Here is a 144,179-nt window from a genome sequence, read left to right on the forward strand (position 1 = left end):
TCTTACTATGGTTTCAAGTCTCATTTCTCTAATGGCCTTTGAACCATGTCCAGGGATCAAACTGAATGTGCTCTCAATGGGGAAATACAAACTGGCATAGAAAAGAAAGGAAGAAAGCAAGCAAGCAAGAAACAGAAAAACCCTCAGAAAGACATTACAGAAATTTGCAACAGTCATTGTCAAACATATGGGGAAATGATCTGATAATTGGTGAGCCTGTGTGGTAAGTATGTGAGGGTTCACAATCTGTTGCTTTTGAATGTATTTGAATTTTTTCATAATAAAATGTTAAAAACATTTATTTGTTATTATTTTAATTTTTTTCAAGCTGAAGTAAATCTATGGGAATAGAATTGGTTGTGTCTAAGAAAAAATCTTTCTTAAAGGATAGAGACTTGCTTCTCTTCAAGGACTCAGCTCTTAAAATTAAGGCAAGAGGCTGAGGATCTCCAGTATTGCAGTTCTAGTCGAGCCAGGGTTCAGCAAACCTCAATTTTTTTGGCTATAAAATTCAGATTGTACCCTCTGTCATTGTTTCTAAATCAGGGCACTACTGACATTTTGGGCAAGCCAAATGGGTATGGGACAGAGGCGCCATTCCTGCCATCATGGCCGCTTTATTCATGATTCCAGTCAGCAAGCCCTGAAGTGGCAAAGGAAGGATGCTCTACAAAGTGGATCCTTCTTCCTGCCTGATTTTAAAAATCCTTTGTTGCACTAGAAACCTTTTAGGAGTATTCTCAGGGGACACAACTCTTCTCAGGCTCTGAGCCCATTCTGAGAGTTCCAGCTACATCCCTGTTCTTCAAATTTCCCATGTCACCTCTGGATTTGGTATCCAGACATGACTTTGAAGAAGAGGTGAATGTGTTTCAGGTTTTATGTGGCATGGCACTCTTATGTTAGGCTGCGGTAGCTCTGGTGAGCAGGGAGGGTTACGTAAAACTGAAGGATGAAAAGACAAACTATAAAGTGGAAGACAACATTTGCAAACCACAAATCCAACTAAGGACTGGTATCTAAAATATAAGAAATCTCAAAACTCACAGTAAAACAAAAAACAAAACAAAATCCAATTAGAAAATGGACAAAAGACACAAACAGGTATTTCATCAAGGAAGCTGTGTAGGTAGCATATGAAAAGATGTTCAACTATCACTAGCTGTTAGGGAAATGGAATTAAAACTATAATGTGATACTAGTATATATCTAGAATAACTAAAATTTAAAAAAAAAGTAATAATACCAAATGCTGGCAAAGATGCAGAGAAACTAGATCTCTCGTATACTGTAGGTAGGAACTAAAAATGGTACACTCTTGAAAACAGTTTAGAAAGTATCATAAAGCTAAACATACCATATGACCAAGAAATTGCACTCCTGAGCATTAATTCCAGAGAAATGAAAATTTATGTTCACACAAAAACCTGTATGTGAATTTTGTGGCAGCTTTATTTGTAATAATAAAATACCAGAATCTGACCAAATGTTCTTCAACAAGTGAGTAGTGAGATCAACTGTGGTACGTACATATCTCAGAAAGCAACTCAACAATAAAAAAAAAAAAAAAACTGTTTTATACACTGAGCACTTTGTATGAACATCCAGGGATTTATGTAGGATAAAAATGCCAATCCCTACAGGTTACATACTGTATGATCCCATTTATATAATATCTGAGAAATGAAAAACTGTAGAAATGCAGGATAGGCTTGACACCCTGAGGGGGCTGCTGAGAAGGGAGCTAGAGGGAGGGGGGTATAATTATAAAGGGAAATACAAGGGATCCTGTAACTTTGACTCAGTTCAGTAACTCAAGAGTGGCAGTAGACATACAAATTCATGCATGTGGTAAAACTATGTTGAACTGAACACACACACACACACGCACACAAATAGACACAAAATGGGAAATCTGAACAAGGTTGGTGGATTGTATCAATATCAATATCTTGCTTGTAATATTATAATTTTGCAAAATGGTCTATTGGAGAAAACAGTGCAAAGTATATGTATATCTTTCTTATTTCTTATACTTGCATGTGAATCTATAATCCTCCCAATAAAAATTCTAATTTAAAAACTTAATTGAAAAATTCACAGTTACAGAAAAGACATTATGGAAATTCTTATTAAAAAGAGTTTTACCCTCATAAGAGGATTGTCACAGGAATCCTTCAACTAAACATATATTTTTCCTATAGTAAATTCACAAGAAGAAAAAAATGGATTCTATATCCAACAGCAAGCAGGAGAACGTTTGCAAGGTAAATCAGATGAGAAGCATGAGCTCACAGTGGCCCTTGGAATCTCTCCAGGTTGTTATCTGTCCTGTCAGTGGGCTCCTTTCATAATGTCCCATTTCCTTCCAGAGTGTCACTTCCTCTGCTACTCAAGGACTGGAATCGCTGAGTAGGAAATGATATCTTTTTTTCTCCAGTCAAACATCTTTCCCCTGGATACATACTTCTGAAATTACAAATGTGATCATTTTGCAAAAATTTGTTCAACATTTCATAACTGCTCATCTTTGTAAGTAAAACATGCTGTTTTTGGTTTGTTTTTAAGATGAGATCAGAAGGGCAGATGTTAATGGCAAGGCTTATATTTAGATGGTATAGAAAACTTATTGTTGGAGACTTTGGGTATATTTCTAGGGCGCTTTGGGCCCTCCCCCACCTGCCCAAAATAAAAGGTGCAAATCTTCTTATCAGTGCATTTCTGAACCCACAGACATCTGTGCTAAGCACCCAAGAACATGACCGAACTAAAGCGCCACAGAGACATCTACTGGTTGGCTTCTTTCCTCCTGGTCTGGCTTTTAAAAGATGATGTGTCACAAGCAATTGTCAGTCACCAGCACCACTCCGCATTGCATAGAAGCACTGTATGTACGGCTGTGCTGAAAATTATATTGCCCCATATCCTGAGACAATTAATTGGAAGTCTGGAGGGAACGATGGGCTCCGAGTCCAATCTTCTCATCACGTGCGCTCCACTGGCTTTTACAGGGCCTCTGATGGCCAAGATGGCAAGGAGCCAACCCGGTTAAATCCAGCGAGCGAGGCAGAGGGTGGGCACCAAGAGGGCACTCCACAAATGTGACCCAGCTGGAAAAATAAGTACATGCCACTCTCACCTGCTCACAGATTACTTCCTAGGCAGTGATTAGGAAACTAGATAAGGATTAGAAAAACTTGTTTGAGACATTTTCTCACAATGACATCAGAAGCTCAGAACCTGAGGTCTATTTTTAAGAGGAAAGACCAGTAAACATGTCAGTGGGTCTATCAAGCTGTGTGCCCCGGAAGGCCCTGACCACTTGGACAAGAAAGGACAGAAGCTTCGATGTCTCTGCTCGTGATACGCTAACATTTTGTAAACCTACTTTTCCTTTTCTAGAATTTTTCCACGGTTGTTCTGGACCTCTATTTTTTATGGTCATCTTTGGAGGCCTGGTTGTTTTTGGTCCTACTATCGAGAATATTTTACCTCAAATACAATCATGGGGAGCAATGTCACAAGCTGAGCTATATGATATTTGATTGAATTTTGATTATAGAATGAACTTGGCACGTATGAGGTGACCCAGGGGTCTTAAGTCACAACAGACCTAGATGTCTGACACAAAGAGTTATGATTAATCTCCGTGGCTGTCCTCCCTTGCTTTCCTGCATGAGGAAAAAGCACAAGTTTATGCTAGAAACAAAGACAAAAAGATTACCTGTCTAGCAGATTTCATATAAAATGTATCTCCATTAGTATCTAAGAGAACTATATTGATATCGATTTGCAGAAGAGAAATAAAGAGGCACATTTCCTTTGGTTTATTATAATCGATTTGGGGCTTGATCATAGTGCCATAAGCATTAGCTATGAGAGAGGATCCCTATTGTTTTTACTGATTATGAAAGCAGTGCGTGCTCATTGTAAAAACTCAAACCCCTCATTATCCCTTCATGTTCCACAAAAAACCCAAGAGTTTGCTGTAAATTCTTTTGGTGTCTATATGCACATACAAATATGCCCATATACACACAAGAGTAAATATGAAAACATACCATAGTACTCTTTATCACCTATTTGCTACTTCCTTTTTTAAATTGATTGTTTCATATATTTTCCCCTCATAATACAAATATATCTACTTCGTCCCTTTAAAATGCATTTCTATATTTACCCAGATATTAGGGCTTCCCTAATATCCCCTTTGAGAGGACAGTATTCTTTGACCCATGGTGGTAATCAGAGGGCTTGATTTTCCTGTTGAGTGTCTTTCCCCACTTCTCCTAGCTCAGCTCTTGTTATTTGTTTTCTTTTATAAATTTTCCTCTTATCCAGCAAGTCAATGGCCAATCCTCTTCTCATAATGCCACGGACCGTTCTCCTCCTTGTCTTACAGAGTCACTCAGCAAATAGCACATAAAGCACCTCCTATATTTCAAGCATTATATAGACATGAGTCAGCAAAATAAACATGAGCTCTGCCCTCTGGAAGCTTATAATGGTACATATATATTTCTTGATTAAAAGAATGTATGAAGAAATCAGGAAACAATGAAACCTCGAAGGAATAAGGCACTTGCTCAGAGTAACTCAGCTAGTAAGTGGCAGAGCTGTCATTGGAACCACTCTTACAATCCACTGATTTAATACTCATCCCCTTTGGAAAAAAACTCAAAGGGAGAGTTGTTTCTTTCTGATTTTCCTGAATACCTCAAATCTGAATTTTCTTTCCACAACCCCATGGGCTTTGCCCATATGTTCAGTAAGGCCATTCAAGTCTCCCAGAATAGCTGGAAAGAAGAGAAATACAGTGGGAAAGGGGAAGGTCTATGTCTTTATGTCCAACGTGCAAGGATAGTAGTAGAGCCGTCTGATGTTTTATTTTTAATATAAAAATTTTCTTTTATATATGTGTGTTCCTTTAAGAATGCAGGTTCCTTTTCATAGTGGGCTACTTATACCAAACACATGTAACTCTTTTATTTAAAAAAAAACCATTAATTTGAGAAACAATTGCCTAAACCTATTTTTAAAATCTCACTTTTCTTGTAGTTTCTATGTATTTAATTATTAGTGAAGTCAAATGACTTCCTCCCTGCTTATAGGCATTACCTGTAGTTTACTTCTATGACAAGCACAGTCATGGCCTTCGTCCATCTCTCTTTTTGTGAATCTGGAAGTACATTACTAATTTGTAAGTACGCGGTAAATGTAAAGAATATTTTTTTAAAGATTTATTTATTTATTTGAGAGAGAGAGAGAGAGACAGAGAATGAGCAGGGGGAGGGGTAGAGGCAGAGGGAGAGAGAGAATCCACAAGCAGACTCCCCGCTAAGCATGGAGCCCAACCCAGGGCTCCACCCCACGACCCTGAGATCATGACCGAGCTGAAAGCAAGAGTCAGGCACCTAACCGACTGAACCACCCAGATGCCCTTATAAACAATATTTTTAAAATTGCCCTATATGTTGAAAAAAACTTTTTCCTGTTTGTTGTTGACTTTCATTTATTGTGCCTTTTCTGTGTAGAAATTTAAGGACTGTCATGCGGTGCTATTTGCCAATATTTATCTTGATAGCTTCTGAGTTTTGATATGGGATATACAGTACATCTATATAAATATAAATTTAATTTTGTCTCTAATTTTTAGTGAAGAAAGATGACATAATGGCGTATTTTTACACCCTAGTGATTACAGTCCTTTGAAACTGCTCAGCAAATTTCACTTTAATTCTTTCCTTAAATTCATACAGAGTTGAATTTGGGGCACAGCCTTATATCTAAAGAATATAAAAAGAACTTTTTAGAGGTCTAGTACACAGTATGATGACTATAATTAATAACACTGAATTGTATACTTGAAATTCGTTAAGAGATTGGATCTTAAGTGCTCTCAACACACACACACAATATAGTAACTATGGGAAATGATGGATATTAATTACCTTGATTGTGATCATAATTTCACAGTGTATGCGTATACCGAATCCTCACGCTGTACACCTTAAATATTTACAACTTTTATTTGTCAACTATACCCCAATAAAGCGGGGGGCATAATCCTATGTCCAAAGAAAAAATCAGCAAAAGCTCAAAGAAAACAAGGCAATTGTAGAAATAAACAGAAAACGTAAGAGATGCTATTCTCTCCTACTTTCTCGGAGGGCCTTTAGCCATTTTAATGGCTGATTTAGTGCACAATTGATTGGATTAAGCATGCAGTCATCCAAATTAGACTTCCAGTAATCCGACTGACCATGTGAGACCCCGTGCGACAGAGGTCCCTCAGGCTGATGTGAAGGACGCAGAAAGGAGAAGAGAGGCTGTGCACTAGCAACAGTCTTTCCTGGGACAAAACAAGCCAACAAATATGGATGGTGAAGGCCCCTCAGGATGGACAGGGTCATGGAACAAGGATTTTGCTCAAAGCCCAATTCCACCCCTTGCTATCCAGGTGACTACAGACAAGTTCTTTAAATCCTTAAGCCTTAGCACCCTCCTCAGATGTGAGGGGCAAATGAATCTCTCTTTTTCGGGGTCGTTTTGATCAAATTCATAGTAATGTCTATAATTCCTAGATTATAACCAAATGTGTAGCAAACCCTTGCAAGCCTCCTACATGACCTTCTCTTTCTTCTTTTCATGTTTCATAATCTCGAGGCCTCATGGTTTTCCTATCCATTCAAAAATTGTTTTTGAGTGCTTATTTCTGCACAACACACCATGCTATGGGCTATCAACCTAGTACACTATTGAATAAAACATGAGTTGTGCTCTTTAAAAAGCTTACAGATTAATTAGAGAGATAACGATAATCAAAGGCAATATTCATCAAGAAATCATTCTAGGCTAGATGCTTCATTATGTAAGTCTCACAGCTACCCTACAAGCTGTGTGCGCTCTGTATCCCCATTTTACAGAGGCATAAACAGAGTTAGGAAACATCCCAAATCACACAGCCTATAAGTGTTTGAACAAAGATTCAAACCCAGATGTCTATGAACTTAGAGCCCAGGTTTTTAACCAGGCTTAAGCACTATGTTATATGAAAAGTAATAATATAACTACAATGTGATAAGTGACATAAGGAATACAGATATATTTGCAGGGAAATTTACAGGAAGGGGTGGCCACCTTTGACTGAAGCATCAGGGAAGACCCTCTACAGAAGATATTGGAGATATAACTTCAAAAGTCATAATGTATTAGTCTGTGCTGCACCAAGGTAATATTTTTCCTTTCTGCAGAAATGATTTCAAGTGATAGTGGGGGCCTCGCCAATGACAAACCAACATAAGTAAAACACAGCCTTCAAGGTTAAGTACCCACTGCTGTGAAATAAATATTCCTGTCTGAGGCCGCCAAATGGCAAGCCTGGGAAGTGGAAACTTCCCACAGAAGAGCAAACAGTATTTCATCCTTGACTAACCATTGGTGGGTTATGTGATCTGTGATCTCGCTCAGCGTGTCACGGGCTGTGCCTGTGCTGGGGGTGATGTGACAGCCCAGCAGCTGTGAGCAAATACAAGTGCTTCTCCTGGAACCATACAAATAATCTCTTTAAAACCAGGATTCCCTACCAAGCATGGAATTATAGGATCCATTCCAGTGGAAGGAGAAGAACAAAGATTTCTCTAATCAGTCATAGGCTAACGCTTTTTGCGAAAAATATGTATCACAAGATTTTTTTTTATCAGCACCATTAAAAACAAAGCACTGTCAGGGCGCCTGAGTGGCTCAGTGGGTTAAGTGTCCAACTCTTGATTTCAGCTCAAGTCATGATCTCAGGGTTATGAGATGGAGCTCTGAGTAGGGCTTTGAGCTCAGAGCAGAATCTGCTTGAGGTTCTCTCTCTCCCCCTCCCTCTGCCCCTTCCCCCGGCTCGTGCGCTCTCTCTCATTAAAAAATAAAATAAGGAGGGCCCATGATGTGATGAGCGCTCGGTGTTATACGCAACTGATGAATTACTGAACACTACATCTGAAACTAATGATATACTATATGTTGGCTAACTGAATTTAAATAAAAACAATAAAAAATAAAAATAAAAACACAGTGCATTGTGGGTTGTTTTTTTAAAATGTAATACATTTCAAAGAGTAGGTCCTATCAAGCAACTGATAATCAGTCCTATTTCTGCCAATTCCAGTCCTATTCCTGCCCCTCTGTGAGCTGTAAATTTTTAGTATCAGCCAGGGACCATGCCAGGATATCCCTGGCCTCTGATTTTTCTTTTTCTACTCCTGGTCATGTACTGTGGACATCTCAGTTAGATTTGCTAAAGATGGACCCTTAAAAGGGTCCAAGGTGAAAAATAGGTAAAATTCTCTAATTGCCTGCCCTCCCACTCCTGAGGCCCTTAACCTTGCTGATTTGAAGCAGACATTTGTTGCCCTAACATCTGACCTCCTTGAAGGCCACACATCCATGCCTTGCTCAGCCCTGCATCATTTTCTTTTTTTTTTTTTTGACTCTCTTAATATGGCTTTGGATTCCCATGCTACTTCTGCACTTTTTCTTAAAGCCCAGATTTCGCACTCCCGCTTCTGTTTGTCCCCTCAGCTAGCCCTAGTAGGACAGCCATGAATGGAGAAGCCAGCTCATCTGTGTTGAAATCAAAGTTGACTTCAGCGCAAATAATATTATTTTCAACTTACATGTTTATAACTTCTGTGTTTGGCATACAGTACATATATAACGGGCATCATTTTGAAAATACAGACACAGTTGAGTAAGAAATATCTTACTATCTTATTTAATTTGCATAGAGTCAAATAAAACAAAACAATAACATTTTATCCTAAGTCCTTTTAGCACTTGGCTGCTGGAGAATTTAATCACATCACCCATGGTCTTCCTTGCCTTTTTGCCTCTTTCTGCAGCCAAAATCTGAAGAAAATTAGTGAGAAAAGCTCTTATTTGTGGTTTAAACAAAATAACTTGAGCATGAGAAGGTATATCGTAATATACGGAAGAAAAAATTTCCAAGACCAGCTTCTTAGCCAGGTTGATAACCATGGACACTAAGGCCCATTTCGGGGGTAGAACACAGAGCAGAAGTTAAGAGGGTCCTAGATGTCAAGGGCAGATATCCAAACAGCATCCTGGAGGTCTTGCAAGGTAGACCTGGGTATTTTTGGAGAAGCAGATTACTGAGACCAACATCCAGAGATCCTGATTCTGTGGGTCTGAGGCTTCATCCAAGAATCAGCATTATTAGTGTGCATTTTAGGTGATTTGTCCGTGGGCTATGGAATGAGAAATGCAGTTTTAGGGCTAGGGACTAATCTAGAAAGCTGCGCCCTAGAGGATCGATCACAAGTGGGCTGCGAGAAGAGTCGGAGCTAGACACAGAAGAAGACCCTTAAACACAATAAAAAGAATTTAGACTACATGTGATGGGGGTCTGGATGAGGCTAGCAGCAGAAGTGTGTTTAAAACTTTGTTTTCGACTAACAAGATCTAGATCTTTCTAGCCGTCACTGTTCTGCTGTTGCTGTATTGGCAAATACACGGTAAGCCATTCAGTGTTGATGGGCAGGCCAGCTTCAAAGTGTCTCTACCACAGTTTAATTGTGCAAAACTGAGGGTTGCTGGAGGGGAGATGGGTGGGGGATGGGCTAGGTGGGTGATAGGGATTCAGGAGGGCATGTGTTGTGATGAGCACTGGGTGTTGTATGGAAGTGATGAATCACGAAATTCTACTCCTGAAATCAATATTATACTATATGTTAAACTAGAATTTAAATAAAAATTTGAAACCAAAAAGTGAAATTTTATATGTAAAAATCTCCTTTTATATAATTTTATTCCAAGTCATCATTGTTATTCAGCATGTTTCTTTAAAGAGAAAAGTAAAATATTATTTTTCCTCTCCTAAACTTTAAGCATTTTCTTTCTTTTTTGTACATAAAAATGATTTTTGATTCAGAACTAATTTTAGACTTAATGAAAAGTTGTAAAAAATAACACAGAGAAATTCCAGATATCCCTCACCCAGCTTGAAACAGAAAAAGGATATCAGTGGGGGTGCCTGGGTGGCACAGCGGTTAAGCGTCTGCCTTCAGCTCAGGGCGTGATCCCGACGTTATGGGATCGAGCCCCACATCAGGCTCCTCCGCTATGAGCCTGCTTCTTCCTCTCCCACTCCCCCTGCTTGTGTTCCCTCTCTCGCTGGCTGTCTCTGTCGAATAAATAAATAAAATCTTTAAAAAAAAAAAAAAAAGGACATCAGTGGACAAACTGGTGAAGTTCAAATAAGGTCTTCAGTTAAGAATATTGTTTTCATGTTAAATCCTGGCTTGTCACTTAGACACTTTTTTTTTTCACTTGCATTTGCACGATAAATGTTTTTCCCTCTCTTCATTTTTAGTCTCTGGGTGTCTTTAAGTCTGAAATGAGTCTCTTGTAGGCAGTTTATCTTCTGTCAACTGATGTAAACAAAAGCTACTGAGAGGCTGTCAGGTAACTTGTGAACCTTGTCTCTTCCTTAACAGAAGCAAATGTCATTTCTGTGCATTAAGTTTATGCCTTAAGTATATGCATCCATTTTATCTTCCTGCCAGGTGTTGATGGAAAATTACAAGAAGCGTGACTCCTCAAATTACTTAGTTGTAAGATTATTAAAATAATCTCTATGATTATTGCCATTTAAAAATTGGGGGAAGGGGCGCCTGTATGGCTCAGTCAGTTCATTGTCTGATTCTCGATTTTGGCTCAGGTCATGATCTTAGGGTCACGAGATTGAGCCTTGCTTCGGGCTCCGCATGGATGGAATCTACCTGTCCTTCTCCCTCTGCTCCTCCCCTCACCTGTACACACTCTTTCTCTCAAATAAATAAATAAATAAAATCTCTTTTAAAAATTGGGGGAAAAGAGGCACAGAAAAGTTAAGTAACTTGCCTAAGATCACACATGGAGCAGAGAGTCATTCAAATTTGCTGTCTGGCCCCCGAGGCCCCAGTCTGCACTCCAGGACCATCATTTTATACTGCCTCTATATAAAAATCCATAAGATGCAGTAATGCCAATTGTAGAATTCTTCTAAGTCAAAAAAAAGAAAAGAAAAGAAAAGAAAGAACTCTACTAAGACCACACTCTAATATCCCAGGGAGAAAAAGGACATCTGGGTCTTTCATTTGTATAACCGTGAGTCTCGCCCTCCACAATAGATTGAAAACACCAATAAACATTCTGTAAGTGAAGGAAAATTACAATATTTCTCCGGAGATGTATTGAAAAATTATAATATAGTTATGATAAAATCTCTAGTCTGAAATGTCAGGTCAGCAAATTTCTCATGAAAGTTCTATTACACTGAAAATCATAATCAATTACACTCCTATGCTTTAACATGATTTATTGGAGACAGCACCAAAGTAATCTCTTCAACACTGACCAGTATCAGTAGCTGTAGATATCACTGTATTGGTGTTACAAGTGGGGTGTCAGTCAAGGTTCTCAGCTTCAAGGAACAAAACTGACTCTTATGATCTTATGCAGAAATAAGATTCATTGGGAGCATAATATGGGAGCATAATAGCAACTCGCAGAATTAATGAGCGCCTGCCAAACCAGGCTGGCAAAATGTAAGAGGCCAAGGAGCAGAAAGGACATCAACTTTTGGTAGGACCAGCCTGCAGAGGCCCTCTTCTCTGGCAAATGTCTCCAGGTATCACTACCGTTATGAATGGAGGTTGTCCCTTCTTCCTTCTATCATTTTTCCATGACTTAGAGTCCCAGGGGAAAGTATCTGATTGATAAAGCATTGGTCTTTTGCCGGGGTCAGTTTGGGTGATAGGAGCCTCGACCTACACAAAGAGCGCTCCGATTCAGAAAGGGGGTTAGTTTCCTGGAAACCCAGATGATGACAAAGTCAGTGTCAATTGTCAATGCCAATTGTTAACGACAAAGCAAATTCTTATGCAGAAGGGGAATCTTACATTCATTTCTTAGAGATGAAAAGAACGCAAGGTCATAGTATTTCTTTCGTCTATGAGAAAAAATTCTTTTATGGAAACATGAAATGTTATAATTTTAAAGGTATTCTGAGGCCTTCTAATTGAACCACACACATAACGGCAGAAATTCATTTATAATGGAATGAGATGAATAAATGACATCAAAACTCATTTATAATTGTTGCAATTAGCAACAGAGCAAAATTAAGAGCAAAACCAGACAGACTTGCGTTCGAATCCTTCCAATGCCCCTGACTAGCTGTGCGACTTCTGACAGGTTGCTTAGCCATACTGTACCTTTTTTCTGTCATTACTTTCTGCCATTCCTTATCCTATGTCTCCTTCACATCAATTTTTATATTTCCCTGCTTTCTGAAGCCTTACCAGACTAGCCTGACCTCATAGAACCCTCTCTAAAATAAATAAATCTTAAAAAAAAAAAAGATATTGTTTAATAATGGCAGAATATACTCTGGAATTTTGTTTCTGAGACTAACAAAAAGCAAAATTTTACAGAATTAACACTATGAATGTTATGCTACAATATGCTAGGTTATTTCCCTAAAATAGTTATTTGTAGTAAATCATAGGCTCTCCAAACTAAATAATTTTGTAAGAAATTATGATCTTGTTATTAACACTCCTACACTTAACGGCAATATCAAATCACTTCTTCTGAATAGCGTAATTTAAATTTTTTCATTAATGAGAAATATGTGTTGTAGAATTTTAAATTAGTCTTGAGAACTTTAATTTTTTTTCAATGAAAGAAAGTGATTATAAGCTATTTGGGCAATCTCTAATGCATTTCTTAGCTAATCAAAAAACTAGTTATTTAATGCAATAATAAATAATTTGAGGATTTATTGGCTCTATTACATCCTAATTAATAAAACTTGAGATTCAAATAATATACATTCAATAACATTATTTTAAAAATAATAAAATGCTGGGGCGCCTGGGTGGCACAGCGGTTAAAGCGTCTGCCTTTGGCTCAGGGCGTGATCCCGGCGTTATGGGATCGAGCCCCACATCAGGCTCCTCCACTATGAGCCTGCTTCTTCCTCTCCCACTCCCCCTGCTTGTGTTCCCTCTCTTGCTGGCTGTCTCTATCTCTGTCGAATAAATAAATAAAATCTTTAAAAATAATAATAATAAAATGCAACAATCCTTTCTGTTAAATAAGATGTTTAGAGTTTTTGTTTTACAACAAACTGCCCGCTAGATGGCACTAAACAACTGCTAAAATTTTTTTAACAGGGCCAGTCTACCTGGTCAAGAAAACAAACCAAGAATCCTATTAATTGATGGGGCAGTTCTTTCAGACAGACCTGGTCTCAAAGTCAATGAATTACATGTAAGATGATATTTTAAGTACAATTGGGAGATATTTACTCAAGAAATATTACTGCTGACAGTCATTTGCTAGAAACAGAGCAAGTAGCTAGATAATTAAGAATTCAACACAAATGCTAAAATAGAAATGATTTTTACAATAAATTGCACTAATTTGTATTCCTCCAAAGAAGATTTCACTAATGAAGGCCTGGATTTTCTGTATTTATAAAGAAATAGACCTTATTAAACAACAGTAACAAAGGAATAATGGAAAGGAATTCCAGGAGCAACAGCTTATATATAATTTGAACTGATAATTATAATTACTCTTTTTTTAAAAAAAGATTTTATTTATTTATTCGACAGAGATAGAGACAGCCAGTGAGAGAGGGAACACAAGCAGGGGGAGTGGGAGAGGAAGAAGCAGGCTCATAGTGGAGGAGCCTGATGTGGGGCTCCATCCCATAACGCTGGGATCACGCCCTGAGCCGAAGGCAGAGGCTTAACAGCTGTGCCACCCAGGCGCCCCTATAATTATTCTTGACCAAGGGCTGGTAGTAAGAGGTGAACATCAAAACATTTTCACTTATGGATATCCTGTCATTTAGACTGATCTTTGTCCAAGGTACTGAGGTAATAATTCATAAAATTAGAAATATTGTATCTTATACATATAAAACCAAGACTTCAGAGGAAAGCTCCAAGTTTCAGATAATGACCCAGATGTTTGCCACTGTGGAGCTATGTGTCATCTTGTAGAAATAGTCCACTCTCATTTGGAGGCTGGTCAAAACTATGTCACAAAAATGCATCGTCAAATGCTAGCTAGCTTTGAAGGCAGGACTCTTGCCCTCCTTGCCGCCATTTTGTTGTCTACAGATGGGATGAAGTTAATGGTAATAACTTTGACATCACTTTGTTTTGCCCCCCCCCCCCCCGTTATTCTTGTAGGGCCCTAGCTCCCTGAAATATGTACCCTCCTAAAGGATTTATGAAGATCCCAAAGGTCTGTTGCCTGTTCAGCAATAATAGTGCTCTCTACATTTTTATTTCTTCTCTAAGTTAGCGCTGTCTCTGCTGGGCACCCAGAGGGTCCCCCAGGCACTTCTGCTACTTCCGCTGAGCACCATCTTGCATACTAGGCACTGTGGTTCGCCATGACAGCTGAGCCGCTGAAGCAGCCGAAACACGAAGGCCACATGGTTTCCTGGCAGGTCCTTTGCACCAGGAACTGGGTTAACTGCTGGAGGACACAATGGTGAACCAGAAAGGCATGGATCTTTTCTCGTAGAGTACACCCACAGTCCTCATTTCTTTCTCTGCCTCTCTCTCTCGCTATTTGCTTGACCAATTGTGAACATAATTCCTAAGAGTGCAATAACTCCCATTAAATTCTCTCACTTGTATTGCAAACAGAAATACAATTAAGAGGTAAACGGTGTGTTTTAGATCTAGATTTAAGTTGACTATATAATTTTTACTGTATTTTTTCTAATTAATATATAAAAGCATTATATCTATTCACAGTAGAAATTTGGGGAAATCACTTCAAAACACAAAGAGGAACATTAACTGGTAATTCTACCTCCCAGTGACAATTGTTATTAGTATTTGATAAACAGCCTTAAGTTCTACGCATATATTTGCATGTATTATTGATTCATAATTGTGTATTTCCACGCCAGATAAATCTGAATTTGTGGGGGTACTATCATTAAGTGGTTTCTTTCTCTTCCATTTTCAAGCATTTCAACGACACTCACAAATCTCTTCCTTCACTCCTTAACACTTAAAAAGATTCTATCCTGGGCTGACTTACATCCTGTCCCCCAGAACTCACCTGCCTGCCACTTAAAATTGTGTCACCTCAGGAAAGTTGATTAAGTGCTGACTTACATCCTGACCCCCAGAGCTCACCTGCCTGCCACTTAAAATTGTGTAACCTCAGGAACTTCATTAAATCACTCTGTTTCTCAGTTCCCTTAGTGTAAAATCACGATAGAAATAGTAGTTACTTTATAGGTTGTTGTGAGTTGAATGCATTAATATGGGTAAAGCAATTCAGATAGCACCTGCTGTGAAACCAGCAGATCTCGTTTGAGTCATTTTAGGAATTATTCTCCCCTTAAGCTCAGAGCTTAAGTTTTCCCTTCTCCCCAGCTCCAGTGTGAACCTGGACTGGCGGGGGGGCTCCCATCTGCTCATCATTCCTCCCTCTTCCTCGTTGGGTCTACCTCTTCAGCTCTTGATCCACAGGGACAGAGAAGGGGGTGATATTTGGGGGGGAAAGGACCAAAAGATCTTGCTTAGCAAGGTGAGAGGCTGCAAAATCATCTGTGGGATGTTGCAGTTTCTCTGGGTGACATCTCCTAGTGGCAGGTGCCACCCTAAAGAGCAGCTCTGTAATCATGAGCAGTCACTGCTCTTTCTCCCATGCCCAGCTCTCCCACCCTAAGGAACGAGTAATCTATTTTCTGTCTTTATAGAATTGCCTGTTCTAAGGATGTAGGGCCATACCAAACAGCTCTTCTTGCATTATTCTAAAAAGAGAGAGAGAGGAACTATGGGCCCAGTTCCAGTTAATGAGAAAAAGAGCTAATGAATGGCAATTATAGTGAGTAGCACAGAGTGCGATCTGCTTTTACACATCATTGGGCATTTTGTATTTTATAGCACTGACAACTTTAGATATCGTATCTTTTACTAATATAGGTATTATTCACAGTCCTTCCTGAAGTTGTAACACTCTGTTGAACAGACTCAGGCAAAATTCACAGAATGCCACCCATGCAGATGAATTTTAGCGAGGATTGCTGAGTGTCTTCGGCTTGTGAAGGATGCTAATTGTGGAATAAGGAAATGGGTTCATTTGGTCCCACCAAAGACTGCTCTTACCTTCTGCCATGAAAACCTGTTGGATATGGTATTTGATGTTCCTTCTGGGGGCTTCCAGAGCCTCAGCTGTGAAACAGAGGAAATAATCTCGCTAAAGGAAGGGAAGAACAGGGAGGCTTTTAAGAGCTCACATTCTAAACAAAGCAGGGCTTAGTCTACTCAGTTCATTTCCAGCTCCTTTTCCATTATTTCTCTGCTCCGATTTTAGGATATGACTCTATGGCAGGTTTAGATAAAATGTAATGTTAGAGATTCTTTTCCCATAAGGTTTTAAATTGTTTTAAAAAGCATGTAGAAGAGTACAGAAAAGATAAATGTACAGTTCAATGCGTTATCACAAAACAAACACACTGTAACCTCCTCGGCCAAGAAGTAGAATTAACCAGCCTCTCTGCAGTTCCATCTTTTTCCAAATCACTATCCTCCCTCTTCTCCCAAAGATAACTACTTATCTTAGCTCAATTCCCTGGAAAATAGAATAAGAGGCAAAGATGAAGTGTTAATGCCTTATTTGGCAGTTCAACCTTGAGGCAATAGAGGGCAAAGGAACAGAAGGATGGAAGGAAGGGGAGTGAATGCAAGGTGGTGCACTCCCAAGCTTGCCATAGTTTGCCTCCATCATGCCGCACCCGGTTGCTCACACACATGGAAGAGTTCCATGCATTCTGTGTGATGAGGACGCCTGAGCTTCTCAGCGGATACCACAGAGGATAGCCAGGCATGAGTCCGTCATCTGTGCCCCACCCAAGATGTCCTGCTTCTAGATAAAGGGACTCCAGGAGCGTCAGGCCAGCACAGATGAAACGCTAATGGTGAAACAGACTGAGCTGGAACCAGACTTCCCACGCCAAGTGTTTGCCAAATATTTCCAGGCACGTGGCAAGACTCACTTCTTGTCCTCTTCGTGGTAGGGTGAGGGAATGAATAAGTCTTATTCAGACCTGAGAGTTGTGAGCGGAAGTTACATCTCTCACTTCTGTTCTAAAAGATTCATTATAGGGGTCCTACCCACCAGAACTCCGTGCCGTGGAGATCGTGTTTGAGATACCATCAGTGAGAGTCAGTGAGCAGATTCGGAGTAGAAGCCCTACCTTCTGTGCAAGATATGTGTGCTAGATACACACCATGAGAAAAAAAAAATTAAACCACTAATTTTATAGGCTTGTTTGTGCTGCAGCAGAAGCCAGCCTGTCCCAGTTGCTCCAACACGGAATATTGTGACGTTCCCTGAAGTCATACCTGCAGCCTATGAGGGAGCCAACGTTTGGACACTTGCCAAAGAGTGGATATGAATTAATGCTAACTCGACAAGGGTAATCACAGACTCTGCCATTGCAGACCCAGGGAAATAGAGAAATAAATATTTGTTGTGCCCACCACCCAACCCCCATGTTCCCTCTGGTGTATGGAAAATCTAGAACGAGAAGAAGGAGGGAAGGTGACACAGAAAAACAGACTGTAGTTTCCTCTCCCTTTCATTTTACTGGAGGCATGGATCAAATCTGAGCTGAAAAAAAAGATGAAATCAGGGTTCTTAACTGAATTATTCTATTTCAGAGAGTAATCAAAATGCCACAGACCATCTAAGGCATCTTTAAATCAATAGCAGAAAGAGATTCCAACAGAGCTTGGCTGTAGACCGTCATTTTTACTCCGAATATCTGTGTTTGGTAAAGGAGTCACATTAGCAAAGGCTAGCATCATCCAAGGATATCCTGGAGCTCAGAGCCTATAAGAAGAGTGATTTCAAACGTACTCATCGCTGAGAAGGAAGTGTTCCCCAGGCCATTTACACTGACTTGTCCATGCCTCATTCACGTTATGATCGACACAGACATACAACCATGACATGTGTGCTTTGTCTATCTTCAAATACTACTTGGTTAAATAAGATGAATAGAAATCTTTCTAAAATGCTTTTCCAAAAGTATTAATAATTAGGGAATGATTTTTGCATTGTTCCTGTGGCCTTATGACCATAAAACCACCACCTTCTCCTTCCATAGAAGGATTATATTTATATTATAGTGTATATAAAATATTATGCTATATATTATAATGTAATATATTAATGCATTATAGAAATATATTAGTTACATATAAAACATTTCCGAGATAATAGTTCACACATCACTCCATTTAAAATGATCCATTTAAAATGTACACGTCAATGAACAAATGTATTCACAATGTTGTGCAACCTTTTTCAGAATCTATTTCTGAACATTTCCACACCCTAGTAAGAAGCCCTGTACTCGTTAGCAGTCCGTACCCCTTTGCCCCAACTTTCTCATTCCCAGCCCTCAGGAGAATTTTTTAATCTGCTTTCTCTCTTTATAGAATTGCCTATTCTGGACATCTAGAAGTGGAATCATAAAATATTCTTTGGTAAGCAGCTTCTTTCACTTAGCATAACGTTTTCAAGGTGCATCAGTATGTCTCCTGAATTAGTACTACACTGATTTGTATTGCCAAATAACATTCCACTGTGTGGCTATTTCAAATTTTATGTCTTCTTTCGCCAGTTGAGGGACATTGGCGGTGTCTCCATTTGGGGCTATTCTGAATAATGCTGCTTTGAATGATACGAACAAGTTTTTGTATGGGCACATGTTTCCATTTCTCTTGGGATTTCAGGTCATGCAGTAACTCCCTGTTCTCCCTTTTTAGGAACTTCCAGGCTGTTTTCCAAGCATCTGCATCATTTTACATTCTCACCAGGAGTGTGGGAAGGTTCCAATTTCAACACTGTCTTTTAATGAAGGGAAAAAAAAAAAAAAACGGAGATGCTGCAGGTGTATTTATGAACCCCTGTAAATGAGGCAAGCGTTTTCTACTTGCAGTGAAAGAAGATACTGGAATTCTCTTAGTTCATCAAGAAAACGATGGCACCATCCTAAAGTTCCTAGATTGCTATCAGGGAGCAGTTTAGATCCTACAACAATCTGGCTCAGATGCAGGAAAAAACTAATGCTTTCACCTGTTTTCATTTGTGATTTAATTTTAACTTCTATTCAGCAGCTTTGGTTAAATAAGAACATGAGAACTATTTTTATGTGGATAACAATTATCATCTGAGTTTGCATAATGGTAAAAATGTCAAGCTACTCATCAGAAGATGTGGTTTCCCCATGAAGTTAAAACTGGAAAAAAAAATATTTGAGCCTTCATGCAAAAAGTATCACTATCTGTAGTATCCAATTCCTAGCGGGTCCTGTGGCACTTTGCAAAGGAGCTCAATCAAGTGTCAGTAATGATTTTTACATCTTTTAAAAGGGGGAATCAAACATAGCATCCTAAGTGCCAAGACATTAGAAATCAATATAAAAGATATCTGGGTATTGTATAAATGGTTATGAAAATTACAAGTTCATTTATCAAAAAAGATTACCTGTTCACGAGTCCTAATGAGAGATCCCATTTGGTGAGCATTTGGCTAATAACTCAGCAGCTGTGGAGCATTATAACTTAATCTAATTATTCCCAAAGAGATGTGATCTATGTGCCACAAACAAAAACACACGCAGAGAGCAGAAGTAGGTCTCTATGTTTCTAACTATTCCAAATGAACCACAGAATGCAGAAAAACAATATTTACCTATGCACCCCCTGTACCCCCAGCGTCATGTTAAGTCCACATCATCAGTGACAAAGCATCCTAGAGGACAAAAGCAATTATACAGATAATTAAAGGAAAGCAATCACTCATGCCCCCCCACTTTCCCTCTTTATTCCCCCAATTATCAGAAAATTAACATGAAGTATTTTTTCTCTTAAAAAGTGAACTATAAGAGTTATTGTTTTAATATCCTGCTCGATTTTTCTAGAAAGTCCTATCAAGTGAGAATTCAATTTTGAGGATTTATTTACTACCCAAAATGGTTAATTTAAGGATTGATGAAATGCCATCCTGCCAGACGTAGAAAATGATATCAAGAGTCTCTCCCTTCATGGGAATCATCTGAGCTGGGAGATACGACCCTGCTAACAACCGAATGCTTGTTTATTGATTATGCCCTTGATCAAAAATAAAAGATATGAAAACCAGTTGGGGACAACTGGAACAATTTGAAGATGGATTGTATAGGAGATGATATGACGGCAGTGTTTTTCAATATTCTTGAATAAAGTCGTGATATTGGGATTATCTCTCTGGAGAGGTGTGCTGAACTATCACCAGGGTAAAGTGTCAGGATACCTACAACTTATTTTCAAATGGTTCAGCCAAAAGCAGTCTGAATATAAAGCAAATGCAATAAAATAATGATGACGGGGGAATCTAGGTGGAGAAAAATAGGTGCTGCTTCTTTCCATTCTTTGCAGGTCTATAATTTTTCAAAATAAATATAATTTGGGGAAGAGATAGAAGGAAGACACCCTTGCTGCCTATGAAAAAATCTAAATCTTATAATTCCTGACTTAAATGCTACTGTGTGTGTGTGTGTGTGTGTGTATGTGTGTGTGTGTGTGTGTGTGTGTGTTATCTTATTATCTGCCCTGCTGTGAACTGTCCCTCTCTGAGTTACTGTAACACTTTCTGGCCATCCACGGAATTAGCAATTAGTCATGTTCTGTTCTCAATAAACATCTGCTAATTCAATTGATTGATGTAGGTTTGAAGCTCCAGCAATCAGTCTCTAACAGATTTTGTAAGAGCTGATAATAACAACAATATGACAATGACAGCTGCTACTTATCACATGTTCATTGTGCGCCTGGCATAGGGCTAAATATTTCACATAAAGCACATCACATTATCTCACTTCGTTTTGATGCAGAATCCTGGATTGCCTGACAATGCAGGCAACAAAACCCTGATTTACTGTAGTCAAGCGGTTCTCAGCACGCCCTGATATTAAAAAAGAATGAAAACCAGGATGTTTTCTTTCCTGTGGTCTCACCCAACTGGGAGATGTTTAACGGAGTTTGTACAGCTTTAAAACTCAAGGAAGAAGCCATTGCCAGGGCAAAATTACCGAGAAACAATTTCCAGAGGCCAAGGTCGGGGCTCTCTTTGTGGATGGTCATGTCACTTTCAGGCCCAGCCGCCCGTGGAAGAGCCCTGAGGCAGGCAACACGGGGATCCATCAGGGTGCTGGGCTGGCATCTCTATAGATCCTGAATTTGCCCAGGTACCCGCTGATGCTTTTTCAAAACATCCCTGTCAACGGGTAAGATTAATTACCAGAAAGAAGCCCGGGGTCTGTTTCCGAGATGGAAGGTTGTCTTTTCCATCTACATAGAGCTGCTTAAATGATATCCCATGGCTTTTGTATTAGGTGTCCTTGACTCATGACATTGAGTGAAGAATCCTTTAGGTGCCACTTGGTGCATAAAACTGTGGGAAGTCTGTGGAGACCATTACGCATGTAGCCACTGGCAAGACAATTTGTCACAGCAGCACTGAGGCTAACCTAGGGTGGGACACGGTTGTTAAGAAAATCATTGGAATGAATGCTACAGAGATGGGAAGTCACTGGCACATTAAAAAAAAAAAAGAAGAAGAAGGATAAATGCTCAGTATCTTTTATGTATGATGTTATCTTTGGGTAATTAAATAAGAGTAACAGTAATTAAAACAAGTGATAATTTTCTATCAGTAAATTATAATGACGTATTGTTGAACGATCTAACTCCTGGAAGAGACAATGTGTTTATTCGTATTTCTGAATGATTAACTCTAATCGGTGAAGTTTATGTTAATGACTATGCATAAAAAAAGACTAAAAGGTATTTTCATGGAGAACTCCTTTTTTGTTTTATAAAGTTCATTCAGTAACCCAGATGGCCCTTAATTTAAAAGAAAAAAAATGGAATCAAATACATTGGGCCACTTTGGCTTTTGGCCCTGTGTTTTCCTCCCACGATGACATCTGTCTACACAGGACAAACTAAATTGGGTAAAGCAAAGAGAAGATGTGGGCACCTTGTCTTTAGTTAGTCCAACAGTAGATTTATGAGTGGGGAGCCAGAATGTTGGCACATTCACCTGGCTGGAAACTGCTCTGGGGTTTAGCTTTGCTCAGCTAACTTCATCTCTCATTCCATGTGCCCCATTGGCCTTTTTTAGCGCCTCAAACTTGACCAAGTTATTTCTCACGCTACAACCTCTGCTGGCAACTCCTTCTGCCTAGAATGATTTTAACTCCAGTCTTCACGTAGATGGGTCCTTCTCATCCTCTGGATCTTGGCTTCAATATCGCCTTCTCAGGGAGGTCTTTCCTAAACCTTCATCCATCTAAAATCCTCCACAGGTAGGGCGCCTGGGTGGCTCAGTCAGTTAAGTGTCTGCCTTCGGCTCAGGTTGTGACCTTGGGGTCCCGGGATCGAGCCCCGCATTGGGCTCTCTACTCAGCAGGGAGTCTGCTTCTCTTTCTCCCTCTATGCTCTCTCTCTCTTCGCTCTCTTTCAAATAAATAAATAAAAATCTTTAAAAATAAAATCCTCCTCAGCCACGCATGCCTCTTATTTTCTATCCTCGAATGCTCTTTGTTTCCTTCATAGCACTTACCACAAGTTAAAAATATATTTTGTGTTTTGCTTGTTTGTCGATCGCCTGTCTTTTCCACTATTCCGTATGGCCCGTGAAGGGGGGACCCGTGCCTTCTTTGTTTACCATTGTATCTTTAGCATACAGCAGAGACTGTGGCAGCTGGTGAGTAGTCAATGGATTCTGGCTAAATATATGAATGGATGGATTCCTAGACATTCATCTCTAACTTGGCCTGAATGAGGAAAGAGGACTAAGTCATTTAGACTTGGTCAAATTCCTCTTTGACCAGTATATGAGGGTTGGCTAGGCTACAGTACAAGATAGATACAAACCTATTTTGGCTTAACACAAGTCTATTTCTCAGTAATAAAACAGCAGGAGATGGTTGGTTCTAAGTGAACAGACGTGGGTGCAGAGGGACTGAGCAAGCCGACAGCAGCTCTGCGGTCACAGAGCTTCCAAGCTCACAGTGGGGGTGGACAGCCCAATCAGCCAGAAGGGAAAAGAGCACCAGGGAGTCCACATGGAGGCTTTCAGGGGCTCAGCCTGTCAGTGGTACGCATTATTTCCACCTACTAAGACACAGTCACGTGTCTACCCCAGCTGCAAAGAATGCTGGGAAATACAATCTCATTGTTTCTTCTTGAAGACTTTGGATCCATGTAAGGAAAACGTTTTCTTTTTTTTTTTCATGCATCCAACAACTGCCTATTAGAAGTCTGTGATTACAAACATGAACTGACCCCTTACAGACCAGCAGGAAAATATATATGTAAATAACTAACAGCCATGCACTAGGAGCCATTCTGTAATACAGATATCTATGAGTGCCATGTAAGAGCACAAGAGGAATAAGGGAACTTCAAAGACGTGTTGAAATTTGAAACACGAACATAGTTTGCCAGGTGGACTAGGATTTAATGATGAGAACAATGTTAAATGCACAGTACAGAATTTCAAACTGCAATGTTATTGGAGTGAATTTTATCATTACATTTCAAATAAATATAATCCGTACAAAGTAACATTAGAACTTTGGCTATTTATCACAATAAAGATATTTCTCCATGAATACATTTTAATATGCTATGCTGTCCATTACGGAGTATGAAAGGCATGAAACAGAGCGTTGCGGAAAAATGGAATCCACTGGGCAAGGCCAAAACCTACTAAAATTTTAATAGTAAAAATTCAAATTATTATATTTGATAAAAATCAGATTTTTGCTTTTATCCCAGAAGTTCGTTCTCTTAAGGGTAATATTTGGCTTTGGCTTCAGCATTAGCTAAATGTGGATTTTAACACATGATCATTGGTCACTCAGTTACAATACATATTCTGCGAACTCTGAAGCAATTACTCACATAACATATCCTTTTTATATAAATGATTTACTACTGTGATACATTCGAAAAACAGCTTAGTGGTAATATAGATCTGTCCCATTCTTTGTGACGTTGGGTTTCATGATATTGACATCGTCTAGCAATGGAAATCTAAGCTGTCTCTAGGTTTTTATTTTTTGCAAATAATGCTTAATAAACGTGGTTTTCACTTATCTCTGTGTACTGTTGCCAGTGTATGAGTGACATAATGTCCTAGAGATGGAATTCCTTTTCCTCTGTGTGCACTTTAAACTGTATTGATAGAAAATGCCATCAACAATACAAAAAATAGATTGAGGAACCTTAGCTCATAGTAGTTTTTGTTTTTTTAAATGTATTAATACCTGCATCAAGGCTAAAAATATTAAAAAGTTTAGAGGAACTAGCTAAAGAAAAAATGTGCGTGTGTGTGTGTATCTTTTTAAATTCAATCACATTTAAAATAATTTTAATTGTTAATGAAGGCAAATCAGTCAACATTAATATCTTTAATATCCTTTCCCTCTGTCATTTTATTTGTTACTGTCTTACGAAGACACATGGAAAAAACAAAACAAAACGCCTCACTAAGGCCTGGTATCCAGGGACTCTTATGCATTCTTTCTAACTGGCGTCCACCAGATGTCTCCCCTCTTCCACTAAGGTGTGCTTTGCAGGAAGCTATTGCTTTTGGAAGCAACTATTAGTAGAGTAAAACTTAAAATATTTCTTCATAGGATTTGCTTTCTTTTTTAAGGGCACAACTCATCCCTTTAAAAATAAACATGAGAATATTTTAGAACTAGTACCTAACCTGAGTCAAAATGGCTTGAGACGAATAACGCTTGCTCCATTTGGAGGGCGGGTGGGAAGACAGGACTGTATCCATAATGGAAAAATACTTTCCCTGCCCTCAGGAAAACATCATTATATATGGGGGAGTATGTACCTTAATAACATAAAACTGATTTACTTAAGAGAATCTACCAACTGAACTAAATTGTTCTCGTGTATTAAGGATACATACCCCCTGATCATTGAAATGCCTTTAATCCTACTTAGATTTCTATGAGAGCCCTTTTTAATACTTTCAAAGTTTCTCAAAAGTGAGTTTTTCCCAGTATAGCTAAATTATACAAATATTAAATGTTCATTCATAATAAAATCCTAACAAACTGAATTCAACAATACATTAAAAAAATCATTCATCACGATCAAGTGGGATTTCTTCCATGGATGCAACGGTGGTTCAATATTTGCAAATCAATCAAGGTGATACCTCACATCAATAAGAGAAGGATGAGAACCATACAATCATTTCAATAGATGCAGAAAAAGCATTTGACAAAGTACAACATCCATTCATGATTTTAAAAAAAAAAAAAAAACCTCAACAAAGTAGGTTTAGAAGGAACATACCCCAACATAATAAAGGCCATATATGAAAAACCCACAGCTAACTTCATCCTCAATGGGAAAAAATTGAGAGCTTTCCCCCTGAGGTTAGGAACAAGACAAGAATGTCCTCTCTAACCACTTTTATTCAACACAGTATTGGAAGTCCTAGCCACAGAAATCAGACAACAAAAGGAAATAAAAGGCATCCATCCAAATGGGAAAGGGAGAAGTACAACTTTCACTATCAAAAAACTGCTAGAACTGATAAATTCAGTAAAGTCGCAGGATACAAAAATCAATGTACAAAAATCTGTTGCATGTCTATACACCAAGAATGAAGCAGCAGCAGGAGAAATTAAGAAAACAATTCTATGTACGATGGCACCAAAAATAATAAGATATCTAGAAATAAATCTAACCAAAGAGGTAGAAGACCTGTCCTCTGAAAACTATTAAACACTGATGAAGGAAATTGAAGATGACACGGAGAAATGGTACTCCAATTTTTCAAAGTATTATTTCCTTTCATCTTCGTGGCAACTCTGCAAGCTTATTTGAAACTTAGAGGCAGGTTAAGAAACTTGCCTGCCACATACATTCAGGCAAACCTGCCATGAGACGAGAACACAGAGCTCAGACCTTCCCCCCACATTCAGCCATCTTTTCCAGGTGTACCAAATCTCCCTTTTAGTATTTCCAAGTTCCTAAACTTCTAACCCTGCAAAAATAAAGGTAACTGAACATTACCCTATAAAATCCATCAAAATAAATCCTAATGGAATAAAGATTGTAGTAAAAAAAGCCATATTAAAAAAGAAATTGCATTTGAATATTCATATAATCTTTAGCGTTGGAGAAAGAAACTTTAGAGGCATAGCGCTAACGGAAAAATAAAGATAGGATGATCTATAGATAAGAACAGCTTTATACTTGGGAATTTAAATCACCATAACTGAATCAAAATACAAAATTACAATATGAGGAGATATTTGCAACATATATGGCAAAGAATTTACCTTTTCAATGTGTAATAATCACTTATAAATCAATAAGGTAAAGACCCCATTAAAATGGGCAGAAAACATGAATAGGCCAGTTCCATTAAAAATACATGTAATGAGAAAACACAAAATAGCACAAACTGAAAGATGTCCAATCTCACTAGTAATGAAATTAATTGATGTTTAACTGATCTATCAGTTTGGTCAAGATTGAAAACAATACTCTTCCATTTGGCAATGGTGTGAAGAAAGTACACTCTCATACTTCTGGTGGGAAAGAATTTGTATAACCTTTCCTGAAGAACAATTAGGTAAAATGTTTTAAGAGTCTTAAAAAAATGTGGGGCGCCTGGGTGGCACAGCGGTTAAGCGTCTGCCTTCGGCTCAGGGCGTGATCCCGGCGTTATGGGATCGAGCCCCACATCAGGCTCCTCCGCTATGAGCCTGCTTCTTCCTCTCCCACTCCCCCTGCTTGTGTTCCCTCTCTCGCTGGCTATCTCTATCTCTGTCGAATAAATAAATAAAATCTTTAAATATAAAAAAAAGAGTCTTTAAAAAATGTACATACACTTTGGCTCAGAAATTGTAGATACAGAGTTTCATCTTATACTAAAAATTACTCATGTGTTTAAAGATGTTTATTGCAGCATATATATTTTTAAATATCATGAAAATAGAAATCAACCTAAATAACCAACTTTAGGGAACTGGTTAAACTATAATGAATTCGTACAGTAAAATACTTTAAAGCCATTTAAAAATATTATGTTGCAGGACAATACTGTTTTTTACCTGGGTAGAGTTTAGGATACATTGCTAATTGGGTAAAAAGAATCATTCTCAATAAGAGAGGTACTTTATTATATATTTTGGAAGGAAATCATGATACCTCTACACACACGCAAAAAAGTCTGAAGAACTATACACCCATCTGTTTCTAGTGCTTTCCACTGTATAGTGATAATGCGAATACAGCGTTGACCTCTTCTTATTTTCCAAATAGTCTGTTTTGAGCAAATTTCATGTTTCTAATTTTAAAAATACTGTTAAAATATAGAAGCATTACGCGTAACATACACTTGAACTGATTTATGTTAAAGTCAACTAACTTGAGCCGGAGGCTGTTCAGGACTGCTTTGGAGCTTACAGAAGTATTTAGGTGAGTTAAGATTTCCTCTTCGTTCCAATGGGGCAGAATAGTATCTCCGGGGAAGGACTCTGCTCTCTACTTTCTTTATCCCGTTTAGAGAGTGTCTTTCACAGGGTAATGAGTATGGCTTGTGTTTCTACAAACAGAGGGCTGGGCTGGAATGTCTAATAATCCCACTTGTCAGCGGCTCTTAGAGAGCAGTTCTTTTGATCTTCACATCAAAATGTCTCCATGAAAGGCTGAGGTAGGGTTACTAATGAGCCAGCACATTCGAGTTGGAAGCTACTGCTTTCCATGGGTAGGTTTTCATCTCATCATCTCTGTGGTAATTCAGACTATTAAATAAATCAATTGAGACATGAAGGTATTACACAATTTAGCAAGAGCTGCTTTCTGTTTCCCAGGACCCCTGAGGGTCTCTGGTAGCTTGAGGGGTGGAGGACAGCTGGGGCCGGCAGCAGATGGAGAGTCCTGACGGGAGCCTCAGTCCCCTGGGAACTGCTGAGATACCTCCAAGGGAAGCACCACGAGGCAGAAGCCAGCTTGGAGGTCCTCTGTCTTTCAGACTCCGTCTCAGAGCCAGAATGGCTGCCTCTTGCCTTCCTTGGTTTCTTCCAGCAGATACGGTATGGTCTTCACTGGTTGATTTCAAGCTGTCGTAAGTTTCAGTGCTTTCCGCACCAAGCTCTTAATTGTAGTAAAGTGGTTAATGTTGTAAGACCTCATAAAGCAGCCACTTAACTTTTGTTGTCAGTTCTATTCAGAGTGAGGAAAGAAAAGAACGACCATGACCTCATGCCCAGACCAAAATCAGAGAGTACAAATTGAGATTTTTCAGACGCCGATATGCATGTTCTTTTTTTGCCAACGGGCTGTGTAAAGTTCTACTGTGGTAACAGTCTTTAAGAAACAAAGTATCCTTTGAGAAGAAGCCAATGATCATGGATAGTATACAGCTGGGGAGAAAAAGAAGAAAGGAAAAAAATGAAGTAGCAGGCTCCTCCTAACTAGAGCTCGCTCACGACAGGGAAGAAAGTCAGTCCAGGAAAAGCCAGTAGGTACTCCAAATTCTCCAGCTTTTGGTTTTGTTGTTAAAGGTTTCTTATTTCTCAGAAAATCTAAACAAATTTATAGCAACTTGGCCAAATCTTTTTAGTGACACCCTGGATGGATGTTTAGCAACCACATTTCATTACCAACCTTGGGATTTCTGCCGGGCACATTGGCTAGCACTGGTTTCTATGTTCCGGAAGGCTCTGGCACTCTTTACAATTCTGTGGTTTGGTTACCTGTGCTGCTCAGCAGGATTATTCTTTTTCTTCAGGTGCTTTTTCACAAACAGATGTTATTACTAAACCAAAGACTCTTTGGGAGAGACTCCTGGATTTTGGATGAATTACTAGCTCTGAAGTGACTGGAGCCGTGCGACAGGTGTTCACAGAGACGGGAAGCCAGTGCGTCTAAAGAGGGCATTTCACTTTAATACGATCTTCAGAGCTTTCAACTGTCAACTTAGTACTGACGATGTTTTACATTTTCCCAACATTCTGTCCCCAAAATTGATCAATAGTTTCCATCTTCTTTCTTTGGATGATCGTATCTCATCTGAAGGGAGAAGCTGCTCATAGAACACAGATGGTTCCAGCACTATTCTTAAAACTTCCAAGCCAAGCTAAAAACTATTTATTAGTGACATTCATTTCAAATTTCAGTTCAGTGTTGTGCTCATGGTGAACACTCGGGAAATGTTTCCCATCATCTGTTTAAAACGACACAACCACAAGATTCATAAAAACAACCTATCCCTCCATATTGTCTTCTCAAAAAAGCTTTCTTTCATCAGACTTCCTACCACCTGCCTTTTTAACTAGGAAGAGTTGCAAAGGAGGAACTTCATCAGTGATTTAGATTTTATTTTTGTTGGTATCACCGACAGATTGTGGTCATTATAGTACCTGTGTTGGGTAACTTCTGAAAGTTTGGGATTGACACCATAGAGATGGGACAGGTTCCATTACTTTTATTTGTACTGGAAAACCAAGAAATTAATTTAACTCACTTAATTGCAGTGTCCACTTTCCTGTCGTGGCCTGAAGCCAAATCTGTAATATCTCCAAGGTATGCCTGTATTCTACCAAAGAATATTAGTCTATTTAATCTTACAAAATCTATAGATTATACACAACAATTATTTCCAACTTATAGATGAGGAAACCAAGATTTGGATAAGTTAAGGGCCTTCGTGAAGTCACAATTTACACTTGGGATTAAAACCCAAGACTCTCTCCTCAAAAGGCCCCTATTGCTAACCACAGTGATTCAGTCTCATTCTTCTAGAATAACAAAACCATCCTTCACCTAACATTGAAAAATCAAGTCGTTCTTCACCTCTAAAAGGAGAAATAATAACACCAGTCTTCGTTGTTATGATCTCTTATAGCTGCAAAGTACTTTCAGGCTCATGATGTCAGACTATCTTACAAACAATTTTAGAAATATGTCTGAATATCCCCATTTCATAGATGAAGAAGCTGATTTCCAATAACTTGAAAAGATTCTCTCAAGGGTACACAAATGGGTAAATGGCAGAAGCACGCTCTCCATCCAGTCTCAGTGGTTCCAGGTGTGGGTTCCTCCACCTGCTGACGCTATTCTACGCAGAAAATGGTGATGGGCCATGTTTTCTGTGAAATGCTGCCATTTTCTCGAAAGCAGTCCTGATGTGATAGCAACACTTTCCCAGAGGAAAGAAAGACCTGCAAAGTATTTGAATTTGCCTTCCTACCCTGAGTCAACTCCAGGACCAGACTAATTTAGCCCATTTGTCAAGAGCAATTGGTTTCAATGTATATATGGTATTAAGATATCCTTGAGGAAAGAGACCATGAGACTCTGAAGCACCATATAAACTAAAATATACAAAAATGTATTTCATTCACTGAAACAGTTTTTAAATATTTAAATCTTAATTTTCTGTACTACAGTGGTCCTCCCTGGTTCCCAATAATAAAAAAAAAATAACTAAATTTAGTTTAAGACTACTTTTCACTTTGAGAAGATGTGTGTGGTGTAATTCGCTTAATCTGGCTTAGCCAGCTAACAGTGCATTCACTCTGTTCCTCCTGCAGGAGGAAAAGTCAATCAATCCTTTCATCTCCCACTCAAGCTTCACCTCCAATCATTGCAGCATCTTTCCACGCGCACTTTTGAATCCCCCACCCCTAACCTTTAATCAGCTTTGAGGTACCCACATGAAGATACTGTCTGAGAAACCTCAACTCTCTCGCGATATTTTTCTTAGTTGAATGTCAATATTAGCTGTAACTTTTTGAATACTTATAAATTATTAAAGGAGGGCCCCAAATATGTTAGGTAGCCAGGGAAGAGCAACCTTGACTTAAGAATTCACTGTCATCCTCAGATAACGTTTACTGAACATTTGCCAGGGGCCAGGCTGAGTGATTTATATCTATTAATCTATCCACTCTTCACAATAGCTATACGAAGTGGGGTTTAAAATTTCCACTTCTTAGATGAGAAAACTAGGGCACAGAAAGGTCAGGTAATCTGGCCAAGTTCACCCAGAAAGTGCGAGAACTAGGTTTCAAGTCCTGGCTACGTGGTCTTAGAGCCTGTACGCTTCACTCTACATACTAGATTGAGAGGCAAACATTAGACCCTTCAAGACCTAAAAAAGAAAACCTGTTTCTCAGAGAAAAGGAAAAGTAAAATTGGAAATGGAGACAATATAAAAGGAACAGAATTTTCTGTCTGCCAACTGAAAATAAAATACATTAAAATGAGGTAGCCATTAATCAAAGGTGAGCTGAACACAACCCATGCAGGAGAAGTGTCAGAATGGAAGCCAGAAGATCTAAAGTGCAAAAGGTTGTAGGTTAGCGCAGAGCCCAAGATCTGAGTTCATGTACACTCAGCTTTACCACCGATGCGCTGTCAGGCAAGGTCACGGGGTCAGCGTCCTTGACCCTGTGCCTGTGCAGAGCCAGCGCTTTGAGCTTTATTCCAGCTTCAGGTCCTACATTCAGAAGTGCCATTTGGGCTGGATAATCTCCACAATCTTCTTGCTTGACGCTTCTGGGAGGCGGCCCAGGCCTTAATGCATCAAGCGCTTGCTTTGTAGTTTCTCTAAGCCGGACACAGGGCTGGGTCTATGGGGAGACACAAAAGCACAAGGCATGATCCCACTCCTCCCGGGAGGGGCGTTGGTGCTCACTAGTGACAGGGGAAGCTCCTGCAGACCTGAATCCTCAGCCGGTATGGCTGGCACCTGCCGCCAGCTCCCTCAACGGCACATCTGACTCACGATTACTAGACACTGTTAGAATTTGCTACCGTCAGAATGTTGATGGAAGAGTTTTAAAGAGTACTGGGGGCTCCTAAAAGGATTAGGAAGTTGGGATAAAATGCTTACTTCTTTCTCTAAAAAATTTTGGAATTGTGATGCCAGAGACTCTGAGCACAGTATCCATTCTCTTTGTTTTCCTGATAAATAGAATGATTGATTTTAACTGGTCAAACATCCGGAATAATAAGACATTCCCCAGCCTTTCTTACAGGTAGGTGCGGCTGTATGACTAAACTTGGTAATGGGATATAATATAACTGTTGCATGCAACTTCTGAGAAATATTCTTAGAGGGAAGTATCAGGCCTTTCATGCCTCTTCCTTTCTGCTGCTTGGAATAGAGACATAATGACTGGGGCTTAAGCAGCCATTTTGAAACATGAAATAGAAGCCAGGTGCTGATTACATGGAGCAATGAGATAAAGGAGTCTAGGTCTCTGAGGACCATGAAATTACTTTTTCCAACTCTGTACCAGCTATCTTCTGTATTTTGTCTGTGAACAAGAAACTTTCTATGTTTCTATGGTTTCTAGGATTTTAGCGTTTTTAGGTCCCACACACAAATCATATCATACAGTATTTCGCTCTCTCTGGCTTTTTCACTTAGCATAATGCCCTCAGCTTTCATTCATGTTGTCACAAATGTTAAGATTTCCTTTTTCTGGTGGCTGAATTTTTTTTCACATCTTCTTTATCCATTCATCTGTTGACACTTATGTTGTTTCCATATCTTGACTATTGTGAATAATGCTGCAATGAACATGGGAGTACCGATCTCTCTTCCAGATCCTGTTTTCATTTGCTTCGAAAGTATAACCAAAAGTGCAATCGCTGGATGACGATAGTTCTATTTTCAATTTCTTGAGGAACCTCCATACTGTTTTCCATAGTAGCTGCACCAATTTACATCCCAAACAGTGCGTGTGTTCCCTTTCTGCACATCTTTGCCAACACTTGTCCTCTCGTCTTCTTGATGATAGCCATTCTAACAGGTGTGAGCAGATAGCTCATTGTGTTTTCATCTGCCTATTCCTGGTTAGTGATTTTGAGCACCTTTTCACATAGCTTCTGGCCAATTTTATGTCTTCTTTGGGAAAACATTTATTCTATTCTTCTACCCATTTTTTTTAACTGGATTGTTTTTTCCTATCAAGTTGTGAGTTCTTTATAGATTTTGGATATTAACTCTTTATCAGATTATATTATTTGCAAAGATTTTCTCCCATTCTACAGGTTGCATTTTGTTGATGGTTTTCCTTTGCTGTGCAGAAGCTTTTTAGTTTGATCATGGGATTTTATTCTTTTAATATGTGATTCAATTTAGTTTGCTAATATTTTGTTGAGACTTTTTGCACCTATACTCATTAGGGATATAGGCCTATAGTTCTGTTTTCTTGAAGCGTCTTTATCTGGCTTCGGTATCAGGGTAATGCTAGCCTTCTAAAAGGAGTTGGGCATATTCCCTCCTCATCAATTTTTTGGAACACTTTAAAAAGGGTTGGCATTAATTCTTCTTTAAATGTTTGGTAGAATTCACCAGTGAAACTATCTGGTCCTGAGCTTTTCTAAAAGATTAGAAAGTTTTTGATTACAGATTCACTCACCTTACTCATATTGACCTGTTTGATTTTCTGCTTATTCATGACTCAGTCTTGGCAGATTGTAGGTTTCTAGAAAGTTCTGCATTTCTTCTAGGTTATCCAATTTGTTGGCATAGAATTGTTCACAGTAACCTCTTTCTAGATCTTTCTAGATCTGTGGTATCAGTTGTAATGTCTCCATTTCCATTTCTAATGTTATTTGACTCTTTTTTCTAAAAAGGTTTGTCATTTTTATTTCATTTTTTTCAAATAACCAGCTCTAAGTTTCATTCATCTTTTCTATTATTTTATTGGTCTCTTTTTTTAAGTAGGTTTACTGAGGTATAATTGACATACAACAAATTGCACATACTTGAATCATACAATTTGATAAGTTTTAACCCATGAAAACATCACCACAGTCAAGATAATGAATATAGCCATCACCCTCAAAGTTTTCCTTATACCCCTTTGTAATTTCTTTGCCCCATATGTCCCCACTCCAATTCTTGTCCTTAGGCAACGAATGGTCTGTTTTCTATCACTATCAGTTAAATTTTCCAGATTTTCTATTAATGGAATCATACAGTATGTACTCTTTCAATTGCCTCCTTTCAGCATAATTACTTTGAGATTTATCATGTGGTATGTATCAAAGGTTGATTCATTTTCATTGTTGGGGGACATTTCTGCTCTGATTTTTGTTATTTACTTCCTTCTGCTAACCTTTGGCTTAGTTTGTTCTTTTTGTATTTCCTTGAGGTATAAAGTTAGGTTGTTTGAGATCTTTGTTTTCTAACTGTGAGTTTATTGCTATAAATTGTCCCTCTTAGAGAGTCTGCAGAATCCCGTAGGTTTTTGTATATTGTGTTTCTATTTTGTTTTAAGATCCTTTTTTTTATTTCCTTTTTTGATTTCTTCTTTGACCCATTGTTTGCTCAGAAGTGTGCTGTTTAGTTTCCCCATACGTGTAAATTTTCCAGATTTCCTCCAGCTTTTGATTTCTAGTTTCATATCATTGTGGTAAGAAAAGATACTTGGTTTAATACCCCCAGGGCCTGTATTTGTTTTTCCTACCATTTTTGCCTTTAAGAAAGCCTCTTGTTGGTTAGCACCTCAATCCCATTGGCTTCCCTTCTTAACCAAGACATATAAAGGTTTTAATATCTGTGCTAGCTGGGGACTAAAAGACCTCCAGTAACCCAATAAACCAACAAAAGCTTGTAATTCTTTTGCCATTGTAGGGATTGGGAAGGCTTGTATTTTATCAGTAATGCCTCTGACATTACTTCTGTACTTTGTCTTGCCCAGGCAATTGGTTACTGATTGACCCTGCCCTTGGATCAATGGGCAATTACCTTCCATCCTGCTGACTTTAAGTATGCTTGTAATGATGTGGCTGCTTGAAACTGGGAGGGTAAGTCATCACAAGTTAACATAACATCTGTATAATGATAAAGCACCATCTGCTGTAAAAATATCCATTTTTCCAAATCTCTGGCTACCATCCTATGACAAATTGTGGGACTGTGGAGATACCCTTGGGAAAATGTCTGGAAGGTTCATGGCCTTCCACTCCACATGAAAGCATATTGGTTTTGGGATTCAAGTTCTAACAGAATGCTATAAAGGACATTAGATAGGTCCAGTACATAATGAAGTATCTTACTAGATGTTGTGATTTTTTTCTAACAAAAAGCCTGTATCAGTCACCATAGCACCCAGGTCCCATTAGATGTCTTTATAGGCCCAACCAGACTGTTGAATGGGCTTTGAGCAGACCTACCCCAACCTGTTCTAATTCTCTAATGGTGGCAGTAATCTTGTTATGCAGTTCAAGTATCTTGCATTGTTTTGTTAATTACCTTCCAGGGAATGACAGCTATATAGGTTCCCATTTTGCATGATTCATGATGATGGCTTTCACTGTTCGGGTAAACAACCTGAATTCATCTGTCCTTGTAGTTAGATCCAGATCGTATAAACCTCTCCACCCAAAATATACTCAGGAATGAGGGAAATATGCACTAGAAAACAGCAGGGAGGAAACCTGCCCATCTGTAGGTAAAGACTAATTTGTCTGACCTTGATAACCTCTCCCCCATAACTATTAACAGCTTCATTTTCTCCCCAAAATTTTGAGGGTTTTCCATAGATAAGTGTGTATCCAACTCCAGGATCTATCAGAGCCAGTACAGTCTGCCTGCCAGTGGGAGACCAATAAATGGTCAATTCAACATGGGTCCCCCCCCCCCCACACACACTAGAGGGCAACGTTAGCCTAACCCCTAGTCTCTTGGGGTAAGGGGTAAACATCCCGGAAATTCCTCCATTAGTGAAGGGGCACTTGGCAATGCACCTGGCTTTTCTGAGCCTTCCTTCAGGCGAGTGAACTGCTTTGCCAGATGTAGGGCTTTCCATAGGTTTAGCAAGACCAAGTTGGGTTTTCTATATTTTCTCTCTGGGTCCCAATAATACTAGATCTTGCCATAATTGTTGACGAGAGACTTTGATGGGCCCCCTTCCTGCCATTTTATTGTTGGCAGGATCCTTTGTTTCTCCCTATTTTTTAACCTTTCTGTTTCCCTCATGATGGATTCTTTCAGTTTCACGTAATTCAGCCACATGGCAGCTACTGTAGCAACGGGCTGATTATCCATAGGGGCAAGGACAGATTCTAAAATCCCTTCCCATACCCCAGGCTGACCGTAAGATACAGTCTTTCCTACAAAGGAAAATAATTCTTCACCTGGGCCTCCAAAATGCTGGGCATAAAGGGCATGTTTTACTCCCAGTTCACATAGCATTTCTTGTAGTTCTCCCACAAAGGTCCAGTGTAACAGGTGGGGGGACATCCCATTCATTAGGCCAGGTTAGATTAATGGTAGCAGTTATCCAATCAATCAAATTCGCTAAGCACCTCGATTCTCACCCATGCCTGCAGCATCTAATCCTTGTCACAAGGCAGGTTGAGCAGTCACCGAGGCCATTTTTGACATCTCAAACCCATTTAACATAATATCATTTCCCTAGGAGCCCACAGTTGTAACACACAAGCAGCTACCCTCTTGCCCTTTTGCTTAAAGCTGCTGGCTAGCCCCACTAATTCAGGAGCAGAATATTCCCTCATAGTCGTTTTCTCACTAGTGGGAACGACTCCATTATCTCCAGGCTCACACGTGGCCTGGGTCTTTGAATCAAAGGGTACACCCCATACGTCATTTTCCTCCTCCACGATAATGTCATCCTATGAGTCATTATCCCAGGGATCGTGTGCTTTGGGTCTCAATTCTCTTGAGCTAGAACACTTACTTCAGTGTGTGAATGTCTGTGCCCACACATCTTTGCCATCTTACACACCATAATTCCCAACCGTTCCTCTCGCTGTTGGATTCTTTTGGACATAATGTCCACATTAGAAGCACATGGGCTCCTATATCCTCTTCTAAAGCCATGCTTCTAAAGACACCCTCCCCTGGTTTTTTCCAACTCTCCTTACTAGTAACTGCATTTCCGTGGGGGCTCATATGCACAGATCAACAGCCAAGCTACCACCACATAGCTTGGTCAGTTCCCTTCTCCATTTCCTTTCCCTGCTGTTTCGGATACGCTATCTAACAATCCCTTGGGCTTTTTTTTTTTTTTTTTTTTGGCTGGGGGCGGGGGCATCTCTGTATTCCTGCACTGGTCTGAAACTCTCCAAGAACTTGACAAGTCCCTCCACATGGAGGTTGCTGGCCAACCTGGGATTTCTCCCACAAATAAAGGGCTTTCCCCTTCGCCCATGCTTGTTTTGTCTCCTGGCTGACTCGCCAATTCTTAGAAGGTGGAGGAGAGTCAGTAAAGCAAAGAGAAGGCACTTAGAGGCTGAAAAACGAAGCAAGCGTCTCTATACCATTTACACAGGGTTTTAGGGTAACTTACTGACAGCGGGGAATCCCACAGAGAATGATCCACAGCAGACGCAGAGATATTCCCCACCCAGTCCGGACCTTAATCCCCAGCTTTTATAGAGCAAGGGGTATGGTGGTGCAGCCACAGGGTAGTTACCTAAAGTGGCACCATCTGTATGCACCAGAGGATATCGACTAGTTATCTAAAGTGGAGCCCTCTGTGCGCTCAGGATCAGACCTCGCCTTCCCACATTCAGGTCAGGGTATACCTTAACCGCCTCCCGGCACGGAACACACACCTGCGGGGGTCACTGCGCAGGCGTGAACAAGACGGAGGTCCAAAGACGGAGTCCGCGTTCTCGGCTGTAGTTTCAAAAACTTTTGAAACTGCGCATGATCAGAGTGAGCGGCCTATCGTCATGGAGCTGGGCTACCTGCTACGGCAGATTTTCAGTATAGATAAACGAGCTGGAGGAGGAACAAACGCACAATACGACATTTTCCAATAAAGCCTCTAAAGAAGTTAATTACACTCTTATTTGGTGAAGTGTATTTGAAAACTTAACATTCAATCCTACATAAAGTTAATTTGCACTTAAGAATAAATGATAGACTCGCAAAAGTCTATGTAGCAGATATTTTAAATAGAGAAACTTCCTGACTAAAATATATTACTATCAATCAAGTACGGTGAATAAATTTTTGAAACAATAAATATTAGTGCTTATGTATGGTTTCAGTATTTGCTGAATAGATCATTAAAAGTGGGTGCTTACTGATTTCTGACTATGCACACTTAGTATTTTCACAGTACTTTGTAAAATTTTTGTTCAAGTGACGTATTTTAACTTGTGAAGATATTTTCCAAAACTCTGTTTACTATTTTAATATTTTATTAAGTCCTAAAAGTCTAAAACAAAACAGAGAATCCAAGGGCTCATTTACATCTCTATTTTACAAAGCACAGAAACCCAGTGATCTCAGATAACTCAATTACAATATCCTCCAACCCAATATTTAATGTAGGAAATTCATTGCTAAGATCCTCCTTAAACATAAAGTGGTATTACCATACCACATTCCCGTGTTACCAAACCACACTCTGTAGTATGTATAAAAGTAAAGGAAGTAAACAACAGCTCTTATTACAACATCTAGTTACTTAGCATGGCTTCTAGAACACAGAACTTTTTCTTTTTTAATTTTAATTAGCAGTAAGTTTGTTTTTGGTCTTTTTAAAAAAGCTTTTTTTACTTTTATACCACAAAGCAAAGTTTAAATTATATTAAGAATTACATTTGAACCTAGTGAATTTAGTCTTTCTTCTTCACTAGCATTTAAATAAAAACTACAATAGAAACGAATTGGTTAAAGATCATACAAGGGAAAATGCATGCACATTTACTCCCTTGTGTTTATTAAACTTATCTAGAACTTTATGACATTTCTTTTCTAAAATGTATGTAACAACTTTCATCGTTCTTAAGTTGTATTATCAAATGATACTTGTGGTATAAAAATTATTCTTCAAAGACTTAAATTTGTATATCTCTTCGTGTCTGAGAAATAAGACTAGCTGCCCATATATAACAATTTTGTAAGGAATGGCCATATTTCTGATCTTTCTTTTGTGGAGTCTAAGTATTCAGTAAGGCCTCAAAGTCTATTCTAATTTACATGGCCTATTATTGACTGCAGCAAAACAACCTAGAATTATATAGAACACAAAGCCTTTTGCTTTAGGAAAACAAAAAACAAAACAAACCAGAACAAGCTTTCAGAACTTCTAATGGTGTGCAAAAGACAATCCGAAGTTGGAGGCTGGATACCAAGGCTTTAGTGTCCACTCATAGGGCTGAGACTTTGGGTGGAAGCCTCCTTGTCTGAGATAGTCTTCCATTTTTGTAGAGTTTGGAGGTTGGGGGTGGAATGGGCAGGTTCATTTAACTCTAAATGTGTATGCTTTTAGTGAATATTAAACACTCAATATAAATATTGAACAAGTCTTGTGTTTCATAGCAAATTGCAAACAATGTGCCCTCAAAATTGTAGTACAAAAAACAAAACAATTTTAGAGTTCAAATTTTACAAGTAGTAGTTTTTATGGTATTTTGGATATTAAGAAAAATATTAACTGTGGAAAATAATGTTGACAATATCAGTGAAAAAAATGCAAATATATAAAATACATCATTTGTTACATTTCAAGTGCTTCTAAGTGTGCTTTTGATTTTAAATCTATTAAACCCCCTTCACCCTCTCATTTTCTATTTTAATTACCTCTACCTAAGTCCAACTTTTCACCCTTTTTCAACCCTTAGTTTTTCTCCAAAATCTTCCTCGATTATTTCTAACCTTACTAATCTCTTTTCTGAATTTCCCAATAAGAGAAATGTGCCTAGAATAACCAACAGTATTTAAAAACTCTTGCTCATTAACTACTTTAATTGAACATTTCCTTCTCCCTACTGGAATACAAATGCTGAAAATAGTGAAGTATATGAGATTGTAAAAGAAGCAATAATTAGATGGTAAATACTGGCTTAAGAACCAACAGGCAGGGAGCGAAGTACAGCGGGATCCACCCGGCAGCCTCTTCCTCAGTTGAAACCCCCACTTGTGAAGAATGAAGTTGGTTGTATAGGAGGGATGATAAGGAAGCTCTGGGCCCCAGCCTGAATGAATCAATCAGGCTCAGTTGAAAAAAAAATTTTTTTCCCAATCATTTGAATATTGGAGGGCCCAAGACTGAGTCATTACAATATGGGAATACAGCAAATGACTGGGGCAAGAAGGGCAAGCTCTCATGAAGCCAAATGCTTTGCAACCTCTTGGCAGGGAGGAGAGGACTCCTCCTAGACATGCCTTCTCCAGGGTGAGGGTGTTGATCTGGCTGGAGGAGAGCTAAGGGCTCAAAGCTGTCATTTTTGATCTTCGATGATAACTTCATGCTCCAATGTTATTGTTTTAGTTGTCTCCACGGAGGATGGAGACACCTTGGCAGAGGAGCTTTGGTTGGGCACAGAGGTGGGAGATCCAGGCGGGGCTGATGAGGCAGGAGATGGGGTAGAACCAGGGATGCAGGTGACGTGATTCGACTTTCCGTCTGCGTGAATGATGATAGTGGTACTGTTGGTGGCCTTGCCAAAGTGGACAAAATATAAGACCAGAACAACAAGCGTTGTGGCAATTAGACAGGCCAAAAGACACACCAGAAATGTTTTCCAGAGTGACCACGGTTTTGCTGTAACCTGCAATGAATTATGAAAAGTGAATATTTCAGCCAACGACACAGTAGTGACTTTGGTAACTGATTTCAATTAGAATAAAGTTATCATTTTTCATTACTCCAAATGCTATAATTTAAAGTACAATATATCAGCTATCTCTTTCTTTTTCTCTCTCTCTCTTTCACACACACAGACATACACACACACACACACACACACACACCCCTTGTCCACAAGTCCATGAGGACAAAATGTTCCCTCTGACTCACCCCTTTGTACTGAAGCAATAAGGCATCATTTCAAATGCAAACAGATTGCCTCTGGAATACATTACTGTTATTATCAGCTACTAACATCGCAATATAAATTAAATTATCTAGTTAATCCTCAAGGCTAGGAAAATTATGAAAACGCATATCAAAACATTTAGATTGGTTATCTCTGAGTGATGGAAAATTGCAGGTGTTCTTTTGTTCATTGTTATCTCCTATTTTCATATTACATATTGAAATTTTATAATTAGAAAAATATTTTTTAAATAAATTTTTCTCTCTTAAACATACATAAGAGGACTTTCATTGAGCTCGGAAAGACCTCAAAATACAAAACGTATTAGCTCTGGTATGAGGTAGGGTCTTCAAGGAATAGAATGAAGCTCTGAAAAACTGTTGGGGGCCATGGGTCCCAGGTGTCACCAGGAGCTTGTGGACTGGCAGCATGGGAGAAGGGCAGAGTAGCCAAAGGACGTGGGGCCAGTGAAGGGTTAAAGGACATGAGACACCTGCAGAGAGTCTGTAGGGCAGGGCCTGCTTGTCCCATTTCACCAGTGTTCCACCTGACTGGTAAAGACTCCCCACCTCCCCCCAGACCCCAAAACTTACCCACGGAGGCTGGAGGGTCACAGTGGGCAATCTACAACCACAGTGGGTTCCTTCATTCGAACAGTATGGATTTCTGGGCAACTGCAGAGAAAGAATTTTTAAATAAATAAATAAACAAATAAGTCCTATTGTTAAAGGTGAAGAGAGTTTTAACTGGGAACATGAACAAATGAAGCACATATAAATGATGTGAATCCAACATATATTAAATGAAAAACCAACCAAGTTCTAGGAGAATCCGAAACTCTAATAAATGGTATAAGGATATGAATTGTACAAATACATTATTCACATCAAATGATCCATGAAGAAAAATAAAATGATTGATTCAATAGATGCCCAAGGACCATTTTATCAAATTTCAGCATTCGGTCTTGACAAAAGCAGACAAGCAATACAAATCTCAAAGAACTACAAATAAAATCGTAATTCCCAAACGTGACAAGGAATGTTTACCTCAAAACAATGACTAACATCCTATTTAACAGTGAAACATCAGGCACATTCCTTTAAAGTCAGAAGTGAAGAACGTCCCCTCACACCAATATTAGGTAGTGTTTTTCTAGAAGTTCTCATCAGTATGTGTGAACAATGGAAAGGTGAAGATAAAGTTAACATTTTTTTCTACATCATATGACTGTTTACAAACAGGATCCCAAAGAATCAACTGTACAATCTTTCAAAAGGAATAAGAACTCATTAAATTGGCTGATTATAAAATTATGAAAAACATATGTAACAGCACTTGTGGGTGCGTGTGTGTGCATGTATTAGCAAATGCTATTCATAGTAATAAAGCAAAATAAAACAGCTAAGCATATCAAATGCTACAGGACTTATATAAAGAAACCCACAGAACTTTACAGAGGAACAAAAAGACAACTTGGATAGATGTCCTCTTATGAAAAAACTTCAGCAGGATAAGCTCTTAATTCTCTGAATTTTAATTAATATCTTTATGGGATTTTTGGAGGAAAAACTTAGGTAAATTGACAAAAAATTTCACTTGGCAAAATAAAGCAATTATAAGAATAAAATTAGATTGGATGGGAGAGGGGACAGGAAGCAAAATATTACCAGTGATTCTTTTCTGGGAGGGATCATGAGTGATTTTTTCTTTTTTCTTTGTTATTGTCTATATTTTCCAATGCTCTAAAATGAACAAATAAACTCACAGTAATTGTTAAAAAAAAAATTCTACCTGTTGTTTTGGGGGATCTAAGAAGTTATAGACTGTCAGATTACAAAAAAAAAAAAGGTGGGGGGGGGAGGGGGAGTCCAAACATTCCTTTTCATGGTTTCGGAAGTCAGTTTCACTATTTGGGTTTTTTTGTTTGTTTGCTTGGGTTTTTTAGTTACATTATCTAATATTTGACTTAATGGAATAAATTGCATAGATTTTGGCATGTGGGGAAATAACACACTCTAATTTATAATGAAAAGGAGAAGGAAATAAAATGACGTATATATGATATTAAAGCAATGACATTTTGTAACTTCCCTTAAATATGAGTCATCCTATAAATTAAGTTTATGACGGTCTAGTTGTTGAATCCCAAAACTGATCATAAATCTAAACTTCAAGTGGCAAAACGATTCTTTTATCAAATCCTATCTTCCTATTGATTTCTTCTGATTCGTCTCTTGGTTCTACAACCTCAGGTTGATTTAAAATTTATTCTTCCCTATTATGAACATAGTAGTAAAGGTTTCTGAAAAGTAGTTTCTTATAATGAGATTATAGGGGCGCCTGAGTGACTCAGTCCGTTAAGCTTTTGCCTTTAGCTCAGATCATGATCCCAGAATCCTGGGATTGAGCCCCACATCGGGCTCCCTGCTTAGTGGGGGGTCTGCTTCTCCTGCTCGTGATCTCTCTCTCTCTCTCTCTCTCTCTCTCTCTCTCTCGCACTTGCTCACTTTCTGAAATAAATAAATAAAATCTTCAACAAAAAATGAGATTATGTGAGAAATCTGAGTTCTATTTCTGACTCTGCCACTAGCTAAGTGGACTCTTAATATTTCAATTCCCTCATGTGTAAAATGAAGAGATTTGTTTGAATGAGGAATGAGACCCCATATATGTTCAAGAAATACAATTTTTATATTAGAGTATATACTAGAGTAACACATTTTCAACATAAGTCTCCCCATGTGATATTTTCCATAAATTACTACTTTAGATACATACAAATAGGTCAATGAGAATAAATATTTTCATTGAATCAAAATATATAATAATAAATAATAATATAAATAAACAATAGAAAATAAGCATAAATAAATAATGATATATAATATTAATGTGTGCTATAAACATCTTAAATAATTTACTAAAAATTTTGCCTACAGGTACCTTAGATATAAATGTCAAAATTCAGGCAAAATATCAAAATTTAGAGAAAAGTCTAATGCACAATTCCCAAATGATATGAAAAGCAGTATCTGGTGTATTAAATAACCCCCCTCAACACTTGTGATTACTGGTAATAACGTCTCAGATTCCATTCATCCTGTAATAGCAAAATCAGAAAAATGCAACCTAACTTTCTTGAAGTAGTACACGTTAAATGTTGAAAGCAAGACTGAGACAGGAAAGCCACTAAAAGCCTTGGTACTCACCAGCTCTACTGCACTTTGCTCAATATCCACAGCATGAGGCTGTTCGCCATGCATTCTGAGGGTGTGGTATCTCAAATGCAACTCCAGAGATGTCTGTACTCACTCCGTGGATGAGAAGTCGGAAAATCCTGGATTTATGTTAAATTAATAACTGTATTTATTCAATCTGGGTTATGCAAAACAATAGTCATCTATTCCCTACCCCCCCCCCCAAATTTCCAAATTCAATCCCAAAATACACGATCTATGCTTGCTGGGGAAAAACAAACAGAAAAATTTGCTCCCTTCAAAAAAAACAAGATGCAGAAAGTTGTCTCAGTTGTAAGAATGACTCCAGGATTCTGAGCAGATACAAACCCTTGCCCTCCTTATCTCACATAATTCATTTAAATCACAAAAACTTGATTTCTCACGGGTTAGGAATTTAGTTTCTGTTTCTTAAACCCACAAAGCCACTCCTTGATTATGAACATTGCAGAATATTCTGTAGCTAGGCAGAGGGATTATGGTAATGACTAATTTCAAAACTTTCCAGAAATAGAATAATGTTGAGAAAACAGGGTCATGATAGATGTAGGTGAATGGTGAATAAAATCTATGGTGCTGTTGAAGTCAGTGGCAATACTGAGATGGACAAGGGAAATAAAAACTTACTAAAATGGTTTTAGCCAAAAATAAAGACAAAAATAGGAAATAAGTATACTTCATTAGCTCTTGACTATATGACTCAAGGCTTAGCCAAGGTAAACCTGATCTGCTTCTATGTAAATTAGTGTTGCTTTAGGCTATGGAACGATGTCACCACTTCTCATGAATCCCAATCTTTTTGATGAGCAAGAACTAGAAAAGAGACAACGTCTTTGGTACTTTTCCGTTTGTCCCAAGGAAAAGTTCGCATGTTACAGCACGCGCAACTGAAGAGCTGTTTTACATCGTTGTGAGAATTAATGCTCCCTGGGCCTTTCACAATGTGGCCTGCAGTATGGAATGGAGAAAAAATGACTTTAAAGATCCTTTTTAGTTACACATTTCCTGTAAGCCCACCACTCCCAGCAGGAAGGCTAATGACATGAATTTCCAAAATATTAATAAATTTACACACATCCTAATTCAAAAGCAGACATGTCTTCTTATTGTGTGATAAGTAGATTCATGGAAAAAAAATGTATGCAACTAATTCCAAACCTCTGGACTTCTCATTCAGCAAATGTTAAATGACTAATAATTAAATTTATTTTGCATTTGTTTTGTATAAGTAACTGTTTCAGAGTTTTGTATGTTAGCAACACATATTCAGAAAACTAAAAACTTAAAGAGATAGTTAAAGAACATTTTCAAGTATCTAGAAATAAATCTACTAATAGAGGTGTACTACTTTTAAATAGAAAAAAATTATGAAATTTTAATGAGTAAATCATTAATGAAGTCCTAAATAAATATAGGCCTGGCAGCAACATAAATTGGTAAGACAACTTGAAAAGCATCTGATATTATCTAATAAATTTGAAGACATTCCTATACTATATGATCTAATAATTCTACCCCAGTATGTTCCCAGAGGACACACACACACACACACACACACACACACACACACACACACACACGAATGTTTATAGTAGCATTATTTATCAATTTTTTGAAAATGCCCCAAATTCACATCAATAGCAGAATAGGTAAGTAAGTTGTGATATATTTGTACAATAAAATACTTTCACCAATGAAAATGAATAAACTATTACTAAATACAGCAAATCTATGATTCTGACAAATATAATGTAGTGGGAAAAATAACAGAGACATTAAATTGTCTTGTTTAGGGATACATTCATAAGGGATAGATCCATTTTTTAAAAAGCAAAGAAATGATTAACATAAAACTCATAATAGTGGTTACCTCTCAGGGAAAGGAGAAAAGCAGAATTGGGACTGGATACAATGTGGAGGGACTTGAGAGGAGCTGGAAGTGTCCTTTTTTGACCTGAGTGTGATAACACAGGTGTTCGGCTTATAAATATTCACCACACATGACCATTTCTTTAGGTATGATGTAAGTTAAAAGTAAGTGTTTACTGAGATATATTGGCGGGCTCTAATAAAATTCATATCATACGTTATTTTGATTTTTTTCGATACCCTCTCTTTCCTCTGTATTCAAAGCCATTCTCTGACAAGTAACGTGGAAACGCCATTGGCATTTTAGCTAGGCTTGATGCACTGAAATCTCCCGTTTCAAGGCTTGATGGCACAGTCAGAAGTAAACCGTAAAATAAACTAGTTGCTGTACCTGTGGCCTGATTTAAAAAAAAAAAAAAAAACAGTTGCTTTAAGATAGATAAGGTTGAGGTTTGCGTAATGATGGTGCCCTCTTTCAACACCAGCCTGAACAACTTCTGGTCCTGGGGTTTAGTGCCTCACTTCAGGAAAGGAGCTCAGGCCACTGAACTTTGGTGCCTCTCAGCAGGGAACAAGATCGCCCCTGGGGCGCCCCGTTCTTCGTGTTAATCATCGTGCACCCCTGAGCCCATGCGCCGCCTCTGCTTCGTTTGTTCGCTGGCTCTGCAAGTATATTAGTTATTATCAATCCTCAGGCTTGAAACTAAACCTCCAGTTTTATGGTCTGGTCTAAGCATTCATGACCCAAGCCATTTTGTCCTATCCTTTAAGTGTGATCTCCACCTTGACCACCAAAGATTGAAATAGTACTCCCCAGAGAAAGGAGCGAGAGCCTAGGGCTCTTCGCTCTTCCCAACTGAAAGCTGCTTAATCAGCCAAGGTCACGAAGCACAAGACCATAGCAGCCAACCTGCATCTGGGTTTCTGCGACACTTCTTGGGCTTCCTTTGCTTTATCCACGAAGGAAAAAGGAGAGGCAATTGTTCAATATCCTTAGAAGAACCGAATAGATTGTTTCTGGGTTTCGTTGTAAATATGAAAAGTTGATTCATATGTCAGTGCTAATTGGCATTTGTGCTTCTTCTTGGCTCTGAAGATCAGAGAGAAACCAAAAAAAAAGGAAGATCAATTTCCGATTCTCTCCCATGGCTATGGAATCCCCAAAAGGAAAATGTAGAATTTTGAGAAAGTTATCTCGAAGCTCAGTACAGTAGGAAAAAAAAAATTAGTAGACCAAAATAATAGAAGTTAAAACACCCTAAAATAAATGGTTTTGGTTTTTTTCTTAAGATTTTACTTATTTATTTGAGAGGGCGCAAAACAGGGGGAGGGGCAGAGAGGGGAGGGGAGAAGCAGACTCCCCACTGAGCAAGGAGCCTGACACAGGGCTCAATCCCAGGACCTGGAGATCATGACCTGAGCAGAAGGCAGACGCTAAACCAGCTGAGCCACCCAGGCACCTCATAAAAGAAGTTTTATGATACATATATGTATATACTAAAATATATATATACTATGTATATGTATATACGTGTGTGTATATATATATATACTATGTATATGTATATACGTGTGTGTGTGTGTGTATATATATATATATACACTAAAATGTTAACAATTACATATAAACATATATTAACTATTTATTATATATAAATATATATACAAAATATACGGATCAGTGTTCATATATACTAAAATATACAAAATTCAATGCTTCTTCGTGAAAACATTTTTCTCTAATAAAAGCAAACACTTATGTGTCCAGGACTACGATAGGTACATAAAGTACTTTAACCTTCAAAAATGCCCTGTGAAAGAGTATTATGTCTAGATTACAGATGAGGAAGCCAACCCTCAAGGAGTTTAAGAAACGTCCTTCAAGTTGCAAAACCAATAGCTGCGGCAGAGCGGAAATTCAACCCCGAATCTGTCAAAAACCCACGTAGAACCAGAAAATCGATTCTTCAGATGGAAATCGAATAAACAAATCCCTTAGTAGACGAATAGTCTGATGTAAGTAAGATATGAAGTAACATACATGAATTGCACTCACTTATGATTTTTTGGATTTCTTTTGTACTTCACTTTTAGAACAATGTTCTATGACCATTTAAAAAAAAAACAAAACAAGCATCCACACAGACTAGATTCATCCTTCCATTATAAATCCATTAACTTTAGTCTCCATTACTCACTGCCCTCAATCTACTATCTTGCTTCTCTTTTTTTCCATTAGTTTATGAAACATCTGACTTCATATATGTTTTTCCAATTAGAAAAGTAATATAAATATAAATATTTATAAATAAAAATAATATAAATATAAAAGTAATATAAATATACATAAATATAATTTAAATATAAATATATTTATAATATAAAGCATAAAATAAATATATAAAGAAATATAAATATAAATATACATTTTGAAGATAGTTCCGAAAATTAGAAAATAATTGTTTATCCACTATTGAAATGTGATGGATTCCATACAGACTTTTTTCAATGCATATCTAAAGATACTTATTCCTTTTCGTTTGGTTTTGTGTGTTTTATTGGTCACATAACAGTCTATTACATGAAAGTAAGAGTTGACTTAACCACGTTTCCATTGCTGAAGTATTTAGATTGTTTCTCTCTTATTGGTTCAACATGATATTCAATTTTGAAAAACAGTTTTTTCAAAATTTTTGATTTTTTTTTAGGTTGCAATCTAGAAGTGGAATTAATTAGATCAGAACTCAATTAATATTGTCAACTTGTTGAAGAAAATTGTACCAGATGACATGTCACTAACAATGTCACAAGATGGGGGCATCCAGATGGCTCAGTCAGTTAAGCATCCAACTCTTGATTTCAGCTCAGGTCATGGTCTCAGGGTCTTGGGATCGAGCCCCAGATCCGGCTCCATGCTCACTACAGGAGCTCTGCTTGGGATTTCTCTCCCTCTCCCTCTGCTCCTCCCCCTGTTCGTGTTCTCTATCTCTCTCTAAAATAAATCAGTGATATCTTAAAAAAAAAAAAGTCACAAGATGGCCCTATTCACTACATTCTCCTTGCTTGACCATTTCCTCAGTCTTGGCTAATCAGGTCAGAAAAAAAAGTGTGTGTGTGTGTGTGTGTGTATGTGTGTTGACATTTCCTTTGTTTCATAACTCTAAAATTAAAGATATTAATAACAATTTCCATATTATTCAGTGTTCATATTTGTAAAGCATTAATATTTATATATTCATGTGTGTTTATTCATGTTCATATTTATGTCTATTCATATTCATGTTTCAGGCAATTCAAATATTATGGTTCAGTACTCTTTTTTTCTAGTGAACATTCTATGTATTGAGATACCAATGACTTTTTTACCCCATGTGTTGCAAATATTTTCCAGCACTTTACTTTTCCGATTTTTCCTTTAAGAATGATTTCTTTGAAATGGCACAAATGACACTTTGCATTGTCTGTCTTACAGAATGTGGTCAAGGTGTGTTTTTTATATCACAGTGTCTATTTACAAGAATCCTCAGAGACTTGCTTGATTGGTTTTAGAAGCAAAAACTGTTGTATTACTCCTGGAAAACTGTTCTTTTTCATCTTATAAACCCATCTGTAAGTGTCCAGTTTTCCCTTCTCCCTTTCTTTGTAGGCGTATGTCCAACCATTGAGGAATGAAATAGCAGGGGCTTGATTTGATCAAATCAAATGAAAGAATGGAAGGAAGGGAGAAAATACTTAAATAAAGTTATGAGAAATCAAAGTAGACAGATAATCAAAGGAACCCAAGTATACAGACATCTTGTGTTTTTTCCTCAGCGGAATTTCAACATTAACTTATTACAGATTTATTACCAAATAATAATTATGAACTTCAATTTTCAAAGCTCTGAAGTATAAACAGTAAGTACTGAAGAGGATATTCTTTTTAAATGCCATGTCCACAGACTTCTAAGCTCTTCCTTTTACCACCATGGTTTTACAAATAACCATTTCTGCACAGTTAAGGCTTTGTAGAATATTTGGACCCTTTGTTTTAATTAGAAGTTAGACACAATGGGGGCACCTGGGTGGCACAGTCGTTAAGTGTCTGCCTTCGGCTCAGGGGGTGATCCCAGTGTTCTGGGGTCAAGCCCCACATAGGGCTCCTCCGCTAGGAGCCTGCTTCTTCCTCTCCCAATTCCCCTGCTTGTGTTCCCTCTCTCACTGGCTGTCTCTGTCAAATAAATAAATAAAATCTTTAAAAAAAAAAAAAAGAAGAAGAAGAAGAAGTTAGACACAATGAAAACGTCTTTGTAGGCTTTGTCCCAAATTGCCTTTTGTCAAACAGGGCAAGTCTGTTGTTCAGAATGTCCATAAACATATAATCTAGGCATACTCTTGCACTATGTCTTCTGAGATTACTGTTTCCTTTTTTCCTTCTCTTAAGAAACCAAATCAATGGGGCGCCTGGGTGGCTCAGTCGTTAAGCATCTGCCTTCGGCTCAGGGCGTGATCCCGGCGTTATGGGATCGAGTCCCGCATCGGGCTCCTCTGCTGGGAGCCTGCATCTTCCTCTCCCACTCCCCCTGCTTGTGTTCCCTCTCTCGCTGGCTGTCTCTCTCTCTGTCAAATAAATAAATAAAATCTTTAAAAAAAAAAAAAAAGAAACAAAATCAAGCCTCAAACAAGAAAAAAAAATGATTTCTTTGACTTATAAAAGTTTTTAAAACTTAGGAAGCTAAGCTAATTATGTCTGACTTTTATATTTTGATTTCAACAAGTAATTCTTTATTACATTTAAATTCCATTTTCCCCAGATATTTAACCAGTTGTCCCAGAACATTTATTGTATGACATTTCTTTCCCTTCCAATTTATGATACATGAATTTTTCCATTGGAGATGATTTTGCTCAAGTTCTTATAAATGATTTAGCCTAATTACAAACAAATTTAATTATTTTTCAAGAGCTCAGGACAATGAAATGTTGTTTGTTGGACATTCTGGCTACCACATAAAGGTATACATATTTTGCCAAATATTTTTTTTAAAGATTTTATTTATTTATTGGACAGAGATAGACAGCCAGCGAGAGCGGGAACACAAGCAGGGGGAGTGGGAGAGGAAGAAGCAGGCTCATAGCGGAGGAGCCTGATGTGGGGCTCGATCCCATAATGCCGGGATCATGCCCTGAGCCGAAGGCAAATCCTTAACCACTGTGCCACCCAGGCGCCCCATATTTTGCCAAATATGACTTGAACATCCAAACTTTTATCCTTTATTTGAGCTTTAGGAAATTGGTTTACATATGTTATAGCTTAGAGGCGTATTAATAATTGGTTCCATCAGGTGACATCCTGCTCTCTCTGTTCCATAATCATTTTCTTGATTCTCAATGACTAGCATGGACACTTGACATTGGGCAGGTGTCCATTCTCTTGACATCATCTTTTCCTGAAAACATTCCCTCCCTTCAATTACCTTCTGTATTTCTGCATTTTTTAAAGATTTATTTATTTATTTGAGAGAGAAGAGCATGTGCACACGAGCAGGGGGAGGACCAAAGGAAGAGAGAGAGAATCCTTAAGCAGACTCCCTACTGAGCACGGAGCCTGATGGGGGCTCAATCTCAGGACCCTGAGATCATGACCTAAGCCAAAACCAAGAGTCAGATGTTTAATTGACTGAGGCACCCAGGCGACCCTGTATTTCTGCATTTTTATTCTGTGACTCTTAATTCTCTCTCCACAGATATGATTGTCCCAAGTTAGCTCTACTATAAGACTGAGCACAAACTATTGTAATTAAATATATTATAACATCAGTTCCTCAAGGGTGGAGGACAAGGCTTATTTTTTAAAATGAATTTCCTGAATGGTGAGTACTCAACTGCACAATTAATAAAACCTTAATCAATACTGGGTGACTAACTGACAAGTTACTGTTTTGTAGTTACAAAACTCTGTAAATATGCAGAATAATTTATATTTACTCGAGTCTCTTGTTTGTGAATGCATGACACCCAACAGACTTGAAGGTAATGAGTTAGTGCACGCCAGTATTGGGTGTCACTTTTCTAGTCTGAGAATTCTATTCATGCTGCACAATGTCTAATTATAATGGAGAGTTTCCATTTTGATTATCTTTTTTTATTAAGATTTTATTTATTCATTTGAGAGAGCGAGAGCGGAGGGGGGAGGGGAAGGGAGCAAAGCAGAGGGAGAGGGACAAGCAGACTCTGCACTGAGTGCAGAGCCTGACACCAGGCTCCATTCCAGGACCCTGAGATCATGACCTGAGCCGAAATCAAGAGTCGGTCACTCAACCAACTGAGCCACCCAGTCACCCCCCCATTTTTATTATCTTGATAGAAACTTTCAATCCTGCATTTTCTTGTATAGCTATACGTCAGTATATCCTTCTTTTTGTTCTGATCAGCAGCAAATGGAGGCTAAAGTCCCTATGAAAAAGGATCCTAGGACCTTTGTGTCCATTGTTCCAACAGCAACTACCTCCTAAAACCATTTGGACATAGTGGCATAAGTTGGGAGAGGTAGAGAGTAATTACATTTGTTAACATTATGAGATTTTTCTGGACATTCACCAAAATAATATACTTAACAATAAAAAAATACAAAGAATGGCAATACAGACACCTATCTATATAAGACAGACACCTAGTGCCCATATAAGAAGTGGAAATCATGAATACAATTGAAGGCCCATTATAAACTTCTCAGATAATATTCCCTCCCCCCAGAAATAGCCAACACCCAAAATTATCTGTTTGTCATTCCCTTATCTTACTTTATAGTTAGAGTCCACATCTATATAACTTTAGAAACATAAGTGGTAAGGTGCAAACTGTATACTTCTGGATTTGCAACTATTTATTTTTATTTTTAATTTTTTTTTGTTAAGATAAACAATGCTACTATGAACATCTCATCCATACTTCCTGGCACTTGTCTTAGAGTAGTTATTATGTTACAAGGTATGCACAGTTTAAACTTGCTGGAAGATGCCAAGATATTTTCTTACGTGTTTGCACTATTCTGTATTCCTACAAGCAGAAAGTGCCCATTTTTCTAGATCACAGTCAATGCTTGGATTTTCAGACTTTTAAAAAATATTTTCCAATCTAATCCTCAGTGTAGCTTTAATTTGGATTTCCCTGGTAATTAATGTAGCTGAACATCTTCATGATGAAATATTTATTGGCCACTTGTATCTCCTTACATCATGAGGCAGGGTAGGGCTTGAGAGGTGCCCCCAACCAGGATGGCTCAGGTTCCTGAGAGACACAGAAATGTCATATCACTCTGTGAGTTACCATATTCAGGATAAGCTGGGGGATCTAATGGTTCACAATAATTTACCAATCTTTCATAAGAGCCATGAACTAAACCAGAGATAGACAGCTTCTCACTCGTAAAGAATGACAGTATATGGTTTGTAGAAATAAAATGTGCAGGTTTGCAATCTATGGGGTTCCCTAAATAAGGAATTTCACTAACAAGGAACATGTTACTTCTGGAGGCTTGGTGGATGCAAGGGAGACTCATTTCCTTGCCTCTTTCAGCTCCCGGAGGCCACCTGCATTCCTTGGCTCATGGCCTTTCCTCACCTCTTGCTTCTGTCATCTCATCTCTTACTACTAACCCTGACCCCTTACCTCTCTCCTACAAGGAACTTTGTAATTACATTGGGCTCACCAATCCAAGATAATCTTCCCAACCCAAGACCCCTAAGTAAATCACATCTGCAGAGTCTCTCTTGCCATGTGAGATCACATTCACGGGCTCTAGGGATTAGGATGTGGACCTATTTGGAGGGGGTCCTCATTCAGCCTCCCGCAGGGGGCACTAAAACTTCACTACCTGATGAAGGAAAAGAAACTTGCTAATGTTATTGGAATTGAAGAGAACATGTTTCTACACTTGATTTAGTCAAAAGCAAGCAATCAACAACAATGAAAATTAAATGAGATCGCCAACTTCCAGGTCTGCTCCCTGCTCATCTGCGTGTTTCCACAGCATGCTGGACTTTCTTCTACCACAGCCTTTATCACACAGTATTAAAATAGTCCATCCTAGGGGCGCCTGGGTGGCACAGCGGTTAAACGCCTGCCTTCGGCTCGGGGCGTGATCCCGGCGTTATGGGATCGAGCCCCACATCAGGCTCCTCCACTATGAGCCTGCTTCTTCCTCTCCCACTCCCCCTGCTTGTGTTCCCTCTCTCGTTGGCTGTCTCTATCTCTGTCGAATAAATAAATAAAATCTTAAAAAAAAAAAAAATTGTCCATCCTATCACCTTCCCTTTGAATTTCCAGCACTTAGTACAACACTGGGCATATAGGAAATATCTTATAAGTGTTTGTGGAATAGGATGAATAATACTAGAAATATTTCCTATTAAAACATAATGCTTAGCATAATGTCCTAAAAATATTAGCATTCAATTAATGTGTGCTGATTCATCTGGCAAACCAAAAAGATGGAACCTCCCTTAGACAGAAAAATCCTATTTTTTTAAGTAGACATTTTTGACCTAAATAAAGACGTAAACTAAGACCAGCGCAAAAGAATGAGTTTATTTAGGAATAGCAGAGGCCTTGCAGTTTGAGAGAGGCAAACTGTAGCAAGCTACAGGTGAGTCTGTTGAGGGTTTGGGATGGGCTGTATTTACAGGCAGGGATTGTAAAGAGGGGAGAGCTCAGTTGGAGTCTGTTAAAATCAAAAACAAATGAGACCAGCTTTGAAAATTCCCTTAGCCATCAAAACCAGTCCAGCCATACAAACAGCGTTCAAGTCAGTTTATTTTGCTAAACCAACCCTACCTGGGTCATTTCTTGTTCATGCCTCTAGAAACCATAAGCAAAACTTTCCAAGGTTGATATGAGACAAGCAATCTCCAATCACTTAAGAAAATTCCAATATTGGGGCACTTGGGTGGCTCAGTCAGTTAAGCGTCCCACTCCTGATTTCAGCTCAGGCCATGATCTCAGGGTTGTGAGATCGAGCCCCACATTGGGCTCTGAGCTGGGCATGGAGACTGCTTAAGATTCTCTCTTCCTCCCTACTGCTCTGCCCCTCCACCCATAAAAAGGAAGAAAATTCCAATGTTATCGGTTTTCTGAAAATCAGGCATTAACAGAAAATCAGTCTCTCAGTCCTTAAGTTTTGTTTTTCTGAGAGCATATGTATAAGTTTTCCATTTTATACCCTCCAGTTCCATTTTAGATTGAAATTCTTTCACAACCCTATCAATTGTTAAATACACACTTGCTTGCTCACTGGTCCCTCAATGCTTGTAACACGTTGCCCTGTTTTTAAATTCATTATAGGTGATCTATATACCATCCCCCAAATATCTAAGACGGTATCTATGTCTTTCACAAAATAGGAGGAGGTTTAGAAAGTCTTTAAGTAGAATCAGGAACTGACTATAAATTAATAATGAAGTGTGTCATATGAATTGTACTGAACAGCCATTTGTCAAAGATTCCACATTCGGCTCTTTAGCTAATTAACCAAACCAGAGAAACCCAAACAAACTGACATTAAAAAGAACTAGAAAACAAGAATTTGACCTTCATTAGTTCCTAAGGCTTAAATACTCACTTATGTGGCTCATATTGAGCCTGAATTATAGTTAGTAAGCATTTTCTCAAAGAACTTATCGCCATCATTTCAAAACGCAAAGCAACTATTTTTTAAACGACTTTACATTTCTCAAAAATGAAATCTACAAAGCTCCAGCATGATGGGGCTGCCGCCTCCTTCCGAAATTCATCTTCTTTCACGACCTAGCTCCAGCCGCATGAGGCTTGTAGCAGGCACGGAATACACCAAGATTTTTCCTGTGTGTTTTTTTGTGTCTACAGAACTCTTACTCAGGGCTCCAAGTGCTTCACTCCTAACAACAACCAGACAAGGCACAATGATGATCACCATTTTACAGAGGAGATCAATAACAGACTCAAGATCACAAAGCTAGTACCGGCAAGCCTGGAGTTGCACCTGGGCAGATTAGAACCGGGGCAAACGAGCTCTAATCGTGTATTTCCCATCCACTAAGGTGCCTCCGTCTAGAATTGTGGAATTTATTTGCATTTTCTGCCTGCTTCACTAGCATATAATATCCCTGCGTCAAGGACTTTGTCTGGATTACCATTGTGCACCTTAGGACAGGGCCTGGCACACAGAAGCTCTGCTCCAAAACTGTTTGTTTAGTAGATGAATGAATGGATGAGTGAGTGAACATACCCTCAGAGTTTACAATACGAATGGGAAAGAGCCATGCCGGGAGCACGTGGAAAGGAACACCAAGTTAAGAAATCTTTTGTGAGCATCTCTGCACAGGACGGAGAGCTAAAGGCTGCACTATGGTTTTTACCAAGGAGAGTCAATCATCTACCTCACCTTTCTCTGGTGTTCTCAGTGTCTCAGGCCTTGTTTATTAGGAGAAACAAGTAGGGTGGGAGTGGGAAGCGGAAAAGTCTACTCTAACAGGACTCTTCCTCATTCTTCACTCTACCCTGGAGCTTTTCCCTGGGTCTGTTTCAGGACAACATTAGCGAGGTCTGGCTCAAGCTTGGGGAGGAGGCTCTCTGAAGTATAAAATGAGAAGAGCGGGGGACATGAACAAAAAAGCATGGTATCCCAGAGCCTGGGGGACCGCCAGAGATGGGACCTCCCTTGTCAGCTTTGGAGCTAAAAAGGTTATTGGACGAACCGGAATTTTTCTTCCAAAGGGTAAGCATCCTATCTGGTTTCTTGATATGGAGTATTGTCACTGCTAAAGAAAAGTTTTTTAAAAGCCAATATACCAAATCAGTATTAGGGAAGTTTTCTCATTTTGGTTGTCAATAGACTTTCTGCAAGCAGAAACACGGGGCTAATGTTGGCATAATCGTATAGCATGATGTTCTGTGAGGTTGAACACAAAGGCAAGGCACCCAGGAGTTAGCGAGTGGAAGAGAAGAGAAGAGCCCTTCCAGGCAGAGTGAATACATGTGTGTGAAGGAGAGGCAGGAGAAGACATGTGAGTGATGTCTGGGGAGTCGCTGAAGACCAGTGGGTCTGAGCAGCAGAGTGCATGGGAAGGAAAAAGGGAAAGAGGTGAGGGTAGAGATGCATGTAGGTTTGAAACCAGGACCTTGTAGGCTATAGGAAGCAAAAAAAACTAATACAGACTTTCCCATTTGAGTTGAGAAAAGTTCAAATGCATTCTTTTATTTTAACTGGCTGGAAAGCCAGTTAGGAGCCGTAACAGTAATACAGGTGACAAGTGAAATAAAACTCACCGGTAGAGTTAAAAAAGATGGAACTGATTCAAGAAACATTTCATAGGTTGCATGGAGGGATTATTGACCAATTGGTGTCAGGGTTAAAGGAGAGGAGAACATGAAGGGTGACTTCCAATTTTCTGGCTTGTGACCTTATGGAGGTGGCACTGTTCACTAGAGAGCAGAAGGAGTAAATCTAGTGGAGAATATAATTCCAAAACCACTGCCTCCTTCCCAGGCCTTATCTGGAGTCTATACATCTGCCTTCTACTCGATGCTTTTTTTCTTTTTTTTTTTCTTTTTGCATGTCCTAAAAACATCTCAACATGCACTGGGTGGATCTGGCTGGGACTGGGGCTCAGGAACTTGGATTAAGTTAATGCATATTAGCATGTTTATGTGCTCTTCTCCAAGAACACTCAATGGGAGGAGGAGTACAGAAGACAAATTGCTTGACCTAACCTGAATTCTAGGAGAATGATGGAAGAAAGGGAGGGGATCCAGTTATGCGTACAAGTGAGGGTGTTGGTCTCGAATAGATACGCAGGGAAGTGACTATGCTTGAAGGAAGGTGATTTATTGGGGAAAACAAGAGCATTAATGGTCCCAAGGAGGTCCAAAAATAGCTGTAATGGAGTCCGGAAATGGGGTATCCAGAAAAGGAGGTGTTTGTGGTCAGAGTACGCAATTGAAGATTAAACTTCCAGTGGGGGAACCGTTCCTGTAGATGACAGGGTCTAGGATGAGGCTATCAGTTATTGGAGGCTGAATGGCCACTAACGGCGTAAAGCAGTGGTCACTGGTATTAAAGCACTAAGAGACTTATGATGTGGCAGGAATTGAGGAGAGAAAAGGACTGAGCAGGTGTCAAATGAGAGTGCTCATGAGCCGAATGACAACTGTAACAGGGAGAGGGAAAAGGTGGAAGAGTTTCAAATAATGTGCATTTCAGTGTGCACAGATAAGTGATGGTTTGCCAGCAAAAATAGGAAACTAGAATGTTCACCTTCCACTTGTCCCTCACTGCCACCCCCAGTCTGCCCAAAATATGCTATCAATGATAATAAGTAATAAGAAATGGTCACTAAAGAAGACAAAAAAAATATCATCCTATGAAAAAAGACAAAAAGATACCAGAATCATTGTTTAAAGACACTAATAAGGTAGGTGAATGTGTTTACTCTGCAACAGGGATTCCATAAGGCACAGTGGAAAAGATTAGGAAGAATGGACAGAACAGAAGGGTAAACTCAGAGAAAAGAAGTAGCAAGATAGGGTTGGGAGTCACCTCAAGGACTGGTGATGAGGATTTACTGCCTTTTGGGTCACAGGCCAGGTCAAATTCACAGATCTCAATGTTCCAGGGGCACCTTGGTTAAAGCAGTTTCAGTGTAATACAAGCCAAGTGCTGATGTCTCATGGTTTCCAATGATAAGACATTGACTGAGTCAAGGTCTAATTCAAGACATTCAGGAAACATTTCTTAACTATGCATGATGAACTTGGCACTAAGCACTGGGGATTAAACATTTGTGTAGCTCAGCTTTAGAACTATAAGCACAATTAGCTTACAGTCCCAACATGCTCAAGAAACACAACTGCTGACCTCCCCTTTGGTTCTATTCTCAAACTTTAGAGAGTACTCAATTTACCCAGGGGTAGAAACTCTGAAAAACAAACACACAAAAGAACAAAAGACTCAGACTCTCTCAGCCTGCCTGTTTTGCAGGTTCTCCCTGTCCCCTGCCCTTGGAGGTTTGGTTCTCATAAACAAGCTGTAGAAAAGGGTCCACAGGGGCACCTTAGGGTGACTCAGTTGCTTAAGCATCTGCCTTCAGCTCAGGTCATGTTCCCTGAGCTCTGGGATCAAGCCCCATGTCGGGCTCCCTGCTCAGCAGAGAGCCTGCTCCTCCCTCTGTCCCTCACCCTGCTCATGCTCTTATCTCTCTCTCTCTCTCAAATAAATAAATAGAATCTTAAAAAGAAAAAAAAAAGGGTCCAGAAAAAAGGGGGGGTTGTTGTAGAATGTCCACTGATAAAGCATTGTAGTGAACTGCTTTCCTCACCTGATCTTATTTCCACTCTTGGAGAACAAGATTCCTTCCACCCTAATTCCATAATTTTTGCTAAGTGGTTTATATGGGGATTGCAAGCACAAATCTACTCTGCTACTCCCAGAGGAAAATCTAGAAAAAGCAGTGGTCTTTCGGAGTATATATTGCATGTGGCACTTTTTGTAATAAACTGGTAATAAACCAATTATTTCTTATAAGCTTTCTGTTTAGGCTGCCAAAACCATGTTCAATTTGAGACTATGATTTAAGAACTCAGCTAAGTACTAAAGAACCATTTGTTCTCTGAAATCATGTATTCTGTCTTTTGCCCTGGTATGCATCCATAGTTAATAACGTGGAAATGTGACACTGAATCTGTATGTGCAGAAATTGGTCTTTCAAATGGTGGAAATATGTAAGTGATTTAATCATATCTCTAAATGATTACCGTTTAATTATACCAGACACTCCTATATTAGAATTTTCTTTCCCTATGAAATTGTGCTTGTCTTAGTGTAAGTGAAATAAAAACTGTTGCAAAACATATTGACTTATCAATAGAAAGCTAGATATTTCATGACAGGTGGATAGCTCAAGTATAAGTTAAAGAGAAGACTTAGAAGTATTATTTCCGTTATTCGCTGTTTGGATTTGAAGTTGTTCAACATCTGTAAGTATGTCTTGTATTTTGTTTGCATTCCATTGCTTCCTTTGGTTCTATAGCAACCAATTTCACAGTCTCAGCTCTAGAAATATTTCGTTCAATATCTTTCATAGTTGCAGATTTCAGGAAATACTGGACTTGACTAACACTAAGTTAACTATGATACATCTACTCAGGTGTGGATTCAAATCAATAATTATGATTTCATATGTGTGCTGTACCTTTTAGGATAGACTATTTGAAGAATCTATAGTCTGTAAAGCAATATTAACCATGCTACTATTTAACCAAAAAAACATAAATACTTTTTTTTGCGACTTCCTAGCAAGAAAATTACCATGAAATCCAGTATAAAATTTCTTCCACCAACATATTGTATTGGGGCTCCTGGGTGGCTTAGTCAGTTAAGAATCCAACTCTTGATTTTGGCTCAGGTCATGATCTAAGGGTGGTGAGATCAAGCCCCGTGTTGGGCCCCATGCTGGATAATAATCTATTATTATAACCTTATTCCTTGATGATTTCCGTTTCTAGTTCATATTTATAATAACTGAACAAATGAAGAGTTCTCTTTTAACTTGACAATTTGGCATTTTACATTCATCTTGCTTAACAGTTTGTTCCATAACACTTTTCACCAGAGGTGACTTAGTCGAAAAAACTTTGGTTCCTTACTAAGGATAATCAGTCACCTGAACACCAAGACCTATCAAGAATAAATCAGGAGGTTCAGATAATCACAAGAGTTTGAAAGACAACTAAGAGCTAGGTTGAGATCAAATGAGAAGATTCATTACCTACACAAGGCCACTCCTTCAAGACTGAGAAAAGTAGTTGTTTGGCCTGATACACAGAAACAAACACAGAGAGTCCGGCAAGATGAGGAAACAGAAAAATCTGTTCCAAAGGAAAGAATAAGACAAAACCCCAGAAAAAAGACCTTAATGATAAAGAGTAAATAACCTACCTGATACGGAGTTCAAAGTAATGGTGATGAAAGTGCTCACCAAACTCAGGAGTAGAATGGATGAACACGTGAGAACTTCAACAAAGAAATAGGAAATACAAGAAAGCATCAAACAGAAGTCACAGAGCTGAAGAATATAATAACTGAACTGAAAATACACTAGAGGGGTTCAACAGCAGACTGGATGAAACAGAAAAACAGATCGGTGAGCTGGAAGACAATGCAATGGAACTCACCCACACACAGCAGCAAAAAGAAAAAAGAACTTTTAAAAATGAAGATAAGTTAAGGGACCTATCGGACAACATCAAGCAGAAAATACGCCCATTATAAGGGTCCTAGAAGGGGAAGAGAGAGAATAAGGGCAGAAAACTTATTCGAAGAAATAATGGCTGAAAACTTCCCTAATGTAGGGAAAGAAACAGACATCCAGGTCTAGGAAGCCCAGAGAATTCCAAATAAGATAAACCCAAAGAGCCACACCAAGACACATTATAATTAGAGTGTCAAAAGTTAAATGTAAAGAGAGAATCTTAAAAGTAGCAAGAGAAAACCAAATTGCTTCATGCAAAGGAAACCTAATAAGCTATCAGAAGATTTTTCAGCAGAAACTGCAGACCAGAAGAAAGTGGCAGGACATATTCAAAGTGCTGAAAGGAAAAAACTCCCAACCCAAAATACTCTACTCAAGGTTAGCAAGGTTATCATTCAGAATTGAAGGGGAGATAAAGAGTTTTCCAGACAAGCAAAAGCTTAGGGAGTTCATCGTTACTAAATAAACCTTGCAAGAAATGTTAAACGGACTTCTTTAAGCTAAAAAGAAATGGCACTAATTTGTAACAAGAACATATGTGTCAGAACACAAGAGCAAAATGGGGTCACCCTGCAAGCAGGTAAGAATTTAAATAAAATTTTCATAAATTGCTAAAGGTCAAGTGTGGGCTAGTGTAAGAATATAGAAAGAGTGGGAGCCAGAGACACAAGGTGAGTTTGTAGCCACTACCAGGATCTTCTCCATGGATTGACACTGGGTGCTCATAAGAAAGACTGAGGACAGTGCAGGAGATCAGAGAAACTGCCCTGATGACGTAGGCTTGGAGAAAAGGAAAAAAACTCCACTTCAGAAAAGGTGTTTGCTAAGCACTCTGCTATCCATTGGTAAAGAGGGATTCAACATAGTATAGTCGGAAACAGCTTTGGTTTGGGGCACTCGAAGGAAGGTGCCAAACCACATAACCCCACTGGTAATCATTCTGTAGGGTTTAGCAGCTAAGCTGAGCTTTAAAGGATGGTAAGAAGTAATTCAGGTGAAAAAAGAAGAGTGCTCCAGGCAGAGCCAACAGCCTATGAAGAGACTGGTAGAACTTTGAGGAGTTCATTAGAGGCAGGTTGGAAAGAAAGAAGAAGGTAAATGTCATATGGGGAACTGGATTTTATTCTGAAGGCTATTTGAAACCACAGGATTCATTTAATTATGAGAGTAACAAAATAGAGTGTATTTTTAAAAGCTTCCTCTAGCTGAAGCAGGGAAAGTAAGTTGAAAGGCAAGAAGAATACGTGCATCTTGATCAACTGCCTTCTCATGTGTGGGTTAGGCCTGTTCTGTTCCAGCTCCAGCTTCTTGAGGTGAGAATATAAAAACTGCATTTCAGATTTTTCTATTCTTTTGAGTGAGGCTTGGATGGCTATGTATTTTCCCCTTAGGACTGCCTTTGCAGTGTCCCATAGGTTTTGGACTGTTGTGTTTTCATTCTCATTGGTCTTCATAAGTTGTTTAAATTGATTTTTAATCTCCTGGTTTATCCAATCATTCTTGAGCAGAATGGTTCTTAGTTTCCAAGTGTTTGAGTTTCTTCCAAATTTTTCCTTGTGATTGAGTTCCAATTTCAAAGCATTGTGGTCTGAGAATATGCAGGGAATAATCTCAGTCTTTGGGTATCAGTTGAGACCTGTTTTGTGACCCAGCACATGATCTATTCTGGAGAAAGTTCCATGTGCATTCGAAAAGAATGAGTATTCTGTTGTTCTGGGGTGTAGTGTTCTATATATCTCTATGAGGTCCATCTGGTCTAGAATGTCATTCAAAGCTCTTATTTCTTTGTTGATTTTCTGCTTAGGTGATCTATCTATTGCTGATAGTGGAGTGTTGAGGTCCCCTACTATTAACGTATTTTTATCTACATGTCTCTTTATTCTGGTTAAGAGTTGGCTTGTGTATCTTGCTGCTCCCCTGTTGGGGGCGTAGATATTTATAATTGTCATATCCACTTGTTGGATACGTCCTTTAAGAATAATATAGTGTCCTTCTGTATCTCTAACTACAGTCTTTAGTTTAAAATCTAATCTGTCTGATATGAGAATTGCTACCCCAGCTTTCTTTTGAGGTCCATTGGCATGAAAAATGGTTTTCCATCTTTGTATCTTTAGTATCTTTAGTTTGTATCTTTAGTTTGTATCTTTTGTATCTTTAGTTTGTATCTTTGTATCTTTAGTTTCAAGATGAGTCTCTTGTAGACAGCAAATGGATGGGTCATGTCTTTTTATCCAATCCGCAACCCTGTGGTGTTTTATGGGAGCATTTAGGCCATTCACATTGAGAGTGATTATTGAGAGATATGATTTTAATGATCGTATTGCATGGTGTACTGGGTGTTATACACAAGTAATGAATCATGGAACTTTACATCAAAAACTAGGGATGTACTGTATGGTGACTAACATAATATAATTTAAAAAATTATAAAAAATATTATAAAAAAAAAAATAAAAGAAAGGCAAGAAGAGAGAAAGAGACAGAAAACCCAGACTGGAAATTGAGACAAAGGATCAGTTTTGAGAAATAGTAAAGAGATAAAATCAATGTTGCGTCAACCCAACACCTAAAATTTCAGCTAATAGGATTTTCAAAGTATATCTTTTGTGCTTGACCTACACTATACTAATAGTCAAAAATACCCACTAGTGCATCTAACCAGCTTATTGAGGATTCTAAGCTTGTATAAACATGACATAGGTATATAGATTTACAAAAGCTTGTTCTTGTGTTCTGTCACAAGTGAGCCAGTACCTGGCTCCCACCTTTCTTTGGAGGCATCTGTCTTTACTTAAATTTTAGGCTACTAGACTGCCCTGTGATGTCAATTCTCTGGTGGGTTAAAAAATGTTATGACTGTGTAGATTATCCAGCTTTTTCATGTTAGGATAAGAGTGATGCTCTTTCCAGCTTCCTACATCTTAGGACACTGGTGTTTTAGGCAACTTACTTAACTACTCTGAATCATAATTTTCTCCTTTATAAAATAAGGACATTAACACTTAGCCCACTGAATTGTCCTGAGAATTTTCTGAAATGTAAAGCACCTGTTCCATTATAGGTGCCTATTAAATGTCCTTCTACCCTCAAATTGCCCACCAGTGTTTATTAGGGACTCACTAAATCTCTGTTGCATGAATCACCTTTCTTTTACACATTTTAATGACTCATTGACAATTTCAATGTCCCTTTCATAGAACTTGTTTCAACACAGGCTTTCATTCTTCCCAAGGTTAAAATAGTTGCTAGAGGTGACAGGAATCACAAGATTCGAACCAGTGCACTTGATTAAAATCAGTCTCATGTAATATGGGAGCCCTGGGATTTCTTTTGCCTTTCATTCATTTAATTGGTTCATTTATCCATCATTGGATATTAGGCACTAGTAAGAGCTGGGCTAGATATTATTCCAGCCCAGCCTTCATGGTACTATGCACGAGGGCATGACAAGGTGGGGAAGATTCAGGGCAATGGGAAATCATGTACAGAAGCAGTCCCCATTTCAGAATGAAATGATAAATTAAGTTTCTACCCTGCCTCAAAGAACGAAAAGTCAGCACCATGGAAGAGCTTCCCAGTGAAGCAGGGATACTGTTAGATCTCTGTTCCTCACTCACATACCCTGCTCCTCTGCCCAGACTTTCACCACATGGACGCACGAGCAGCCTAAACCACTCCACTCAAGACTATCTTTCCTCGTCGCTGCCCCAGGCAGAGGTCTCTGCCCAATGTGCTCCCGGTGGTGTCATTTACAAAATTCATAAAACTATTTTCAAAAGAAAAGAAAGTATGCTAGACAGGTGATCTGTATTTGCCGAAAAAGTTCAACCAGTTTTCTTTAACATTTTTTTTCCAAAATTGTTTTTCTGATAACAGAAAACATCTGTTTTCTTCTATAACAGAAGATGTGGAAAATACAGGAAGATATAATCAACCCCCCGAAATGGCCTGACACTTCACTGTTTGAGAAAACCATCTTTTAGTATATTCCTGTCTTTTTTTTTAATCTTGAAATTGCACTGTGTATTTTATAATCTGCCTCTTTACTACATTTTCAAGACGTTTGGAAATATCATGACTATATCGCATTAGGTCATGTAATCCCTCCGCTTTTGGATATTTGTTTTCCAATATTTTGCATTTGTAAGCAAACTACAAAAATGATCTATACCATAAAGTACTTACTTTTCTATATTTCAGGTATTTCTTTAGCATAGATTTCAATAATGAGACTTACTCTGACAAAGGGTATAACATTTTAAAGTTTTCAACACACATCGTCAGGTTTTTTTTCTCTCAGTACATTTAGACTGATTAATAGTGCCATCCATGTAGTATACGACTGCCTGTCATTTAATGCCCATCACTATGTATTTGATTCCCAAAGCCATTTTTTAAAAAACGTATTTGTTATTTTATTTTTAAATTATTCATGTTGAAGATTTTTTATTCCTGAATTATTATTCTCCTTGTTCATATTATTTGTAAAAATCATTTGCATATGTAATCGAAGAGACCTGAGTGATTTTCTGAGAGTATAATTATCTTTAAGCCTATATACGTTTCTCTTCAGGGGAAAAAGTATATCTCTGCTTACTCCCAAGGTTATGCTTATCCCTCAAATTCCAAGGAATTGCAGCTATCGGAGGATGAATCTTATTCCTTGGAGGAATTTTTTTTGGTAGCTCAAAGAAAATGAGGGCAGCAAAAGGGGAAGCTTTTCTACAAGGCATATGGGGCTCTAGCTCCCAGTAGCTCAAAGCTGAGCCCCAGCACTCTTATTTATTGCTCAAATGGGTGAACTATTCAAAAGCCTAGTTTCCTCAAAATTAAAATCAAAGTTAGACTTAATCCTAGCACAATGCTGAATTGATGAAAATAGATCTTAAAAATTGTGTTAAGAGTTGCTATATTTTTCACTGGGATGAAATCTGAGCATTTTGAAAAGGATCTTTTGGCTGCATTGAGCTGTTTCAGAGCATCTGAATTTCAGCCAGCCTTGGCAATGGCCCAGGAAATGACTGTTCTTATCTTTACTTGAAACTGTTTTCAACATCCATTTTCTAGAAGTAGACCTTTAATATTGGCTTTGAGAAAGAAATTCATAGTAGCTGCTGAGCAACGTTTTGTCCTGATATAGACAAAATTGCTATGATTCAAGCAATGACAATCCTAAATAAATGGTCTTATATCTTCAGTTTCACTGCAAGTGGCCTTTCATTTTATACTACAGAGGGAACAGAAATGCTGATCAAAACAGAATCCTAGGTTGTCAAGTTCTCATGGCATTCTATCTCTTCTCAGTCCAATGGCTGAGAAGTCATCTTAAATGTTTTTTAAAGATTTTATTTATTTATTTTGTTATTTAGTTAGTTAGTTAGTTATTTGAGAGAGAGAGAAAGAGCACAAGCAGGGGGAGGGACAGAGAGAGAGGGAGAAGCAGACTCCCGGCTGAGCAGGGACACTGACACAGGATGATCCCAGGACCCCAAGATCATGACCTGAACCAAAGGCAGACACAACTGACAGCCACTCAGGCGCCCCAGAAGTCATGTTAAATTAATATAAATGGGAAGGAGTTTTAATTTGTGGGCCAAGATTAAGAAGGGTAGAAGTCAATCCAAATCTCAAAGGGAAATAAAAGAGGAATACTCCAAGAAAATCAAAGACTGTTGCCAGAAACACTAACCCAAATGAGAAAACAAGAAAACTATGCCGAAGCAGCTAAAGAAAAAAAGAGAGACAGCAGCATCCGGGAGAATTGAAGTTAATATAAAGGTCAGAGCCCACCAAATGCGGTATTGAAATGAAGTCAAGTAGAAAGGGTTTGGCCACAGTTTTTTAATGTTCGGTATGTAGACAGCATTTATCGGGGAAGCAATGCTTTATCTGTCTGAAAGCAGTTGTATTCAGAAATGCTGCCTGGCAGGTAGCTAAAATCATAGGAGGTATTGTCTGTGATGCACCCACAAAATGGTGTCAAATTTCCTGTAATATGTTAGGAAGGGAAAACGTACTACGAAATTTCAAAGAAGTGTACGCTGAGACCTGGAAGCAACTGACAAGGAAATAAATGTAGAGAGCAAGAAAGGTGTATAAAGTTTCAGTAGGTGAAGCGTGGGAGAACATTTCAGAAAGGCTCTCAGAAAGGAATGAGACCTTCTCTCCAGAGAAGGAATTGCTGAGAGTCGTGAATGAGAGCACAGGCCCTGGGAGGAGTCAAGTCTCAGTTTCCAAGTAGCCCTTGGCATCTCTGGTCAAGACTCGGGCAAATCATCAGTCCTAGAGCTGCCAGACCGGAAAGGCACTCCTCCTAGCAGGTGTCCGGAGCAAGTGATCAGGACTGCAGGCTGAATGGTCAACCAGCAGCCCAGTCGTTTTAGCACATGGCCAAGGTTAACAGGGTCATAGCCAGGGGAGCTGAGGTTCAGAGAGGAGAGGCTCTTATCACTAGAGATGCAGACAAAGCAAAAACAAAAACAGAGCAAGGTTCCTGGCCCAGTAAGAGGACTGTGGGAAAAATAGGATGTGAGAACAGAAGATCAGAATAGAGGCCAGAGAGCACCTTGAGCCTGCAGCCAGGTTTGCAGTGGGGAATTGGAGGAGGAAGCTTCTGCACCTTTGCTCAGCAAGCATGCTTTAGTACTCTGCTGCAGAAACAGCTCTAACTCCAGACCCTCGTAGAAACCAAAGGTCCACAGTGGGCCATCATACCCCTCTCAGGGCATTTATTAACTACTGAAAATTATCTTGGTTATGCATTTGTGCATTTATTGCCTATTTCTCCCATCATAAGGTAAACTCCGATAGCTGAAACCTTGTTCTTATTTACTGCTATATTTCCAGAACCTGACATGTAATATGGAGGCCTCCCATTGAGCATGGAGGCCAACGTGGCTGGGCTCAATCCCAGGAGCCTGAGATCATGACCTGAGCCAAAGGCAGACACTTAACTGACTGAGCCACCCAGATGCCCCCACTGTGGTCCAATTTTAACAAACTTCAAATAATTTGGTTTGTCCAGAGCTTTAATGTAAGTTTCTCTTGAAAATATTTTTATATAATGTAGTAAATAAAACTTTCCGCTCTTGATCATATATATAATTGAGTAAGTAAGGTTTTTTGCACATAACAAGGTCTATAGTTCTTTTTTTTGCGTAAATATTGAATAAATATTTGTCAAATGCATAAACTGAGATGAACAAATGATACAACCAATGCGTGAAAAATGGCAAAAGTATAAACCAGAAAAACTTCACTTCAAACTCTGTTACTATGAAGTAGGTTCAGAAGAGCTCCTCACTGAGTTCAAAGGCATGCTAGCAACTAGTATTTTGCACCTATATATATGAAATCCTCTACCAGGGTAGAAGCACCTTGAGGTCAGAGTCCGTATCTTCCTCCTCTCTAGAGCTGAGCCCAGCTGTGGTGGAGAGAGCACAGACCTCAGCCGAGGCACCTGCGAATTGTTACTCATGTGCAGTTTATTTGAGATGTCAGTAGAAGCACCAGATCCTGTCCCTTAGGTCATAGGAAGAAGATGCATTTCGTGGGCAATTAATGTAGAATCAGCATGTTTTCTGCTCTCCCCAAATTGCGCCTGAGGTCACATCGCATTCTTCCCAAAGAGTTGTGTCCCACAGTTCGGATAGTGAATATTTTGTCATTTGACCTACATCATTGACTAACCAGCCTAAAGTCTGGTAAGTGGGATTCAATGTTGTAAATGATAGGTGACTTGTAACTGAGTAAAAGTGATATTCCCCGTTTGCATAAGGCAAGAGCTCCTTGTCCTGTGTCCCCTGCTGCACGCTTCCCTTTAGATGGCTCTAGGAATGTTAAGATGATAAACTAAGATGACCATTTCCAAATAGTTTAAACAGAGAGGACACTTCCAAATAATGTTCATTAAATTTATTAATGCTGAGAAGAGAAACAAATAGAAGTGTTGAACATAGAATATTCTTTGGTTGTGGATATTTCTCAGAATAGGAGATGTACTGGGGTGTATGGTGGATTACGAACTGACCATATGATAAAAATCATATTATGGGAAACATAAATATGAGCCGAATGTAATAAAATCCTTTATAATTTTTGCCTGGTGTATAGTAGTCTATTAGTAATTACTGTTGTTTCCCCCAACTCTACACCAGCCGATGATCAACAGAGACCTAAGGTCAGGGGTACTATAAGAATGCATGAACTCCAAATTTATGGAAACCATGAGCATTCAGAAAATAATCAAGTGTAGTATTAAAAAGTAGAAAGTACGTCTTGCAGGGGGAAAAAGATAAAAAGAATTAAAATGATTCAATCCAAATAAAAATGGGCTAAAATGTTTTAATACTAACATTTAAGAGCTAAATCAAATATAATTATTAGAAATTTGAAATAAGTATCTATTGGGGTCTACTAAAATGCTAGAGAGATGGAATAATAAGTAATACAGAGGGTTTATTTTCATGGTTCTTGTACAGTACAAGCCAGCTACCATTTATTTCTTTATTCAATGTATATTTCTTGTGGACCAGTTATGTTACAGGCCAAGGGAAGGTTATCATTCTTTATCAAATAAGCTGTACATGTATCTATTTACAAGTATGGCTAAACTTTGGATCATTTATCATTCTGACGACTAGCAGACCTGTGAAAGAATCACAAAATGATAACTCCAAGTCAAAAACCGAATGGTCTAATCAGTGATGGTTTAAATATCTCGTAAAAGATTTAAAGATCTCATAAAACAGCAAGAAGGAGAGGAAAGACCAATGTGCATTATTAAAAATCTAAATTAATGCATTTACTAAAATGTCATTACTTCTAAGCACCTCTAATGAAAATAATAGCTAGTAAGAACAATGAGTATTCACTTTGGTCCAATTTTTTTTTAAGATTTTATTTATTTATTTGAAAGAAAGTAAGAGAGAGAGCATGAGTGGTGGGGGAGGGGCAGAGAGAGAGGGAGAACAGACTCAGGGCTCAATCCCAGGACCCTGAGATCATGACGCGAGCCGAGGGCAGATGCTTAACTGACTGAGCCACCCAGGTGCCCCCACTGTGGTCCAATTTTAAGAAATTTTAAATAGTTTAGTTTTCCCAGAAGCTTTAATATAAATTTTTCTTGAAAATATTTTTTATATAATGTAGTAAATAAAACAAACCCCTTTTGATCTATATATAACTGAGTAAGTAAGGTTTTTTGCACATAACTAGGTCTATAATTCTTTTTTTTGCATGCCTTGAACATGATTCCGATTTTCAATATTTTAATTTAAAATTTATATCACACTAATAATGTCATTCTTAGACTATGACCTTTGAGCCAGTGATTCTCAAACCTGCCTGGACATTACAAACACCTGTGAAGTTTTTTAAGTAATAGATTACTAGTTGCAATCTAAAGATCCTGACTGAGTAAGTCTGGGATATCAGCAATTATAATTTGAACCTACTAGAATTATTAGGAATTCAATAGTAACAGAGTATAAGTTAATGAATTTACTACTTATCTGCACTGTTACTTTGTTCTTCTGTATCTTCCATACTTCAGTACGGAGTTGGGACTTAAGACATGTCTTAATTGATTGACTTATGAGATTTTTGCAAAAAATTAATTTTAAAATAGAGATTCAAATGCACTTTCACTAATATTAATGCAAATTAAATATGGTTGCTTAAAAGGTAATTTCAATCTAAAGAGAAACTGCAGAAACATAAACTTCACCATAAAGAAAAATTCTAAATTCTAAAATTTTCTCTGCATATGTTTGTTTAAATCTCCACATATAAAATTTGTTTATTATGCATGTAATTTGTGTACAGAAAAGTGCAATGTTCTGAATAGAAACCAATTCATATTAAAATCTAAATGACTAATTTTACTCTAAGGTTTTATATAAAATTTCTTAAAGATTTCCTAAATAAATTGGGTTATCTTGCCTATATGAAATTATATTATTTTGAAATACAGAAACAAAAGCAGATCTGTATGGCATAAATGTTCAACTTCTTAAAAATAAAATCAGTATTAAGATTTTTGGAACGCCTAAGTATTGATCTGGTGAAAATTCAGATAATTATTCCATTGCTCATTGTCTAAGTTACCATTCTTCAAGGGACACCACGGTAGCTGCTGCAAGTATAACGTAGTGATGGTGGTAGATACAGACTCAGCAGGTACTAAAGAAGAGGCAGCTACAGTTAGGGGGCAGAGCCAGTGGAGGAGGATGGTTGTAGGCTAGATTGTAGTGATCATAACTAAAGCATAACTTGCTATAGAAGAGAACATTGTGACAACTGATGATAATTCTATTAAAGTGAGAATGTAGATTCAAATGAAGTAAGTCGAGCTGTGGCTTCGGTCGAGGAGATGGTAACTGTTCTGGTTGTCCACTAAGGTTAAGTTATAATGGCATTTATTGTTAGTGAAGTTGCAACAGTTGTAGATTCTGTTAAAGGGGGTAAGATGTGGTTTCACTTGAAGCAGTGGTTGTAGCTTTTGTGATTTTATATTCAGTTGAAGTGATGGTGGTGGCTGTTGGTCCTGTTGAAGTGATGGTGGGGGCTGCTGGGGTTGTAGGTCCTGTTGAAGTGATGGTGGGGGCTGCTGGGGTTGTAGGTCCTGTTGAAGTGATGGTGGGGGCTGCTGGGGTTGTAGGTCCTGATGAAGTGATGGTGGGGGCTGTTGAGGTTGCAGGTCCTGATGAAGTGATGGTGGGGGCTGCTGGGGTTGTAGGTCCTGTTGAAGTGATGGTGGGGGCTGCTGGGGTTGTAGGTCCTGTTGAAGTGATGGTGGGGGCTGCTGGGGTTGTAGGTCCTGTTGAAGTGATGGTGGGGGCTGCTGGGGTTGTAGGTCCTGTTGAAGTGATGGTGGGGGCTGCTGGGGTTGTAGGTCCTGTTGAAGTGATGGTGGGGGCTGCTGGGGTTGTAGGTCCTGTTGAAGTGATGGTGGGGGCTGCTGGGGTTGTAGGTCCTGTTGAAGTGATGGTGGGGGCTGCTGGGGTTGTAGGTCCTGTTGAAGTGATGGTGGGGGCTGCTGGGGTTGTAGGTCCTGTTGAAGTGATGGTGGGGGCTGCTGGGGTTGTAGGTCCTGTTGAAGTGATGGTGGGGGCTGCTGGGGTTGTAGGTCCTGTTGAAGTGATGGTGGGGGCTGCTGGGGTTGTAGGTCTTGTTGAAGTGATGGTGGGGGCTGCTGGGGTTGTAGGTCCTGTTGAAGTGATGGTGGGGGCTGCTGGGGTTGTAGGTCCTGTTGAAGTGATGGTGGGGGCTGCTGGGGTTGTAGGTCCTGTTGAAGTGATGGTGGGGGCTGTTGGGGTTGTAGGTCCTGTTGAAGTGATGGTGGGGGCTGTTGAGGTTGCAGGTCCTGATGAAGTGATGGTGGGGGCTGCTGTGGTTGTAGGTCCTGCTGAAGTGATGGTGGGGGCTGCTGGGGTTGTAGGTTCAGTGGACGTTGCAGTGGTTGTAGATTCTGTGGAAGTGGTTTTAGTTGTGGGTTCAGTTGAAGTGCTGGTTACTGCAGATTTAGAAGTAGTAGGTGTCATTCCAGAAATGTCATTGTTTGAGGGTGTCTGGCTAGTAACGGGAGAATTATCATTTCCTCTATTGTTCACCAGGCATATTATGAGTACTCCAATTGCTGTGGTTATCAAGGAGGCTAAAAGACAAGCCAAAAAGACTTTCCACAGAGACCAATTATTACAGCAATTTCCTTTTACCTAGGAAGAGTGTGAATGACAATATCAGTAATGAAAAACAAAAATGCTTGTGATTTTTCATCTCTTTTGTGTTATTTATACCTTAGTGCATTAACATGATTAGAATCTCTATATATCACTGAAGAAATTTAAGCTTAAAAATCCAAGTTTTTATCCAGGTGAAACTAATTGCACCCTTCTTCTAACATTAGAAGAAATCAAAATCTACCAATATCTCATCTTCTTTTATTCCAGTTTCCAGTGATGGGAGGGGAGAGCATTGTCTTGTCACATAAGCAGAACAGCACTTCAATGATAAATTCTGTTACATACCTAATCCTTCACTGGATGCTGTTATTACCCCAAACTGTTCCACTTCCAAAATCACTCCTTCAAGAACCCTATGCTCTCACCACCATCTCTTCTCCTTCCAGCTTATTTATTCAATTACTCCTATAGCAACCTTTCTTTAGTCTTACTGAAATCACTGGCCCAGGGGCACCTAGGTGGTTCAGTTGGTTTCAGCTCAGGTCATGATCTCAAAGTCCTGGGATCGAGACCCACATTGGGCTCCACACTCAGCAGGGAGTCTGCTTGAGCATTGTCTCCCTCTCTCTCCCTCTCCCTCTGCTCCTTCCTCTGCTTGGGTGCATTATCTCTCCTTCTCTCTCTAAAATAAATAAATACAATCTTTAATAATAATAAAAAATGTTGGCCCAGCAGACCTTGTTTTCTCACATACCTCCTTATCCACCTTTTGTTCCATGGTCCATTTTCAATAACACTAATTCCCTAAAATCTCTTGCACTGCCCTCATCATTCCTCCAGCTGGAAAATAAATGACTGCTTTCTCTGGACTTGTCCTTGAGCAGCCACACTGTCAGGGAAAGTCAAATACCTGGCCAAATCAGAGTCAATATAAATGTATGATCACCATTCTTGAATAGATTTTCTGTACTGCTCCACCATTCTATTTTAACATTTGCCTCTGAAGACCATCCTTCCTCTCTTTTGAAGAGTCACCTCCCTGGGCTTCTGTGATATTCCATTCTCATTGGTTTCCTCCTAACCCCCCCACCCTCCAGAATCTTCCCAGTTTCTTTTAGAGGCTCAGTATCCATGCTCAGCCTTTATTGTTCACATTCCCAGGCCCTTGTCTCTTTCACTCTAGGTTTAGGGTCAGCCAAAGGGCCAGATAGTACATAGTTTCAGCTTTGTGAGCCATACAGTTTTGGTCACAATTACTCCAACCTACCATTATAGTCTTGAAGCAGCCACAGACATTGAGTAACCAAGTGAGTGGGGCTCAGCCATTGGTAGTTCTTAAAAAATTCTAAAATGCAGCTGGGGTTAAAAACTAGCAGACTAGATGTTAAGACTTCTCAATCCTATGATTACATAAATTAGTTTGCCTCCACAAACAAGAAGAAACATTTTCTAACTCCACCCTATTGAGCTCATCCACTCTTTCACATTGTCTCAGCAACAGCATTAACAGTTTATATCTTTATCCAGAATCAAGAAACAAAGTTCAGACTCTCTACAGAGCCTCTACAGCAAGATTAAGCAACAGAGGGTAGGAATTCCAGAGTCAGGGAAATCCAACCAAATGTCCAAGTGGAATAAGTAATTTTTTTGCCTTTATTTTATTATTATTTTTTGATTTTTTTTATTACATTATGTTAGTCACCATACAGTACATCCCTGGTTTCTGATGCAAGGTTCGATGATTCATTAGTTGCGTATAACACCCAGTGCACCATGCAATATGTGCCCTCCTTACTACCCATCACCAGTCTATACCATTCCCCCACCCCCCTCCCCTCTGAAGCCCCAGTTTGTTTCTCAGAGTCCATAGTCTCCCATGCTTCACTCCCCCTTCTGATTACCCCTCTTTCTTTATCCCTTTCTTCCCCTACCGATCTTCCTAGTTCTTATGTTCCATAGATGAGAGAAATCATATGGTAATTGTCTTTCTCTGCTTGACTTATTTCACTTAGCATTATCTCCTCCAGGGCCGTCCATGTTGCAGCAAATGTTGAGAACTCGTTCTTTCTGATAGCTGAGTAATAGTCCATTGTATATATGCACCACAGCTTCTTAATCCAGTCATCTGTTGAAGGGCATCTCGGTTCCTTCCACGATTTAGCTATTGTGGATAATGGTGCTATGAACATTGGGCTGCATATGGCCCTTCTCTTCACTATGTCTGTACCTTTGGGGTAAATACCCAGTATTGCAATGGCTTGGCCATAGGGTTGCTCAATTTTGAACTTTTTAAGGGACCTCCACACTGTTTTCCAGAGTGGCTGCACCAACCTGCATTCCCACCAACAATGTAGGAGGGATCCCCTTTCTCCACATCCTCTCCAGCAATTGTTGTTTCTTGCCTTGTCAGTTTTTGCCATTCTAACTGGCATAAGGTGGTATCTTAGTGTGGTTTTATTTGAATTTCCCTGATGGCTAATGATTTTGAACATTTTTTCATGTGTCTGTTAGCCATTTGTATGTCCTCATTGGAAAAGTGTCTGTTCATATCTTCTGCCCATTTTATGATTTGTTTATTTGTTTCTCATGTATTGAGTTTGAGAAGTTCTTTGTAGATCTTGGATACCAGTCTTTTATCTGTAGCATCATTTGCAAATATATTCTCCCATTCCGTGGGCTGCCTCTTAGTTTTTTTGACTGTTTACTTGGCTGTGCAGAAGCTTTTTATTTTGATGAAGTCCCACATGTTCATTTTATCTTTTGTTTCTCTTGCCTTTGGGGATGTGTCATGAAAAAGGTTTTGCGAATGCTGAACCACCCTTGCATCCCAGGGATGAATCCCACTTGGTCATGATGGATAATCCTTTTAATGTACTGTTGGTTTCTATTAGCCAGGATCTTGTTGAGGATTTTGGTGTCCATATTCATTAGGGAAATCGGTCTGTAATTCTCCTTTTTGTTGGGGTCTTTGACTGGTTTGGGGATCGAGGTAATATTGGCTTCATAGAATGAGTTTGGTAGCTTTCCTTCTGTTTCTATTTTTTGAAATAGCTTTAGGAGAATAGGTATTATTTCTTCTTTGAATGTTTGGTAGAATTCCCCAGATAAAAACCATCCAGGCCTGGAGTTTTATTTTTTGGAAGGTTGTTTATCACTGACTCAATCTCTTCATAATTAATTGGCCTGTTTAAAAAATCAATTTCTTCCTGTTTCAGTCTTGGTAGTTTATGGGTTTCCAGGAAGGCCTCCATCTGTTCCATATTGCTTAATTTATTGGCATAAAGCTGTTCATAAAAGTTTCTAATAATCCTTCCAATTTCATTGTTGTTGGTTGTGACCTCTCCTTTTTCATTCATAATTTTATTAATTTGGGTCCTTTCTCTATTCTTTTGGATAAGTCTTGCCAGAGGTCTGTCAATGTTATTAATTCTCTCAAAGAACCAGCTTCTAGCTCTGTTGATCTGCTCTACTGTACTCCTGGTTTCTAATTCATTGATTTCTGCTCTAATTTTGGTCAACTGCTTCCTCGTGCGTGGATTAGGCCTGTCCCTCTGTTGCTGTTCCAGCTTCTTGAGGTGAGAATATAAAAACTGCATTTCAGATTTTTCTATTCTTTTGAGTGAGGCTTGGATGGCTATGTATTTCCCCCTTAGGACTGCCTTTGCAGTATCCCATAGGTTTTGGACCGTTGTGTTTTCATTCTCGTTGTTCTCCATAAATTGTTTAATTTTATTTTTGATTTCCCCGTTTATCGAATCATTCCTGAGCAGGATGGTTCTTAGTCTCCAAGTGTCTGAGTTTCTTCCAAATTTTCCCTTGTGGTTGAGATCCACTTTCAAAGCATTGTGGTCTGAGAATATGCAGGGAATAATTTCAGTCTTTTGGTATTGGTTGAGACCTGTTTTGTGTCCCAGAACATGGTCTATTCTTGAGAATGTTCCATGGGCATTAGAATAGAATGAGTATTCTTTGGTTCTGGTGTGTAGTGTTCTATATATATGTATGAGGTCCAACTCGTCGAGTATGACATTCAAAGCCTTTGATTCTTTGCTTAGTTTTTGCCAGGGTGTTCTGTCTATTTCTGAGAGTGGAGTGTTGAGGTCCCCTACTATTAATGTGTTTTTATCTATATGTCTCTTTATTCTTGTTAAGAGTTGGCTTGTGTATCTTGCTGCTCCCCTGTTGGGGAGCATATATATTTATAATTGTCATATCCACTTATTGGATATATCCTTTAAGAATAATATAGTGCCCTTCTGTGTCTCTAAGTACAGTCTTTAGTTTAAAATCCAATTTATCTGATATGAGAATTGCTACCCCAGCTTTCTTTTGAGGTCCATTTGCATGAAAGATGTTACTCCATCCCTTTACTTTCAGTCTGAATGTATCTTTGAGTTCAAAATGAGTCTCTTGTAGACAGCAAATGGATGGGTCATTTCTTTTTATCCAATCTGCAACTCTGTGGCGTTTATGGGAGCATTTAAGCCATTCACATTGAGACTGAATACTGAGAGATATGATTTTAATGATGCCATGTTGCCAGTAAAGTCTTTGTTTGTATTGGTTGTGACTTTCTGTTCTGTATCACTCTTGGGGCCTTTTTACCTTTATAGAACCCCCCTTACTATCTCCTGTAGGGCTGGTTTTGTGGTTATGAAATTGGTTAATGACTGGCGATTCTTTCTCCATCAATTCTGAATGACAGCCTTGCTGGATAAAGGATCCTTGGCTGCATGTTTTTCTCTGAAAGAACTTTAAAAATGCCCCCCCCATCCCTTTCTCTCATTCCAGGTCTGTGTAGACAGGTCTGACACAATTCTGATACCTTTGCCTTGGTACGTGAGAAATTTCTTTGCCCTGGCCGCTTTCAATACTGTATCCTTGGATCTAATATTTGCGAATTACACTATGACGTGACGTGGCATAGGTTTGTCGTGGTTGAGCTTGGGAGGGGTCCTCTCTGCCTCTTGGACACGAATGTTTGTTTCCCTCGCTAGATTAGGGAAGTTTTCAGCTACAATTTGTTCAAATATCTCTTCTGTTTTTCTCCACCCCCTCGGGGATGCCGATGATTCTGACATTGGATCGTTTCATTGAGTCAGTAATCTCCCGTAACCTACATTCGTGGGCGTGGATTTTTTTAAGTCCAGCTTCTATTTTTGCTTTTTCTTCTACTAACCCATCCTCCAATTCGCTAATACATTCCTCTGTCTCCCTGGCCGTCAGAGCTTCTAGGAATAAGTAATTTAAAGTCAAGATCAAATTGCTATAATAGGGCTAAAGACGGAGAGATACAGTCCTGAGGTAAAGTTAATTCAGCCAATGGATAAGGTCAGCAACCAAAGAGAGCTGGATCTAGTCTCCAAAGCTAGTGGAAGAAATCTGGAGAACAGAGTCAGGTTTCTATGTCAAGGCCATATGTGTCAGAGGTCAGATCAAAGAAACCTATAGAATGTGCAACATACAGGTCCAGAGGCTAGAACAGTAGAAGAAAATAAGGTAGGTGATCACCAATTGAGTACGACCCTTGAAACTTTGAATATGACACAATCTCCCATCACGTCTAATTTGTGTATTAAACCCTACATTGCCGGCATATTTGCTCCTCTGCCTCTCCCCACCTACATTTATACTTTACATTTATTCCTTTTTTCACATATATTCTCTATCTGTGCAAATATTTGAGTCCCCAACTTGAACATTAGCTGTTCCAATACAGAGATTATCAAATGTTCTCCTTCTTATGAATTGCTTCACAGTGACTTAGAATGATACTGAGAATACAGCAGATGCTTAACATAAATATGGGTGAATTAAATGATTAAATATATTTCCTGAGAAAGAATAGAACAAATACGTTCCTGTATAGAACACATTCCAACCTGGGTAAACACTGTTATATTAAACATTACCTGTGTATTGGATAATTCTGTGTGTGGGTATCTTGAGTGTGCGAGGACTCCGGGGCTCACACAGACCCCAGTTAAGTTGGAAGAGACATGACCAGTTGTGTCATTTGAAGGTCGATGCCAGCAGGCAGAGCTGTGAGCCTCTTGGTCATCTGAACATGTGACTGGCTATAGAAATAAAGTGTAAGTGAATAGGAAGCCATGGTGTCGAATTTCTAATATTAAATTCTTCTATCAAACATAATCAAGAGTATCACTTTTAAAGGGATAAAGCATAACAAAACTTTTTAAAGGAATGTTTTCTTATATTCTGAAGACCAAAAAAAAAAAAATCTAGACAGATGATTATATATTGCATTATAAAAAAGTTACCGATATTCCAGATCAGGAATGTATGTCATCCCATCTTCTTTACCATATTACTTGCATATATTAAATACCCTCATGTTGCAAGCTGCTGTAGGTGAGCATATATTAGGAAGTCTCTATTCCTATAAGGAATAGAATTTTAGAGCCAGAAAATTCTTGCAGTTTATCAGGTACAACCTGTTTAGGTCATTTTGGAAATGAAAATATTAAAGCAAAAAGAGGTGAAGTTATCATCATCACCATCATCATCATCATCATCATCATCATCATCATCATCATCATCCCATAATGACATAATAGCAAGCACTGGAGCTCCAACCTTCCAGTCTTAAGGCCAGTGTACTTCCCACTCCACTCCACTGTATATAGTATATTGTTACACTAAACTATGGTAAGATATTAATATAGTGTGTTCTAATCTATACTATACTAATGAAAAATTCTCATACAAACAGACTCCTTCCATCTATGCAGTGGAACTTGCATGCCCATGACAAAGAGACAGAAGACAAATCATTTTTCAGTTTCTGATATGTTTATGCTGGCTTCCTCTTGGACATATAGCCGTGTAAAAGCAGTTCTCAACAACAACAAAAATGTCTCTACTCTTAGGAAGCCTATATGCTAATATAACAGGGAGGCATAACAATTGCAAAATATTGTTGAGAAAGGGGGCAATGAGGATTAAAAATGGGTTGAGCTCAGTGGGGAAGATTTGGGGGAAGAGGTGTTTTAAAAGGGGAAAGAACAAGATGAAACGAAAATGGGAGAGGAATAAGCTCAGGAATTAGGGAACTGGGCCAAGAGTTTTGTTACATCTCAAAAACCACATAGGATTGTCTGGGGATCTACATCTCATAGAATGATAATATTGCTTTCTAGTTGTGAGTCAAGGGCATCTCTGCCACTCCTTGCTCCTCTTCCAAAGGCAAAAATTAGAACTACCCACTGTAGATTTACTATGATGGTTAATGAGTAAATAACTGGAGGAGGGTTAAAGTAATGTCTGTATGCATTCTGTTAAGCACTGGCTGTCAGTGGTAGTAGTGGTAGTAGTAGCAGCAGCGTTTTTATTCCTACTGTTGCTACAACCAGTTGTCTTGGGTCATGTTGATTTAATAACCCATTACTAAATAGCTATAAAAATTGCTGGCCCATCAACACATGAGTTCCATAAAACTGTCAGATTAGAATTGTAGGTGCTTATTGGTCCATTGGAGAACAACCATGAACAACATAAAAAATAAATATGATTGTTTTTAAATGTAGATAAGGTGGAATACTCCTGGCAGTAAAGAGTTTTAAAGTTAGATTTTTCTGTTATATCAAAGAAATAAAGAAAACAGCTCTATGTTTTATTGAATTAAACTAAACAAACTCCATGTTATTTCCTAGATAAATTTTAGTAATGTTGGACTTACCTTTAGTAACAACCTTGCTTATTTTGCTAAGTGCTGATGCTTTAGTTATTATCCAGTTTGCTGGTGGCTGATGAACTTAAATATTCTAATGCACTTTGTAAACAAAGTAAAATTCACTCACCAGGCCAGTTTTCCAGAATTTTCTGGCCCTGATGGAATCTCAGTCCTTTCAAAGAAGAAAAATGATGGGTGGTGTCTACACTTAGGGTGGAGAACCTATGATCTAGGCTCAGCTTTGGAGTAATACTGCAGCCCAAGTAATAATTTTTACTGTGCTACGTTGCTCTGGGTTTTAATATAGGTGGGTTCTCTACACAAAATTGGAACAGTTAAAGAGCTGCAAATGTTTAATCAGATAAATAGCCTTAGCTAAATAGCCATAGGCAACTGAAGTGAATTAGCTATAGTTACCAAAGAGTTCTTTGGGTTTGCCTGCTGACTTTAAAGGATTAACTTAAGGTCTCATATATCCCAACAGAAAAACCAAACACCAAAATTTATTCTGTTTGTTTATAATCTTCAAATAATTCTTAAACTTCATTGTTGAATTTGGTCTTAAGAGAAAAATACTGTGCTTTAAATATCCAAAATAAAGTGAAATATTCAGCCACCTATCTAGATAGACGCTATAAAAACAACTCAAAATAATATTTGTCAACATCTTCAAGTTTGTTTTTATCTAGAGAAGCTATGAAGATGATGAATACCTGGCTAAAGGATTCTTTTTCTCCTTTTGAGTATTCAGGCGTCCTGAAGATCCAATCATAGAGTATCAAACTCAGAATGACAAGGAGAACAGCTTCAGGACAGTCCTTTGTATGATGGCTCCAAGGACAAGACCTTTTTCTTTTGGTACACCAACAATTCTCCAGGGGATTCTTTTTTCACCTAATACTTACAGAGCAAAGACTTTCTTCTTTGGCTTGTCTTGTAGGCAATTAATACAGGCTAATTGCCACAGCTCCAAATTGCAAAGGGAAAATTTTTCATTTATTCTTCAGGCAGTGAATTTTAACTTACTATTTTAATTTTTAGCACATTTCTATCCTTTGTTCTCATATCAAAGATTATTTGTTCAGATATAAAAAGAACTCATAACAACAATACTCACAGTGAAGGCTTGATTCTTCGTGTAAAACATAAAAAAATAGATACAATGACCACATTTTTATACAAAGTAGGGCTTTTTAGAGGATTTCTTTCTTAGGCCTAATGATAATATGCTGAAATTTCAGCATATTTAGAAATCTAAGTTCTAATAGGTTTGGTTTATAAATGTGAAGAATCAAATTATAAAAACATTACTTCAAAACCAAACCAAAGATATCATTGGAGCTTTATGTTTACATGATAGTGAATATAGAAAGTCAAATGGATTTATTTGTATATCAAATAAATGGAAACATTGCTAATGCTTTAAATTAGCAAATATACAAAACAATTTCTAAAGTATAATACAGAAGAATATAATATGAAAAGTTGAAGCAGAAAACTTTAATACATGGCTACTCTTCCTTTTGGAGAATAATGCAAAATTTTGACATTGACCACATAATAGTAAAGAGATTCATTGATCTTAAAAGCTGAAAATCAAATAGTAATATAGGCAAAGTATTAAAATAGGGCAACAATACTCACAGACTGGTTTTCAGAGTATTCAACATTTACTACATATTTTCCATGCTTTCTGTCCATTCTTGCACTTCTGCTACAGGCTTAACTCCAAGAATACTTCTCAATTCCCGCGTGGCCCTTTATACCTGCAACCCTGAGAAATATTTTAAATGACTAGTGGAAAATCAACTCTGATGCGTCAGTGCAGGTGAGGATTAAACTAAGTAATAAGCAGTTATTCACTGAAATGCAATCCACTTCAGAGAAGGAAATGAAGTGTTAATCATGGAAAACCAATACAGCCTTTGAGCACTACTGTGATGACTCCCTCAACGACCCTCCTGGCAGAAAGGAACTTGAAAATCTTACATAATTATTTTTTCTTCCCTTTGGCCCCATCTTTCAGACATCTGTCTTCTATTTAAGGATCAACCCAAGAAAAAATTGTGAGTTGGAAGTTTGCTGTTGCTTTCTCTTTACCCAAGCAAGAATGTTTTCTTACCCCTTGTGGACACCATCTCTTAATCACCCATGGACTTAGGATGGCTTCACCTTTTCAATCTCAAGGCTGGTGTCTGGAAGCCTACTTGGTCAGTTACTCAGGAATTTACATGCATTCAAAAATGATTAGAATCCACTTCCTAGGCAATGATGCCAAAGAAGTGATAGAATATTGATTTCTCTCATCTATGGAACATAAGAACTCGGAGGATCGGTAGGGGAAGAAAGGGATAAAGAAAGGGGGGTAATCAGAAGGAGGAATGAAGCATGGGAGACTATGGACTCTGAGAAACAAACTGAGGGTTTCAGAGGGGAGGGGAGTGGGGGAATGGGATAGACTGGTGATGGGTAGTAAGGAGGGCACATATTGCATGGTGCACTGGGTGTTATATGCAACTAATGAATCATCGAACCTTGCATCAGAAACCAGGGATGTACTGTATGGTGACTAACATAATGTAATAAAAAAACATTAAAAAAAAGAATATTGAAAATCTTGAGAAAGAGTTTTGTTGTTGTTTTGTCAAGAAATCTAGTTTGCCTCAAATTGAAAAAGGACAAATTTTTACTGATTTATTCACTCCATGGGTGAGGCTATTGAGTTTCTAAAGTGTATCAGGCACTTTTCCTAGTACAAAAAATTTGGTAGCAAGCAAAACAGACCATACCACTGTGTTCTTTGTATCTGACACTTTTGGATTCTGGATTCTTTGATCCTTTGAAATTTCTCTTATAATCATATTCAACACCTTCAGCTTAAGTAGTTTTACTGGATCTGAAATGACATAGCCTCAAAACTTAAGACATAAAAAACATAGAAAACAGCCAAAAAATTGAAAAGCTGGGAAGGGATTTGTTCTAAAGAGGAGTAAAAACATAATGACTACTCTTACTCCTGTTGAAACAAAACCAGTGACGCGTATGTATGGTCATGGACTGCAAAAGACACACATCAGTCAAAGATGTTAATAATATTAAACATGACCTTCTAATAAACTGATTTACTTGAAAATCAGAATGATAAAATTACCAAACAAGTGGTATAAATTTGACGGTATTTGCTTCAAAATATCACTATACTTATATTTTTAGGAGGCATTTATTTTAATTTGGTACTAATGCAATATACCCAGGGTGTAGGTAAAACTCCATCATTTTATGACAGCATCCATACATTACAGCAATGGCATAATAGAGAGTGAAAGTTTACTCCATCACTTGATCTCATGCTCATAATCGAATTGATCTAGTAGTTGCAGCAAGGCTCGGTCCCAAAGTTTGGAAGAAAAACATATAAAATATTAAATTTATTAAAAATAGCACAAAATTGAACAACACATTGTCCCATTGCTAAATTTACTATGTAAAAATTAGAATTTTCTTTGTTTTGTGAAGAACAATACTTCAGCAAGGATTATTAACAATTCTCGTGAATGTCTCCATCCAAAGGTCAACAGAAAAAAACAGAACACACCTGGATTGTTATAAAGAACAGAGAGGATGGGTATTACTCGTTCTGTCAAAATCTCCTATAAAAAGTCTTTGTTCACAGGATTTATAGCCAAAAAGAAACCTGAAGTTCTCACTGGCTGACAGTAGTTGAGGGAATTGTTTGATAACTGGCCAATCTTTAGGGGGAAATTTCTATTTCTCATTCATCTAATAGACAGGTTAATTGCATTGTTATCCGAAAGTCTAAGTCAAAACTATTTTTTTAATCATGTTACTCAAACAAATCTTTCTTGCCTGAAATTTCACTATGCTTTGATTATTACTTCTTCGGTCAGTTAATAATACAAGAGCCAATATGAGAGCTGCATCCCTCTGGTCTTGGATATTTTAGAGAAAGGGATTATTACATTTTGTTTTTCATTCTGTTATTCACATTAAAACCAAGCAATCAGGCACAGAATTTCAAGCCTAAGTAAACTATAGATATGCAACCCAATTAATTCAAAAGTATAAAAGATCATTGTGAAAAAAAAGGAAGAAAAATGTATTTTCAAAGTGTCCTATCACATTTATTATCAAAGCAATTAGAAGCAATCATTTGAAGTAAAGTTAAAAATGAGGGGCGCCTGTGTGGCTCAGTCATTGAGCATCTGCCTTCGGCCCAGGGCATGATCCCGGAGTCCTGGGATCGAGCCCCACAGCGGGCTCCTCTGCTGGGAGCCTGCTTCTTCCTCTCCCACTCCCCCTGCTTGTGTTCCCTCTCTCGATGGCTGTCTCTCTGTCAAATAAATAAATAAAATCTTTAAAAAAAAAATGAAAACTGAAACTTTCAGCAAATGTGTTTTAAATATTGTGATCATAACACTATCAGGGTGTTTTTTATTGTATTTATCAAAGCTGACTCAATCTCCATAGCAGGTGTTCCTTCACTGAATCAAAAGTAGTTTAAAAAGTATTTCAGTAAAACAATGGAATTAGAATAATTAGCTTTACTTAAAATAGAAACTTCAGGAGAAAACCATGCTTTGATGTATGTCACTGAATCTCTTAATTATACATTTGAACAATACTTACAAATTTTAAATATGTTTATACCACAGACCATGGCCTTTCATTAACTTATTCCCAACTGTTTATTGAGCACCTAACACATGTCTCAAACCTGGAGATCCAGACAGCATTGATTCAGACAGAGAAAACCCTTATTTACCCCCTACCTTTCATTTATTGAATGTTTGGCTCTTGATTTTAACTTTAAAATTTGTTTAAATTGTAGTAGTTTTGTTTAACCAAAGAATGTTCTTTTTTTATTTATTTCAAGATGTATGTGTTTTGTATGTTGGGAAATTGGTTCCATAATGGTAAATACATCAGCTTCTCCAGAATAAACAGAAACTGCATAATGCATCTCTGTTTGACCACAGGCATTGGGAATTTATGGCTTCTGCAGGGTCTGATATTCCAATTTATGGTGACCTTCACGGTTCAGAAGTTCTCTTTTTTACCAAGCCAACATTTTCCTTGTTCCTTCAACGGACTTAAACTCTGGTCCTGCTGTATCTGGGGACACCCAAAACTAAACAATTTTTTCTTCAAAATACGGGTCTGCAATTCTTGATGCACAATTCCAAAATCCAAAAGGCTTTGAAAGCAAATTATTTTCTATATTTGTCACAAATTTCTTTGGCAGCAAAAGTTAATCAGAACTAATAAGGCTATTTATAGTCTTTAATAAATTTGGCATGATTAGTCACATGTTTAATTACAAAACTATTGGTATCTAGTGCAGGTTTACTACCATACTCCTGATGAGGGTGTTGTATAATGTTTCATATTGTCTTTATAAGATTTTTAAAAATTTGAATTATAAGACACATCTCACCCAAGCACTTCATCTGAGGGACTATATATGTGGTTTGTAGAAATTTTACAGTTTTTTAAAGATAACTAACATATCCTTCCTTATTCTTATTGCTCTGAAATACTAATTTATAAAGTCTTCAGTTGGTAAACTGACTCATAACTGGCTTTTTTAAAATGCAGATAAGAAGAAGAATAGGGGCGCCTGGGTGGCACAGCGGTTAAGCGTCTGCCTTCGGCTCAGGGCGTGATCCCGGCGTTACGGGATCGAGCCCCACATCAGGCTCCTCCGCTATGAGCCTGCTCCTTCCTCTCCCACTTCCCCTGCTTGTGTACCCTCTCTCGCTGGCTGTCTCTCTCTCTGTCAAATAAATAAAATCTTTAAAAAAAAAAAAAGAAGAAGAATAAAAGAATAAAATAAAAAAATAAAAGAATAAAAAGTTTCAGCTATTGCTGGATTGCAGCAAACAATGGTACCTTGGACAGTCTCTGACGTAAGATATGATTAACAATATTATTAACGTTACAGGGATATTTATGCCTATTCCGGTGGGTATACCACACTGCTCAGAGCCAATCCTTACAACACCTACAAGAATTATTATTATTCTCACTTTCCTGATGAGATACATGTGCTTTAAGTGAAATTTTATAAGCCCAAATTAAGATTTAGAGTGTACGGGGTGACTGGGTGGCTCAGTTAAGCGTCACACTCTTGATTTCAGCTCAGGTCATGATTTCCGGGTCATGATCTCAGAGTCATGAGATCAAGCCCCCATACGGGGCTTCACGCTGAGTGTGGAGCCTACTTAATATTCTCTCTGCCCCTCCCCTGTGCTCACAAGCATTCTCTCTCTAAAAAAGAAAAAAAAAAAAAGATTAGAGTGTGTGGACCTCAGACTTCCCATTCTTTTACTGTCTATAGCCATTTGTTGAGTGCCTAATCTATACCACCCTGCGCCCAAAGAAGACTGAGGAGAAAAGGTGAAAAAAATTAGAGGCTAAATTTATTGGAAAGATCATACAACTGTTGAACCTTTAGAGGCTCTGGTAGGGAAGTACGGATGTTTACTGTAAGCAAGGCCAGGGTGGTGCTACCATCTGGAATCAGACCTGCCCGCAAGGCTAGAGAGTGCTGGAAATCAGGTTCCAAGTAACAGCAACCACTTGGTAATTCCCAGGGTGGAGACACAGCTCATTGCCCATGACTCTGCACATTCTATCCAAACACCAGACTAATGGCAGGACTCAGCCATCCAAGAGATTCAAAGTGCAGGCCACTATCAGCTATGCAGACACATGTCCAGCGGGGTCCTGGATCTAGGAGTTCAGGTTTGCTAAAAGGTCTGCAGTCTGCAGGCATGAACACAAAAGAATAGGCTAGGGCTCTGGGCCTTATTAAGCAATTGCAGCAAATAGACCAGTTATTACAGTGGGAACTCAGAATCATAATTTAAGAAAATCTCCGGTCTACATGGTGAGGCAAAGAGAGAAATTGGGACTTGTAAGGTCCAGAATCATAACTCAGTTATCAGAGATGGGGCCTGAAGGTTTGGGGTCAACCCTAAACCTGCGATTAGAATACAATCCAAGAGCTCCCCGGTGGGACATCATAGTCCTACTCAGGGTACAGTGGACAATGCAGAACCAGCAGGCCCAGAGTTCTAAGGTGGGGCTTTGCTTATGTGGTCAACCTCACTTGGGGTGCAGAGTGGGTGGTAAAGATGGGGGTTCTATGGGACTAAGGCAGCTCATAGAACAAATATCTTTCCATGATACCACAGAGATAAAAATGTTTTTATATTTAATTAGAGCCATCTCTGTCTTTATCCCTGATCATGTTCCCTCTCTTCCTACCATAGATAAACACTCTTCTCAATTTGATGTTTATATTTCCCATATATTTTTTATGTTTTAACATATTCCAAAAAATATATAATATTGTTTGCCTGTTTTAAAATGTATATGAAACCTAGCATACTGTGTTTTTCCACAATATGGGTTTTTTTGGCCCAGATTTATAAAATGCAACCACACTGATACCTGTCACTCTATTCCATTCATTTTCACTGTTTTATAGTATTTCCTTGATTGAATACAACACGATTTTAAACCTATTCTCCTGTAGAGAGAAATTGAGCTTGGCTCCATTATTATAAACAATGATGCTATGAATATTCTAGTATATGTTTTCTCAGAAACATTTATAAAAATTTTTCTAAAATCATTTTTTTCTAGATGTATAATATAGAATGAAATTCCTGGATCATCAGGTGTGTGTTTTTTCAACTTTACAACATATTCCCAAAATTGTTTCCAAGGTTGTAAGAATACCCACTCCCATCACAGCATTCCCATTTTTTCACAAGTGCTAACATGTGTTGTCAAACTTCTAATATTGTTAGCATGTATAGTATAACAAATATTCTGTTGATTTAACTTTTTTGCCACCCTGCTTACACATATGCTGGAGTTTATAGGTCTTCTTTGTTTTGGGGTTACACAATAGATGTTTATTATGGGAATTTTTGTTTTGTTTATTCTTTTTTTCCCACTTTGTATGGACTTTAGAAATAAATGTAGGGAGATTCAGAACTAGGTGGCTGTTCTCATGCTACAGGAATTAGAAAGCCTCTGTTTTTTAACCATACATTTTTTTGAATTGCAATCACTGTATACATACACACACATACATATAGTATCTTCTTTCACATTTAACATTTTAGCATACGCATTTGCCCCAGTAATTTAAAGTATTTTTAAAAACAACACATTTAATGTCAATGTCAAGTATGATGTCATGTGTGAATTAGTTGAGCTAACCTATTAGGTTGTTGTATGTCCTCAATTATGAGTAATACGGAAAGGTATTATTATAATCTATATTTCAAGCTATTTTCCAGTGGCCAATTCCCAGAAAGTGGGATTACACATCTAAACAATATTGACAGAAGGATAGGAAATATGCATGGGAGTGTATTCTGAGGGTGCTGGTCCAGAAAGAAAGGATCTTAACATGGGATTGAGCCAAATGTAATGACGCAGGTACACCCACTCAAGGTTCTAGATTTAATGTCTTAGCTTAAGGAGCTTGGAATAGCACTAATGGTTGGCTCATTTGGTTGCATAAAACCCAGACAGTGGTGCATTATGTTTAATGGCACTGAAATGACACAACTTCTTTGATAGAATATAAAAAATAAATTAAAAATACAAAGGCTTGGGACTAGATATGTTGCACTGGATTTGTCACAAGAGTTTCTCACCCATCCCGTGATTGCTTCCCTCTGGAGGACCCAGAGGAAAAGCCCTCCATCAGGTAGTAAAAAGATCCAATCAGGAGGGGAGTACCACTGCCCTCCCTGGAAAGCTCTATGGGCATTGCCCTCTGCAGCCTGGGGAAATGCACATAAGATAACATTCTGAAGTGAAAGGCAAGTTGCTTTATCTTTCATGTCCACAAACTTAGTGGTATATTGATTTATGGGCCTGATTTATTTTGGAGGCAACATACACGACTTTTTAATGTGCTTCCTGACTCATTTTATCGACCCATTAGAATGCATCAGGCCGTTAAGATATTATGGGTTTATCTGATCCACTGAATCATTGAAGTTGGGCCAGTGAAGTGGTACATGCTTTCAAGACAAGGCTCTGCAGCTGTCCCAAATAGAGAATAGTTATTTGCAGAATAGGACATGGTTTATTCCAAAACACTGGACTGTCTAATCAAGCCTTCCAGAGGTTAGATTCCACATCTCAGTTTTCCACAATTGCCCAGTGCTAGATGGCATCTTCTGAGTCATAAGGCTCAAAAGCCTTGTCTACTTTTATTGAAAGATGGGACCTCTGCAGTACCTTCTCTTGAAGGTGTGTACCACTACACAAGTCCAACTTCATGACTTGGTGAATCAGTTCATAACAGACAGCTCAGGTCATATAGCTACTTGGTGTCCCCTATCCAAGGATAATTGTAAGGATGAAAGAAGATAATAACGTGTATAACATACTTGGTACAATTCCTGACACTTGCTCAATTTTAAAATCTGTGATTAGCTCATTGTCATTCACTTTTGTAACTGAGCTCAGGGAAGGAGGAGAGAGGAGCACACAGCTGACACCTTGGAAATGAATGGAGTGTGTCTCACTGCTAGAAAATGTGGGCTTCAGTTTTGGGAAGGAAGCCCCAGGTTGGATGTCCAGGGTGGCAATCAAGAACAGACACTGAGCACCAAAGCCAGAGAACAAGGAGCACAATCAAGTCACCAAATGCCACCTCATCCGTCAGGGTTGAGGCATTGGCAAAAAGGAAGCTTGAAAAGGGAGAAAATAAATGACTGTCCTCACAACTCAAAATAGGCATTATTTGTGCTGGGGTCTGAATCAAACCAGGAGCAGGATGAAGTGCAGGCAGACTAGAACCTTGCAACACAACTGAGCTTCAGGCTAGTCCACCACTAACTTAGCACTTGAACCCTTGCAAAGATGTGGCCCTTCCAGAACAATATTTCCTCCATCTGTTAAATAATGTAAGACTAGATGGCAACTACATCTCCTTCTGTTCAGTGATAGATACATTGGCAAGCAAGAAAAGTCATTTTAAGTAACTCCACCAGATCAAGGTCATTCATTTTCCCTTTGCTCTTAGACCTAAAAGGTCTCTTATTTTGTGTCAAGAGTTAAGCCCAGAGGGGCGCCTGGGTGGCACAGCGGTTAAGCGTCTGCCTTCAGCTCAGGGCGTGATCCCGGTGTTATGGGATCGAGCCCCACATCAGGCTCCTCTGCTATGAGCCTGCTTCTTCCTCTCCCACTCCCCCTGCTTGTGTTCCCTCTCTCGTTGGCTGTCTCTGTCTCTGTCAAATAAATAAATAAAATCTTAAAAAAAAAAAAAAAGTTAAGCCCAGAGAGAGATAAACCAAGAAACAGATTCTTAACTATAGAGAACAAACTGACGGTTGGGGGGGGGTGGATGTGGAATGGGTGAAATTGGTGATGGGGATTAAGGAGTGTACTTGTGTTGAGCACTGGATGATGTATAGAACTGTTGAATCACTGTATTGTATACTTGAAATTAATGTAACACTGTATGTTAACTGCACTGGAATTAAAATTTTTTATATTAATTTTTTTAAAAGAGCTAAACTGAGACCCTTCTTAATGAGCCTTTAAGCAGGGTGGTGGTACTAGGTGGGGTGAATGATGGATCCCAGAACACCCAACTAAACAGCCAAACACCATCAATAATCAGTCAAGATCAGATTTCTTCCTGAAGGTAAGATACCGAGACATGGCCACAAGGTCAGGTGAATATGTATTTAGGAACACAGATCTGAATCAAGTCACCAAGGAATGAGGACAAACCTGGGTATGGGAGGATTGAAGACAGAAGGGCTGAAAGAAGGACCACAGTCAGTCTTAGAGGCAGGAGGGAAGGATAGTGAGGCAGACCACCCACAGAGCAGCCCTGGGGCATTAAACACAACACATTGTTTTCCACCAGAGCCTCTTTTGCAAAATAGGCTTTCATTGCAGGATATTGACTCTTTTCCTACCTACTTAACCCACATAAAACAAGGATCCGTAAATTTGCTTCATCATCTTTGATTCTTATACTATTCTCTTCCTTTGTACATTTTTTTCCCCGAAAGAAGAGCATTGGCTCTTAGAAGGCAACCCCTCACGAATCTTTCCTTGCTTTCCCTTTCTGTGCATTGTACTGATAATAAATGAATTTTTTCAATTTTTTGCACAGAAATGGTAGCTATGTGTAACCAAAATATTACCTGTCCATGATAGAAGTCTCTCTTCGTACATCATGATCATCCAGGAGTCCCCAAGCGCTGGCGACATGCGTGCCAGCACCATCAGTGACATGGATTGATGGTGGAAACTGAGGTACTGAACTGTGAATTTCTGGTGACTTGGACTTGAGAATGGCTACCGGAACTAAGCATTTGGAAAACAGGAAATCCATTGAATCGAACTTCCTGAGTAAAACTATCCCGACTAATATAATCTATTTTTTCATGTAAGTTATATTTTACTCCACTGATCCAAATAGCTCTTGATGGAAAAAAAAAAGTTGTCTTACTTCAGTATCATGAGTTTGTGGAAGATCATTATTGAAACAACACCTCTGTAAGAACAAAAGTCAATGAGTCTTTTCTTTCAAAGTAACAAAATATAGTCAGAAATACATATTATATGTAAAATACAATAGTACTAAAATACTTAACAGTCGGGGCAATTAAGGAGTAGAAAGGGTTTGGTATCAACAAATTAATAGCAGTAAATGCAGTTGAGAGAACTATACTATATAGTATGCAGTTAGGCAGGGGCGTCTACTACACAAAGTTGCTATACATCCAAGTTAAAAAGATCTTCCAGCTCGTCATAAAATAAATCCCATTCATCTTCAAAATCTGTTGGGCCATTGTCCCCACCTGTTTTGTTGTTGTCATTGTTCTTTAATCTGTTTGCTTTTGTTTTTCTGGCCCATTTACCGAAAACCCAACCATCAGAAATGTTCTCTTTTGAATATCATGGGGGACAGCCCATGGGCCCGGTTGAGGGGCCTGGTCTGGGTAGGTGGACAGTAAAACTTTCCAGGAAGGTAAACAGGATGGAGGTTGAGCCCAACAGGTGCCAATATGGCTCCAAGATGTGTTGGGATATGTGAGCAGGTCCTGATGAAGGGGTAGCGTGAAGAAGGCCTGGGAGGTACTGAGCAGCAGGGAGGCTCAGGAAAACAGAATCAGGTCAGTGGTGCTGCCGAGCTGCCCACTCTTCCCAGAAGCAGTCTGCTCTTGGGGGATTTGGGAAACTCCTGGGTGCCTGAGTGCCCCTCCTAAAAAGTCTGGCTCAAGACACCTACTAAGCACACTTCAATCTTGATTCATTTTAAAAGAATCTTACAGTGTTTCATTTCTTAAGCTGAGTGGTGGATACAGGGTGTTGAATTCCTCTTTAAATCTTTTGAATATCTGAAATATTTTATACTTGATTTGTAAAAGAAAAAATTTGAAAACTTTTTGGAAGAGTGTTTTTTTGAAGTAGGTTTAGAAGGGAATATCTAATATATTACTTTAAAGAGAAGTAGACTCAATTATATCAAAATCTGGGGGGATATGTCGTTACCTCTAGAAACACCATACAATAATCTAGGACTTTTTTCATAACTGGATAGAACATGTACTGTTCACACATTCGCTTTCTAAATCTTGTAATTCCTATGTGGTTATTAAATTTGCTGACCAGCAATGTTAAATGGGTCAATTATTTGTGTGGGTAGGACACTGGTCCATTGTAACTTGACCACTAAAATAAAACTACTATTGTGATTATATATGGACAGGCGTACCTTCAAGGTAAAGTATTAGAGGTACACTTTCGAAGTTAACAATTGCAATGGAATAAGTAAATTCCAGCGACATTCTGCCAATCACTCAGGAGCACTGAGGGAATCTGGATTCAGCTCTATAAATAGCTGTGCTTTTTTTAACATGTGTTGATACGATGCTTTAGTATTCAGTCATTTCTCAATTTGCCTGAGGTTGATGAACTTAAACATTTAACATACTCTGTAATCAAATCAAATCTCACTCATCAGGTCAGCTTCCTGAATCTCATTCTCCTGTCAGAAACCCAGCCCTTTCTAAAAAGGAAGATCAACGGGTAGTATCTTTATCAGGGGTGAAAAACCAACAGTCATGGGGCCACTACACTACACCACATGAATGAAGAATTTTGGGTTTTATTACAAATACTGAATCTAAATCTTAACTCCTATCATTGTTTTGTTCTGGCTCTGGTTTGATACTAAATTTTAAATTTTGAAAAATGGAGAACTGAAAATAATGCTTAATCAGCTATTCGAAATTAGTCACTAATGTTATTCACTGCAACTGAAACGTATTTATTATATTTATTGAAACATTATGGTATTGTAATTTGAGGTGTAATATTTTGCTTGGAGAAAAAAAAAAAACCTAGATTGCTTTTTCAAATGTAACTTTCAAGTGCTATTTTATTGCATTGGTTGAAAATTGTCCTCAGATGGGGTAGGTTTCTCTACCACTATGTCAAAATATCCATATTAAAGTAAAATTTCTAATCAGAGAGCAATATGTATATATCCTACACCTTGTTTTTATAGGATTTGAAACATTCCTAACTGTTATTATCTGAACGTTGTTATTATCTAGAAAAACCACCAAAATGATGAACTAATGCCTCACTAAAGGCAACTACTTTTGGCTTTAATCTGAGTATTTCAGCATAATGAAGATCCTGTTCTGAGGATTCAGATACACCTTTCTTGGAGGTCATATAACTAGAATCAATAGATTTTTTAAAAATCTCTTGCTTTTGAGACAGAAGTCTCTTCCTTGATGTTTAACCGTTCAACAAATATTTATTGAGCAACATGATTTCCTTAGTCTATCTCATGACTGGAAAAAAACATTTCTCCACACACTTATAAATTATTCTTAAACTGTCTATTTCAAACTACATTTCTGTATTTGTTCTTGTTATCAAGACAAATGTAGAAACTAAACCATGGGTTAACTCTTGGGTATGAAAAACATAACTGCCAAAATGATGTCTATGTGAACCAAAGTTTCTTCATTTCTTTATTGGACTTCTAGAATATATTTAAGATTAATTTCTGATTTTCAAGTATTAGAATTATTTGAATTATAAGTTTTTAGAATTAGCCCCAAAAATCTATTAATTATAGACCAAAACCTAAACATCAGACTTAAAAAAATACTTTAAAAAATGCTAAAGCCACTTTATGCTTGGTTATAACTGCATATTATTATTTTAATTATACTCCCAGGAAAATACTAATATTTTAGATTAATAATAGATAAAATAAAATTTTAAACTATGTTTATGTATAGCACAAAAAATACAGGATTTCTGATTAATAGGTATTGGTTAAAAGCCAATAAATTGCCTTTCCCTTACCAATTATAATTGTGCGGTTTTTTGGTAAAGAATACGCAAGCATTGTTTCTGTGATATAATATGAAAAGCATTAGGGTTTTCTATTTAGATCAGAAATAAAATTAATATAGACGACATATCAAATAAAACAACAAATACTCACAGGCTGGTTTCTGAAGGGTTCCACATAACTATGTATTTTCCATGCTTCCTCTCCATCCTTGAGCTGCTGGTATCACAAGTTTAAACCCAGGACTATTTCTCCTTTTGACCATTGCCATTTATATCTGCAACCTTGAGTAATATTCTAGTTGACTGAGGACAAATTGACTGTGATGGATCTGTGTAGGTATTGAATAAAATAAATATTAAACATCATTCCTAAGAGAGGACTTAGAGTCCTTGAAGTAAAATATTAATAACAGTGTGAAACAAGAAAACCAATCCCACCTCTGAGAGGTAGTGTTGCTTTTCTCTGTGCAGCTCGCCTAGCAGGAGCAAACTGTGATAATCCTACTTCATACTTCTCCCCTCCCCATTTATCAGCATACCTCAGACACCTTTCCTCCAGAGTTCAAGGCTAATCTACGATAGAATTCTGAAGTCAATGAAGTTTCCAGCTGCTTCCTTCCAAACCTGGAATGGTCATGCTCTCTCCCTGTGATGGTACCACCGTTAAGGCACCCGTGCCTCCTGATCATCGGCTTTGACCATCTCAAGCTGCCCTAGTGCTATGAACTTCCCAGGGCTGTGGCCCCAGCATTTGACAGAATGAAATTCTCTGAGTCACACTCACTTAGGTTCCAACTCCATGTTTCCTAAAATGAGAACAACATGATTTAATAAATCAGTAACCACTAGTACATTTGCCAAGTTTCTTTTCTCTTGCAGCCTAATTTTTTAGGCTTTTGGCACATTTTTGGCACCTTAAACATTATAGTTAAAGGGTATATCAGTAAGCATTCCTTTCTATACGTCCAGTTTACCTCAGAGGGAAACTTCCCTTTTCTTCTTTGTAGAAATGTCTTTATTATCAACATATTTTAGGAGTTAAGAAATAAGTTAGCTACTGAACTGAAAAGCGACCCCACAGAATCCAACACGTATGTCCAAAGAGACTTTTAAAACAACCACAAAAAGTTTTTTGATGAGAATTATATTAGAATAATATAAAGTTTTCAAATAAATTTATCCAAAGGCCTAAAGTAATCAAAAATAACCCCTTGCAAACAAAGCAATCAGGGTAAAATAGTTTTCTTCTTTTGGGAAAATGCCTGTCCCATTAACCCTCATTGTTTAGACGTCCATCAAATTTGCCAGATCAAAATCACCCACTGACAGCCTAAAATTCAAAGACATTACCAAAATGTTAAAATTGATACTACCAAGTGTTGGTGAGATGTGGATCAACTGGAACTCTCACACATTACCGGTGGGAGTGGAAAATGACTCTCACACATTACTGGTAGGAGTGGAAAATGATACTACTACTCTGGAAACTGCAGTTTCTGCTATAGTGATATACGCCTACCCTATGACCTAGCAGCTCCACTTCTAGATAGATGCCCAAGAGCTTGAGTTCATATGGCAAAAAAAGGCATGTAAAAGAATATTCATATACTTTTACTCATAATAGCCATAAGCTGGAAATGATCCGAATGTCCACAATGAATAAATTATGGCATACTCACAGTGGAATTCTACACAACATTATGTCAAATACATATACACATATATATTTTTTAAATCAGCTATTATTAGATACAACATGTTGCATGTTCACTAGCTCAGTCTAGTGAAACATGTGTATGATTCTATTATACGAAGTTCAAGAATGAACAAAAGTAATCAGATGATGATAGAGGTCATTGTTTATCCCTGAGTGGGGTGGAGGAGTTGATGGGAAAGGGGCATGAGGGAATCTTATGAGGTACTGGAAATTTTCTGTATCTTGATCGGGGTGGTGGTTATACATGTGTATAGATACATAAAAATATTCTAGCTGTACATTTCAGATCAATACACTTTATGAATGCTATCCTTCAATAAAATGGAAATGTAAAATTAACTATTAACAGAGCTAAAAGTGAATTTGAGATGAGGAATCTACAGTTTAGGAAGGGTCACACACCCTATGTAGTGTGACTCCCATGCTGATTGCCTCATCTGTTAGTCTCGTGCACTTTCCACACCAACCATCTCATGAGAGATTATACAGAAAGACAGACATTCCATTAGCTATCAGTAACAGACCTCGGAAAACAAAGAAAAGCAAAGATTGAAGTCTCAAAATTGGAGAAGAACCCAGGTGGCAATTGCTGTTAAGTAAAGATTTCTGCTCTCATTCCAGACTCAATGATAAAATGGATCTGAGTTTGGGGTTTGGGGGCAGAAACGTAGATGGTACTTGGGTACATCACTGTTTGAGAAAAATCTCAAGTGAAGATATTTATAATAGATGAGATAAACCCCTTAAAACTCTTTGAAGAGAAATGTTTTAATAAATCCATTTTTTCTTAAACTTAAAAATGCTTAATTTTTGAAAGTTCATGATTCATTAAAGAATTATTTAGAGTCTAAGCTTTATGCTAATCGCTAAGTGTTCAATGGTAAACACAACATTTCTGCCCTGCTGGAATGTGATTTTATATATGTCAATTCTGATTTTAAAACAAAAAATATACGGTCTTTGCAAAAATAGTCTCATCAATTTATTCATTGCCATTAGCTTAAGAATTCTACTGGAACAAATGAAAGCAAAATAGCATAGCTTAAAGCCTCTAAAAAAGTGAATGGCTCTCCAAAGGAGGGAAGTTCCCCCCCCATGGGACATTTGGCAATGCTGGGAGACATTTTTGATTGTCACAACTGCCAGGAGGGGTTGTACTGGGATCTAGTGGGTAGAGAACAGGAATGTTGTTAAACACTCCCTAATAACAAAGAATTGTTTAATCCAAAACATGCCAAGGTTGAGAAACTGCTCTAGAACATGGTGAGCATGAAAAAAATCTGTGGAAAGGAGAAGGTAAGAAAAAAAATTGTCCCAGGGCACCTGGGTGGCTCCGTCGGTTAAGCATCCAACTCTTTTTTTTTTTTAATTATGATATGTTAGTCACCATACAATACATCATTAGTTTTTGATGTAGTGCTCCATGATTCATTGTTTGCGTATAACACCCAGTGTTCCATGCAATACGTGCCCTCTTTAATACCCATCACCGGGCTAGCCCATCCCCCCACTCCCCTCCCCTCTGAAACCCTCAGTTTGTTTCCCAGAGTCCATCCAACTCTTGGTTTCAGCTCAGGCATGATCGGACTCTGTGCTCAGCACAGAGTCTGCTTGTCCCTCTCCCTTGGCTCATGCACTCGTGCTCTCTCTCTCTCTCTCATTCTCAATCTCTAAAAATAAATAAATAAATAAGTAAATAAATAAATAAAATCAGTCTTTAAAAAAAAAGAAAGAAAAGAACTTGTTCCTATGAGCAATGAAAACATGATGCCTGCTCAGCAAGAAAATTAAGCCAATTAAGCTACCGTGGGTCCTCTGAGCAAGGAGATTATAGGCAGCTCATATCATGTGAAAGTTTCAATGATAATGAACACTGAATTTAATTCAGCTGAGAATCAGTGTGTTATTATTAGCCAATAAAATTTATGAACCTTAAATAGAATAGGAATTAAACTGTCTTTTCTTTAAAAATCTGGCTACATATTTTAAAAACCCCAAGTTATCCTAAGTAACTATTCTTCCCTTCATTCTCATTGTAAGAGAACCCCCCGTTGTTAACTGGGCACATGGACAGAATGAAGACCTCATTTGCCAGTCCCCTTCGATGCTAGGTGCAAAATGACTAAATCCTATTTAAATGGGATATTAGCCTAAGTTATGTTGTCAAGCCAAAGAGGGGCTTACCTTCTTTTTTCACTTCTTAACAGCTGGAATGCAGATGAAATAGTACACAATCTCAGACCATATGTTTCAGGCCAACACCATAACGACAAGTGGAGCAACAAGAGACAAGGCAAGAAGGATCCTGGACCAATTCCGTGTAGCAAAACTCAAGAGCAGCCTGTCTTACTCCAATACTGAGATACACATTATAATTAAGCACTGAGGCACCGTAACTGCAGGGATTCTATAAGGATTTGATTTGATTGTACCTCAGTGTTATCTAATAGCCTGGATAGTGGTACATCATTCTATCACTAGTGCAGAAACTTTTAATTTCCGTTCTCAAAATACTAAGTGACAATTACAAAGCACTAAAGAACATATAAAACTGAACACTTAAAAAATCATGTTATTGTATACAATCATGCATTGTATTGTATACAATCAGGCAGATTTTTTAAATCCGTATTTTTATTCCACAGCTTAAACTAATTAGATTAGAATATGTACAGGGGCGCCTGGGTAGCGCAGTCGTTAAGCGTCTGCCTTCGGCTCAGGGCGTGATCCCGGCGTCCCAGGATCGAGTCCCACATCAGGCTCCTCCGCTGGGAGCCTGCTTCTTCCTCTCCCACTCCCCCTGCTGTGTTTCCTCTCTCGCTGGCTGTCCCTCTGTCAGATAAATAAATAAAATCTTTAAAAAAAAAAAAGAATATGTACAAAAGTATATGGATATATCTCACTATTTTTAACACTCTTGTGAAAGCTCATTACCTTGAGTGAACATTTTAGTGATTGAAAGCTTCGATATTTGAGTTTTTATTAGCCAAGTTTGTTAGCAGTGGGCTATCTTAGAGTTCATCTATTAATAGACTGAACATCAATACGGTTTTAAATGCTGGGTCAACACTGACTTTTTAAAAAATTATTTTATCCATATAATATACTCCTGTGGATGCTTGACCATGAGAATCAAGATGATAATTAAAACCTCTGTGTATCCCTCCTTGTCCTTATTACTACGCTGAGACCAGTATGACGGCTCAAACTCTTTGATCATTGGCAACCAGTTAAGCAATGGGATTATGGTATTTATTTTATTTTCTTATGTAGTTGATGAATTATGACAGAAGAACAGAGATATAATTGTGCTGACAGAGTAATAGTGCCTGTTATTTTCAGTGACGGGACGTGAAGAGTCCGTCCTGTTACTGCTGAGGAGGCCTATCCTACTACAGAAGCACAAATATAAAACACACATTCGAACTCCCATTGGGACACTCAAGAATCCTACACCAGCCCAATTCAAGCATGTCACCTCTCAAGAAAAGTTAATGTTATGCCAAGGTTGAGAGCTTAAGGATCATGCTACCAGGGGAATGAATACAGTAAGCATGACAAGAGCTCAGAAATATGGGAGATCTGAGCCTGGGCAACACAGCAAGGGGAAAACACTGGGAAACCAGGTGAGGTTTCTAAACAAAGGTTAAAAACACCAAGATCAGAATCCAGAGAGATAAAGACAGATTGTGACCTCTTTCTTAACTAAAAGAAACCAGGGAGGGACACCTGGCTTTGTTGATTAAGCATCTGACTCTTGGTTTGGCTCAGGTCATGATCTCATGGGTGGTAAGATTGAGCCCTTCAGGCTCTGCATTCAGCAGGGAGTCTGCTTGAAGATTCTCTCCTTCTGCCCCTTGCCCCACTCACACTCTCCGGCTCTCTGTCACTCTCTTGCTCTCCGGAAGGAAGGAAGGAAGGAAGGAAGGAAGGAAGGAAGGAAGGAAAAGAAAAAAAGAAAGAAAGAAGAAAGAAAGAAAGAAAGAAAGAAAGAAAGAAAGAAAGAAAGAAAGAAAGAAAGAAAGAAAAAGAAAGAAAGAAAGGAAGGAAGAAAGGAAGAAAGAAAGAAACCAGGGATCCTTGGAGAAATAAGTAATTCTAAGTCTGGGTCAGGGAAGATACAAAATGATATTCCTAGGAGATCTTATTACACCAGAAAGCAAGGAATCTGCCAACCACTAATCAGACTTTGTCAAGACACAAGAGCCAACTTGAAATGGTTCCTAACTGACCTAAAAGGAAAATTCAAGTAACAAAAAAACTAATGACTGAAATCAATTCTGAAAAAAATGCTCATTGGTCAAAACTGGAAGATGCTAGGATAACAACCAACTCATTTCCTTGAAAATTAATTAATAAATAAAAATTAATAAATAAAGTAAAAATAAAATATGCTGTCTTTTCTCTGAGAATTATATTTCAGGGGAATGAAATAGTTGGTTATCTTTGCCAACAAATTCCAGCTATAATGTAGAGGGAAATACGTAATTAGATAATTTCCATTTTCCAATCTCTAATGGAAAAAAAGTAGATCTAGGCAAATAATTATCAACAGATATTAATGCCATTAAATGAAATAGATAAGGAACAATTTGATAGAGGTATCAGCTTGCTACCATCTGAATCTGTAAACAAACAGCATCACAAAAAGCACAAAAACCAGACTTAATTTATGCAACACATTTTATGCAGTAAAAGGAACACAGTGCCACCTAAATTGTTCTTGCCTTTGGTTTGCAGGAAATGGAGTATTAAGAAACAAGTCAAAAGGTATCATGAAGGAGCAGCCAATCCAACCCTGAATGTAGAATATTCTACATAGCAAATGACCTAGTCTTCAATAAATCAACGACATCTAAAAAAGAGAGATAGAAGGGGCAAACTGTTTTAGGCTAAAAGAGATGCAGATACATAACAATCCAAGCAATATTTAGACTTTATTTAGATCCAATTTTTGAGCTATTTTTTAAAAAGGAAGTCAGAGTCCAGAGGCCTAAAGGAAAGGCATCCAGACAGACTTAGAGGCTGGATTGGGGTCAGAATGCGATGCAGGTCAGCACAGAGCAGCGCCCTGAATACTGGAGTGCTGAATACGCACCTCCATTGTGAAACTTGGGCATAGTTCACCGGCTTATCTATTTATCTACCCGTCCATCCATCCCATATACGTAACACTATGCATATATACCATTATATATGTCTGTGCGTATACATATATATACAGTGTATGTACACTGAACCAAGAGCACTGCCGTAGGCTTAGCACTGGAGAAGCAAGCAGGGTTGACACAAACATTACCTGTCCTTGTCGGAACTGTCTTTTGGGGAATTTTGGATATTCAAATGTTCCTGGGTTGAAGCAGGAAGCAGTGACAGTGGTACAAACATCACTGGTGACTTCCGTCGATGGTGGAAACTGATATGCTGAACTGTGAGCTTCATGGTCATTTGGACTCTGGAAATATCTATAGGAACGAAACAATGAGACAAAATGAAAGAAAAAGAAGCCACCATGTTGAATTTTGAAGGGAAATTACTCTGAAAACTCTAAACTAACTTGCGACATGTCATAAGATTATTAGTAGAAGATCAGTATTTAAAACAAGACTTTTGGGGATGCCTGGGTGGCTCAGCTGGTTGAGCATCTGACTTTGGCTCAGGTCATGATCTCAGGGTCCTGAGATTGGGCCCCACATGGGGATCTCCACTAAGCAGGGAGTCTGCTTGTCCCTCTGCCCCTCCCCCTGCTGATTCTCTCTCTCTCAAATAAAATAAATAAAATCTTTTTAAAAAATTAAAAATAAGAAAAAAGGCTTTTGTACTGAATAAATCAATGTCATATTTTATTTTATGAATAAATAAGTTTTTCAAATAATATTTCACTTCAAAATAATTAAATATGGTCAGGTCCTTATCTTTTCTTATTTTAAATATTTTACTAATATTTGGGGGTTATGATTACATATCATCAATGATTATGACATCTCTTTATTAAATATCCCCATGTTTCAAGCATATATAGGTACGTCCTTTTAAGATACACTGCCACAGAGCTTCTATGAGATATAATGTTTATAGATTATCAGAGCTAAAAGGGACTGACCACTTACCTAAAGCAACCTCTGCCGGTTATGTTAGAAATGACAATACTGAGACTAAAAGTGGTGCAGAGACTTGCCCTTAATAACACAGTTTAAAAAGTGCTTGCAATCTAATTTTCTTCTGAGCCTGAAGTTCATGCAATTAGAACCACCACTAAAAAAACCCACAAAGACACACCCTGTGTTAACAGTAACTCAGGGCATTATATAACAGAACACAAGACTCACAGTATAAGACAGAGCTAAGAAAGATGAAGCATTTTGCAGTCTATTAATATGCATTTTTTGGTCTCTATCTTGCCTCAAGGAGCTCACATTCTATCACAGGGAATAGGGAAGGACAAAACTACATATAATAAGTGAGAATATATAAATACAAAAATAATAAAGCATTGTTATGAGTGAAGTGAGACTAACAGAGGTGAAGAAATCTGAGTTTAGCCAAATTGAGGATAGTGGCTAACTTTTGAGCAGGAAAGTGCTGGAGAGGATGGGAATGACATCTTTCATGTTTTTATTTCTTCAGCTGTGTGTCTAATACTTTGTATGATAACCTGCCTACTCTTTATACTTGAATATCTGAAATATTTCATAAATAATTTTTAAAATAATAAAAGAGAGGGTTCAATGAAGAAAGACTTGAGGGGTGAGGCTTCTTCAAGACAAGTTAAAAGAAAGGAGAAATCTGAGATACAGTAAAGTCCAGAAGTTTATTACAATTCAGGAGAATTTTCCCTTACATCTATTACCTTATTGAGCAGATGACAATCAGTTATATTAAATCCAATTACGTGTGTAAACACTGGCCCGTTAGATGACCTCACTAAAAATGAAAGTAAATAAGACTGTATTAAATAAAGAAAACATGAGATAAAAATTATGTACAATTAGACAATGTAAATGTTCATATAGTGTATCACTTAGAAGGAATGAAGGTAACAGCCATACATTTTTACTGAAAATGAGGTCTGATATATTCTAGTTCCGTCAACAATATTCCATCTAGTAATCACTAGAAAACTAAGAAAATCAGGATTCATACCATTTCCCTTGTGTTGATATTTTTGCTTAGTCTTCACAGTACTCAATTTGCCAAGGGCTAATGAACTTAGACAATTTGAATACACTTTATAAGCAAAGTAAAATTGACTCACCAGGCCAATTTTTCAGGCTTCTTGCCTTGTTGGAAACCCAGTCCTTTCAAAGAAGGATGATGGGTCCGTCTGTTCCAAGATGGAGTATCTATGACCCTGGAGTCAGATCTAGCTATTGGTTGTGGGTTTTATTATAAATACTGAAGCACAAGAAGTAATTTTTGCATGTTAGGTTGCTTTAGATCTAAATTTTAAAATTTCAGCTGTTGCAGCATTGGGAATAACATCAATTAGCTCATCAATGTGAGCTAATAATGGCCCTAAAATAAAACAGAGGTGCATTAGCCATGTCTACTAAATAGAACTTTATGTTCTCCCTTTATACCTTTAAAAAGATTAATTTAAGATGTCAGATTTCCCTAAGAAGAAAAATAAAACCACCTAAACTGTCTTTATGTGTGTGTGTGTGGTTTTGGGGTTTTTCTGGGGGGAGGTTTGGAGTTTTTTTTGTTTTGTTTTGTTTTTATTGTTTTGGTGTTTTGTTTTGTTTTGTTGCATAAACTCTCCAGTTGATATTTTATTCCATTGGTCAAACTTTACCTCAATGGAAAAAAACTCTCTCTCCATAACTGTTCAAATATCCAGTTAAAAAGAGAAAAATGTTTTAAATCTCATTTTAAATAATATTTGAAAACATTTCTAAGTTTAACATTTTCTAGAGAAACCATAATATTAACTGATGAATTTTCCCAAGGACAGAAATTTCCTTAAATTTTAATTGGAGTATTTTGGCATCATAGAGAAGTAAAAAATCACAAAGAATTTAGAGATAATTTTGTGTGTGAGGGATGGGGGTCTCATTACTTAGGACCAAGAGGAAAAAGAAATCTCTTGCTTTTGAGGCAAAATATCTTCCTTAAAAATCATTCATTCAATAAATATTTATCGAGCAACATGAGTTTCTTATTTGATCCCTCTCTTCAGGGCGGAAATTTGTTACTTCACACTTCTTTTCCTTTAAACTGTTTATTTCAAACTGCATTTGTATATCCCATATAGTTTTACATTTTTTAAAACATCAAGGGCAATTTTATTAGATTTATCTATTTACCAAAAAATGCCATTGTAAATATTACCTTACAAAGGGTTAACACTGGTATAAAACAATGGTCTAAACAAACTGCATATAAATATAACAGAATTTTTTAGAGAGGATATTTCTTAAACCTAGGGGCTATATCCAGGATGAGCTCCTGATTTTCAAGGGTTTTGGAAATATTTGAGTTCTGACAGTTCTAAAATTTGTGCAAAAAAAAAAAAACCACACACACACAAACACACACAGAAAACCTTATACATTCTATGCTAAAATCTGGACATCAAATTTTCAAAAATAATTAAATCAAATTGAAGAAATTAAGACCAACATTAATTATTCTGAACTATGACTAGAACATTATTTAAAATTTTGATTAGAGAGTGTTGACAGAAATTTGCACCTGTTGTAGATTAATAAATATTTGAAATAGTTTTTAAACTATTAAAAACTATACACTATGGCATGTAGGGGCATACCATATGGATAGAAATACAAGATTTGTGATTGATAATGAGTAGTTGAAAAGTTAATAAATTGAGTTTTCCTTAATAACTAGAGGTATTCATTTCTTTTTTTGAAGTTACAAAAGTTAATAGAATTTCCTATAAAGACTGAATATAAGACTCATATAAATAAGTTATCAAAATGGAAAAACAGGTACTCACTGGCTGTTTTCTGGGGGCGTTTAATATTCACTATATATTTTCCACGTTCTTTCTCTATTCTTGAACATTGACTACCATATGCTTAACTCCAGGAACAACTTCCAATTTGATCATTGCCTTTTATACCTGAAATCTTAAGAAATGATTGAGTTCACTGATATTACTATGTTATCAACTATGATGCAACTAGGATAAACTAAGTAATAAGCCATCGTTCCCCAATATGGGATCCACCTAAGAAGAAAAAGTAAGGTGCAATTAATACAAAAAAACAAGAAAGCTGGTGTGCCTGTGTGGCTCATGCAGTTGAGTGTCCAACTCTTGATTTTGGCTGAAGTCATGATCTTGGAGTCATGAGACTGAGACCCACATCGGGCTCAGCACAGTCTACTTGAAATTCTTTCTCTCTCTCCCTTTGCCCTTCTCCCAACTCTCACGCTCTCTTTCTTTCACATAAACTTTTTAAAAATTAAAAAAACACAAACAAATAAGAAAACCAGTATTGCCTCTGGAGCTATTGTGACTTTCCTCCTGGGCCTCCACACAGTAAAATTCTCAAATTGTAGGTCATATTACATTCTTCTACCTTTTAGCAACATTCCATTTACCCTTCCTTCTGACTTTGGTGCCATCTCCATGATAAAATTCTGGAGCAGGTGACCTTTAATATTGCTTTCTTTCCAATGAAGCATGGCCATCTTCCCCCTCACTGTTGGCATCCTCTCTAGGGATGCATAGCTCTCTGCTCATTAACCTTCGACATTTTCAGGTTTTCCTCCCTTGCTCTAAATCTTTCCCTTGGCTTCCAGAAAAATGTGCCTATCCTGAGTTCACTTCCTCAGGGCCCCAACTCTGAAAGCAGGTGAATTTGATATACTAATAACTGTTAATATATTCACCAAGGTCTTCCGTCTTTCAGAAGTGCACTAAGAAATTCAGTTAAAGGGAACTTGATTAACCAGGGGTCTTCCAACATCTTCATACTTAACTTCTGAGGCAGCCTCTGCTTTACATAGGTAGGAATGTTCTTGTTACTCAGCAAAACCTAAGTGGCAATAGGCCAGAGTTTAGAAATAATAGTCAATTTAAAAGTTAACAGTCAGTATCCAACTTTTACCCAGGGAGATATCACAACAGTAACACACGAAGTTCTTGGTGAAGAATGGTATGTGAAGGGGGGAATGGGTGAGGTAGGTGGAGGGGTTTAAGAGTGCCCTCATCTCGATGAGCACTGAGTAATGTATGGAATTGTTGAATCACTATATTGTACACCTGAAACTAATAGAACACTGTGTGTTAGTATACTTGAATTAAAATTAAACAAAAATAAATGGTATATGAATAACTATGTTTTTCTAAAATGACTCATACAGTGAGCAATCAAAAACTAATTCAAAAGTAATTTTATTTTATGATACATGTATCATTAGCACGAATTGAGTAGCTGGAGATCTATCTAATTTAATATAACTCAATCTTCCAGTGATAGAGCTCAGACATGTAGGAGACCATCTACTCTAACCCTGCCATTTACAACTGTAGAAATCAAGGTCCCAAGAGAAGTGACACAACCAACTTAATAATTCTGGTCAGACCCTCCCTGCTGTCTTTCACGCTAGGAGCCACCCATTTGTCCCAGCTCTGGATAAAGGGCAGACAGTCCATTAAAGAGCCCATTAGAGCTCCTTCAGAAAACAAAGAGAAGCAAGTAAATCAAATCCCAGAGTTGGAAAGGGCTAGGAAGATATCCTGGAATGCTTATCCCTGGGCCTCACGACAGACTGACTAAATCTTAGAGGGTGCTGTACTCCGCTTGGATGACTTTATATGTACCAAACTCTGAGAACCACTAGTTTAGAAAATGTTTTAAAGGGAATGCCCTGAAATATTTAGGAGGAAATATTTTGTGTGTGTGAAAAATGACCCTTAAATGTTCTAACTACGTGGCTAATCTTTATTTATTCATTCAGCATATCCCAGGCATTATGCTAGATGCTAACTGAACAATCTCTCAGCCCTCTCGATGCCATACCAAAGAGGGGTGCACGTGTGTGTGTGTGTGTGTGTGTGTGTGTGTGTGTGTGTGTGTGGTTTAACCTCTCAAAAGGATTCTCATAAACGTATTCATTTTTTTTAAAGATTTTATTTATTTATTTGACAGAGATAGAGACAGCCAGCGAGAGAGGGAACACAAGCAGGGGGAGTGGGAGAGGAAGAAGCAGGCTCATAGCGGAGGAGCCTGATGTGGGGCTCGATCCCATAATGCCGGGATCATGCCCTGAGCCGAAGGCAGATGCTTGGCCACTATGCCACCCACACACCCCGTATTCATTTTTAGCTTAACAATTCTAATTTGAATCAACTAAAACAGTATCATTATTTCATATTCTAAAATATACAGCAATGAAAACAGTATGGAAGAGGAGAGAAACCGGGGAAGTGATTTGTCCCAAAGAACAGTAAAACATGATGCCTGCCAAAAAATGACTCTTGGGCCTATAGGCTACAAAAATCCATGTGAATGAAATGTTTCAATAGTATTGAACTTTGATGATAATGTCAGCAAACAAATGATATTATACTGGAAATGACTAAAAATTAAGGTTTTTTTCCAGACTGGCTACATGCTTGACACACTGCTAGTTATCCCTACTTACCATTCTCTCTTTCACTTTCTTAGTAAGCAAACCTCAAAATTTTTAGCTGGGTGCATGCCTACCAACAATAAAAGCCACATTATCCAACTACCCATGCAGCAAGGTGTGACCTTATGGCTAAATTCTGGCCCAAGGCACAAAAGCAGAAGAGAGGTGTGCAACTTCCGGGTTGTGTCCTTAAGAGCAAGGGGTAAGCCCCTTTTTTTCCCCTGTCCGTTCCCTTTTGTTTGAATGCAGATCAGTGAGTGAGCCATCCTAGAACAGAGATTATTAGAGTGATATTCTGTGACCAGCAGAGAAGCCAGTTGAAACAAACGTTGGACCCCTAAATCCTTAATAATGGAGAGCTACTGTAGCACCCTAGACTTCTGTCCCAGCTGAATTATATCCTTAGTAATATTCTATCTGATGATGATATGGAGACACTACCTCAATTTGGCCCTGGAGCACCATAATCACAGAGTCGATAAATTTTCACAAGCATTCATTTCCATCTACAACTTATTTTGATAGCCTTCAGAGGAGTAAGTAATTTCTGGTACTTGTGTAATAACTGGAATGTTCCACTTTCAGAATGCTTAATTAATTAAAGAGTTGTGAGACCTAATTTCTGAACACTGAAAACATATGTTACTATGAAATTCATGTGATCTCTACTTTGTCAAAGGACACCTCTTATGCAGGAATTACCACCTTACTCAAGAAGACAGAGTAGAACACACCTGGTTTAATATAAGCTGCCAGGAGCGTATGGGCAAATCCAGGATTGTCACTCTGCCCAACGCCCAGCAGTGCTTTTGCATCATAGGTTGTAAAAATGGTAACTCTTGCAGCTGTGTTTCTAATCATCTTCATGGTCTCACGTTTTGTCCCTGGGTATATTTCACAGTGAAGGTTATACCCTGTGAAGACTCCTCAACCTCTGGTGGATTTTCAGCCATGAGAAATTTGGAAACCTTTGTCAGTTAATCAAGTAGTGTAAGTGCTTTGTATTTTTTCCCATTCTTTAGCCGAAAGACTTGGTGGTTTCTTTCAAATTCATCTATTAATGCTGTGTCAAACAGCTCACCAACCATAAAGGCTCAACTTAAATTTCATTATGGTCTGAGGTCAATTAAGACACCTTTGGTCTATTAATTGGCTGAGTCCAGTCCATTCTCTGATTTTTGGCAATTTTTAGGCAAAGGGATAATTTTAATTCATATGTATTATTTGACTGACACATTAACTAACAAACCAGACAAGAGGTTTAAAAATATAGTGCAGTCAGTAATATTATATTTAATAATTATAGTAACTAACAAACCAGACAAGTTTAAAAATATAGTGCAGTTAGTTGAAAAACATTATTCAATTAATTTAAATCTATGAAAAAATCATTATAAAAATATTACCAAAGGTGCAAAGAAATTTCCAAAAACCCCTTCATAATTAGTATTTAGTCTATTATATTAGTGCTTTGCATAAAATCATTAAATGTAGAAGTTTAAAAAAAGGGAAGTGTTATGTATTCTCTTATGTGATTATAATAAAAGGGTGGTTCTTTTTTTAACTCAATTCAATTCCCAATATCTATATAGGTGTCATCTCAACAAATTAAAATTAATGAAGGGTTATTTAGGTAACATCTTGGACCAATAATATTATTAGTACTACTCAAAATAGAAACAAGCAACTGTCTGATCCGTATCGGTGATTTCTTTCTAATTCACATTATACTAGATTCCATTCTAAGTCTACTTAAAAATGTCAAATGTGCTTTTATTGGTAGGATATTGGGGGGTTTTATTCATTCTGCAAATGTTTATTAAGAAGGTACTACTACTAGACATTTCTTGGGGCAATGGTGAGTTATACAGCATTAAATGAAACAGATAAGCACTTGTCCTATTAGAGTTCACATTCTAGTCTTATCAGTTTGTCATACATGTAACATTTGACCTTTGATTATAAATTTCAAAGTTTGTTTAAATAATAGTTGTGTTTCATTGTGAGTAATACTCTGCTTTTGTAAGTGCATGTAATTATGTTTGAGTTTAAAGGACCCTAGACATTTAGGTCAGACTCCCATGAACGAAAGTGAAATCTTACTCCAGCCTCTGTGTGCCACTTGCAGTAAGGAATTCATCTGTTTTCCAGGGTCCAATACTCCTTTCTGGGTTGACTCTCCTGCTATATCATTCTCTTCTATGTTGAGTCAAAGTCTTTCTCTCAATAACGTCAACCTGCTTATCCTGGTTCTGCTCTCTGAAGAGATAAATGAAATACCTCAAGTTCTTCTCCCAAATAAGACTTGATTATTTTGGCAGCTCACCATGTCCCTCCTTATGCATTTTTTTTAAATCTATGTCTTAAAAGGCAAAATAGACTCTCTGATTATTATTTTTGATTTGTAAGAGGTTTAAAAAAGCACAATAGCACCATCTGTTGTTGCAAAACGTCACTGCAACTTCCTAAATGGGCCTTTAACACCTGCATCAGTGATCTGGAACCAAAGGGCATATGATTCTTAGAACATGTGATGGGCATATGGATGTTCAATATAAAATTCTTTATATCTCTTTAGATATTTGAAATATTTACTAGTTTAAAAAACAGCATGGCTAGGACATAGCAAATGTTCTATAAATGAGCCCACAATGAAGCTTGGAGGGTAAGCAGGGGCTAAACTTACTTGAGGTCCCATGGTTGTGCTAAGTTTTAGTGCTTTTCCTCTCTGCAGGTACTACCAACGTTGATTTAAGCCTGTCAATTACCAAGAATTCCAAATAACAGAATCCAAATTTGTAAGATTACTACTATCTGCATTGCTATTTTCTTTTTATGAATGTTCTCCAGGGGCGCCTGGGTGGCACAGTCGTTAAGCATCTGCCTTCGGCTCAGGGTGTGATCCCAGCCTTCTGGTTTCGAGCCCCACATCAGGCTCGTCCACTGGAAGCCTGCTTCTTCCTCTCCCACTCCCCCTGCTTGTGTTCGCTCTCTCGCTGGCTGTCTCTATCTCTGTCGAATGAATAAAAAATCTTTAAAAAAAAAAATGAATGTTCTCCAGCATTTCAGCAGATAGCAGACACAAGTAAATGTTTACTCAAAGTAGTTAATTGGGTGCCTTTATAAGATTACTGCAAAAAAAGAGTAGAAAACAAATTTTTAATTAAAAACAGTGAAGGTGAGAGAGGAGTTAAGATGGCGGAGGAGTAGGGGACCCCTTTTTCAGCCGGTCCCCTGAGTCGTGCTGGATACGTACCAGACCAGCCTATATAACCACGGAATCAGCCTGAGACGGATGATACATCTGGATCTCTACAAATGAACATCTCCAGCGCTGAGTATTGAGGAACCAAGAGGGGAGCTGTAAACCGTGCACGGATATCGGAAGATAAACGGAAGGGGGAGGGAGCCGCCGCGTTCGGGCGCCGGGAAGCGGCAGCCACCTGCACAGGGGAGCGGGCAGACTCACAGAGGGCACCCGGGAGAGAGCGGACTGAGACCGGTGAGCCGTGAACGCGCGCCACCAGGCATCTCCCGGAACACCGGAATCCCGGTGTGCTCACGGGATCCAGACTGAGACCGGGAACTCCCGGAGCGCGCGCGGGGCGGCTGGCGGCTGGCGGGCCACCTGCACGGGGGAGCGGGCGGGCTCGCGGTCGGCACCCGCGAAACAGCAGGCTGAGACCCTGAACCGGGTGCGCGCCACCAGGCTTCTCACGAAACTCCGGAATCGAGGTGTGCTCACCGGGCATAGACTGAGACCGGGAGACCCGGGAGCGCGCGGGGCGGCCGGTGGCTGGCGGCATTAGAAACACAAAGGACAGAGACGCGCTGGCCCTGGAAGTGAGGGCAGGGACGCCGGGTGTGGGGCGCACATCCCAGGACGCTGCAGGGTTGAGCAGCACCAACAGTAACAGAGTTAAAGTGGCCAGAACATCAGTGGAGAACGGGCCGCAATCCCTCTGTTCTGTGACAATGCAGCCTCTGCTGCTCTGACCCTCAGAAGAGGCATAGCCGGCCGCCAGGGAAAGCCGCCAGAGAACAAAAGCCTGGAAATACCGGCTCAGAGAGTGCCCATCCCCATCCTCCCTCGCAGGGGACACGGAGACTCTAACCAAACAGGGTTGCCTGAGTATCGGCGCGGCAGGCCCCTCCCCCAGAACACAGAAGGCAGGCTGAAAAATCAAGAAGCCCACAACCCGAGGCGCCTGGGTGGCGCAGTCATTGAGCTCCTGTCTCCGGCTTAGGGCGTGATCCCGGCGTTCCGGAAAGGAATCCCTCATCGGGCTCCTCCACTGGGAGCCTGCTTCTTCCTCTCTCACTCCCCTGCTTCTGTTTCGTTCTTGCTGACTGTCTGTCTCCCTCTCTCAGATAAGTAAATAAATAAAATCTTTAAAGAAGAAGCCCACATCTCTAAGATCCCTATAAAACAAGGGGCACGGCCTGGGACCCAGTCAATAATTTTGGGCTCTGGAAACCCCGCAACCTCTCTTCATCAGAATGACAAGAAGGAGAAGCCCCCCCCAGCAAAGAAAAGACAGTGAGTCAGTGGCCTCTGCCACAGAAGTAACGGATATGGATGTAACCAAATTATCAGAAATGGAATTCAGAGTAACAATGGTCAAGATAATGAGTAGACTTGAGAAAAGTATTCAGGAAAATATTACTGAGAATATAGAATCCCTAAGGGCGGAAATGAGAGCAAATTTGACAGAAATTAAAAATTCTATGAGCCAAATGCAGGCAAAACTAGAGGCTCTGACGGCCAGGGTCACGGAAGCGGAGGAAAGGGTTAGTGAATTGGAGGATGGGTTAATAGAGGAAAAAATAAAAATAGAAGATGGTCTTAAAAAAATCCACGCCCACGAATGTTGGTTACGGGAGATTACTGACTCAACGAAACGATCCAATGTTAGAATCATCGGCATCCCCGAGGGGGTGGAGAAAAACAGAGGTCTAGAAGAGATATTTGAACAAATTGTAGCTGAAAACTTCCCTAATCTAGCAAGGGAAACAAAAATTCGTGTCCAAGAGGCAGAGAGGACCCCTCCCAAGCTCAACCATGACAGACCTACACCACGTCACGTCATAGTGCATTTCGCAAATATGAGATCCAAGGAAACAGTATTGAAAGCGGCCAGGGCAAAGAAATTTCTCACGTACCAAGGCAAAGGCATCAGAATTACATCAGACCTGTCTACACAGACCTGGAATGAGAGAAAGGGTTGGGGGAGCATTTTTAAAGCTCTTTCAGAGAAAAACATGCAGCCAAGGATCCTTTATCCAGCAAGGCTGTCATTCAGAATTGATGGAGAAATAAAGACATTTCAGAATCGACAGTCACTAGCCAATTTCGTAACCACGAAACCAGCCCTACAGGAGGTATTACAGGGGGTTCTATAAGAGTAAAAAGGCCCCAAGAGTGATACAAAACAGAAAGTCACAGCCAATACAAACAAAGACTTTACTGACAACATGGCAGAATTAAAAGCATATCTCTCAGTACTCAGCCTTAACATTAATGGTTTAAATTCTGGTTTCAAACGCCACAGGGTTGCAGATTGGATAAAAAGAAATGACCCATCCATTTGCTATCTACAAGAGACTCATTTCGAACCCAAAGATGCATTCAGACTGAGAGTAAGGGGATGGAGTACCATCTTTCACGCAAATGGACCTCAAAAGAAAGCTGGGGTAGCAATTCTCAGATCAGATAAATTGGATTTCAAACTACAGACTATAGTTAGAGATGCAGAAGGGCACTATATTATTCTTAAAGGAAGTATTCAACAAGTGGATATGACAATTATAAATATATATGCCCCCAACAGGGGAGCAGCAAGATACACAAGCCAACTCTTAACCAGAATAAAGAGACATATAGATAAAAATACATTAATAGTAGGGGACCTCAACACTCCACTCTCAGAAATAGACAGAACACCCTGGCAAAAACTAAGCAAAGAATCAAAGGCTTTGAATGCCATACTCGACGAGTTGGACCTCTTAGATATATATAGAACACTACACCCCAGAACCAAAGAATACTCATTCTATTCTAATGCCCATGGAACATTTTCAAGAACAGACCATGTTCTGGGACACAAAACAGGTCTCAGCCGATACCAAAAGATTGAAATTATCCCCTGCATATTCTCAGACCACAACGCTCTGAAATTGGAACTCAACCACAAGGAAAAATTTGGAAGAAACTCAAACACTTGGAGACTAAGAACCATCCTGCTCAGGAATGACTCGATAAACCAGGAAATCAAAAATCAAATTAAACAATTTATGGAGACCAATGAGAATGAAAATACAACAGTCCAAAACCTATGGGATACTGCAAAGGCAGTCCTGAGGGGGAAATACATAGCCATCCAAGCCTCACTCAAAAGAATAGAAAAATCTAAAATGCAGTTTTTATATTCTCACCTCAAGAAGCTGGAACAGCAACAGAGGGACAGGCCTAATCCACGCACAAGGAAGCAGTTGACCAAAATTAAAGCTGAAATCAATCAAGCAGAAACCAGAAGTACAGTAGAGCAGATCAACAGGACTAGAAGCTGGTTCTTGGAGAGAATCAATAAAATTGACAGACCACTGGCAAGACTTATCCAAAAGAAAAGAGAAAGGACCCAGATTATTAAAATTATGAATGAAAAAGGAGAGGTCACGACGAACACCATTGAAATTGGAAGGATTATTAGAAATTTTTATCAACAGCTATATGCCAATAAACTAAGCAATCTGGAAGAGATGGAATCCTTCCTGGAAACCTATAAACTACCAAGATTGAAAAAGGAAGAAATTGATTTCTTAAACAGGCCAATTAATTATGAAGAAATTGAGTCAGTGATAAACAACCTTCCAAATAACAAAACTCCAGGCCCAGACGGTTTTCCTGGGGAATTCTACCAAACATTCAAAGAAGAAATAATACCTATTCTCCTAAAGCTATTTCAAAAAATAGAAACAGAAGGAAAGCTACCAAACTCATTCTATGAGGCCAATATTACCTTGATCCCCAAACCAGGCAAAGACCCCCTCAAAAAGGAGAATTACAGACCGATTTCCCTAATGAATATGGACGCCAAAATCCTCAACAAGATACTTGCTAATAGAATCCAACAGTTCATTAAAAGGATTATCCACCACGATCAAGTGGGATTCATACCTGGGATGCAAGCGTGGTTCAATATTCGCAAATCAATCAGCGTGATACATCATATCAACAAGAAAAGACTCAAGAACCATATGATCCTCTCAATCGATGCCGAAAAAGCATTTGACAAAATACAGCATCCTTTCCTGATTAAAACCCTTCAGAGTGTAGGAATAGAAGGTACATTTCTCAATCTCATAAAAGGCATCTATGAAAAGCCTACTGCAAATATTATTCTCAATGGGGAAAAGCTGGAAGCCTTTCCCTTAAGATCAGGAACACGACAAGGATGCCCACTCTCGCCACTATTATTCAACATAGTACTAGAAGTCCTTGCAACAGCAATCAGACAACAAAAAGGGATCAAAGGTATTCAAATCGGCAAAGAAGAAGTCAAAATGTCTCTCTTAGCAGACGACATGATACTCTATATGGAAAACCCAAAAGAAGCCACTCCCAAACTATTAGAAGTTATAGAGCAATTCAGTAACGTGGCGGGATACAAAATCAATGCTCAGAAATCAGTTGCATTTCTGTACATGAATAACGAGAACGAAGAAAGAGAAATCAGGGAATCCATCCCATTTACAATAGCACCAAAAACCATACGTTACCTTGGAATTAACTTAACCAGAGACGTAAAGGACCTTTATTCTAGAAACTATAAATCACTCTTAAAAGACATTGAGGAAGACATAAAAAGATGGAAAGATATTCCATGCTCATGGATCGGAAGAATTAACATAGTTAAAATGTCCATGCTACCCAGAACAATCTACACTTTCAATGCTATCCCGATCAAAATACCAAGAACATTTTTCAAAGAACTGGAACAAATAGTCCTTAAATTTGTATGGAACCAGAAAAGACCCCGAATCTCCAAGGAACTGTTGAAAAGGAAAAACAAAGCTGGGGGCATCACAATGCCGGATTTCGAGCTGTACTACAAAGCTGTGATCACAAAGACAGCATGGTACTGGCACAAAAACAGACACATAGACCAATGGAACAGAATAGAGAGCCCAGAAATGGACCCTCAGCTCTTTGGGCAACTAATATTTGATAAAGCAGGAAAAAACATCCGGTGGGAAAAAGACAGTCTCTTCAATAAATGGTGCTGGGAAAATTGGACAGCTACATGCAAAAGAATGAAACTTGACCACTATCTCACACCATACACAAAAATAAACTCCAAATGGATGAAAGACCTCGATGTGAGACAGGAATCCATCAAAATTCTAGAGGAGAACATAGGCAGCAACCTCTACGACATCGGCCAAAGCAACCTTTTTCATGACACATCCCCAAAGGCAAGAGAAACAAAAGATAAAATGAATTTATGGGACTTCATCAAGATTAAAAGTTTCTGCACATCCAAGGAAACAGTCAGAAAAACTAAGAGGCAGCCCATGGAATGGGAGAATATATTTGCAAATGACACTACAAATAAAGGACTGGTATCCAAGATCTACAAAGAACTTCTCAAACTCAATACACGAGAAACAAATAAACAAATCAAAAAATGGGCAGAAGATATGAACAGACACTTTTCCAATGAAGACATACAAATGGCTAACAGACACATGAAAAAATGTTCAAAATCATTAGCCATCAAGGAAATTCAAATCAAAACCACACTGAGATACCACCTTACGCCAGTTAGAATGGCAAAAATAGACAAGGCAAGAAACAACAATTGTTGGAGAGGATGTGGAGAAAGGGGATCCCTCCTACATTGTTGGTGGGAATGCAAGTTGGTACAGCCACTCTGGAAAACAGTGTGGAGGTCCCTTAAAAAGTTAAAAATTGAGCTACCCTATGATCCAGCCATTGCACTACTGGGTGTTTACCCCAAAGATACAGACGTAGTGAAGAGAAGGACCATATGCACCCCAATGTTCATAGCAGCAATGTCCACAATAGCTAAATTGTGGAAGGAGCCGAGATGCCCTGCAACAGATGACTGGATTAAGAAGTTGTGGTCCATATATACAATGGAATATTACTCAGCAATCAGAAAGAATGAGTTCTCAACATTTGCTACAACATGGACGGCACTGGAGGAGATAATGCTTAGTGAAATAAGTCAAGCAGAGAAAGACAACTATCATATGATTTCTCTCATCTATGGAACATAAGAACTAGAATGATCAGTAGGGGAAGAAAGGGATAAAGAAAGGGGGGGTAATCAGAAGGGGGAATGAAACATGAGAGACTATGGACTATGAGAAACAAACTGGGGGCTACAGAGGGGAGGGGGGTGGGGGAATGGGATAGACCGGAGATGGGTAGTAAGGAGGGCACATATTGCATGGTGCACTGGGTGTTATACACAACTAATGAATCATCGAGGCTTACATCGAAAACCGGGGATGTACTGTATGGTGACTAACATAATATAATAAAAAATCATTATTAATAAAAAATAAAAAAATAAAAAAAAAATAAAATTGATGGGTGAAAAAAAAAATAAAAACAGTGAAAACACATTTATAAATATTACTTAAATATCAAAATGATTTAAAGAGAAAATGAAATGAAAATAATTTTACACACTCTAAAAAGGATGTGGTAATACGCAAATGTATTTAATATACCTCTGCCATATAGAATGTCCATTCTCTATTACATATGGAATTTGTGTATTGAAGACTAAAAGTTTGAAATAATAAAAGACTGTATTCACACTTAGTAACTTTTTATTTAATCATAACAGGTTCCTAACATAAATTTGCATGAAAAGTGTACTAGGAACTCAACAAAATAGAGACACTCTACATTAAATGGTCAGGTCTAATAAATGGTAATATTAAATCTAAGTGTTGTTTTAGGGGTAAAATTCATTATCACTATGATAGTTGAATCGGTCATTAAGTAAATCTTAGAAATGGTTATTTTGGCAGTTATTGTATGTTGGCAGTTATTGGCCATGGAATCACTTATGTTACTAATAATAGATATTGGTTCTGGGGTGGGGGTGATGATAGTGGATGTTAGGATTTAATTTTCAGGCATCCTAACTACAGTTGCAGAGGAGGTCATTATGAATTTGTCACTTTTGTCAAGTGGGAATGGTGGTGTGACTTATCGGATTTACTACAATTACAGGCAGCATTGGATGGATAAGTAGTGGATGGCTTTGAATAACATGTCCATAGAAATTATAGTGCTTACATATTCAGGTGATAGGGCACTGAAGGATTTGGTGAAATTTTGTCTGTTGTATTAGTACATATGTTAGAAATGGAACTGTAGAAATGATGGCGCACAGGGACAGTATGGGACTGTACGACTGACTGATGCAGGGGTCTCTATCATGAAATTTCAGTAGAAGTTGTGGTACTGGCATGTTTTATGAATGTAAAGCTATTATTGCGTCTACAGACTTATTTGAAGGTGGGGAACTGCCACTGTATTGTGATAGATTACTTAAAATTTATGGTTGCACTTTCCATTAACAGTTAATGTTGATTTTAGAGATTATACATTCAGCTAAAGGCATTATGGTGTTGTGATTGGAAAGTCAGTTAAGTTGGTAGCATGTGTATTTATTTTATTTATACTTGGGTTGGTGGGAGTGGAAGTTGAAGATGATGTTTTAGTTGAGTCCGAAAACAGACTAGATTCAGTCACTGAAGTGGAGATAGCTATGGCAAATAATGTAAATTCAGTTGAGGAGCAGACAGTAGTGTCTAGAGATCCTGTTAAACTGATGGTGATTATAAGTTTATTTGAAATGGGAATGACTCAGATCTGACTAGAAGTTTTTGGATGATTTATGTAGTTGTACCTTCAGCGGTGGTGGGCAAAATGGCCAGTATGGATTAGAAAGAACTGAAATGGCACTGTAATCTAACAGAATATTCAGCAAAAGTGATAGCACTCACAGATTCAGTTAATATGATCCTGGTAGAAATGGTTGTGGATGCAACAGAAATGATAATAGCAGTTGTGGTAATGCATTCAGTTGAAAGACAATGCTTGGAATTACAATGGTAGGTTCAGATGAATAAAAGGTGCTCACAGTTGTGTTGGTGGGATAAGTGATGAAGTGGTGGTTATAGATTCAGTAAGAGCAATAGTGGTGGCTACTGTGGTTCTAGCCTCAGTGGCAGTACTAGCAGTTATTGTGGCAGTAGGTTCAGTGAAAGTAGTGGCTGTTGTGGTGGTTGTAGGTTCAGTGGAAGCAGTAGTACTGGCTGTTGCTTGCAGCCTCCATGGTAGTGCTCCTCATCATTGTGGTAGAAGTTCAGTTGAAGTGGTAGCAATACCTGTGGTTGTAGGTTTAGGAGACTGGTGTAAATTGTAATGGTGACTGTAGTGTTGTAGGTTCATTAGAACCTGTTGTAATTGTAGTATCAGTGATCATGCTGGCAGGTGTCACAGCAGTTGGTTAAGATGAACTGGTGGCTACTATGGTGGTCTAGGTTCAGGAGAAGTAGTAGGTAGTGGTGGCTGTGGTGGCTGTAGCCTCAGTGGTAGTGCTGGTAGCTGTGTTAGTCAGTTAAGATGAAGTGGTGCCTCTGTGGTGGTTATAGGTCTCATAGAAGCACTAGCGGTGGCCATGGTATAGGTTCAGGAGAGGTTGTAGTGGTGTAGCCATAGTGGTTGTAGCCTCAGTGGTAGCACTAGCAGTAGTTCTGGTGATCTGTTCAGATGCTGTGGTGGCTGCTGTGGGAGTTCCAGGTTCGGTAGAGACAATGTTTGTGCCTGTGGTGGTTTTTGATTCAGTAGAAGTTATACTGGTGGCTCTGGTGATTGTAGGTTCCACAGAAGTGGTACTGGTGGCCCTGCTGGTTGTAAGTTTGGTAGAAGTTGTAGTGGTGGCTGTGGTGGCCATAAGTTCGTTAGAAGCAGTAGTGGTGGCTGTAGTGGTTGCAGCCTCGGTGGTAGTGCTGGCAGTTTTTGCTGTGGTCGGTTCAGATAGTAGTAGTAGTAGTGGTAGCCATGGTGGTTATAGGTTCAATGGAAGTTGTAGTGGTGACTGCAGTGGTTGTAGGTTCAGTAGAGGTGGTAGTGATGGATGTGATGGCTGTAGGTTTGGTAGAAGTTATGGTGGAGGCTGCGGTCGTTGTAGGTTCAGGAGAAGTGATAGTGGTAGCCATGGTGCTTTGTAGGTTCAGTGGATGTGGTAGGGGTGGCCATGGTGGTTGTGGGTTCAATAGATATGGTAGTGGTGGCCATGGTGCTTGTAGGTTCAGTAGATGTGGTAGTGGTGTCCATAGTAGTTGTAGGTTCAATAGATATGGTAGTGGTGGCCATAGTGGTTGTAACCTCAGTGGTAGTGCTGGCAGTGGTTGTCGTAGTTGGGTCAAATGAAATGATGGCTGTAGTGGTGACTGTAGGTTCAGTAGAGATGATAGTGGTGACCCTGCTGGGTGTAAGTTCAGTAGAAGTTATAGTGGTGGCTGTGGTGGTTTTTGGTTCGGTAGAAGTTATACTGGTGTCTGCAGTAGTTGTAGCCTCAGTGGTAGTGCTGGCAGTTATTGTGGTGGTTGGTTCAGATACTGTGGTGACTGCTGTTGTGGTGGCAGATTAGGTAAAGACAATTGTGGTGGCTGTGGTGGTTGTAGGTTCAGTAGAAGTTGTAGTGGTTGCTGTGGTGGTTGTGGGTTTCGCAGAAATTGTAGTGGTGGCTGTGGCGGTTGTAGATTCAGTAGAAATTACAGTGGTGTCCCTGTTGGTTGTAGGTTCAGGCGAAGTTGTAGTAGTGACCATGGTGGTTTTAGGTTCAGTAGAAGTTATAGTGGTGGCTGTGGTGGTTGTAGGTTCAGTAGAAGTTGTAGTTGTATCTGTGGTGATTGTAGCCTCAGTGGTAGGGCTGGCAGTTATTGTGGTAGTGGGTTCTGATGTAGTGACTGCTGTGGTGGTTATAGGTTCAGTAGAAACAATAGTGGTGGCTGTGGTGGTTGTAGGTTCAGTAGAAGTTGTAGTGGTGGTTGTGGGTTTCGCAGAAATTGTAGTGGTGGCTGTGGTGGTTGTAGATTCAGTAGAAATTACAGTGGTGTCCCTGTAGGTTGTAGGTTCAGGCGAAGTTGTAGCAGTGGCTGTGGGGGTTATAGCCTCAGTGGTAGTGCCGGAAGTTATTGTAGTAGTTGGTTCAGATGAAGTGATGGCTGTAGTGGTGGTTGTAGGTTCGGTCGAAGCAATATAGGTGGCCATGGTGGTTGTAGGTTCGGTAGAAGTTACAGTGGTGACTGTGGTAGTTATAGGTTCAGCAGAGGTTGTAGCAGTGACCATGGTTGTTGTAGGTTCAGTAGATGTTGGAGTGGTGGCCACGGTGGTTGTAGGTCCAGTAGAAATTGTAGTGGTGTCCATGGTGGTTGTAGCCTCAGTGGTAGTGCTGGCAGTTATTGTGGTCGTTGGTTCAGATGCTGTGGTGACTGCTGTTGTGGTGGCAGGTTCGGTAAAGACAACTGTGGTGGCTGTGGTGGTTGTAGGTTCAGTAGAACTTGTAGTGGTTGCTGTGGTGGTTGTAGGTTCAGTAGAAGTTGTAGTTGTATCTGTGGTGATTGTAGCCTCAGTGGTAGTGCTGGCAGTTATTGTGGTAGTAGGTTCTGATGTGGTGACTGCTGTGGTGGTTATAGGTTCAGTAGAAACAATAGTGGTGGCTGTGGTGGTTGTAGGTTCAGTAGAAGTTGTAGTGGTGGCTGTGGTGGTTGTGGGTTTCGCAGAAATTGTAGTGGTGGCTGTGGCGGTTGTAGATTCAGTAGAAATTACAGTGGTGTCCCTGTTGGTTGTAGGTTCAGGCGAAGTTGTAGCAGTGGCTGTGGGGGTTACAGACTCAGTGGTAGTGCTGGAAGTTATTGTGGTAGTCGGTTCAGATGAAGTGATGGCTGTAGTGGTGGTTGTAGGTTCGGCCGAAGCAGTATAGGTGGCCATGGTGGTTGTAGGTTCGGTAGAAGTTACAGTGGTGACTGTGGTAGTTATAGGTTCAGCAGAGGTTGTAGCAGTGACCATGGTTGTTGTAGGTTCAGTAGATGTTGGAGTGGTGGCCACGGTGGTTGTAGGTCCAGTAGAAATTGTAGTGGTGTCCGTGGTGGTTGTAGCCTCAGTGGTAGTGCTGGCAGTTATTGTGGTGGTTGATTCAGATGCTGTGCTGACTGCTGTTGTGGTGGCAGGTTCGGTAAAGACAATTGTGGTGGCTGTGGTGGTTGTAGGTTCAGTAGAAGTTGTAGTGGTGGCTGTGGTGGTTGTAGGTTCAGTAGAAGTTGTAGTTGTATCTGTGGTGATTGTAGCCTCAGTGGTAGTGCTGGCAGTTATTGTGGTAGTAGGTTCTGATGTGGTGACTGCTGTGGTGGTTATAGGTTCAGTAGAAACAATAGTGGTGGCTGTGGTGGTTGTAGGTTCAGTAGAAGTTGTAGTGGTGGCTGTGGTGGTTGTGGGTTTCGCAGAAATTGTAGTGGTGGCTGTGGCGGTTATAGATTCAGTAGAAATTACAGTGGTGTCCCTGTTGGTTGTAGGTTCAGGCGAAGTTGTAGCAGTGGCTGTGGGGGTTACAGACTCAGTGGTAGTGCCGGAAGTTATTGTGGTAGTCGGTTCAGATGAAGTGATGGCTGTAGTGGTGGTTGTAGGTTCGGTCGAAGCAATATAGGTGGCCATGGTGGTTGTAGGTTCGGTAGAAGTTACAGTGGTGACTGTGGTAGTTATAGGTTCAGCAGAGGTTGTAGCAGTGACCATGGTTGTTGTAGGTTCAGTAGATGTTGGAGTGGTGGCCACGGTGGTTGTAGGTCCAGTAGAAATTGTAGTGGTGTCCGTGGTGGTTGTAGCCTCAGTGGTAGTGCTGGCAGTTATTGTGGTCGTTGGTTCAGATGCTGTGGTGACTGCTGTTGTGGTGGCAGGTTCGGTAAAGACAATTGTGGTGGCTGTGGTGGTTGTAGGTTCAGTAGAAGTTGTAGTGGTGGCTGTGGTGGTTGTAGGTTCAGTAGAAGTTGTAGTTGTATCTGTGGTGATTGTAGCCTCAGTGGTAGTGCTGGCAGTTATTGTGGTAGTAGGTTCTGATGTGGTGACTGCTGTGGTGGTTATAGGTTCAGTAGAAACAATAGTGGTGGCTGTGGTGGTTGTAGGTTCAGTAGAAGTTGTAGTGGTGTCTGTGGTGGTTGTGGGTTTCGCAGAAATTGTAGTGGTGGCTGTGGTGGTTGTAGATTCAGTAGAAATTACAGTGGTGTCCCTGTTGGTTGTAGGTTCAGGCGAAGTTGTAGCAGTGGCTGTGGGGGTTACAGACTCAGTGGTAGTGCTGGAAGTTATTGTGGTAGTCGGTTCAGATGAAGTGATGGCTGTAGTGGTGGTTGTAGGTTCGGTCGAAGCAGTATAGGTGGCCATGGTGGTTGTAGGTTCGGTAGAAGTTACAGTGGTGACTGTGGTAGTTATAGGTTCAGTAGAGGTTGTAGCAGTGACCATGGTTGTTGTAGGTTCAGTAGATGTTGGAGTGGTGGCCACGGTGGTTGTAGGTCCAGTAGAAATTGTAGTGGTGTCCATGGTGGTTGTAGCCTCAGTGGTAGTGCTGGCAGTTATTGTGGTCGTTGGTTCAGATGCTGTGGTGACTGCTGTTGTGGTGGCAGGTTCGGTAAAGACAACTGTGGTGGCTGTGGTGGTTGTAGGTTCAGTAGAAGTTGTAGTGGTGGCTATGGTGGTTGTGGGTTTCGCAGAAATTGTGGTGGCTGTGGTGGTTGTAGATTCAGTAGAAATTACAGTGGTGTCCCTGTTGGTTGTAGGTTCAGGCGAAGTTGTAGTAGTGACCATGATGGTTTTAGGTTCAGTAGAAGTTATAGTGGTGGCCGTAGTGGTTGTAAGCTCTGTAGACGTTATAGTGGTATCTGTGGTGGTTGTAGACTCAGGGGTAGTGCTGGCAGTTATTGTGGTGGTCCGTTCAGATGCTGAAGTGGCTGTTGTGGTGGCTGTAGGTTCAATAGAGACAATAGTTGTGGCCATAGTGGTTGTAGGTTGGGTAGAATTTGTCGTCATGGCTGTGGTGGTTGTAGGTTCAGTAGACCTTGTAGTGGTATCTATGGTGCTTGTAGCCTCAGTGGTAGTGCTGGAAGTTATTTTGGTAGTTGGTACAGATGAAGTGGTGGCTGTAGTGGTTGTTGTAGGTTCAGTCGAGGCAGTATAGGTGGCCATGGTGGTTATAGGTTCAGTAGAGGTTGGAGTGGTGGCCATGGTGGTTGTACCTTCAGTAGAAGTTATAGTGGTGGCTGTGGTGGTTGTAGGTTCAGCAGAAGTTGTAGTTGTATCTGTGGTGATTGTAGCCTCAGTGGTAGTGCTGGCAGTTGTTGTGGTAGTGGGTTCTGATGTGGTGACTGCTGTGGTGGTTATAGGTTCAGTAGAAACAATAGTGGTGGGTGTGGTGGTTGTACCTTCAGTAGAGGTTGTAGTGGTGGTCGTGGTGGTTGTAGGTTCAGCAGAAGTTGTAGTAGTGACCATGGTGGTTTTAGGTTCAGTAGAGGTTATAGTGGTGGCCATAGTGGTTGTAAGCTCCATAGAAGTTATAGTGGTATCTGTGGTGGTTGTAGACTCAGGGGTAGTGCCAGTAATTGTTGTGAGAGTTGGTGCTGATGATGTGGTCACTGCTCTGGTGGTTGTGGGTTCAGCAGAGGTTGTAGCAGTAGCTGTGGTTGTTGTAGGTTTGGCAGAAGTTGTGCTGGCTGTGGTGGTTGTAGTTTCAGTAAAAGTTGTAGAAGTAGCCTTGGAGGTTGTAGGTTCCATAGAAGTTATGGTGGTGGCCATGGTAGTTGTAGGTTCGGTAGACGTTGTAGTGCTGGCTGCAGTGGTACTAACCTCAGTTGTAGTGCTGGAAATTTTTGTGGTAGTGGGTTCAGATGATGTGGTGGCTGCTGTGGTAGTTGTGGATTTGATAGAGAGAGTATTGGTGGCTGTGTTGGTTGTAGTTTCTGTAGAGGTTGCTGTGGTGGCCGTGGTGGCTGTAGCCTCAGTGGTTATGCTGGCAATCTTTGTGGTAGGGAGTTCAAGTGAATTGGTGACTGTTGCTGTGGTTGTAGGTTCAGTAGAAGCAGTAGTAGTGGCTATTGTGTTTTTCACCTCAGTGGTATTGCTGGGAGTCACTGTGGCATTTGGTTTAGTAGAAGTGTTTGTTCCTGGCATTGTTTTATGTTCAGTAGAAGCAGTAGAAGTTGTAGTGGTGGCTGCTGCTGTTATAGTGTCAGTGGAAGCAGTGGTTTTTGTATTAGTTGGTTCTGTTGAAGTGCTAGCAGTGGTTGTAGTGATGGTAGTCAAATCAGATGTTGCGGTAGAATCTGTTACAGTAATAGGTACTGTAGTTTGAGAACTAGTAGAAGAAGTTGTCCCATGGTTTTGAGGGAGTTGAATAATAATGGAGGCATTATTATTTTTCCTATAATACACCAGACACTCTATGAGTACTCCAATGGTTGTTGTTAGTGCACAGGCTAAGAGACAAGCCAGGAAGATTCTCCAAAGAGACCAGTCACTGAAGAAATTTCGTGTCACCTGGAGAGGATTTAAATAAGATTACTGCAAATGACACCAAATGTCTCAAGCAAAATTAGTACCTTCAATAATCGTTTTTATATATAGATCGCTTCATTTAAAGGATGTATAAACATAAGAAACTATCTTAATAGTGTCAGTAAGAAATAATGACTTAAGTTTTTTATTTAGGAAAGACTTTGTCCTTACACTGTATTTAATATAGGAACAAAGAAACTTTCATTGACTTTCATACTTTCTTTTCATATATCTGCATTTCAAACTAAGAAAAATAATAAATGTCTTCTTGGAAACTCCTATTCTTCCCACAGTCAAAAGAACTACCTATACATGTATGGGTGACAGCTGCAGACTGATTTGAGGGACTCCAAAGATCTGATTAAATTTTCTTCCCTTTGGGCCTTTCATAAATTTGTCTGCTTTGGAGCCTTCTAACTTAATAGCATTAATTAGTGCCTTATCAAATTTTCTGGCTAACTTTTCATACAGGTTAGTATTTGGCAGCATGAAATTCAGAGTCTGAAAACATTTATATAAAATCCATTTTCTGCTACCACCAGCTATATTTGGTAAGATATTTCTATGATTCTCTTCTTTCATCTATAAAAATTTATATAATAAAATTATAATAAGGAATTAATGTCAGTAAATTTACTTTTGTAAATTCTAAAGTACCATGCATACATAATTTGCTATTGTAGAGGAAATACTGCAGTGTTAAAACATGTAAGTCTTGAGATCAGAGAGTCTTGAATCTAAATCCCATACCCTCAATATTCTGAGCAAGTTTCTTAATTTGTCTAATTATCAGCTCAACTTATATCAAAATTGGGGATAATAATATATACCTCAATGTGTTGTTGAGAAAACTAGAATAAGAAAAATCCTCTATAATTAGATTTTTGCAGAAGGCAGTACACTGTAGTAATTAAGAGCATAGACATTGGAGTCTAACAGATTTAGGTTTAAATTTTAACTCCACCTTTCATTGGCTAGATGGTGGCATTTGGAAATTTGCATTGTCATGCAAAGCCCTGATGCCCTCACGTGGATGACATCACCTATTTCATAGGGTTGATGTAAACAGTAAATAATAAAACTGTACAGGTAACATTTTCCTATCACTTACTAAGTATTCAAAGAAACATTTGGTCACTAGTTAGCTCATTATTATCCCTTTTCTTATGACTGAAAACAGATCACTAAAGGAAACACAGGGTAGAAGTCTTTGGAGCACACAAGAGTAGCTCTTAAATGTCCCAAAATATGGGACTCTGTTTCAGACAATAAACCCCAGTCTGGGTGTTGCAATGCTCACAGGCAATCAGAAGGTGCAAAGGCACTGGGACCAAGGCTGAGGGAATTCAGGGCACCAAATAAGAGACCCCAAAGATAAATGGTATCTCCAGCTTCACGTCATCTAGGCCTTAGAAAGGAAGTCAAAGGTGAAGGTGAGGAAGGCCTAAACTCATTTCTTAGATTAAAAAGGCAATTACCACCATTTTTTTGTTTGAATCTTTAAAAAGAGGAAGAAGATTAATAGAAACTCATCTAAAAAGTACTTCAGACCTGTGTTCCAGTGCTATTATTGCCACTAACTAGGTATGTTACAAACATTCTAAACTTCCTGGACCACACTGTTGCCCATGTACAGCTAAGTAAAGGCATCTAAAGTAACTTTTGGCTCTTTGAATCATCAGAGACATATTCTCTAAATAATTGTTATCTATCAAAAGCATTCTTCCACAATGTCTCTTGACATAAAGAGTTTATCTTCACTTAATTTGCCACAGTCTCTTCATGCTGTCTTTACAGTAGGATTAATCAGATTAATTAATCAATTAATTGGAGTATGGTCCAGAGCTAGAAGCACTGAACCAAACTGTCAAGGATCATCAGCAATCAGTCAAAACCAAATTCTTCCCTTGTGGGAAAAGATCAGACCTCAAGGTGAAGAAAAGAGAATAACAAGAAACAGAGTCAAGAATACAGGAAATTTGCTTCTGGGCACCAAACCAAGATGGTGGTAAATGGTTTCTAAGTCAAGGTTGAAAACACATGAGGTCAAAACCAGAAGGCTAACAGAAGGCCCACACTTAGGCTCAGAGGTAGGAAGGGAAGGAGAGTGAGACCCACAGACTAGATCCCCAGAGCCTTAACACATGACTTCATCTTCCATGGAGCAAGGATTACAGTGTCTCACTGCCAGTGCAGTTGCTATCATCATCTACTCAGCCCACCAAATAAAGGGAGCCCAAAACTTTGCTTATTTCCTTCCTTTGATTCTTATATATTTTCTCTAAACTCTATATATGTTCTTTTATTCCATCAAGATTATTAGCTCTTTAAATGAAGACCCCCATAGAGCTACCTCTTTTGCATTCCCTCTCAGTGACTTGACATGTTCAAAGGATGTTGTAGATTTTCAAAAGAATAATTGTAATTTTTACTGATTGGATGCTTTCCTCCAAAATATTATGTAAAAAGTATTTCCATGTGGATTACATCATGACCTGGAGAAACAGTGTCACCCCAAACATTACCTGACAATGTTGGAATTCTCTGTTTGGAAATTCTGAGTGTCCAAGGGTCCCTGTGTTGGTGCAGACCCCAGTTAAATCAGTACCAACATCACCAGTTACATCAGCTGATGTTGGAAACTGATATGATGAACTGTGAGCTTCGTGGTCTCTTGGGTTGAATGACTGTGCACAGAAAAGAATGGAGAAAAAAAAAAGAAGCTATTGTATTTGATGCCTAAGGTAATATATTCTGACAAATATAAATCAGACTGTTAAATATTATGACATATTTGACCAAATACAAGCATTTGAAACCTGATTAAAGAACAAAAGAATACATTCATTATATTTAGTCTCAAAACATGGAAATCTAGTTATGTCATCCTAAGTTATATTTAATTATTTTATAATATTATTGAGGCTAAAATCCAGAAACAGGCATTATCTTTCATCCTCGTCATATTTAATACATTCATTAAATATCATTACATTGCAAGTTGGTATAGGGAGATCATACTTTTAAAAGTCCCACTATGGAAATTCTAGAGACCTTAAGGCTTATGAAGAACAACTCTTTTGAGAAAACCAAGATCTGAGGAGGTGATGGGAGAGTCTAGATTCAGTAAATTGCAAAAAGCCACTTCTCCCACTGCAATAAACAAACAAACAAAAACAACAACAAGAAAAAAAAAAAAAAGGAAGAGCTTTGAAAAGAAATGGAAATTAGGTTATTTAAAATTTAAAAGAGGAAGGAGTTCTTCCAAAGTGATCTAACATCATAGGCCATCTTCTAGTCTGGGGGCATTTGTAGATCTGAGTATGAGCCTGAGGTTCTGACTATCAAAAGAGGTCAGCAAAACTTTTGGTATTCATGTGAGGCTGACATGACATATTTGAAAACAAAGGAGCCCCAATGCAAGGCCTTTTTAAGGTTCTGGGATAGCTCCAGAGGCTAGGGGCCTGGGACAGAAAGGCCGAGTAAAGTCTATAGCAGTATCAAAGTGAATAGAAGACAAAATCATTCTAGAAGAAGGAGACTTAACCACAAACACAAGACTGGTTCCCCCCTTAGGACATTTGTCAGATTTTGAGGCTTCCTGGCATAGGAAGCTAAAGAGTTAACTATGAATCCTTTGAAGGTCAGTCTCTCAAAAACATAGGTATAAATATTTTCTAAATAAAATAGTAGTAAATTAAATTGAAAAATATATAAAAATCTAAAAAATCACAACCATTTATGGTAAAATTTCTCAACAAACTAGTAATAGAAGGATTTTCCATAATCTGATAAAGAACAGCTCCATGAAACTTAATGTCATAATTAATGGTGAAATATTTCACACTTTCCCTCTAAATCTGGGAAAAAATGAAAGACGTTCACTTTTATCACTTCCATTCAATATTACATTGGAGGTCTTAGCCAGTGCATTAGGATAAGAAAACAAAATGTTTTAAAATTTGAAAAAAAGAATAATGACATGGCTGAGTTTATAGAAAATCTAAAAGAATCTACAAAGAAAATATTATAATGAATTAATGAGGTCACTGGATACAAGGTAAGAATACAAAAATCAATTGCATTTCTATAAAATAGCAAGAAAACATTTGAAATTGAACTTATCATGCCATTTAAAACAACACAAAAAGCATCTAGAAGTAAATCTAAAAAGAAAAGTACTCAATCTCTACATTTAAACCTCAAATCATTGCTAATAAAAGTTAAAGAAGAACAATATAAAAAAATAAGCCATGTTCATGGATTTAAAGAATTTAGGTATTAGGATATAAATTTTCACAAATTAACGATCCCCAAGTCAAAACTGCAGATTCAACGATCTCCAAGTCAAAACTGCAGAAGTATTTTAATAGAAATCAACACATTAATTCTAAAATTTGTATAGAAATGCAAAGGATCTTGAATAGTGAAGATAACTTGAAGAGCAATGTTTACTACCAAATTTCAAGATTTACTATAAAGCTAGAGTAATCAAGACTCTGTAGTTGTGGTACACAAGCAGATAAAGTCAGACCTACACATACACAGTCCCCTGATTTACAAAAAAAGCATCAGGTCAGTACAGACAGGATGACCTTTACAATTATCTGTACAGAAAAAATCTCCATATCGAAAGACAATGTTTAACACTACTTCCCACCATATATAAAAATGAATTTTAAATGGATCATAAACTTAAATGTGCAAGTGAAACAATCAAGCTTCCGGATAAAAACAGGACCTTTTTATCCGATTGACACTATGAAGACACAGTGAAAGGGCTGCAAGGCTAGAGGGCCCACAAAGAATATCTTCAGGGGAAGGGAATGAAGATCTAGAATCAAGAGAATAATTTCTCCACCTTGTACTTTCCTTGTTAGGGCACAGGGACAAAAATAGTTTTCCTCACAAAATTTAATTTTCCATTCAGATTTGTACTGATCTCACTCAGCACATTTTCATTGCTGTTCCCAATATCAAGGTCTCTAATCAGGCATGCACAGTTACATAAAAGGTAATCACAAAACACACAGCACTGAATTGTTTCTTCTAAAAACATAAACAATAGTCAAATAATATTGTATATAACTGAATTCTAAATATTTCATCTGAATACAATTCTTTACCAAAAATAGAAATTCATAAGAAATTAAAGAGGCCCATCTGAAGGATTTGCTAGTTTGATGTCCAGGCCTAGACTTCATTCACAGGATTACCTTCTGACATTCAAGGACATGTAGAAATCTGGGTGCCTGGGTGGCTCAGTGGTTAAGTGTCGACGCCTTCAGCTCAGGTCATGATCCCAGGGTATGGGCATTGAGTCCCGCATTGGGCTCCCTGCACAGTGGGGAGTCTCCTCCTCCCTCTCCCTCTGATCCTTCCCCAGCTCATGCGCATGCACTCTTTCTCTCAAATAAATAAACAAAATCTTAAAAAAAAAAAAAGATATGTAGAAATATTTAAGCTATGGCATATCTACACATTACACTAAAAAATCTAGGCAGTTAACACAAAATCTATATACTACATTTTCTAAAAACGTAACTTGTTAATGCAACCAAATACAGATTTATTGGCTTGTGCTTAAATTATGATAACTATAGAGAAAATTATTTGAATAGGATATTAAATTACCCCAAAATTGCTAATATCTTAGATTAATGAATAGTAAGCTAAATTTCTCAATTATGTATATACTGATACACAGAAAAAATACAAGTTTTCTAATTTTCTAAGTAGTAATAGAATAGCTAAAAATTGGCTTCCGTGTAAAATTTTTAAGAATTCCTTCTTGAGAAGAACTATGCTGTAATAAAGAAATGGTAGGGTTGTATAAGTATTGAAAACAAGACTCTGAGCCATCAGAACATACCACCGTGGTGCCACAATACTCACCAGCTGGTTTTCGGAGTGTCCGATATTCACTATGTATTTCCCATGTTTTCTGGCCATTCTTGAACTGCTGGTATCACAAGCTAGCAGAAACATTTTTCAGCCTGTTCATTGCCCTTTATACCTGCAATCATGAGAAATAATTGAGTCAATTAATATTAAATCTACTATGAGACATCAGTGCCAGTGTGGATTAGACTAAATAATAAATCACTATTCTTTATATGGGATCCACCTTAAAGGCAGAATTGGGGCAGTAAGCAATTAAGAACACAAGAAAATCAAGCCACCTCTATGATTACATTCTCAATGCTACTCCACCAGGCTGCCCACCTAGCAGGAACTACAACCATACAATCCTTCCTTCTCTCTCCTATCACATTTCACAGAACTTCCCCCTCTAGCTTTACAAACAGCCCAAGACAGAAATAAGTGAATGTTGCTATTGTTCCTTTACTAACAAGACGTGAACATCTTTCCCCCATTATTGCCAACAACCACTGTTCCTCAAGTCTTGACCTTCTTAGGTTCTTCCCCAGCTTGAAAATTTTTCCAATCTATTCTTCTCTGCTTCTGGAAAAAAAAAATTAATCTAACTGGGTTTATACTTCCTTAAGCCCTAATCAAATACAGATAGTTAATCTGATGAATAAATCTCTGTAAATGTTTTCACAAGGGTCCCTTCTCTTCCCTTCTGTGGGAACTACTTGGCATAGTTAGCCAGACGATCACTTTTGATTCTGCTTGCAGTTTAGTGACAGGGCACATGGGCAGGCCGGGGCTCTTCCAACTTCTTCAAATTATACTCAAAAGCAAAGGACTTTTTTCTCATCTGTAGAAGTATCTTTGGCAAGATCTAAAACACAACTGGCAAGAGATAAATAATACTTTTAAAGATTTTATTTATTTATTAGAGAGAGCGTATGCGTGCATGAGCATAAGTGGGGGAAGGAGCAGAGGGAGAAGCAGACTCCCCACTGAGCAGGGAGCCCCAGGTGGGGCTTGATCCCACGACCCGGGATCATGACCTGAGCTGAAGGCAGATGCTTAACCAACTGAGCCACCCAGGCACCCCAAGATAAACAATTTTTAACCTCAAATGAAAAGTTATCAATTCGCTCCCAACACATATATCCAGGGAATCCCAAATAAAATTGGCGCAGAAAGTTGTTTGCAAAGAATAGTGTTTAAATAACCTAAAATATAAAAAAAAAAAAAAATCTCTTCAGTAGTAATCCATCCATAGAGAATTTCTTATAAACAAAGCAACAAAGTACTTTGTTGTTGTTGTTGAAAATGTCTCATGTAGCAGTTTTTATCTGGCTGGATTATGTCAGTTTTCAAAGGTAAGAATTACCTAATAGAACTGCAAGAGGTCCAAGAGATCTTATAGTTCAGCCTTGTCATTTTAAAGGTGTGGAAATTTGTGTCCAGACAAGGAAAATGATGAAATCAGTTGTGTGGTGGAACCTGGCTTCCATTCAGTCTAATACCCTCTCCTCCATAACTAACAGTGACTTTGTAGAAAGCTGGACAGCCTAGTAGGAATTCAAGCAAAAACCCTTTGAAAACAAGTAAAATAAAGATTTTGAAGACCTGGAGTTGGAAAGGATCCTAGATGGGATGCCTGTTATATACCCAGAGCCATCTGAGACTTACTAAACCAGACTTTTAGGGGCAGGATCTGGGAGTCTGATTTTTTGGACAAATGTCAAGTAATCCTAATCAGACAATGTTTGAGAAATATTTTATAACACAATGATTCCAAGGGTGAAGACTGTGTGAAGAAACCTCAATTTTCTTAAATTAAAAAAGGAATAAGATTTTAAATTGCTTATTCATTTAACAAGCACTAGTGAGTCCCTCCTATACCCAAGCATTGTGTAAGGTGCTGAGTGTTCAATGGTGAATAAAAGAGTCAAAATTCTTGGCCCCCTGGAGTACAGTAAAACATATATTACATATTAAAACACTTTTTTTTTTTATCATTCCTAAAGTTCTCTTATAAATACATTCTTTAGCTAAAAGTTTCCATTGGAATCCACAGAAGCAAAGTAAAATAGCTCTGGGGTCTATAGAACATAAAAGGTGTGAAAAATCTAGGAGAAGTGGAGCCTGGGTGGCGCAGTCGTTGAGCGTCTGCCTTCGGCTCAGGGCGTGATCCCAGCGTTCTGGGATTGAGCCCCACATCAGGCTCCTCCGCTGGGAGCCTGCTTCTTCCTCTCCCACTCCCCCTGCTTGTGTTCCCTCTTTCGCTGGCTGTCTCTCTCTGTCAAATAAATAAATAAAATCTTTAAAAAAAAATTCTAGGAGAAGGTTTTGTTCTAAGGAGGAGTAGAAGAAAATGTTTTACCCTTCCATGATGAAACTAAGGCAATGAAACAGTGGCTTCTGGGACTGCGTAAGTAGAATGGTCGTATAATTTATCACTCCAAACCAAAATACGTTTGAGAGCAAAAGGAAAACAGTATTAATAATTTAATTTAACAGAGACAATACTATCCCATGCAAACTAGGACATGTGGTCACTTAGCTACAAGGAACCCACGTGAATTAGAAAATTCACTAGTACTGGGGCACCTGGGTGGCTCAGTCAGTTAAGTGTCCAACCCATGGTTTCTGCTCAGGTCATAATCTCACGGTGGTGAGATAGAGCCCTGTGTTGGGCTGCACGTTCAGCGTGGAGTCTGCTTGTCCCTCTCCCTCTGCTTCTCCCCCTGCTCTTTCTCTCTCTCTCACAAATAAATAAATACATAAAATCTTTAAAAAAAAAAAAAAGGAAGATTCACTAGCACTACTCATGACCACTCAATAAGCCAGTGAATTTAAAAATCAACATCTCTAGTGAACACATATTTCAGTTGAATAAAACACATATTTTACTTGAGCTTTTTTAAAAAAAAAAAACTAGTATCACATTGTGGTACTAAGATATACATATTTAGACTGTGCACTGGAGTTCCATAACCACGGAGGAGATAAAATTCCCCACTGTATTTCACGAAGTCTCCGACAAAACAGTATCAAAGTTCTACCCTATCATTAATTAACTCTTATAAAAGCCAAAGTAAGAATGAACTAAATTATTGTGTCCTAAATTTTCAGTATAAAATTCAAACTTTCTCTATTTCTAAAGAACACATTTTATCCTTTTATTACGTCATAGACCAACTGCTAGAGCAGAGTGCCCCTGGATTATTACAATGGGCAAAGAAATCCAGGTAACTCTCATCGGTATGCTGAGCATCTCCTACTAAAGCTCTTTGATATCTGCAGAATTTGAAGCCAAAAGGATTTGGAAGTTTATCTATATTAATTGAGAGTGGTTGACAGTCCTTTAACAACAGGTACATTTTTTTAGCCAAAAGAATGCAGAGCCTGTTACTATGTCATCTACTATAAAATGAGCCACACTGGAGTCTCACAGATTATAACAAAATTAATTTACTGATCAAGTTACCCACTTCAAATACTTCCATGACTGAAATGTCACTGCGTCCTGATACTAATCAAAACACGTTTGTATCTCTGCTTCAGTTTTTCAGTGTGATGACAACGAATAGGACAGCTCCAGCTCTCTCATCTCAATCATTTTTTTAGGGCAGGTCATTATGATAGTTCATCATATTGTGCTGAGTGATCAAAGTGATAACCGAACAGATACCATACTTGAAAGACTTCATTCAGTACAGTATTTAGATCTGCATTTCCTGTTAACTTAAACTGATAGGATAATCATTCCAAATGCATAGAAGTTGTAAAAGAAGTTTCTAAGTGTCAAGTCAAAATCAAACCAACGCAATGACGAAGCCAAAAAAAAAAAAAAAAAGATCAAAGTGGGAAAGTGAAGAAACTAAAACTATCTGCGTATTTGTTCAAGAAGCTACCTCTCCTGCCCCTCCCGGCAGAAAACAACAACTTAAAGAAATTAAGGGGTTATTTTTCTTTGCAATCAAGAGAAGGCAGCAGGAGGGCAGCTGAGGTGTAGATGAGCGGTGAGGAAACAAACATTTCATCCCTTGTTGAAGAATGTCACTGGGGCCCACTCCATGGGCCCTGCTTCACCCCTGGCTGGCTTCTGACTCAGCCACATCTTGACATTATTACTGACACTTCTCATGGAGGGCTGCCTCTTCTAGTACATTCCACACTGATCTTATCTAATCCTCCTAATAACTCTCTGAGTGAAATATCATTACCCCATTTTCCTGGTGAAATACCAAAGCATTTAGTGATACTTTATGAGCCCTGAGGTAAGTTTGTGGCTTCCCATTCATCCACCCCAGAAGTGATTATTAAATACTTACTATATTCACCGTGTCACATTAGCTGCGGAGAAAAATTAGGGGATGCAGGAGAGGGAAAGATGCTTAGAAACTTAATCCTTTATGGATCGAAAAATACAGCTAGGGACTCTGGTAACATGTCTCAGGACATACCAAGCAAGAAAGGAGTGGTGTTAATACTTGAAGCAGACTTGCCTACTAGCCAGAGGATGCTGGGATTCACACTAAAATTATATCAAAGGCTTACAAATGCCTGGGCAGAAGGCATGACTTACTATCTGTATTAATGATTCTCATAAATCTCTTCCTCCAGTAACTACAGTAGCCCCACCAGTACCCCCAGTCCACCCTCCTCCAAGGATTGAGAGTGATTCTTAAACACCAATCACATGATGCCACACCCTACTTGGTACTCTAAAGGATTCCCACTGCATTTAAGAAAAAATGCAAATTTTTAAGAGGCAAAAAAAAAAAAAAAAAAAAAAAGCCTGCAAATTCTAGCCCCATCTACCTCTAAAATCTTAGCTTGTACGACTACTCCCTTTATTCACCGCCCTTCAAACATGTTCTCTTTTTTCATGAATTTGATGGAAGCATGTCACACGATCTTTGTCCACCTGTGTTCTCCTTGGAAAGTCATGCCCCGCCCCTCACCCCTTTCCCAAGCTTGTTTCTACCCATCTGTGGCGAGCAAAATCATGGCCCACCAAAGATGTCCACATACTAATTCCCGTGGGTACATTAGGTTACAGGACAGAGCCGAATTAAGGTCATGGACGGGACTGAGATGGCTAATCAGCTGACCTTAAAATAAGGAGATTATCCTAAATTATCCAAGTGGACCCAATGTAGTCACAGGGTCCTTAAAAGTAGAAGAGGGAGACAGAAGTAAGTCAGGGAAAGAGATGTGACTATGGAAAAAATGTTCAGAGAGATGCAATTTTGCTAACTTTGAATAAGGAGAAAGGGTCTCACGAGTTAAGGAATGTGAAAAAAAAAACCAAAACTCTAGAATCTGGATAAATCAAGAAAACAGGTTCTCCCTTAGAGCCCACAGAAGGAAGAGAGCCCTGTCAATACACTAATTTTATCCCAGCGAGACCCATGGTGGACTCTGATGTTCAGAAACGTAAGATAATAAATTTGTGTTGTTTTAAGCTACTAAATTTTTTATATTTCTTACAGTAGCCATAGAAAACTAATACACCATCTCTGAGGTTTTAGTTTAGATTTCACTCTCCAATTTAAATTAGTTCTTCGACTTTTATAATCTTCCCAGAACGGTGTTCTTCCTTAGGACTTATCATAATTGGTAACTATATTTTTGTGATTATTTGTTTCATATCTATCATCCTTTTTGGACTAAAATTTCTGCAAGGATAGGGACTGTGCAACTTTTATCATCACTGCATCCCTAGCATCCCACACAGTGCTTTGCACATGATCGACCCTCAGTCAGTATTTATAGAATAAACAGAGAATTCCACATGCGACACATTTTACAGGTAAGAAAAAAAGGAAGTTCAGAGAGGTTCAAAAATTTACCTAAGGCACACAGCAACTAAACTGCAGATTTGGAATTTAAACACCAACAATCTGATCCTGAGACTCAGGTCTACCCTGTACTGGTCTGCGGCTGTGTCAGTCATGATCCATTTTTTAGCAGAACTTCTGGGGGTAACTGTTATCGACAGCTATTCTCTCTCTCAGTGAATAACTCCTTTCTCAATAACAGCTCATGCCTTGAAACAACTAGAAGGACTTCTACAGCTCATACTAAACATCCTCCAGAATTGACAGAGACCCACTGACTACAGCATCCAAACGTGCACTAAAATTGATCAAGGCAAAATCCAAATGCTTATTCATAAAATAAAAAAGGATTAGAACACAGGACAACAGGGGCGCCTGGGTGGCACAGCGGTTGAGTGTCGGCCTTCGGCTCAGGGCATGATCCCGGCATTATGGGATCGAGCTCCACATCAGGCTTCTCCGCTATGAGCCTGCTTCTTCCTCTCCCACTCCCCCTGCTTGTGTTCCCTCTCTCGCTGGCTGTCTCTATCTCTGTCGAATAAATAAATAAAATTTAAAAAAAAAAAAAAAAACACAGGACAACAAAGAATTTCAGTGTTCTTTAAAAGTGATGGATTTCTAAATGAAGGCGTAAGTGTCAGGGATTCCTCATGATTTATATTTTTAAATTAAGAATACTGGGTAAGAGGGGCGCCTGAGCGGCTCAGCTGGTTAAGTGTCTGACTCTCCATCTCGGCTCGGGTCATGATCTCAGGGTCCTGGGATGGAGCCATAGGTCGGTGCACTGGGTGTGGAGCCTGCTTAAGATTCTCTCTCTCCCTCTCCCCGCCCCCCCCCCCCAAAAAGAATACTGGGTAAGAGTCAATTACCTGGACAACAATTAGGCAGTAACCCTGCATTGCCGTTTTATCATGACCTCTCATGACTGTGCACCTTTGCACACTTGTGCACTCGCTCGTGCATGCATACACGCGTTCAGCAAGCATTCACGGAGCTCATTCTGTGCCAGGCCTATGTTAAGTACTTCATGCAATGCTTACGTTTTATCATTTAAATCTTCACAGCTGCATTTACAAGCAGGCAACACAAGAGACTCCATTTCACTTGTAAGAAAACTGAGCTTCTGAAGTGTAAGTGACTTGCCCAAGGTCACACAACCAGTGAGTAACTGGGCCCCAGCTTTCCTCTTGGCAAACCTCTACTCTTCTTTCAAAGCCCAGCTGCACTGCCAGCCCACAGGTGCGGCCTTTCCAAGGGCCTCAGGCAGAGCCTCCCTGCCCTCTGCTTGGCTCCATCGCCCTGTCTTGCCTCTGAATGGCTCTCGAATCAGTCAGTATTAGTGAATAAATATCTACGAGTCTCTCTTTCAAGATTTGCGGTCCTTGGGGAAAGGAATAGTGGAGAGTTGACATTTCACCATTACCTCTTAGCTAAAAAAAATTAGCAAAATGAAGATAAAGAGGAAGTGTAAACACCTGGCATCCACAAGGCCAGGAAGTGTAATGGAGGCAGTTTGTTTTCTTCTCTCCTTTTTTTGATAATAACAATTCAGGTTTAAATAACATGTGAAAATTAATACAATGAAAACTAGTTTGAAATGACCTGGCGTCATTCCTTCCCTTCTCCCCTGAGCATCAGGGGCTGTGAGGTGCCGCCTCACCTGTAGCCCACGCCACCCTCAGGGCCAAGCCCAGGCATCTGGAGCCTTCTAATCCCACCTTCTGACTCAGCACCTTCTGTCTCAGGAGGCAGGGCTGCACACTTTCTCCAGGTAGGTGTGTTTGCCATAAAATCCAGGTCAGCCACACAAAAAGAGCTTGCTCCAGGGATCAAAGGAGGAGCTGTGGAAAGAAGAAAATCCAGGATGCAACAATTACCACAGGTTTGGGTGTTAGAGCTGTCGGCCCTAGAAACAAGACTCTGTCTCTTAGTGACTTCCAGGCCCTAAATCCAAAACGGAGACCACAAAGCAATACCCTAACCCATGATGCGTAGAGACCCACATCTTCCCATAATGCAAGCCTTCCAGCGCCATTTGTTATGTAGGAAGAAAAGATATCTGTATCTCAAACCCAGGAAAAGAGTCATTTATTTATATTTATTTAACATACACTTAACTAGGACTTACTTAGTGCCGAGCAATGTTCTAAGCATTCAGGAACATTAGCTCATTTAATTCTCAGAACAATCCTAAGAGACAGTTTCCTAGTCTTACAGACAGGGCAGCATTTCTGAGGCACAGAGGGGTTCAGCAGCTGGTCGAGGTGGAAGCTAGGAAGTGGTAGAGCCAAAATATATGCTCAAGCAGTCTGGCTTCGGAATCCAACTTTAGCCACTACACTATGCTGCCTCATGTTTTAAAACAGCAAAATATTTTCACATATAAAATAATGTCCCGAATTTCTGAAACACTGGCAACAATTTTAATAATTCTCTAAATCCAGCCAAGTCGCCAGATCCTATAAAATGGTGCTCTCCTGCTATCACCCCTGCCTGCACCCTAGCTCAAGAATACACCTCACTCTGGGTTCCCTGCTGTAGCCCCTGAGCCTTCCCGCTGACAGTCTCTCCATCTCCCATTCAGCTAATAAACTGCTTCCTAATCAGACTTCTTGCTCTGCCCTTCATCAAAAGTTTCCTATCTTCTGTTGGACTGGGTTCTTCCTCCTCCTGTCTGGCTTCCAAAGTCCAGTGGCCCCTTCTCACCTGCTCAGGTGCGTTTCTCTTGAGCCCTCTCTCCTATAACATGTGTCCTTCAGCCAAGTGAAGCCCATCTCCTCTCTTCATGGAGACCACTCTCTTCTTAGTCCCCCCTGAGTTTTTCCCCCATGTCGTTCCTTTGCACTGCCTGGGATATCCTCCCTCTTCTATCCACTCAAAAGTGACCCATCAGTGAAGGCCCAGCTATGGAGACTTCTCCAAATGTCTGAGCTTCCTTGAGTTTCCTTCCACCTGAAATCCACCTTAGAGCCATCAGAGTTTTCAATTCTGCACAAATGAACTCTGACTTGAACTTCTCAGTCCTGCTTCTTGTCTCCTTCTGAGTGTGCATCTTGCATTTAGTCTCAAACTGGACTGTCCTGAGGTCAAATCTCCTCTTCTGCTCCCTTCTCACTCCCTTTGCTCTTCTCACTACTCACTGCCATCCCCACTTAGTTATTTTATTTCTTTCCTTTTAATGTAGGTGTGGAGGGTTGTATGACTCCTACTCCTCAGCTCATAGCACAGTATTATTATTGGTTCTTGCATGGCTCTTCCCTTATTTCATTCACTTTTATCTCCACAGCTTGCTCCCATTCTCCTCTACCTTATAGATTTTAATGTGCTTTTTATGAACAGTTTTGCAAAATGAGAATGTTTAGATTCTTGCTGTTTTTGCTATGCTTCTACGACCCAGTGATGGTGTACGCCATATATTAATCTAACTGCTGTTTGTGCGGCCACCCCACTGAGCCATCTACTCTTCCAGGTGGCTATCCAACCCGTCTCCAGCTTCCGTCACTACAAATAATGTTGCAATCAACACCTTGTACAAGTCCCTTGATGGAGACAAGGCAAAGGTTCTTTGAGATACGCGTATCATTCACACACACACACACACACACACACACCTAGGAGCAGAATTGCTGAAGCAAAGATGTGTATGCCCTTAATTTGACCAAGTACCACCAGATTCTCTCTACAATCACTGCCACCTGCCAGCACTGACCCAACTTTGTACTTTTTGCCATTGCAACAGGCCTTCAATTCAGTGCTATACCTGGTGAAACACCTTGAGAACTTTTTTTTTTAAGATTTTATTTATTTATTCGACAGAGATAGAGACAGCCAGCGAGAGAGAGGGAACACAAGCAGGGGGAGTGGGAGAGGAAGAAGCAGGCTCATAGCAGAGGAGCCTGATGCGGGGCTCGATCCCACAACGCCAGGATCACGCCCTGAGCCAAAGGCTGCCGCTTAACCGCTGTGCCACCCAGGCGCCCCACCTTGAGAAATTTTAAATAAAACCAATGTTCAAGCCCCACACAATTTAGATTTGAATCTCTTAAGGCAGGGCTTGGGTGTTGAGTTTTTAAAAATCTTTCCAGATGATTCTAATGCACAACCAGGGCTAGGGCTCTCTGGTCTAACTCTTTATATTATTTATACCTCTTTATGTTGTTATAACTCTTTATATTGCTGTAACTCTTTATATTGTTTTAATTTGCCTTTCTTTGATTAATCATGATTTTGAATATCTTTTTATATACTTATTAACTTTGGGGGTTTCTTCTTTAACTGTCTGTTCCCCAGCATATTTCCATGATTGAAATTAAGTTGAAGTCATGATCAGGTACAGGATTGAAGGGGAAAAAATCATGGGGACTGAGCTATATGACCGCACGAGAAGAACAATCGCACTCCCAACAGTCTCACTGACAGTAGAATTAAGAAATCTATCCTGGTTTGTGAGGCTTTGGTCTTCCTAAATTCTCTGTGGAAGCCACCAACTCCTTACCTAAGTGCTCCTTCCTGAATTACTACTCAGCCCCAACAGAATTAAGGGTGGGAGTCAAAGCAAGCAAAGACCCAGTCAGAGGAATCCCTCCATCCCTCTAAACCCTCACATGGTGCTCTCTTGGCCAGTGCTCTGTCCCAGCCGACTGAGCAGGGCCAGCGCTGGGAGATATGTCTTATAGCTATTAGGGTGGAAGCTCTTCTGTCATCACTGGCTGGCAGTCAATGGGAGACAGTTACTATTCCTGCTCAGGCATGTTACAGAGTTCTCTAAGTAGCTGCCAGGCCAGCTTTACAGCAAAGAACTCTGTTGTCTGCAAGTGAGCTGGCAATGGCAAGACTCATATCTTCATCCACATTTCCTAAGATTGAGTCAGGAACATGCTCAAACATTCAGATTCAGGGTGTGCAAAGTCATTATGCTGCACTGAGACAGTGCAGGTAAACAAGAGTCACTTCTTTGTTCTCCACTCGTCCTCCAGAGGGTTGTGTTAAGGGCTCTGACTCTGTTATCCGTCAATGCCAAGAAACGGCAGGAGTCTATAATAATGTTTGAGACCTGGTCCCAAAGGCCCTAAATGACTTCCACATTTTCAACTAACACTTAAAAATTAATATATTAACAATTAGCACAATATGATTCATGTAATCATGAATCAATTATAGTTAATGTGGGATGTGGCTGCATTTTAATATGTTTGATATGAGGTGGGGTGTGAACTCCAAGAACATGAATGCCCTTAGAATAAGATCTTAAAATGGTCCTAGAAAACCTGTGAGCCCAAAAAGGAATCAAAATGACACTTAAGCACCACGTTTTCTGTGTCTTTGGAACTCAACTTGGTAACTTTAGAAATACTGAAGACTATATTTTAATTACATTAGACCTGCAAGCCATGAGTGGTTCTCATCCTTGGCTGCATATTAAAATCACTGGAAGAGCTTTTAAAACTCTTTTGTTGGGGCTGTATCCCACCCCAGTCACATAAGCATCTCTGGAGGTGGTACTCAGGGAGTGCATGTATTGTAAACTCCCAGGTGATTTCAATGCACATCTGAGGATGAGAACTGCTGAATTTGAGAGTGCCTTCATCAGTCTCTCTTTACTTACCCTTAATTTGACCAGAATCCAGATAAGAGATGAAGGCTGTTGTAGAAACAAAGGCCAAATGGACCCCAGTTAAGCTTTGTTTCTAAAGAGGAGTTATTTTTCTGAATTCTCTAAAACAGTTTGCTGGATCTAGATACACTTCTAGAATCTAAATTGCTGAGAATACTGCAAGTGTTAGGGCAACAGTGTTTTGATTCAGGATTTTTTTTTTTTTTTATGTTTGTAAATTCACAACTCCAAATTCACAATGGCAGTTGCAAAAAACATGTCAAGCTATCAGCAAGCAGGGACCTGCTTAGTAGATTCACAAGGGACTGAGAAATGAGGGTTTTTTCAGCCTCAGAAGTGTGGTCCCTCTGTCTATGTCTTCACACTGCACTTTGGAATCAAGAAAAACTGACATTTCTCACCATTGAATCTTTTTAATAGGAGTGTGCAATGGGAGGAGGAGCCATCATTCTTCCACTGAGGCTTACATCTAAAATCATCCATACGAGAACAACCCGATTCATGCATCATGGTTGTACAGTTTGCAATTTTTCTTCACCTAAATAAATATTGGCTTGAGAAAAATGATTTTGTCCTAATTATAACTGATTTAAACATTAACTATTTTGCATTACACTCAGGAGTGAATTTCAGAATCTTGCATTTCAAACCCCTAAAACCAAGTTCAGTAACTATTTTCATTCTTCAAATTCAGAATGAGTTTGTGAGTCTCTTTCTTGTTCAACAATTTCTTCTTGAAAAAGGAAAATCTACGCAGCCAAAATCGATTGTGAATTT

General features: G+C 38.9%; 3 protein-coding genes across 5 annotated transcripts; all 3 read right to left on the reverse strand.

Moving 5' to 3' along the window:
* Window positions 1–38,328: 38,328 nt before the first annotated feature.
* On the reverse strand, window positions 38,329–79,032 carry DYNAP (uncharacterized). Of its 3 annotated transcripts, none has more exons than XM_087869788.1 (4): window positions 78,929–79,032; window positions 44,174–44,301; window positions 41,555–41,635; window positions 38,329–40,694 (listed from the first exon to the last, which is right to left on the reverse strand). In XM_087869788.1, exons 2-4 carry the CDS (start codon window positions 44,225–44,227, stop codon window positions 40,365–40,367), a joined length of 465 nt encoding a protein of 154 aa, XP_087725914.1. In that variant the 5' UTR covers window positions 44,228–44,301; window positions 78,929–79,032; the 3' UTR covers window positions 38,329–40,364. The 3 variants fall into 3 exon arrangements, with proteins under 3 accessions (XP_087725914.1, XP_045646095.1, XP_045646094.1); XM_045790139.2 differs by lacking the exon at window positions 78,929–79,032 and adding an exon at window positions 44,587–44,658; XM_045790138.2 differs by lacking the exon at window positions 78,929–79,032 and having other exon boundaries at window positions 44,174–44,379.
* On the reverse strand, window positions 71,787–95,832 carry LOC148108467 (uncharacterized). The gene is made up of 5 exons (XM_087869702.1): window positions 95,545–95,832; window positions 95,258–95,435; window positions 82,354–82,483; window positions 78,929–79,093; window positions 71,787–73,049 (listed from the first exon to the last, which is right to left on the reverse strand). Exons 3-5 carry the CDS (start codon window positions 82,408–82,410, stop codon window positions 71,787–71,789), a joined length of 1,485 nt encoding a protein of 494 aa, XP_087725828.1. The 5' UTR covers window positions 82,411–82,483; window positions 95,258–95,435; window positions 95,545–95,832.
* Window positions 95,833–101,427: 5,595 nt separating this feature from the next.
* Window positions 101,428–132,029, reverse strand: LOC148108468 (uncharacterized). The gene is given in 8 exon segments (XM_087869703.1): window positions 101,428–101,448; window positions 102,123–102,288; window positions 119,617–119,821; window positions 120,150–120,519; window positions 120,521–120,654; window positions 120,782–126,059; window positions 128,603–128,764; window positions 131,973–132,029. Coding segments are annotated over 8 exon segments (6,393 nt in total).
* Window positions 132,030–144,179: the final 12,150 nt, after the last annotated feature.

This window comes from Ursus americanus, chromosome 19 (genome assembly GCF_024610735.1).
Source record: "Ursus americanus isolate L20-20 chromosome 19, mUrsAme1.1.p, whole genome shotgun sequence".
Taxonomy (NCBI): domain Eukaryota; kingdom Metazoa; phylum Chordata; class Mammalia; order Carnivora; family Ursidae; genus Ursus; species Ursus americanus.

What these genes read in the sequence shown, in the direction of transcription:
- DYNAP (XM_087869788.1), bottom strand. Translation starts at nt 44,227, where the DNA reads ATGCATGGCGAACAGCCTCATGCTGTGGATATTGAGCAAAGTGCAGTA. An exon ending in AGCAAAGTGCAGTAGAGCTG is followed by an intron (nt 41,636 to 44,173) that starts GTGAGTACCAAG and finishes CTTTCTCTGCAG; the next exon opens with TTGCCCAGAAATCCATACTG. An exon ending in TGACCCTCCAGCCTCCGTGG is followed by an intron (nt 40,695 to 41,554) that starts GTAAGTTTTGGG and finishes AATTCATTGCAG; the next exon opens with GTTACAGCAAAACCGTGGTC.
- LOC148108467 (XM_087869702.1), bottom strand. Translation starts at nt 82,410, where the DNA reads ATGGACAGAAAGCATGGAAAATATGTAGTAAATGTTGAATACTCTGAA. An exon ending in AATACTCTGAAAACCAGTCT is followed by an intron (nt 79,094 to 82,353) that starts GTGAGTATTGTT and finishes TTATTTCTATAG; the next exon opens with CCAGTCACATGTTCAGATGA. An exon ending in CAGAATTATCCAATACACAG is followed by an intron (nt 73,050 to 78,928) that starts GTAATGTTTAAT and finishes CACTCTTCCTAG; the next exon opens with GTAAAAGGAAATTGCTGTAA.